The sequence below is a fragment of the Ascidiella aspersa genome, chromosome 3, assembly GCF_963924565.1.
Source record: "Ascidiella aspersa chromosome 3, kaAscAspe10.2, whole genome shotgun sequence".
Taxonomy (NCBI): Eukaryota; Metazoa; Chordata; class Ascidiacea; order Phlebobranchia; family Ascidiidae; genus Ascidiella; species Ascidiella aspersa.
The window spans coordinates 4,659,987-4,775,635 of NC_139449.1; the positions used below are offsets into that span (position 1 = coordinate 4,659,987).

Sequence of the window (115,649 nt, forward strand, 5' to 3'; positions counted from 1 at the left end):
TAGTGGAGGCGGACCGGCGGTTGAGAACCACTGCCTTATAGAACATCTGTTTATTTTAAACAAAAAACTGTTCCAAAGTTAAACTATAAAAAGGAACTTCGCCAAAATATAAAATGAAAACTCTAAATGACTACACTCGATAAAACGCACAAACCTTCTAATAACGTTGTACACTAAATTTAATGCGCGAAACCAAATGTTCCAAACACGACTGGAGTTATTTCACATCATTGCTGTCACTTCTACTAACGTTGTATACTCTTATGTTTATTCGTCGAATCAAAACATTCAAAACATGGTTTGATAGGTTATTTTCGGGCCAGGTGACAATCGCGGATAGTGAGTTGGCAGAAAAAGCTTTTTTCAACATTTAAAGCTTAAATGAAGCGTCGCAATATTCCAAACACACCGGCGTAACCTTTGGCGCGCGCTTTTGTTACGTCATAGACGAGTCGTCGACGAAAGTAGTATAGCCAAAAATGCTGGTTGCTATAAAGCGTGGAGTTTAATATTTTGTTGTTCGTTTAGTGAATCAATACGTCTGACAAGCAGACTTGGGCAACTAGATAATTCTAATTGTCTAATTCGAAGAATTGTTAGGGCAAAATGCGGCTAATTCTAATTCTAATCTAATTTGCTTGACGCTCTAATTCTCGTAGTAGTCTAATTCGGATTTGACCAAAAATGGTACTTTGTTCAACGGCATTTTTAGTCTCTTAGTCAAAACAAAGAGTTTGAATTCAAACTTTTTGGTTGGAACGCAATTTTCGCAGTCTGATCGTCATATGCTGTGCTCAAAGGCATCACAATTAGCACATATATATTTACCGTTCGCATTCTTATCAGAATACTTGTCAATTTACTGAAATTCATTGTAAATAATGAAATGTAATTCTGGTTCAAATTCGTTTTTTCAAGAATTCGGTTATTCTAATCTAAGTTGAAAAAACTCAAAATGATCTAATTCTAATTCTAATCCAATTTTGAAAAACTGAAAATCCCCCATTTTAATTCTAATCTAATTTTTAAAAGTCCAAGTCTGCTGACAGGGGCGGATCCACGGGGACACGCGGCCAACCCCCCCAAAAAAGCACTGAATTTTTTGCATATAGTAACTATACGGAAATGCAGCACACTTTAGCGCTTCGCGCGAGTCTGGCATTTTTTTCCCAGGATGTCTAACCCTACTTTGGAAAACAAACTTAGCCAAAGGGCGTCCTGGATCTTATCGCACCATCGAAAATAGACATTACATCTCCCTAAGGTAGCTTTTGTATTTAAAGTAACAGCTCTGAAACCTTGAACTTTAACAAAATACACTAAATGTGTGGTGTTCTTAAGGTTACTTTTTACGACGTTACGTTAAGATATAACACTGTGACGTCACGTTTTGATGTAAATTTGTGACGTCATGTTATGACGTAACTTTGAGGCGTCATGTCTGAAAAACATTTCATGTCCCTCATCCCCAAACACAAATCTTCAATCCGCGCCTTGACGTCTGGCTATGGAAATTTCGTTATTTAATAATTTTACTCAATGGATAAGAATGTTAGGTGCAGGCTATAAAAGGAAGAGACGGTTACCGACTTTTTTTTAACTTTTGTTTCAAGTAAAATAACTAGTACAATGTGTTTTAAATAATTTTTATTAACAACTTAAGGTGTAAAATACAGTGTCCGTTTTGCGTTAACTGAAAGGTTTCAAGTTACCAGGGAGGTAATTTAATCTTATGAAATGCAATAAAAATCATATATATCTTGTAATTTTTCTTGAATCATTTGTTAAAGCCAGATTACCATAAATGTGTGGTTTACCAACATTTCAAAAATATGTACACTGAGGCGTCATTGTTTCTGTAATATTAACTAGTGAGGTGAACTATTGTTTTAGCTATAGGCCTATATAGCCTATGGACGGACTCAGTAACCTCTATAACAAAATATCATCGGTAAACCGGTTTAGTTTAATTGTTTTTGTTCATTTGTGCCTTAGAAGCCCGCACATCAACCTTAAACGCAGATTTAATTGCTGATGCAATTTTTTGGTTTATTAATTATATTAAAACAACTATAATTATGTGATGCGCGAAAAAAAAATACGAGCAAGGGTGCCCCGAACTATTTATAATTTCTGTAGGGTGCCGCAAGCCAAAAAAGGTTGTGAAACAGCCCGGAATTAAAGGTTTGAGGCCATGGATTTTTTTACATGAGCTTTTATGCATTATATAAACAACTTCATTCGTGTTTAAAGTAGAGCATTTTTCGTTTAGACTGCGATAAAAATAATCACTTTACGTTGATCAGCAGTTGCAACAAGCAGCGTGCGTTTTAAAAATCGTGACGCGTGTTTGTCTTCAAACGTGCCTCTGTGACGTCATTGTTGAATGAACAATGGACAGACTGAATCACAAGAACAACAACAATCCTGTTTTTGAAATACATAGCCTATAATAATTGATCAGTTAAATGCGGTATTCTAATTGATGCAGAGTTTTTTTTTCCAAAGCATTATAATGCAAATATCAAGAAAACGAATGTTGATACGCCATCTGTTGTGAGTGATATTACGGTCGTCTTTGGAGTGGGGCATATTCAAAACATGCAAAAAACAGCAAAATGCGACGGCGTTGTGTAGTTCACCACAGGAAGTTAGTCGGTTGAATTTATTTATTTTGAAGGTTTGTTATTTCGGGTTACTTTGTCGTTCGGAATTTTTAAGCTGTCCAATGAGCTTGTGTGCCGGGGTTACTGATTGGATAAAAGCTAGTGCTGTGAACAAGTTATTCCGAAACTAATTTATAAGATGGCTCATTTCGTTTCATTTGCAACAATTAGTAAGTTCCGTTGCAGTCCTAAATCCTTACACGTCAATAGCAAAGACAATAAGTAATCTGCATCAAAAATTGATATTAAACATTTTAAATAGATAAATTTACTATATTGCATATAACGAATTTTATTTTGAAAATATTATTTATTTTTGAAAAAGTAGTTAAAACACATAAAATTATAATGAAATTTCTATGAATAAAAGTCCAAGTCAAGCATTTTCTTCCCAAACCTAAGTGCACTTTAACTTAAGTGTAAATGGCTTACAAGTCGAATGCCCAAATAATCTCGCTACTGCTGTATATACGTCACTTGTTTTTTTTTACAGTAATTTAAAGCTAAAAAAACGCATTTTTTGCCTTGACCCAAGAATGTATTGAGATTTCCAGAGCACGACTCGACCAAGAACAGCACGCTGTCGGGATTGCTTAACTGCGAATGGTTGAGCAAAATACAAGATCCCGCAACCGCCCCTGTTTGTTTATTGTTAAACTTTATTAGGCAGTGAGCTGGTTTGAAAACGAAGTGTCACTTAAATAAAATACAAATTTTTCTACATTTATCGTCTTCTGCGGGTTGCTCCGTAAAATAATGAGCCAAAAGACCAACTTGCGTCATCAAAAGGAAAAAGAACAACGTGAAAATGACAAAACGTGCAGAAACAGTCATTTCGACAAATATTGTATAAACCTATCTTTTTGGTAAGACAGGTTTGGCGTAATTTCAACAAGATTCAACATGCGTGGTAAAATGTCGCGAAGTACTTTGAACAGCAAAATATATCGCAAAGGTGCATATTGCGAAGGTCTTACGTTTTGCCAACGCATCTACAGCCTAAGGTTGTTATAGCGGTTAGAAACCGATTATTTTCAAACAGCACAGTCTACAGTGTGAGGACAGGTCAAATTTGCATTTACTGAAGGTTGGCGAGCTGTTGATTTTGATGGACTAAAAAGTGAAGCATTTATTGTCGATATTGCGTGCAAGTTAGAGCGTTCATTGGCTTTATTGTGTTACTACGCCTTATATTCCAAAAACTATTTGGTTAATGTTTAGTAATATAAACATTTAAGTTTTAATTTATTAAGTTATCTAACAAAATGAAATTGGCACACCTGTATAATAATCAGCATGTTATGGTCAGATAGTTAACACTAAAACATGTTTTATTTCTTTTTAGCAAAGCAAACGGTTTGAATTGTAGATTAAATGTAAATGAAAAACTTGTTTTATTAATCTAGAAAGGCAGATAAATAACTCGCTTGAGAAATAAGTTTAATATATAAACATATGCGATAGAGGAGCCTTCACTTAGAAGATAAAGCATTAGACAGAACAATAAACAAATATGAAGAAATCAAACGTGTTTTATATATTTAACTTGAATTGGATCCTATTGAATAACATTTGCGTTTTTGAACAGTTCCTTGAATAATATTGCGTATTTTGAACAGTTCCAATATACTTTGCTTGCATAGTTCAATTGCAAAAGTTCAAGTTTGGTATTTTACAAATGACTTAACTGGGACTTGAGTCAATTTAAAACGACTTGTTTACAGCACTGTGGCGTATTTATTGAACTTTTTAATTCGATATTTGTACGTTGATTTTAGTCACGCCAACTTAGCGTTAACTTTTCCTTCTTGAATGGCGTTCGAGTTGGTTTGCCTCTCCAAGGCCCGTGGATTGGTGGTAGGGGGAATATGCACGTTTGGATTCATTCTGCTCTTGTATGTGAATTTGGATGAGGAAAGAATTTCGGTGGAATCATTTGCTTCTCACATGCGGGGCTTCACCGACGCAGCCGTCACGCAAACGTCAACTTCTCCGACAAATGTGTCAAGTGCAATTCTGGCACGAAATTTGTCGTTTTCGGCTAAAAATGCGTCATTTTTAGCTAACAAGATCGAAGATGTTTGTTCTGCGTGGTCCAAAGAAAAACTTCAACGCCGTAAAGTCATTCGCCCTCTGATATATCTTGATCCAGACAGGTTTCTGTACCCTGGCTTGCTTTATGGTCCTAACAACCAGATGCACGGATTTTGGCAGTCGGTCTATTTAGCGATTCGATTAAACAGGTGAATGATCATTCGTAGTTTTCAGGTTGTTGAGCAAAAAATCCGTTATCATGTTTTGATTACACGATTTTTTATAACAATTGTTTTGGAGCTTTATAATTAATTAATGTCAAAGCCAAATACGTCGAGTAAAACGATATTATCTTGATGCAGATGCATTAAAATGAGCTTGTATCATCATCAGTTTAATGTGACTGAAATATGTCCACACCTCACTTATAAAAGATTTAACGCAATTCTTTATCAAGATCAGCGGTTCTCAACCAGTGGGCCATGACTCATTACTGTGCCATAACAAGATTTGAGGTGGGCAACAAACCAATTTAAAAAAGCTAGATTTAGTTTCATTTGTGTCACTATATTTAATTTTACTGGAATAATGGCTTGGGGAGGAAATAAAAAGGAATGTAAATTTATTGTTCAGCCGCAAGTATCTCACTAATGCACGGTTGAATAAATAATCTGTTTTGAAATATGTTCTGCTGTATTTTGTTCTAAATATATTTTACATTTTTTTCTTATATAAAATTTTATTGGGCCACAGAATATTTTTGCAACGTAAATGGGCCACGAAAGAAAAAAGGTTGAGAACCACTGATCAAGATGGTGTCGATTTACTTGGCCTTTTTGGCACCAAAGCTACATTACAGATCCGCAGTGTTCTAAACAAGTCATTTTGAAATAACTTAATTCCCAGTCAAGTCATTTGAAAAATAACTTAAGTCCAAGTCAAGTCTTTTGCGAAAATAACAAGTCAAGTCCCAGTCAAGTCATTATGAGAGCAAGTCAATTTCAAGTCATGTCATTGACATAAAAGTAAATTGTTAAACTATTGAAATTGGTAAAATTGTCCGATCATAAGCAACAATTAAACTAAAAAACTAACACAAACGCAATATACAGCACTTAAAGTGTTTAATGTGCAAAACTTAAAATAAATTTTAATGAAAAACACTTAATTTAATCCCAAGTTATTTGAGATAATGTCTTAAGTCCAAGTCAAGTCATTTGTCGAAAAGACTTAAGTCAAGTCAAGTCATTTTGGTCAAAAGACTTAAGTCAAGTCAATGACTTAAGTCATTACCCCACTGCAGATCCGTGCATGTAGTTTACCAAAAAAAAGATTGTTTGCAAAATATATTACCAATGCGCCAAGTTTGTTTTGCAAAACAACTTTTGATCCTGCCTTTTATTGAAGCTGCAAATTACTTAATCCAAAGGCGTGTTGCTACGCTTAGGTATTTGGAAATAGACTTAAGTTTAAGCCAGGACAATTGCAAACAAGCTAAACTAAAATATACAAAAAATAGTAAAAATAATAATTCAAGTCAAGGCCAACTTGTTTGCTAGAAGCTTTAGTCAACGTAAGCTGTTTGAATTATAAATGATATCCATCAAATTTGTCTACTTTACGTCAAGTATTCCCAATAATGTTGTAATGAATCAAGTCAATGAATTAAGCGCTTTTGTCCTTGTTTCAACTGACTGGCTTGACTTGGTCAACTTACTTTAGTTGAAACGAATTAAAACGAACCGATTTTATTAATTTAGAGCTTCAGTTGTACTACAAGGACTTGGACTATTTTACTAATGATTTGACTGGGACTTAATTCGTTTTAAAATGGGATGTTTACAACACTTTTTCCACCGATAAACACACAATGTCAAAAAAACAACGTTAGTGTCAAATCCTTGTAAGGCTTGGGAACTTTCAACATTATCATTGAGCCAGCAAACTTCAATGTAACTAGGATACTCTTTACTCCTATGTCACTTTTTCGTTTTCGCTTGCAAATAACTGGGATATTACGTACAGGACTTTGGTACTTCCACGCTTCGCTTCACACTTTAGCAACGGACAGACTTGGGTTCCACCATACCAAAGAATCGACGTACAAACACTACGACAATTTATTTCAACGATCACCGTCGACAAATTCCGAAGAATTTGCAACGGAACTTTCGATGTTGCTTTTCAGGTTAGCGTTACGTTCTGTGTAAAGCATTAAAGCGTTTAAGGTCTGAAATTCAGAGCTCTGTAGTTAGAGCCGGAGTCGGACTCGAATTAATTTTTTTGGCGGACTCGGACCCGAGTTGTTTAATAAATAGCGCAAATACCCGAATTTGGTTAAATTTAGTTGCTCGCGGAGCAACCCCGAGTATTTGGCAGTCCAAATTTCGCAAAGTATTGGTTGGAGGTTGTAGTTGGGTGCAGTAAGAATATCAAACACCCTTCATAAGTAGATAAGAATTTTAATTTTCGAAAAACGTTTGAGTTATTCTAAACGTTTAAAATTATACATGCTTCTGAAGGGGCTTTGATATTTTAACTACGTCTTAACCCAATGAAACATGCCCACATATATGTGTGTGTTAACAACTGTGACCCATCCCCTCTAAAGCTGCTCTTTGACCCACGATTGTGGCTCACGTATCCTACACCAAAAGCCATTGTAGGCTCACCGAATCTGTCGATCAGTGATTCAAGCAGGCCAGAAAAATAACTAGCCTGCAGTGAGGTTCGAACTTACGACCTCCGGAAATTCTGAGACATTCGCTCAACTGACTGAGATATGCTGAGCTCCTAACCTAATTTTTTTACATATAGGCTATGAAGGTTGCCTTAGACCAGTTGGGCGTGATTGAAGCTAGTGCTGGAATGAAGCTTCGACGAATACCGAAACACAAAGGCCGTGGGTTGGCAAGCATACGATTAAGATGGGGAGCACCACCAAACTTGGCTCCAAGCATACCCACCTACCCTCTAGCAGAGTTCGCCTTCGGTTGGCATCCCTGGGTAGAAGCAGATCAGGAATCGCTACGAGGCGTCTACAACTCAACAAAGAAGTGCGCGGTTTTTGTGTCGCCCTATCGCAACATTAAACTTCCACGGGCCGAACACCTGCCTCCGCCCCCGACCGACTTCTCCTTTGACAATTCCACCGACTTGGAACTGTACACGACTGCTGTGAAGAACATAAGAGCTCCAAAGTGCGTAAGGGAAGCCGCAACTGATTTTGTCGCGAACATTTTGGACGGCGACGATTTTCTCGCGATACACTGGCGCTTCAACAAGGCCGACTGGGGCGGGCGGTGTCTGGGAAAAATTACCTCAAGATATATCCGGGACATTTGCGCTCACATTGACAATGTAATCGCTCTTGATGTGGCAAAAGGTGTGGCTGAAGAACTCACAAGAAACAACATTACGGACTGGAGTCGCGCTTATATTGCTGTCCCGCCTGATCTCAACCAATTCAAGGCGAGAATATACAAGGCGTTTTCACTTGTAAATCCTCGTTTCAAAGCACCAAGGCAAGAAATCGAGGATTTTTTGTCCAGTCGCTACAGAAAATGTTGGATGCAACACGGTTGGAACAGGGGGGATGTGACGTCAATGGTCGAACAGGAAATCGTCATTCGCAGCGCCTGGTTTTTCTACTCCAAGGTTTCCACCTGGTCGGCCAACATTCAGCCCGCTAGGCTGCGACAGAGCCTCCGTGGGAAAACGACCCGGAAGTTCGAGGCTTCCGCGTTCGACGTCACCAAAATTGCGATGCTGCGAAGGTTGGCAAAAGCTGGTAAAAAGATTGTGGCTTGATTTGTTGCTTTGTGGTTTTCTGGCGAGTTTGCATTCCGAGTAGGGATGTCCGAAATCTAATTTCGATACCCGATAGTTTAGAGTAATTTTACAATCGCCCTTAACACACGACAAACTATATGTAAATGTCTCAATGTTATAAATTTATAATGGGTGGTTCGTATTTTTGTCTGAAGTTCATGCGTGTATGCCTGTTGGTAATACAAATAACTTTTTGGTAATAAAAATATATTTTTTTTAAATTACAAAAAGTTGGCATCGGGTATCGGCTTCGATCCTATATTATCGGATCTACGAAGGTAAAATGTTGGACTGTGAGCTTTTCTGAGTAATGTAGTTCCATGCTCTGCAATCATTAAAGTTCCTAGTGTTGTAATGACTTACTTGCTTACGTACACTTAAGTCACTGTTTCTAAATGACTTGACTTAATTTTCAGCCATTTGGGAAAAATGGCTTTACTTGACCTAATACTTTCGGGCAAATGACTTGGCTTAAAAACTTATTACTTTCATTAACTATCTAACAAAATTTAGAATTTAAATAGAAATTCAACTCGCAAAGTATAATATGGTCATAGAATTTGTTCGCAAACTACCGGTAGTGTTTTTAAAGTAGCTGTTAAGACAAAACAATTACCACAATTATATCAATTACATTCAGTATTAACAAGAATATAATTCACTGTGCTATATAAAACCACTTTGAAATTACGTTTTTATGTGCACATGTTTTTTTAAAATGCCTGAAAGTTTTGAAATTTTTCTGTTTAGTTTTTTTTTTTATATTATTGTAAGTTCAAGTAAGTTTGTATACATTGTGATGGTGCTGCAAAAATGCGAATCCTGTTGCAATTTATTGTTTTGCTTTGACGTATGTTGGAAACATATCGCACTATTTTTTTATGTTAGAAACGCAACGACATTGAATACTGCTTTAGGAAGATTCTACTGTTTTAGCAACTTACATGCTTTTAGCTTCATATATCAGGGGCGAAAGGAAAATAATTATATTTTTACCAAAACGCATGAACGTATTTGTATAGATGACGTCACAAAGTTACGTCATAACATGTCGTCTAAAACATTTTACCTTATAGCTGTGGTTCTTAATCTTTTTAGCATACGGACGCAACAGTATGCAACTAAAACCCTTCTTAGCTTTCACATACAACTGGTCTTAAAGTTTAACACTTAAACGAGATGTAGCCTACATTTAAACAGTTGACCAAAACACTTAGCATTGTGACGTACAAATAAGTCGAAAGTAGACCATTATCTCTCTATGGTACGTTGTAGAGCGCACGACTAATTACCGACTAAGAGCTTTTGTATTTACGGTGCAGTTTACCCTGTATCGACCTATGCCCCAGATTTATTGTCTACTCGCACCAAAGTGTAAAGTGCTTACAGGCTTGCATTTTCTCATGCTGTCAACACAGGGTTTTGTGTGTTTAAGACCGCTTTTTTTTTGAACTGGGTGTTCGCTTATCAGATAATACAATTATTAATCACCAGACGCATTGTGGTTGGCTAAAGAGTTATACGAACGCAACCTTCAAGTCAACTTCAAACTATAGAGTCAGGAGTTCAGCTATTAAACTCGTGCCCCACAACGTGACAATGCTGCAAATTGCGGAGCTGGCGAAGTTCTAAATTTGATGAATAAGCCTTCAACATCTTGAATTTTGCAATTGAGAAATAAAATTGTAATATATTTGGCGGACCGGCAGGAAAGTGGAGGCGGACCGGCGGTTGAAAACCACTGCCTTATAGAACATCTGTTTATTTTAAACAAAAAACTGTTCCAAAGTTAAACTTTGAAAAAAGAATTTCCCAAAATATAAAATGAAAACTCTAAATGACTACACTCGATAAAACGCACAAACCTTCTAATAACGTTGTTCACTAAATTTAATGTGCGAAACCAAATGTTCCAAACACAACTGGAGTTATTTCACATCATTGCTGTCACTTCTACTAACGTTGTATACTCTTATGTTTATTCGTCGAATCAAAACATTTATAACATGATTTGATGGGTTATTTTCGGGCCAGGTGACTGGTTGCTATAAAGCGTGGAGTTTAATATTTTGTTGTTCGTTTAGTGAATCAATACGTCTGACAAGCAGACTTGGGCAACTAGATAATTCTAATTGTCTAATTCGAAGAATTGTAGGGCAAAATGCGGCTAATTCTAATTCTAATCTAATTTGCTTGACGCTCTAAATCTCGTAGTATTCTAATTCGGATTTTACCAAAAATGCTACTTTGTTCTACGGCATTTTCAGTCTCTTAGTCAAAACAAGAGTTTAAATTCAAACTTGGAACGTTGCGTTAGAACGCAATTTTCACAGTCTGAAAATTATATGCTATGCTCAAATGCATCACAATTAGCACATATATATTTACCATTCGCATTCTTATCAAAATACTTGTCGATTTACTGAAATTCATTGTAAATAATGAAATGTAATTCTGGTTCAAATTCGTTTTTTCAAGAATTCGGTTATTCTAATCTAAGTTGAAAAAACTCAAAATGATCTAATTCTAATTCTAATTCTAATCAAATTTTAAAAAACTGAAAATCCCCCATTTTAATTCTAATCTAATTTTTAAAAGTCTAAGTCTGCTGAAAGGGGCGGATGTACAGGGACACGTGGCAAACCCTCCCAAAACACTGGATTTTTTGCCTATTGTAACCAGGGCTGGGGAGCCACCGTAAAATAGACTTAGCTCCGGCTCCAGCTCCGGAGCCATCAGGCAATTATTAAATGGCTCCGGCTCCAGCTCCGGAGTCGTAAAACTCATTCCTTTGGCTCCGGCTCCAGCTCCGGAGCCATCAAACACACACCCAATGACTCCGGCTCCAGCTCCGGTGCCACCAGTCACTTATTCAATGGCAAGTTTTAAAAATTGCTTTTGGCTAATTAACGTTGGAGATGGAACAAAATATAATTTCTTAGCTTTAGCACCACAAATGGAAAAATGGCTCCAGCTCCACAAAAATAATAAAAATGGCTCCGGCTCCGGCTCCAGCTCCACAAAAATAATAATGGCTCCGGCTCCGGCTCTGGTGGCTCCAGAGAAAATGCTTAGCTCCGGGCTCCGGGCTCCAGCTCCGGCTCCGGCTCCCCAGCCCTGATTGTAACTATACGGAAATGCAAAACCTTATAGCGCTTCGCGCGAGTCTGACATTTTTTCCCCAGTACGTCTAACCCTACTTTGGAAAACAAACTTAGCCAAAGAGCGTCCTGCATCTCATCGCACCATCGAAAATGAAAACTACATCTCTCTAAGGTAGCTTTTGTATTTAAAGTAACAGCTCTGGAACCTTGAACTTTAACAAAATACACTAAATGTGTGGTGTTCTTAAGGTTACTTTTGATGGCGTTATGTTAAGATATAACACTTTGACGTCACGTTTTGACGTAACTTTGAGGCGTTATGTCTGAAAAACATTTCATGTCCCTCATCCCCAAACAGAAATCTTCAATCCGCGCCTTGACGTCTGGCTATGGAAATTTCGTTATTTAACTCAATGGATCAGAATGTTAGGTGCGGTAAATCAAGACAAAAATTCCTAGCCATAACAACTTTTAAAACAAAGTGCAATGAGTGTACGGCTATAACGCGGCCAACATTCACATAAAAATGTAACATATAAAACAATAGCTTGCGACCCACCAAAAATGACTAATAGCATACATTTGGTGCGCTGCCAAGAGTTTGCCGACCACTACTTAAAGCGGTTGTCCTCAGCCGGGGTGCCGCGGTACTCTCGCGTGCCATTTTTAACGCTCATGGGTGCGGAGAGATATTTCAAGTTCTCTAGGATTCCAATTTTTGCTCTATTGGTAAGCTTTTTAAATGTGCCAAAATAATTACAACGGTTTTACTAACCTTGTTGCACAGTTAATGTGCTGTTTTAATCTCGTTTATTGTAACGTTACAGTTAACCACTCAGCAAAAATACGAGCAAGGGTGCCCCGAACTATTTATAATTTCTGTAGGGTGCCGCAAGCCAAAAAAGGTTGTGAAACAGCCCGGAATTGAAGGTTTGAGGCCATGGATTTTTTTTACATGAGCTTTTATGCATTATATAAACAACTTCATTCGTGTTTAAAGTAGAGCATTTTTCGTTTAGACTGCGATAAAAATAATCACTTTACGTTGATCAGCAGTTGCAACAAGCAGCGTGCGTTTTAAAAATCTTGACGCTTGTTTGTCGTCAAACGTGCCTGTGTGACGTCATTGTTGAATGAACAATGGACAGACTGAATAACAAGAACAACAACAATCCTGCTTTTGAAATACATAGCCTATAATAATTGATCAGTTAAATGCGGTATTCTAATTGATGCAGAGTTTTTTTTTTCAAAGCATTATAATGCAAATATCAAGAAAACGAATGTTAATACGCCATTTGTTGTGAGTGATATTACGGTCGTCTTTGGAGTGGGGCATATTCAAAACATGCAAAAAACAGCAAAATGCGACGGCGTTGTATAGTTCGCCACAGGAAGTTAGTCGGTTGGATTTATTTATTTTAAGGTTTTGTTATTTATGGTTACTTTGTTGTTCGGAATTTTTAAGCTGTCCAATGAGCTTGTGTGCCGGGGTTACTGATTGGATGAAAGCTAGTGCTGTGAACCAGTTATTCCGAAACTAATTTATAAGATGGCTCATTTATTTTAGTTATTTATAACATGGCTCATTTGCAACTAATTAGTAAGTCACGTTGCAGTCCTAAATCATTGCACGTCAATAACAAAGACAATAAGTAATCGGCATCAAAAATTTATATTAAACAGTTTAAATAGATAAATTTACTATATTGCATATAACGCATTTATTTTGAAAATATTTGTAGTTAAAACACATAAAATTATAATGAAATTTGTATGAACAAAAAAACAAGTCAAGTCGTTTGTTCAAATTACATAGGTCAAGCATTTTCTTCCCAAACCTAAGTGCACTTTAACTTAAGTGTAAATGGCTTACAAGTCGTATGCCAAAATAATCTCGCTAATGCTGTATATACGTCACTTGTTTTTTTTACAGTAATTTAAAGCTAAAAAAACGCATTTTTTGCCTTGACCCAAGAATGTATTGAGATTTCCAGAGCACGACTCGACCAAGAACAGCACGTTGTCGGGATTGGTTAACTGTAAATGGTTGAGCAAAATACAACATCCCGCAAAAGCCCCTGTTTGTTTATTGTTAAACTTTATTAGGCAGTGAGCTGGTTTGAAAACGAAATGTTACTTAAATAAAATACAAATTTTCCTACATTGATCATCTTCTGCGGGTTGCTCCGTAAAATAATGAGCCAAAAGGCCAATCTTGGGTTATCAAAAGAAAAAAGAATAACGTGAAAATGGCAAAACGTGCAGAAACTTGAGTCATTTCGACAAATAATGTATAAACCTATCTTTTTGGTAAGACAGGCTTGGCGTAATTTCAACAAGATTCAACATGCGTGGTAAAATGTCGCGAAGTACTTTGAACAGCAAAATATATCGCAAAGGTGCATGTTGCGAAGGTCTTACGTTTTGCCAACGCATCTACTGCTTCTAATATAGCCTAAGGTTGTTATAGCGGTTAGAAAGCGATTATTTTCAAACAGCACAGTCTACAGTGTGAGAACAGGTCAAATTTGCATTTACTGAAGGTTGGCGAGCTGTTGATTTTGATGGACTAAAAAGTGAAGCATTTATTGTCGATATTGCATGCAAGTTAGACCGTTCATTGGCTTTATTGTGTTACTACGCCTTATATTCCAAAAACTATTTGGTTAATGTTTAGTAATATAAACATTTAAGTTTTGATTTATTAAGTTATCTAACAAAATGAAACTGGCTAACCTGTATAATAATCAGCATGTTATGGTCAGATAGTTACCACTAAAACATGTTTTATTTCTTTTTAGCAAAGCAAACGGTTTGAATTGTAGATTAAATGTAAATGAAAAACTTGGATGTTTTATTAATCTAGAAAGGCAGATAAATATCTCGCTTGAGAAATAAGTTTAATATATAAACATATGCGATAGAGGAGCCTTCACTTAGAAGATAAAGCATTAGACAGAACAATAAACAAATATGAAGAAATCAAACGTGTTTTATATATTTAACTTGACTTGGATCCTATTGAATAACATTTGCGTTTTTGAACAGTTCCTTGAATAATATTGCGTATTTTTGAACAGTTCCAATACACTTTGCTTGCATAGTTCAATTGCAAAAGTTCAAGTTTGGTATTTTACAAATGACTTAACTGGGACTTGAGTCATTTTAAAGCGACTTGTTTACAGCACTGTGGCGTATTTAATGAACTTCTTAATTCGATATTTGTACGTTGATTTTAGTCACGCCAACTTAGCGTTAACTTTTCCTTCTTGAATGGCGTTCGAGTTGGTTTGCCTCTCCAAGGCCCGTGGAATGGTGGTAGGGGGAATATGCACGTTTGGATTCATTCTGCTCTTGTATGTGAATTTGGATGAGGAAAGAATTTCGGTGGAATCATTTGCTTCTCACATGCGGGGCTTCACCGACGCAGCCGTCACGCAAACGTCAACTTCTCCGACAAATGTGTCAAGTGCAATTCGGGCACGAAATTTGTCGTTTTCGGCTAAAAATGCGTCATTTTTAGCTAACAAGATCGAAGATGTTTGTTCTGCGTGGTCCAAAGAAAAACTTCAACGCCGTAAAGTCATTCGCCCTTTGATATATCTTGATCCAGACAGGTTTCTGTACCCTGGCTTGCTTTATGGTCCTAACAACCAGATCCACGGATTTTGGCAGTCGGTCTATTTAGCGATTCGGTTAAACAGGTGAATGATCATTCGTAGTTTTCAGGTTGTTGAGCAAAAAATCCGTTATCATGTTTTGATTACACGAATTTTTATAACAATTTTTTTGGAGCTTTATAATTAATTAATGTCAAAGCCAAAGACGTCGAGTAAAACGATATTATCTTGATTTAGATGCATTAAAATGAGCTTGTATCATCATTAGTTTAATGTGACTGAAATATTTCCACGCCTCACTTATAAAAGATTTAACGCAGTTCTTTATCAAGATCAGAGGTTCTCAACCAGTGGGCCATGACTCATTACTGTGCCATAATAAGATTTGAGGTGGGCAACAGACCAATTTAAAAAAGCTAGATTTAGTTTCATTTGTGTCACTATATTTAATTTTACTGGAATAATGGCTTGGGGAGGAAATAAAAAGGAATGTAAATTTATTGTTCAGCCGCAAGTATCTCACTAATGCACGGTTGAATAAATAATCTGTTTTGAAATATGTTCTGCTGTATTTTGTTCTAAATATATTTTACATTTTTTTCTTATATAAAATTTTATTGGGCCACAGAATATTTTTGCAACGTAAATGGGCCACGAAAGAAAAAAGGTTGAGAACCACTGATCAAGATGGTGTCGATTTACTTGGCCTTTTTGGCACCAAAGCTACATTACAGATCCGCAGTGTTCTAAACACGTCATTTTGAAATAACTTAATTCCCAGTCAAGTCATTTGAAAAATAACAAGTCAAGTCCCAGTCCAAGTCATCGGTTGCCCAAGTCAAGTCCCAGTCAAGTCATTATGAGAGCAAGTCAATTTCGAGTCATGTCATTGACATAAAAGTAAATTGTTAAACTATTGAAATCGGTAAAATTGTCCGATCATAAGCAACAATTAAACTAAAAAACTAACACAATATACAGCACTTGAAGTGTTTAATGTGCAAAACTTAAAATAAATTTTAATGAAAAACACTTAATTTAATCCCAAGTTATTTGAGATAATGACTTAAGTCCAAGTCAAGTCATTTGTCGAAAAGACTTAAGTCAAGTCAAGTCATTTTGGTCAAAAGACTTAAGTCAAGTCAATGACTTAAGTCATTACACCACTGCAGATCCGTGCATGTCGTTTACCAAAAAAAAAGATTGTTTGCAAAATATCTTACCAATGCGCCAAGTTTGTTTTGCAAAACAACTTTTTATCCTGCCTTTTATTCAAGCTGCAAATCACTTAATCCAAAGGCGTGTTGCTACGCTTAGGTATTTGGAAATAGACTTAAGTTTAAGTCAGGACAATTGCAAATAAGCTAAACTAAAATATACAAAAAATAGTAAAAATAATAATTCAAGTCAAGGCCAACTTGTTTGCTAGAAGCTTTAGTCAAAGTAAGCTGTTTGAATTATAAATGATATCCATCAAATTTGTCTGCTTTACGTTAAGTATTCCCAATAATGTTGTAATGAATCAAGTCAATGAATTAAGCGCTTTTGTCCTTGTTTCAACTGACTGGCTTGACTTGGTCAACTTACTTTAGTTGAAACGAATTAAAACGAACCGATTTTATTAATTTAGAGCTTCAGTTGTACTACAAGGACTTGGACTATTTTACTAATGATTTGACTGGGACTTAATTCGTTTTAAAATGGGATGTTTACAACACTTTTTCCACCGATAAACACACAATGTCAAAAAAACAACGTTAGTGTCAAATCCTTGTAAGGCTTGGGAACTTTCAAGATTATCATTGAGCCAGCAAACTTCAATGTAACTAGGATACTCTTTACTCCTATGTCACTTTTTCGTTTTCGCTTGCAAATAACTGGGATATCACGTACAGGACTTTGGTACTTCCACGCTTCGCTTCACACATAAGCAACGGACAGACTTGGGTTCCACCATACCAGAGAATCGACGTACAAACACTACGACAATTTATTTCAACGATCACCGTCGACAAATTCCGAAGAATTTGCAACGGAACTTTCGATGTTGCTTTTCAGGTTAGCGTTACGTTCTGTGTAAAGCATTAAAGCGTTTAAAGTCTAAAATTCAGAGCTCTGTAGTTAGAGCCGGAGTCGGACTCGAATTTATTTCTTGGGGGAGTCGGACCCGAGTTGTTTAATAAATAGCGCAAATACCCGAATTTGGTTAAATTTAGTTGCTCGCGGAGCAACCCCGAGTATTTGGCAGTCCAAATTTCGCAAACTATTGGTTGGAGGTTGTAGTTGGGTGCAGTAAGAATATCAAACACCCTTCATAAGTAGATAAAAATTTTAATTTTCGAAAAACGTTTGAGTTATTCTAAACGTTTAAAATTATACATGCTTCTGAAGGGGCTTTGATATTCTAACTACGTCTTAACCCAATGAAACATGCCCACATATATGTGTGCGTTAACAACTGTGACCCATCCCCTCTAAAGCTGCTTTTTGACCCACGATTGTGGCTCACGTATCCTACACCAAAAGCCATTGTAGGCTCACCTAATCTGTCGATCAGTGATTCAAGCAGGCCAGAAAAATAACTAGCTTGCAGTGAGGTTCGAACTTACGAACTCCGGAAATTCTGAGACATTCGCTCAACTGACTGAGATATGCTGAGCTCCTAACCTAATTTTTTTACATATAGGCTATGAAGGTTGCCTTATACCAGTTGGACGTGATTGAAGCTAGTGCTGGAATGAAGCTTCGACGAATACCGAAACACAAAGGCCGTGGGTTGGCAAGCATACGATTAAGTTGGGGAGCACCACCAAACTTGGCTCCAAGCATACCCACCTACCCTCTAGCAGAGTTCGCCTTCGGTTGGCATCCCTGGGTAGAAGCAGATCAGGAATCGCTACGAGGCGTCTACAACTCAACAAAGAAGTGCGCGGTTTTTGTGTCGCCCTATCGCAACATTAAACTTCCACGGGCCGAACACCTGCCTCCGCCCCCGACCGACTTCTCCTTTGACAATTCCACCGACTTGGAACTGTACACGACTGCTGTGAAGAACATAAGAGCTCCAAAGTGCGTAAGGGAAGCCGCAACTGATTTTGTCGCGAACATTTTGGACGGCGACGATTTTCTCGCGATACACTGGCGCTTCAACAAGGCCGACTGGGGCGGGCGGTGTCTGGGAAAAATTACCTCAAGATATATCCGGGACATTTGCGCTCACATTGACAATGTAATCGCTCTTGATGTGGCAAAAGGTGTGGCTGAAGAACTCACAAGAAACAACATTACGGACTGGAGTCGCGCTTATATTGCTGTCCCGCCTGATCTCAACCAATTCAAGGCGAGAATATACAAGGCGTTTTCACTTGTAAATCCTCGTTTCAAAGCACCAAGGCAAGAAATCGAGGATTTTTTGTCCAGTCGCTACAGAAAATGTTGGATGCAACACGGTTGGAACAGGGGGGATGTGACGTCAATGGTCGAACAGGAAATCGTCATTCGCAGCGCCTGGTTTTTCTACTCCAAGGTTTCCACCTGGTCGGCCAACATTCAGCCCGCTAGGCTGCGACAGAGCCCCCGTGGGAAAACGACCCGGAAGTTCGAGGCTTCCGCGTTCGACGTCACCAAAATTGCGATGCTGCGAAGGTTGGCAAAAGCTGGTAAAAAGATTGTGGCTTGATTTGTTGCTTTGTGGTTTTCTGGCGAGTTTGCATTCCGAGTAGGGATGTCCGAAATCTAATTTTTACAATCGCCCTTAACACACGACAAACTATATGTAAATGTCTCAATGTTATAAATTTATAATGGGTGGTTCGTATTTTTGTCTGAAGTTCCTGCGTGTATGCCTGTTGGTAATGCAAATAACTTTTTGGTAATAAAAATATTTTTTTTTAAATTACAAAAAGTTGGCATCGGGTATTGGCTTCGACCCGATGTTATCGGATCTACGAAGGTAAAATGTTGGACTGTGAGCTTTTCTGAGGAATGTAGTTCCATGCTCTGCAATCATTAAAGTTCCTAGTGTTGTAATGACTTACTTGCTTACGTGCACTTAAGTCACTGTTTCCAAATGACTTGAATTAATTTTCAGCCATTTGGGAAAAATGGCTTTACTTGACCTAATACTTTCGGGCAAATGACTTGGCTTAAAAACTTATTACTTTCATTAACTATCTAACAAAATTTATAATTTAAGTATAGAAATTTAACTCGCAAAGTATAATATGGTCATAGTATTTGTTCGCAAACTATCGGTAGGTTTTTAAAGTCCTTGTTAAGACAAAACAATCACCACAATTATATCAATTACATTAAGTATTGACAAGAATAGATTATAAATAATTCACTGTGCTATATAAAACCACTTTGAAATTACCTTTTTATGTGCACATGTTTTTTAAAATGCTTGAAAGGTTTGAAATTTTTCTGTATTAGTTGTTTTTTCTATTATTGTAAGTTAAAGTTTGTATACATTGTGATGGTGCTGCAAAAATGCGAATCCTGTTGCAATTTATTGTTTTGCTTTGACGTATGTTGGAAACATATCGCACTATTTTTTATGTTAGAAACGCAACGACATTGAATACTGCTCTAGTAAAATTCTACTGTTTTAGCAACTTACATGCTTTTAGCTTCATATATCAGGGGTGAAAGGAAAATAAATATATTTTTACCAAAACGCATGAACGTTTTTGTATAGATGTGACGTCACAAAGTTACGTCATAACATGTTGTCTAAAACAAGAATATCCTTATAGAAAACCTGAGGTATCGTCCGATGTGGTGCAGAAATACACAACTGAAAACACACAAAAATGTCAAAAACATATGAAATCAGTACAGGTTAGGTAAAAAGGCAAGGCAACCTGACTTGATATTCGATAACAAAAGTCGAGAATCGAGATAGATAGAGAAAAAGGAAAAAGAGAAGTGCATACATTGCTTAAATGGTTTCATGTAATCCGAGATGAAATCATTTTTTGTATGTTTGTAGTGACATTTTGAAAAGTATTCGAAAAAAGAACCGTTTGCACTTCACAGGACGTTTGCCTTAATGTCACAAAAAGCCGAGAAACTGTTTAGGATTATACTGGATTAAAAAGATGACGCGATTACGTTTTTTTAGGAGTGGTTTAATCCCGAAAACCGGTTTGTGGCAACTAAAGTGGTTTGCACTTGAGATTGTGATGTCTGTCTAGACACTCTTAAATAAACAGACCTGTTGTTAGTGAATCGAAGCGTGTAGTACATTTTCCTTGTAATTTTTGAACTTAAGTTACCTTTCAAGTTGACCAGCACGAAATAGTTTATGAAACCAGTGGTTCTCATTTGATAAAAGCATTTACGTGGCGGTCCTCTGACAACTTTTTAAATGATTCACGGTTCAGTAAAAATGAAGGTCAAAAACGCATGTTTTTCCTTCACCTATAGTTGAAATTATAAGTTGGATTCGGGCATGAACACTGTATCCGACTGTGTACAGTACCTATAGCAGTTATCTAGTCAAAGTATTGCTACTGGTACACTTAAAATAAAGCATCAGCCGACAACAAACCTGCACTTTGTTATTTATTTATTGGTCTTATTTATTCCCTAGCAAAACCTGTTAAATACGAACACAGCAGCCACTGTGGCGTAACAATGGGCGTATGGGTGCTGTACTGTACGTGAGCCACGACACAACTATCAGCTTTTCTTTATTAACTTTCACAATCGCTTTTTATCCCGAAGCTGTATTATAGATCACACCATCATTTCAGCTATATCTTTGTTACCCGTATAGTTGCATATATGTCTATTTATAGTTTTATACGAATAAGATCATCATTAACTGAGCTTTCTCTGCGCTGTCCCCATTAAACAGCTTTGCGGACGAACCACTGCTTTTAAAGGTACAAAGCATCAGCAAAATAACAACTTGGTCCTGAGACTGGACTGGTAAAACACGGCCTGGTAAAACCATTTAATAAATATTAATTTGATAGAATATTACCGTGTGTTCGGCATTGAAATAAAACGAATGAAATACATTTACCATTAAAACAGCCCTGGTCTGAATTTTAAGTGATGTATATGCATGTACGGCATGATATAACTTTTTTGACGTAAGTTTGTGACGTCACGATATGACGAACTTTATCATGCCTGTATGAAATTTCATGTCAAGAAAACATGCGATTTTAAAATATAATAAGATTTCTCTGTGTTTCCTAAAACATTTATCAACAGCAAAACTAGCAAAAGTGTGATTTTCCGCTTTACAATGTGCATCACTTGATTCGTTCAACAGTGACACACTAATCGAGTTCTAAAGTTCAAAACTGTATCAATGTCAAGTTTCAAGTTCCAAATTTCAAGCTTAATTTTTTTTACATGCAAAATATAAAAGTACATAACGTCAACACTGTTGACTCAACAGATTAAGGGAAGGAACAGCCTTTAACCACAAGATAAATACGGGTGGACGAAAAGTATGCTTACAGTTATTCCACTTGGCTTGGCAGAAGAGGTAGCATTGAATGGCCACCACGCTCACCTGACCCGACACCAATGAATTTCTTTTTGGGGGGTGTTGTAAAGAAAAGGCGTATCAGAAGAACCCCAAAACAATAAATTTACTTTTAGACCCAAACCTTACTTTTTATAACTGTAAGCCTACTTTTGGCCCACTCTGTAAAACAGTTCGTCAAGTCAAATTGGCTGAACTTTTCGCTCAGCACGCCGTTGTAATTTATTTCAACTTCTTGCGAAACTTTATATTTGACAATTATAAATAGAATCATTCGGGTGCCTGTTTAAGTCAGTTATTATCAAATTGTGTGACGACATGAATTTTCTGAATAAGTTCAATCTATATTACATAATCTCAAACACTGTACCACGGCGTTTTTTCATGTACTTTCTTTTCGGCTGTAAGTAGGGGTGTTTGTTAAAAATTCGTTGCTGGGCTCCTAGTTTTGAAAGCTCTTCATTAAGGCCACAAAGGCAAAACACTTTATTGGTGTTTATTGTACAATGTTTTTCGTTTGGCTGCAATAGAAATAATCACATCAAATTGCAATCTGCTGGCAGCGTGCTTACTTTTACTAATCTATGATGTTTGTTTGTGTTCAAACGTGCCTATGTGACGTCATTGTTAAACGAACAATGGGCAGATTTAATCACAAGAACAAGAACAACAACAGTAACAACAGTCCCGCATTTAAAGGACTTATATTAATTGAACAGTTAAACATTAATTTCTAATAGTCGCAGAGGCTTTTTTCTGCTATGGCCACTGCAATGGAAATATCGAGAAAAAGAATCTAGATATGCCATTTGCTGTGGGTCATCTACGCCTACGGAATGAGCCATTTCGAAATCTATAAAACACAGCTATATGCGACGGGCTGTATAGTTCGCCAGGGTAAGTTAGTCAACAGTGTCTATTTATTTTGAGGTCTAGGTAAGGTTGCTTTGTCATTTGGTCGAAGCTGTAGTATACCAGTGAGCATTTGTTCGTACAGAGTAACTGCAGGGACGCCGGAGCGATTTCAGGGCAAGGGGGGCGACTTTTTTGGTAAGGGCAACATAGACCGCAGGCAAGCGTAGCGAGCCGAAATGTTGTGGGTGCTCCCCCGGAAAAATTTTTGCGGCCACGCCCTCTAGATTGGCTTAAAATGGTACCAAAAATGTTTTAACAAATGTCAACCATGTCATTTTACGAATTTTTTTGCATTTTTCCGTAGCTCAAGCCCTACTCCTGACGGTCGCACAATATTTAACGTTGTGAAAGCAATATATCATTTTTCATGAAAAAAAATGCAAGTTTCTACCATCGTTGTAATAGCACGTTGGTCGATTATTTAATTTATAACATGGAAACTGAACTGAAGGTCATAGCTGTTGCTTTGTGCTATCGGCTTTGGTATACGAAGTGGGAAACCTAACCGTACTAAGCATGAAAATGCGACAGTTTGAAGTTAAAAATTTTGAATATTATACAGTCAATATTAAAAAAAAACATATTTATTTATATATATTCAAATAAAGAATACATAATTATATATATATATATATATAAATAATTTTTTTAAGTTTTGGATAACTTCGGTTTATGGGAATTATTTATGCATACAGTATACATTACATAATATAAAAATTAAAACAAAATTATTGATGAAATGAAACGCCAAAACTTTAAGGCTAGAATTAGTGCTGGCTGTTTGGACGAGAGACAAGCATGTAGCGTTTGCGCTCCATATTGCTACCGAGTTGAATCTCCGGTCATTCAATTGAAACAGCCGGGTGGACTGTGTCGTCGCCTCGCCAGCCTGCTGCGTGTATTCATTAATTTGACAGCATTTTGCTGATCGTGTTTCCGAAATTTCCTGTTTTTTGCTGCGTCGCCGAACCGCATTGTCACGATATTCAATTACTTACAGCTGGAATGCTGTATATAAGTGATTTCATTTTATACCAAAAACAGCAGTTCCACTGTTCACTTAGCTGGAGTCAGATCGCGTACGTTATAGGGAGGTAATTATTGTACGTATATCGTAAGTACTGTACCTGTAAGTACTGTTTGTCGTTCGTTTGTTTATTTGCAATAAATATTCTTTCATTGTGCTTAAACCCACAAGCACAGCAATATGTAAAACAAAAAAATAATTTAAAAAAAATTAAAGTTGATTTGTTTCGTCAGACGCAATAAAATGTTGTTAAAAGTTTTAGCTGTGTGTATCTACCTCGTGACTTGTGATGCAAACCAATGCAGTTACGTCACAGTTCCCGTCTGTGGCGATGACGTCACAATATCGCCGGGGTCCCTGGGTGCGCCACGTGGAGCCAAGGGCGATCAAGGTTACCCCGGAAAGGCCGGGCCCAGGGGATTACCCGGATCAACGGGGTTGAAAGGAGAAAGGGGTGAAGTTGGTTCAGGCGACAAAAAAGCCTTGGACGAAATCTGGGCAAAAGTGAGAGGTAACTTGATCTTACGTAACATGTTTGAACTGCAGTTTGAAGTCATATAAAATCTAAAAATCAACAACTAGTTTGGGGTTCTATTCAGACTTGTACAATTAGATTTATTTTAGCTTTTTATATTAGATGAGAATTAAAATTGGATCTTTTCAGTTTTTCAAAACTAAATTACAATAGAAATGGGATCATTTTAATTTTGTCAAATTAGTTTAGAATTAGTTCTTAAAAACACACAGTAGGCCTATAAACTAGAATTTGAATTAGAAATGCATTTAATTATTCGCAATTAAATTAGCGCAATTTAGTGTAATCAGAATGTTAATTTCAAATATTCTTGTGCCATTTTTTACAGGTTTTGGCTTTTAGGCGGTAAAATTCATATTTAAGTCGATTTGAACTAGAATTACACACACAAGCATTTCACAAATTAGCATAAAATTAGAATTAGTCGCATTTTGTTTAAATTCATTAAATTAGAAAAGAGAATTATCGAGGGTAGGCCTACACTATGATAATAAATTGCGAAGTAGATCGACGGCAGATATCTTCTGCAGCATTTAGACCATAAGGTTAATTTTGCAAACCCGAAGTGCTCGGGGGGGGGGGGCTTTAGACGTATTTATAATGCGGCTACTCGACTTGTTCCACACCTGAAGGTCCTAAAAATACTCCAACTATAGCAACTCAGAATGATGATAATCGCGTCCCACCTTTAAAAGTGATGCTTGAATTACTTCTCAGTCACATTAACTGAAAATGGTGAAATAACGAAACGTCTAATCAAGCTGCTGTCCATCTACCTTTATGGCTTTACGATTCATTTATCTAGATTAGTTGTCCAAAGTCTGGTTCTATCTGATTCCATGCTAACGTCTGGAAACTGTTTTAGAGTTGGAAAGGACCGTGACGTCATTGCTGCCTACGAGTTGCGCGAATTCCAGGATCAACGGAACGACAACACTCCGTAGTGCAGGGGAGGTCTATTGCGATAATGGATGGACGGTAAAATAATTTGTTAATATATAAATATACCAAGACAGGGTTACAAAACATTTTTCATAAAGAGACCGAATAACTGCAATCTAATTTGGCAGATAAATGTTTCTGTTTTGAATAAATTTATACTAATGGGGTTAAGAAACGTTTTTTCATGAAGGGCCGGAATACTGTAAAGATTGCTGGTCGGATGTAACAGTTTGTTTCAACCTGACTTGATTATTAAAAAAACAAGAATACATTATTGAATCGGCATGCCGTAGTTAAAAAAACGTTCACCGGGAGAACTTCTAGAGACTAACTGGAATTAGTCGGCTAAGAAAGGATTGTTTTGTTTTTACATTATTCTTTAAACTTATTGATTTTAAACATATTACTGTGAATAATTTCGTGTGCATAATGAAAGGGTTTGGTATTATTAAAAGCCTATTAACCCCTCTGTATTGCAAATCAATTTACAAATTATTGTTTTTTCAGGTTTTTCAGCGAAGGTTTAACGGAAGTGTGGATTTTTATCGCAACTGGACTGAATACAAAAATGGCTTTGGACGCCTTTCTGGCGAATTTTGGCTGGGTTTGTGGACAGATTAAATGCGATAAGTGCCTTAAAACGTTTCCGAAAATTTTAATTGGACACAAAATCTAACCCGAACCATTGTTTTTGAATAACAGTGAACTCAAATAAAAAACAATGTTTCAAAATATCGTGGCAGACACCGCTAACTTTAAGTTTACAGTACCTCACCATTTGTAAAAACTAGATAAAAATACTTGGGTACACTATGCACGGATTGGTAATGTAGCTTGATAAAAATACCTCCAAAATTAAAACCATAGCTTATTCCTGTATGAAATTTAGGTTGCACTACTTGCACAACTGTGCTTTATCAAGTCAAAGTAGGATTCCTATTTATTTGCACAGATTTCTACTTTGACCCGATAAAGCACGGTGGTGCGAAAGCTTGTGAACTTTTGATACAGCTTGTCGTTAAAGAGTGCCACCTAATTTTCAGAGACAAATAAGGTTACCAAACAATATATGAAATAGCTGTGGTGTGATCTCCTCAATTTACTTCCAGCTATCAATTGATTTAAAGATATTATATCTTAATGCGACAAATACGCTTCGAATGAAATAATTTATAACAGAACTACTGCTGAAATACAACGTTCTAGCAGTCGAAGATGTGCGCAATTCTTGCTTTATTCAACTTATACTAAATGTTTTAAAATTGCAAAGGCTTGGAAAAAATCCACCGGCTAACCTCTGACAAGCAATGTCGGCTTCGGATCGAATTGTACGACTTCAATAATGTTCACAAATACGCAGAATACAGGTAAATCCGTCCTTTAATCAATTCCATCGTTAACTGTGACAGACTCGATATTTGTTCTGTTTCATTTTTAATTTACAAATATGCGATGTGAGTTATAATAAGCACACATCTCAGGTAATTGTAACAAAAAAAAATCGTCGTTTAACAAATATGAAGCAAAACAAGACCATATTGGACTTGTTACAAAAGTAAATCTTATTTTGTGGCCCAGTGCATACATTTACTACATAGCATTTTAGACAGTGTTGTAATGACGTAAGTCAATGATTTGACTTAGGTGCACTAAAGACACTCTTTTAAAATGACCTGACTTGACTTAAGTCGTTTGGGCAAAATGACTTGACTTGACTTGAATCTTTCCGACCAATAAATTGACTTGACTTAAGAGAAATGACTTGGGTTAAATAAATAAAGTGTTTTCCTTAAGCATTTTTTTAAATAAAATTAAGCTATTTATCCTAATTGTTGCACGTAAAACATTTTGCTTGCTCATATTTGGCCAAGTTTCCAATTCGAATAGTTTGACGTCTGATTTTACAAAGAGGGTTGTCACGTTGAAACGCGCACCTTGCCCTAAAGCACAATGACGACAGTCTTCACATCCTGGTGTAATGATTTTATTTCTAAGTTTCGCTAAACAACTTCCAACAATTAGTTACTTAGCAGAGTACAGCAAACCTTATTTCTCAAACTTATTTAGCAAATAAACGGCAAACATAGCAATTGAGAAAACAAAGCCATTCTAAAACCTTTGTTACGTCGGGCTATTGTTATGTAGGCTAGTAAACAAGATCATTAGCATAACACGAACGTGGAGATTCATGCAACAACTGGCGTTAGATATTTGTTATTTGTCTTCACAACGATTCTTGTGTCTCCAGTTCATTCGCCGTTGGGAACGAGGCTAGCAACTACACATTGCTGGTAGCTGGGTACAATGGTACAGCTGGAGACAGTTTATTGGACCTCAGCGGAATGCAGTTTTCCACCAAAGACCGCGACAACGATCGGTGGGTTCCAGAGACGCTCGCGGAAAATTATTTAGGGGGGGAGAGGGCAAATAGGAATATATACCGTACACAAAATTTAACTTCATTATCTATATTAATATGATGGCTTCATATGGTTTTATATCAGTATAAATTGATATACAAATTCATATTATTCCATTCGTAACTTAGTAAAAATTCAATAATACATATTACACTTATAAACAGTGATATTAATCGCTTTTGAAATTCCAGCGGGGGGCAAGTGCCCCTGCCCCAACTAAAAGGTCCAAGACCCATATTTTTGTACGCATATAACTTTATATTTACAAAACAGAAGAAAGCCATTTATGAAACCATCTGCCTAGATTTTCCTTTTTTTATAATTTCAGAACAGTTCTATCCTCTCCAGCCTATGCAGTCTTATATTTTCTTGATGTTTTTTAAAAGAATTTTCTGTTATCGATCCTGGCTGCCTTAATTCGACGTTAAGCCCTTTCTGTTATTTTTGTATCTTGATTTTGGTGTGCTGTGGGACTATTGATTTAATGTCCAGTGCGGTTGTCTAATAAGGCCTTAATGCTGATATAACCTTGTTTCATTTAGGGACATAGGGCAGTGCTCCATCCAATACATCGGAGCTTGGTGGTTCGACAAATGTTTTTTTTCCAATTTAAACGGAGAATGGGGAAGGTCGAGCGGTTATGCGACGAAAATCGTCTGGTACGCCTGGAAAGGTTTTGACGAAGCGTTGAAAGCCAGCACCATGAAACTGAGATGCGATTGATCTCTTTCTAAATGCTGGCGACTTGCACGTACGATCAAATTGTGTGTCTTTAAACGTATACCATTTCACAGTGTTGTAAAAAAGTAATTTCGAAATGACTGAAGACCAGGACAAGTCGTTTTAAAATTACAACATAACAAGTCAAGTCCCAGTCACAGTCATTATTACAACAAGTTCTTTTCATAAAAATTAAACGTTAAACTATTAAAATTGGTAAACTCGCTAGATTAAAAAACGCTAAATATATGAAATTACTTCATTTTAACCTAAGTCATTTGTGCAAAAGACTTAATTCAAATCAAGTCATTTCATTCTCCGCGCCAATTTGAATTTTGTTTCTGTAAAATTAAGTGTTACCAATTTAAATAAATTGTTTTAGCACAACAGCGTTTAATGGCACCATCGAAAATGAAAGTTTTGGCAATTTAAAAGACGTAAAGCAGACCGGTCCGCGAAACAATTTTTTATGCCCGCGGCTTGCGTTTTTTTTATTATTTTAGAATATTTTATTGAATAAATTACAGTTTGCAAGGCAACCTAACTTATTTCCACTAATACCAGCTAAACAAAACTAGAATATTCGTATCTTTTTCTACAAAGGTGTCATGGAGTTCAACCGTTGTAAAATGAAACTTTATATTATGTGTATTTCCCTCATATGATCGGGCCCGCCAAGACATTTTCTGTTTCTCATGCAGCCCTCTGTAAAAAATAACTGCCCACCCTTGACGTAAAGCCTTATTTCGCTTGCGCGATTTAATAACATCTTCGTAATGTGACTTTTTATTAAAAGAAGCATCCATTTAACTTAAAACTGTAAAAATATACGAACTGTGTTGTGTTATAAATGTTGCTTTAATGACGCCACTTTCAGATATAACTTTGTGACGTAAATTTTTACGTAATTCCGTAACTTCACATTATGACGTACCTTTGTGACGTCATTCTTGAAAGAATTGCCATGTGCAAGCAGTTTGGTATGGTCTACAGAGAATGAATGCTTTTCGTTGCTTGTTTGTAAACTACGTTCCGTTATGTTGTTGTGTAAATACGAAAAACTGAAAATATTGACCTGGTTGTAAAATGTTTTAAACACACGATGAACACATTTACAAATTGGTACCGGTATTCCTAATCTAACAACTTCTTCGAACGATAATAAGTACATGTAAAAAAATTGTGCAAATGTTTATTCGCTACTCCAACATTCCATCAATTCAGTTATTCATACCTTAAACATATATTTTACGCTGTTGAAAAATTGCTACCAGTAGGCTAACACTGGTAGACAAGAAGACAAAATTTTGATAAAAACAAAGAAACATTTTGCTTTTTGATGCTGTTTTGTTACCCGAAATGTGTTTTTTATACCGTAAATATGACATTTTAAGGGCAGTAAGTCAAAAAAAAGAGTAAATCATGATGATATAAAAATAAATACATTCAAGTCAAGCCATAGAAAGGGGATCACTGCAATTTCAACGGCAGCAAAGCAGCACTTTAACGCAATACAAGTAAAATACGGCCAAGGGTGTAACTGGTTATAGCACGATAGGCTAGTCAGAAATTACCTACACAACGAACTCCTAATGGCCTAATGAAACAATTTGCAGGCCTTTTTATAGTAGCGTTTTTGGCCTTTTGTAGCGCTGCAAATACCACACCTACACATATTTTACTTTAGTATAAACATTACAATATATATGCTTTCGCTATTTTACAATTTAGTTTGCGCTTATTTCTGTTGCGGACTTACTACTGCACATGCGCACTTTGGTAGAAAAATAGCTCCGTTTAGTCTCATAGTCTTTACTGAAATTGCTAAACAAGATTTCTCCAAATAATAAGAAAGTTATTCAGGAAAGTTGAGGACATGGCGTTTATTAATTTAACTTTAATTTATTCATGCTAATCTATAGTGAAAATAATTGGGCCGCTTGCCGTCGTCAAAAACTCGGTCTCGCAGTCAAGTAGTTTTGGGGTCGTGACGAATTAAGATGAGAACCAATGTGTTAGGTTAAACTTGCTTTTGCGTTAGATCTATAATTGAATACCTACTATTTTTTGAATAATTTATCCTTAAAAGATAATATTACCACTTCGTTGGATCACAAATCCTATATTATTTTGGTATTGGATAGGCACCGATACCACCCTAGTATCGGACAACTTTCGAATAATTCGCCACGATTCATCAATCTACGTTTCTGCTCGCGCGTCAATCAATGTTACGTCACAATGCGGGCGCCAGCGAGGTTTTTAATCGGGGTTTGATTGTTGTTTTAAAAGCGGAAGTTATTATTCGCGAGCGACTTTTAATGGCCTGGGTTAAATGCTTTTATTACTTTCAATGAATCCCACTTGGTATAGGGTATGGGCTCCGATCTGATAATATCGAACATGCATGCCTAACGACAAAAGAATAAAGCATTATAAAGTGAAACTTCTCTTCCAGCAAAAACACCACTAGCCAAAAAAACCCTAGCTGTAGACGGTGTTAGAAAAACTGAACCAAGAAAAGCACTCGTAAATTGTAAGATTTTCTGTATTGTGGCGCTCTGATCGGTGAAGACCAAATCAAGCTTCGTCCTGCATTATCGTGGTCTTCTGGGAAACGTAAATCCCGTCAAGGAACTTTCGGATGTCCTTGTTCTTCACGGTGGTAGATTGCTGGATCAGGGCAGCTGCAAAAACATAAGGCACGGCTGCTTATACTTTGGTTTACAGCAGGGGCGGGCAACTTCTCCGGTCGGCGGGCCACATATGGGAAAATGAAGTACTTGGCGGGCCGGATTCAGTACTGCCAAAGTTTTCATGTTTTGTCGAAAAAAGCTAAAATACTAAAGCGAAATATATTTATCTTATAACATCCAAACATGCTTTATTATTGGTGTTTATGCAACTGTTACGCCACACTGCAGGATCTCTACTTAACGGCCAGTCGGATGCCGAACGTTACACTTCGCATCTTTCAACTGTATTAAAATAAGCAACAAGTAAAAAATTACCAGTAAAAGAACAAAATGCGGCCAACTGCTAAAAAGGTTGCATAAACCTCAATTATTTTCACCATGCGGATTCAGGAAGATTTTGTTATTTGGAAGAAAATGCCGATTCTTTCCGACTTTAATGAAAAAGTACTTTGCTATTCAATCCTGGTTAAATTCGCGGCACTCCTTGTCAAAAGTTTCTTGGCAAATCCATAGGAAAGATTTTTATTGTAAATTCTAAATATAATCTTAACCCAAAACAAAGAATCTAAAAGCACAAAGAACTAAAGATTAACTAACAATCACTATTATTTGACATATAGTAGGCAAGTAGTGGGTTCCGGGCCGCGACGGGATTTTGAGCTGCCCCTGGTTTACAGGAAGCAGTGTTGTAAACAAATCGTTTAAAAATGATTTAAGTCCCAGTCAAGTCGTTTGTAAAATAACTTAAGTGCAAGTCTTTTTGAATAAATAAGAAGTTAAATTTAATTTCAAGTCATCAGTTGCGCGTAAGTTAAATTCGAGCATGACAACTAAAGTCACGTTGTTGTCATAAAAATAAAACGTTAATATAATTCGAAATTTCCAAACGCACGATTATAAACAAATAAAAAAAAACAATCAGAAAAGCGAGAAAACACTTAATTTCATGCCCATTTGAAAAACAGTGACTTAAGTCTTACAGCACTGATAGGAACCACCCATCGATTTGACCTTAAGTTCCAAATTCATTGATTTCACCCGATACTTTAAAGTCAGACAAATGACGTGGCATAGGAAAAATGTCTGTGTTTTTAATAAAATTGGCTTATTGTTTGTAATTTTGTACGTTTTTATTGATGTTTAAATAGAAGTATTTTTATTTTTTAAGGTGTTTGAGTTGCCAAAACTGTCTAAAAACACAGCCTACATTTGTTAGAAGAGCAATTAGTTAGTACTTGGATAAAACAGTTACGAACTCTTGAAATTTATTTGCGGTTACTAAAGCCAAAACTTGAAAAACCTGGTTATTTGTCATGCAAAATTTCGATATTCAAGTTTTTAAGCAAGTAGCCTATTGCAAAAAAGTAGGCTTAAGCAAAGACAACGAATCTCAGATTTTATTACAAGACTCAGTCATGATGTTCTCAGAGTGAGCTGAGTAAAATCATCATCGATAAGACTTTGCTGAATTAGAAGCCCAGGAGTTCTTCAAAACAACGCAGGAGGTAAAAATCACTGATTTAACAAACAGCTTCCCAACTTTTCAGCCTGCGAGCACGTTTACTATATATTAAAACTTTCAGCGACCCTCTAGGTTTAACAGTTTACAACAAAAAAAGTTGCCTGCTTTGGTAAGTATTTATCGAAGTAATGTGCGTTTAAGGTTTTGTTTTGCATAACATATGCCATAAGCATACCAAACAAAAAAATATATGAAGTTTAAATGTTTCATCATATTTTTGCTCCACAAATTATTGTTGAATAAAAGGATTGTAATTGCTTTAGCATGTTGCTGCTATAGGCTACTACAATACAGCTTGAAAATCAATTCTGTGGCCATACAAACAGGGCTGGATATCGCACTGGGAAAACCAAAGGTGAATAATTTGTCGTTCTGTCGTTTATTTTAGTGAATTATAAACTTTCATTTGATTATTTTATTGCAAAATGTTTGTGGGCCAGTGGATCAAAAAAGATATAAAAAATAGTGCTCTAAGGTGTCATTAACCACTGTACACAATACATCCTACATTAAAACATAAGACCAACCTGAGAGTGAGACTTTCTCGATGTCGTTTCCGTCTAGGATCAGCTCGTCTTTTTGTTTACTCGATGCAGTAATGGTGACCCCATCGTGCATGTTCACCCGTCGCACAAACTTCTCGCCGAGGAAGTTTCGGATCTCAATCTTTGTGCCTTCGTCGGTGATGTTGCAGTTGATGGGGAAATGAGCGTAGACAAATCTCATCTTGTAACGGTAACCCTTAATTGGTAAAACAGAAGTTAAGGTTTACATTAGGGGTGAACATCTTTACCTGACCATTTGTTGTTTTGGTTATCTCAATTAACAATAGCAAAAGGAGACAATTTTTTTTAGACCGTGTTCTAAGTGATGTTTTTGTTTACCCAGAAATCCATAGTTACTACTAACTGCTAACTACTAACAATATGCTGAAGTTACAAAAGTCGCCTTTCTATTTAAAGACTTTATTTTATCTGCACCTCAAAACTCAAAAGTTGTTAGAAGTATTCATTTATTTCCGGTTTTACAAAAAAGGAAAACATTTCCATTAAAACATTTGCTTCTAAGTAGCATTTGACTTAGCGTGTCAATTAGACAAAAAAGACAATTTGCCTGCACAAAATTACTTCTTATTGACAATCAAAAATTAAGATTTTCAAAATCAAATTTGGAGTTTGAAACTTAGTCGATGTGTCCAAAAACTGTTTCATTATGTTACTGAAAACCACGCTGCAATGACTTCTAAAAAAAATTGACCGAGAAAACTCCTCTGCAAACTGCATGACATTTAAAGCATGTCGTGTATACAAGTCACTACAGTGACCGGCCTTTATTCAAACTTAAGCACCATCATCTTGTAAAACAAAGAAATAATACGGGTTGCAATGAGTAGCGTATCTAGAGGGGTGGGTGTCCGGACCAACCCTTTCCTTTAGTTAGTGATATTAACGTTTTTAAGCTAAAGCAAAACCAAAATCAACCACAAAACGCTGTTTTTTTGTCTACTGTTGTTTGGTCGTAAACACAACACATTTTTTCTCTGTCGCCTTTTTTTATTCGTTCAGGTTGGCTGATTAGCAAGGGTGTGTTTGACAATTGATAATGCAAAGCCCAAAACATAAAGTTAAGCGCAGGTAATGTCCCTAGCTGTCCCTAGCCGCTAATATCTAAGGTTGTTGTTACAACAGCATTTTTTTAAACTAAAGCAGATTCTCTTAAGGGAGGTTAAGTGTGACTTTTTAAAGTGGTCTTTTTTATTTAATGAAAGGTACCGAAAAGTTATTATCTATTAGCATATTCTAAGACCACGCATTTAGTGTGTAATTGACACAACTTATGTTCCCTCAACTGCAGCTTGTATTTTAGCTAGCTTGGCATACTGCTCGGCGTCGCAGATGTTGAACTAATCGTGGCATAATAACACCTAGGAAAAATGATCTTCATTTAGGATTGCAGGTGGAGAGAGACGTGCTTGCAATTTAGCGTAATCCCATACATGGAACTAAGGAAAATGTGCTGCTTATAGTCCGTCCAAACATAATTCTACTAAAATCAAACACATATATTTCACGGTCTTGGTTCAATTTTTCGCCTGAAGTTAACAAAAAGCGGTTTCGATGCACGTGTTTGCTTTGCTGGACGTTAATTGGTCGCGTCTGATTATTTTTTATAATGTCACTACAAATCACTATTTCATGACGAAAAACCCTTCACTAGTCATTAATGATAGGCTAAAATAGGGGAATTCCCTAAATTGAAAATTCTGGACCCCCTTTTTGATTTTCTGGTTAAGCCCCTGGTTGCCATTACTCCAAATAAATTGCAGAAATTAATTAAACTCCAAGGATTCGATATTCTACTTCAAAGATTTCTAATTGTTACTAAAATTTATTGAAAAAATGCTGTACAATTACTCAAAAACCGCCAAGGACTCAGTTGGAGAGTGATCACATCAAATGGTTGGTCACCATAGTACTATTGAAAGAGTACTGAAATAACACCCTAGAATAAGCTAATATCACATGTTGTACATCCCTACTAATTGTTTGGTTACAAAAATACAAAGTAAAAAGTGGAAATACGCAACTTTAAAGATAAACATTGAAAAAGCAAAAAGATAAGAACAAAAGAATACTGCTATGGAGTAAAGTCGCTGACCAGACTGAAATATCAAAAAAATCATCTTACCTTGGTTACACCAATTGCCATATTACTGATGTGGCTGCAGATGGTTCTCACGCAGGAAAGATCTTTACGAGTTCCAAACCATTTGTCCACTCTTACACTGTTAACTCCCACTTTCGTCAACTCAACCTTCACAAAAAATTGGCAGGTTATTAACAAAATATTTTATTTTTGAATCAAATAATTTGCAACTGCTTTTAATCTTGTTCAGAAATGAGTGAAAAAAACTAGTTTTCTTTTGAATCGCTAAACTAGGGTTTTTCAAATTATACTAGTCAAGAAACGATACAAAGTTAATTGTAGTTTAAAATAGGAATAACACAACAAATTTTGAACCAATTATTGTGGCAAAAATGATCTCAGATTTAATTACAAGGCTCAGTCATGTTGTTCTCAGAGTGAGCTGAGTAAAATCATCACTGATCAAAAATTGTAAAAAATAAATCTTACCAGTCGAGACTTTTATAATTTGGCAAAATATTTCTCGTATCTGGTACAAAAATAATAAATGACTGACTTTTATAAATCCCAGGGCATTTGTCATCATTTTCTTGCCAAAGGTAAGGAAATATCTTGTTTATAAATATTTAGTCTGGTGTGAATTCTTAGGAGGTATTGATTAAAACCCTATAAAAAAAACTAACCAGCAGACATAATATATTTGATTTTTGTGTCTCAAAATTGGAAAATTACCTTAAAATCATTAAACAACCGTAAATGTAAAAATCATTGGTAAGTTTGATAATGAATTGCAAAGCCAAAAAGGTCGAGTAGATTGACATCATCTTGATTATTAAGACATTTCAATGTAGGGTAAGTTATGTTGAAGAAACACTAAGTTAAAGATATAAGTTTTCTACAAATGTCTTTGTTGGTAAACCCGAATTGACTAGTATACAAGATTTAAACCTAGATTAAACCACACCTTGAGATGCCCGAAGTTTTTCTTTTGTGTTCCTCTTGGACCCGTAACGGTAACGATGCGACCCTTCACCCAAACTTTAACATCCTCTGGCAAATCTACCGTCTGGCTTGAATGTATGTTCTTCATGGTGGCTTACTGCATAAAAAAAGGAAATTCAGTTATTTTGTGATTTACAACTTTGGGTGCTGGTCTACAATCCTACCAGAATTATTAAATCAAGGCACAATGTTTGTGTTTGGGTGAGTCAAGTATTATAAAATTTATTATTTAATAATAATACTTGAGCTCAAAACCAAATAATGTGAGTTGTGGTAGGATTCTACACGGGCGCCCAATTTTGGTCTTGTACCAGATTGGAAACTTTGGATTATGAGCGGGGGAGACGATATTGCAGCTGGAAATTACGCGTTTGTAATAACGTTATTTGTAAAATTTGCAGGCCTGACAATGGAGTACTTTACTGAAAAGCATTAACGTGAAGTAATTTTTGCACATTTGAGCAAATTTTCGCGGCTGGCTGCATTTTACGTTGATTTTACATAAAATGCACAGCTTTGACCACGGCTGAGCGAGAAACAGGCCTTACTTTCCAACCTGGGTCCTGTTACTCCTGTATATATACATATTTTTTTTATTTATTTTAATCTCAGATTTTTTACAAGACTCAGTCATGTTGTTCTCAGAGTGAGCTGAGTAAAATCATCATTGATTAAATTACAAAAAAACGTAAATATAACGTCCATGCAGCAAAAGGGTATAAATCCGACCACAAAAATTAGCATTGAAATGGCTATTTAGCATATCAAAAGTAACAAAATAATTTAAACGAGAGTCCTAGTGTAACATCAAATTTCCGCACCATAAATAAACTGTGGAAAATGATGCTAATAAATATAAATTTGGCGCTGGTCTAGAATTCTAGCAGCACATTTTCGTCCGGGGATTTATATTGCTAACAATTTGGGTTAGGGTAGGTCAAGTATTATTATATTAAACATTACATATTTACGTCTTGCTTGCAATTTCAACTTTGTCAACTCGTTTTTTTGTACGATTCAAATCAGCGCCTTGATTGCTACCTTGAATATTACTGTTTTCGTGCATTAGACTGATGAAATTATTCTTACCTAATTCTTCTAAAAACAGCGTATACTAGCATATTTCAGATTTTCTATACCTAACCTTGATTTCTGTAATCATTCGGCGAATCAATTTCCGTCATATTTGCAACAAATACCGTTATATTCAACAGATTAAATGTGATAAAATGGGCAATAAACTTACCTGAAGCCTAAAAGCCGAAAAGAGTTTGACGAAAATTTCTTGTTACGTCTACCACATTGTCCGCTAGATGCGCACTTCGCAAAAATAATTCGCTGGGAGCCCTATATAAATTTTATGGAAAAATGCGCATGAAAGTTTTGCAAAAATTTCAAATTATTGTTATTTTAATGAAAGTAAGTAAATTAGGTATTAAAATATTATCTTAAAAATGCTAACATTTCACAAAAATCATCAGAATTAATGTAACAGAAAATATCCGGATGTGCAATTTAATAATCGTATTGATACCTGCAGTAGCTGTAAACTGTGGTGGCCATAACTTTGCGCAGAATCATAAATTGTGAAGGATAAACGTGTTTATTAGACAAAATTTTGAAAATCTGTTAAACATTTATTAAGTATACGAGAAACGTGAAGAAAAAAGTTTGCATTACAAATATATTACTATTAGGTAAATCCCCTATGTGACTACTCAAATTAAGATTTGGGAAACTACGGATGTTAACAATTTATAGACATTAGATACAACAGAAAAGACTTTAATAGAAATTGATTACATTCCCTTAGGATAAGTGCAATATGTAGCAAAACATAAACTATTTGTTCGCTTTTGAAGTTGGACAGTGACTTTGTAAGCTGCAGAGATCTCTTGTCTTCTGAAGTTGGTCGCACGCCAACTTTGCGGACAAAAGAGGTTTCGGGGATATTTTTGCTAATAATAAGGTAGGCCATGCGGGGTTGCTTTATAATGTTTTTTAATTGGCTGCAATATCTTGAAACTGGCTTGATGGACGCATAGAGCGGCCAGAATAGACACCTTGAATAAGGTAATCTGTTTTGTTTATTGTAGCATACGGTACAAAAGTTGAAAATGTGATTCTAGTGACAGCCAAACCAGACTTTCAGGACAACAAAAATACGTTAAATATAGTATAAACAATTCAAACTTATTATCTTACATTTGTTTAACTTAAAAAACGAACATTTTGCCTAATTTAGACTAAATCAAATAAATGTTGCCGAATTGACAAAAAACATCACACTAAACGTGAAGAAATATTTTATTTCTGTCACATACAATCAAAAGTACAACATTTGTTTTGACTTATCCGCTTGAATTAAGTCTTACAACGTGGATACTAGCAATGGATTAAAACGCTAAACAAAATCGACTTTCGTTAACAATTTGCTGTGAAAATCAATTGCATCGAAAAATTAGTAGCAAAATACGCTTTTTTCAGGAGTTGCAAAATCACGAAATGTTGTTCTTTATAAGATCTGGCAGAGGTAATACAATATCTACGGTGGTAAGAATTTGCGGGATTACAATTTGTTAACATAACACAAATCACATATTTTCAGTAAGACGTTCAAAAAACACATAAAACCAGTAACTACTATTGGCAATCTGCAAAAATATTATTTATGCTCAATTGTTTTAGTTTCACAAGCAGTATATCTAAGATATGGGGTGGTAACCATTACGTGATTGCAATTTTCAGCAAAAGTCATATAAACGATAAAGCATAGCAGTGTTTCTAAAACTTTTTTGGCTCGTGAAGCACTAAAACAATTTGCGGAACATCTGATAGAAATACATGGTATTTAACAACGCAATACAATTGTAACGCAAACCTAGTTATTATAGTTATCCGATTGGATAGCGTGCATTCAAGTTTCGCACGCTTGTCTAAACGCCTGTAGTGACACAAAGAGGTTAATATTTAGAATAACAAAAAACGTGTGACATAATACAGTTTCACACTATTGTATGTGCTAGCAGAAATCACTGTTACAAATTAGCCTTTATCGATAAACCAGTCAAGAAAAGTATTAATTAATCCTCATAATAATTCCAGAAAAATACTTGTTTTTTTTAATAATTTAAAACGCAAAACTACAACGAAGCCTGAAGAAGTGCGAAAACTCAACTGTGAACTAACTCTTTAGTTACCTCAATCTTAACTTGGATCAGTGATTCTCAATCTGGACTTCGTTGGGAAGTTTTAACGAGTCTGCGCAACATGTTTTAAATAAATCAACTGATATAACATACAATCTGTAAGAAGTCTTAAAATTTATGAATCTTAAATCATTGACATACTTTGTACAGTAGTTCGCATGAACACGGATTCAAGAGCACGGATTTTATGATGGGTAACTTGGTAATTTTAAGGAAGCAATAGGGTTCACAAATGAAGAAGTTTGAGAACCACTGACCTAAAAAGATTAGCCAAAGAATCCCAAGCAGGCGCTTCTGTCTTCACAGTACTGGTACGAGGTCTTGTCGAATCTCCTGCAATGCGCCGTCTCGCCCGGCTGTCCGCACCGCCAAGTCACAAGCTGACGGCACGAGAAGCGGTTGCAGTTTCCCCAGGATTCGGGAACTACATCGCCGCAGAATCGCTCGCACCGGACGAACTCGACCAGTTTTTGGCGCACGGCGTCGCAACCGAAGTCGCCCCCGTCGGTGCACTCACGTGTCCTGTTCTTGAGCCCAACGCCGCAGTACACGTCGCAATCGCCGAACGCGCTCCAGCTTGATAGGCGCGGACATTCGCCGCGATTGCACGCCTGATTTTCGGCGCTTTTCCCAAGGCAGCCTCGCCCGCGCGGAAGGCAGACTCTCCGCCGGGTTTTGGTGCCCCGATTCCCGCAGGAATTTGAGCACTCCCCAAAGTCGCTCCAAGCGCTCCAGCTCGGACACTCCTCCTGCCCGCAAGCTTCCGTCTCCTCTTGTTCCGACGGATCACCGCACGTCTCTCCGTTCTTGTACGCGACACAGCGTCGTGTCCTCCTCCTGGACCCCTTGTTACCACAGGTAACGCTGCACGGTTGCCAGCTCTCCCAGTCAGCGAAATACCGCGCGACTCCTGATCTCTGGAGAGGAACTTGAGACCTCGGGATGTAACAGAGATTCCGCTCGCAACATCCCTCGAAACTTCCCTTGAGGATGCCGAGCGAACTCCCGGGAAGATTCTGATAAGGACAGGAGGAAATTTGGCCACCAGAGGGCCTAAACAAGTGAGCAATACTGGCGGGAATTTGAGCTCCGTTTGAATTCGGAACAAAGGGAATGTTTCCTCCTGGAAATGGACTTGATCCGAATGGATTCGAATTTGGAAGAAAAGGGTTCGGATTTGACCCAAAGGGGCTGCCCCCTAGTTGAGTAAAGGGGTTATTTTGAAAGATGGGGTTTGACTGAGGTCGAGGATTTGAAGATCCCGGTAATTGGAAGTTCCTCTGTGAGTTGGACGCAGCAGTTGCTTGGTTCTGGTTGTTTTTGTTTAGAGTTAAACTGTACGCGATCAGAGCCAACGCACTGTTTCCATTGTTGTTGTTGTTGTTGTTGTTATTGTTGTTGTTGCTTATTTGGTTGTACGGGTTCGAGTTGCGACTGTCTCGTTTCAGCTTGTTGAGATGATATCTGTCGAAAAAAATACGTTGTTTTAAGAAATCTGAACAACGCTGAAGTTAAAAATTATGAAAGAGGTGAAATGAAAGGGTGGAACCACTGGTTTAGGGAAGCCCAATGTTAAATCCATGGTAGAAAAACGATGCAAATACGTATTAGACGCTTTTGATAATGCAAGTTCAACAAAGCTCAGGGGCAAATAGCTGCGATTTTAATTGGTTCGGATAATAACGAAATTAAAAAAATTCAATATCACATTAGGTTAGTGTTGAAAATGTTTTTCTGTTAAGGCCCGTTTACACTGTAATTTGCATTCAAATTCTATTGTTTGGAGCTTTTCACGCTTTGCCAAACTCAAGCCCAGTGCAGCTATAAAAAAGCGTTACGTTTTAGAGCGATTTTTACGACCAGCCCAGCTCAGCGCAACTGTAGTGAACACGGGCTTTTAAACTGATAAAACACTAAAGGCATAATCGTTTTTTTTTATTTTATTAAAGAATTGAACCAAGTCAATGCAAACAAACAAGAAGTTCAGTTATAAAGTGTAGCAAATTCTTACCTCCAGTTGTCAGCGGACACCACGTTGGTTTGCACAAGGTTCCAGAACTGGTACTGCAGATGTGAGGGCAGCATAGACCGGGTAACATTGTACAGGTAGCTGTGAAGTAAGGACGAGGTAACGTATGAGTCTACAACACAGCCCGACTGTCGGCACTTGTGATAGGCGTCCAGGAACCGTTCAGGGGAGTCGTTTAGGTCCAGGCGCTGGCACAGGGGCTGGCCGTACAGGTCCAGGGGAGAGGGCGTGGTTCTCCGGTATGGGTCCTGTCCTGAACGTACCTGGACCGTGTTGATCTCAGCCGGGTAGAAACAGCGAATTGCGGCGTCGTAGCAACCGCCGATTAGAATGCAATCGCGCCGGGAGATTCCTGAAGAAAATTGCGGGAAAAAGTTTTAGCGTTTAAGAGGTTTAATTCGGGGCTGTAGCTCGTTTTTTAATGTTTTTTATTGATTAAGTTGATTTTACCTTAAAGATAAGAGCAAATGAAAAATTAGCTTCCCAGATGTAAGGTATGGTAGCCTGATGTTGCCCAGTAAATTTGCAGAAAATCATGAAGGTTTAAGGTTTAGGAAATACTTATCGCTTATTTTTCAGTGTTTTCGCGAACAGGTCAAAGTGTTTTTTTATTAAAAGCAAAATGTTTTTACTGGATTATTCCGAAAGATAAAAAAATAATTATAAACACGTAATTGCACCTTATAGGTATGTGACTCAATGACTCAAGTCCCCCTTAGACAAAAGACTAAAGTCAAGTCATTTTGCCAAAACAATTAGGCCAACTATAGTCAATTAAAGGATGTGTGTTAAGTGCACTTTACTCATGACTCAAGACATTCCAACACTTACCTTTCCAGCCTGCAACCTTTGGCAGTATCCCGATGTACTCAAATACCGAAACCATGTAACATCCGGGGGGTTGTTCTTCAATCGCAGCTTGGTTTTGACTGATCAGGCAACCGGTTAGAACCGCATGCCATTGCTGGCCGCTCTACAATAAAACCAAATACAAGGTTGTTGTTAGTTTTCATTTATCTTTGTGTTTTATATTGCGTGCTGTGTTTTCTATTTTTACAAATGGTATAGCACAAATTACATTTAAAAAAACACCGCGTGACGTTTGGCAAACTAAGTCTAAAAAGGATTTTTGCCTTAAAAAGTCCTTATAATTTTAATTATTGGAAAACACAAAGTACCGAAAGTATTTTTAACTAAAATGATATGAACACATTATCCCGTAGTAGGCTACCTTTTAACTGTTCCGCATATAAAATCTCTAAATTTTCTACATATAAAATCTTCAAATGTTCCGCATATAAAATCTTTAAATTTTCTGGATTTAAAATCTTTAAATGTTCTAATATGTTTTTTGAAATTTTTAACACAAAATATTTTGTAACAGGTTAATCGCGAAAACAGATTTGTTCAGATCAACTCGTTTTACGAAAACCTTGACACAACACAAAATTAACAGTCTATCAATATTGATAAATGTAACAATTTTTGTTACGAATATTCGTGAGGTTTGAACACTATTGCTTATATAATAGCTTACGGTCTGCACGTATTTGGCCGCCAATTGGTGAAACTTGGCGTTTCGAATTGCCTTGTGGCATACTGGAACCCCGGGTAGCACGCTGTAGCCGTAATACTTGCGGTAGAGGCTCAGTTCTTCGTCGAAGTAGCATCCTGGCTGAGCGTGGCAAGCGTTAGAGTCCGATTCGAAAGCCATACCGTCCGGGGCGCACGGAATTCTGCCCAGCGAAAACAAATGTTTGGGATTGAACAAATAAACTAGTTAGTTTTTTTAAATCAAAATTTCTATTTTGTTTAAGTGGAATTATTTGAATATATATATATATATATATATATATACATCTTTTTTGTTTTGTTCAAGTGAATATTGTTTTAATTGTTTTTATATTATTTTAACATATATTCATTTTTTTTGGAACACTATATACGGATCTGTTCATAAGTTTAATGATGAAAATAACGGCCCAAATAGACATAAAAAGCGACATGCTTTATTGTTCAAACGTTTCGGCAAATCACTGATGATGGAATGAGCATTTGCCGAAACGTTTGAACAATAAAGCATGTCGCTTTTTATGTCTATTTGGGCCGTTATTTTCACCATTAAACTTATTTTTTTTTGTTTGAAAAAGTAACACAAAAATCAATTTTGAATTTGTTTTGAGCGACATTGAAAGAAAGGAAGGTATTTGATTAGACTTAGGAAATTAATTTCGAAACAAAAAACTTCCCACATTTTAGGAATTCAGTGTCATAGGACAAACAAATGAAAATTAAAAAAATAAGTAATATAAATTTCAAAAAAGTCTTAAGTTTACTTTACTTTAAATTAATTCTAAAATCTTTCAAAGTCAACATTTTTGAAGTAGCCTTTTAAAAATCTTTTTTTTAACTTTCCAACCTACGTTTCAAAGAATTACATTTTTGTTTATAAATATTTCGAACAAAGCAATTTAGAGGTTTAGTTCAAAACGTGCTGTAAAACTGTTAACATGCGATAAACGACAGTTAAACTTTGCATTCGATTTTCTGTTAAGTTTTGCTTTTCGGTTAAGTTATTTGAACAACCTTTGACAGTAAGGAACATTCACGGGAGCTTCCGCTAATTGCTTCCAGTCCGCGGCGAACTGATTGATTCCGCAATTTTGCGGGAACCCATTGCACTGTTGTTGCTGCTGTTGAGGGTTTGGAAGAAACGGCGGAAGACCAAAGGATGAAATCGGGGGGAGTCCCTGGTTCATGTTGCTTCCAACACCTGTCAATCAAACGTAATGCAGAAATGTTTAGGAATGGCAAAAGTAAGATACTGATGATGCTTTTAGGAGCGAAATGTTATGAAAAAATTTTTCGTTTTTATATTTTTATGGTGTTTAACATTTTGTTTTACCTTTTTATCTATTGAAAAGTACTTAAAACATTATTAGCGTTTTTTTCGTTGATTTTTATGATTGGTGTTTTTGCGTTCCAAAGTGCCATCGATTGAAAATTTGCGTTTTCCTTTTTTTTGTTGTTGCAAATTATTATTGTCATTTTTAAACAGCATGAATTGCATAATTGATTAATTATTGGGAATTCACGTTTTACTTTTTGATTTAAGTTTCAAACTAGCCTAAATTTTGTCAAACTAGGTTTCAAATACTTTGCTTTTTATTAATTAAACAACGTATTTATGAGTAAGTATTTAAGGTTTTATTTCAGGATACATAATCTTTATTGGAATAAAAAAGTTACGAACTATTTAAGGGCGGTTTAATGGTATGTTTAAAAGCTTAAGAAACACTTACCAAGTGTAAATAACTTTCCTTCGATTCCAATTTCAGTAACTAGAAAAACAGTTGTGAAGTTATTTTTAATGTTAACAAAAAACCAAGGCATTTTTAATAAAATTGATTAAACAAAAATTTTTTACCTTATTTTTAAAAAAATTTTTTAAATTTTTTTACCTCAATTTTTACCTTATTTTGCAATAAAGGATTCATTAAAAAAAACATTAAAGCATTAAAAAATTGGCCAAATTTTTTTCCAAATATCTGCTTTATTTTTGATTCCACTTACTTTGTTTCTGCTTGCAAGTCGTTCCGTCGAAAAAGCAATAACTTTCCGGGCATTCGCTTTGGTCCTGGATAACTTTGCTCGTAACGTTACAAGGGTCTTCCAAACAGGGAAGGTTAACGTCAGCTTAAGAAATAGGAAAAAGCGTTCATTTAGAAAGTCCTTAAATGAAACGCAATCAAAGTAAGGATGACCGATAATACCGGATCGGTACTCGTCCGATACCCGATGCCAAGTAATAGTATCGGTACTCGTCCGATACTTGGTTGATATCGGTGCTGATCTGATACCAATTAATATTCGAATTTTAGTCATGATTCGCGTTTTAACGCAGTGGTTTAAAGGCTTGAAAAGTAAATTTATCAATAAGTATGAAACCTCCTTAATGACTAAAGAAATTTTAGTGTAACAACCTTAAAAACAACTTTAAATGTTTTGTTTTTCAAATTGACTTGTTTGAGCAACGAATGACGTCATTGTTTTTTAATCGGATCGCACTTTTTTTTGGTTTAGTCAACTTTGAAAGGATTCAGCTGAAATCTGAACAAGCAAAAATAATGTTATATTATGGTAGACAACATACTTTCAAGCGAACTTAATTGCATTAGGCTGTTAGGACTCTTATTATATTGAACAAATGTGTGGCACAATTACCAACGATTTCGCCAGAAACTCTTTTGCATTTTCTCTGTGCTGTTACCCAATCGTTGCAAATTCGATTTTAGTATCGATATTAAAACAAGTTCCAAGTGTCGGGCGTCTCTATTTGTAAGTGGAAAATTTATTTAGACATTTTTTAACAAAAATAAATGTGTTGAAAATGTGCCGGCAAATTTCCTACATTATGTTAAATTCAACCTCTGTAAGATTATTATAAAATAAAAAGTGCATTCAGAAATAGGTATATGTATGACAAAAAAACTGTATGTCGAATTGGGTTCAAGGCCCGAACTGTAGAATGGTTTAAAACTAAGGATTTTGTATAATGTTTGCGCCTTTCCTCCAATACGAATTAATTAGCCTATTAATCCAAAGAGTTGTATAGAATTACAATTAAACTGATAAGTTTACCTGGTGTTGGTATTCCTTCCCGTTTCAATTTCAACCCGAATTCGCACAATTCTGCAAAATGGTTGCGAAGATTCATTAAGTCGGAAAATTTCAGCTATGTTTAGAGTATATTTGCTTAACATGCAAAACTACATGCCGCGACTTAAAAAATGGTAATCTTATCATTTTTACTACAACATAACAGCCTTTTTACGTTGGCAATTCGAGGGTCCAGCATTTATTGTTGGCTAAAACGTCAAATAAAATATATAACATAGAAACAACATTATTGCAGTAAAAAAAGGTATTCTGAACTTCTGTCAATATTTCACGAAATCTGATTTGTTAAATCTTGAACAGTTTTGCTAATAACTATTAGGGCGATTATATTTTGACTTCGCAAAAATATTGTCAAAATTTACACGTTAGGTCAAAATTCGTGCAAATCATTTCAAGTCAAAGTCGTTTACAAAATATACAAAAAATGTGGTGAGTTTTCTTAAAATGTCGTTCAGTTTAATATATTTTTTATAAATTTAGATTTAAATGACCTCAAACAACATTATAACTGTATTATATCTTTATAAGGGCCATATACGGTACACGCAGTTCAGCAACAACATAAACCTGGTTTGTCTAGTTAGGTTCATTTCAAAATGCTTTCGCCGTTTTTACTAAGGTAGTTGTGTATCTCTGATCGAAAAAAATATTTCCTCCTTCTTGTGTCAAAAAAAAAATCGCCTCACTAATAACTAGGGCTACTATTTTTTGACTTGTCAAAAAAAGTCAAAATTTGGTCAAAATTTACACGTTAGGTCAAAATTTGTCAATATTTTTGTAAGTTAAAATCGAATAAAATCACATAAATCGCTTACAAAATTAAAAAAAAAATAAAACCGTATTATATCTTTATTAGAGCAATATACAGTATAAAAAACACGTGAGGTCAAAATTTGAATTTTTCAGGTCAAAATTTTCTATTTTTTGGTCAAAAATTATTCGCCCTACTAATAACCAACACAAATTCGTTTCATAGCTCACCTCCATTAGATTCCCCATAAAGCTGGAAGAATGCAATCACCAATATACACCGCCACATCGCTAGGCCCTTTCAACTGCTAAACGTTTTCCTAAAAATCGTATTAGATACGTTATCGAGCTGTAGTCGTTAAGCTATTAAAAAAACAACACGAAAGACGCAACAATTACAAAAAAGTCTTTTAGAATTTGTGCGTCTATATTTTTTCTGTGCGTTCAGCTGATTTTAAAGTTCGTAAGGTTTCCTTACCGGATTCTAAAGTCAAAAAACATAACTGAATTAACTGACATTGTTTGAAATCATACCGGTTTTCAGTTCCATAACCATATAATTATAATATTTTTAATTTGAAAATGAAGTTAGTCAAAGTTCTACACATGCAGCATTTATTGTAAACAATAACCGTCGTCAGTTAAAATAGAGATCTACGATAAACCAAAATTGCTTTTCTGTTTCTTTGCTATTGTAACGAATATTATGCCTGGTGGCAACAGCTTGCACAAACCGAAAATGTTAATTTTAACCCGCTACCCGTATATTTAGTGTTGATAAAGGATTTTAAAATGTGGTCCACAGACCCCCTACATAGCTAAACAAAAAAAAAACGCTGATGCGCCTGCTCCTTAAATGTTTCTAGACTACACCACCTTTTTAATGAGCATAAGGCTCTATGTGTCTCAATACTGAAACCAAAACACACGTGCTTCCAACGTGTCTTGCAGCTCTTATATCCACATGCAAGCGCCACCCCAGCCCAAGGGCACGGCACAGGTGGCGCGCGGCGCTGATTGTTTGCACATTATGACGTCACCAAAGCGAACAATGCCGAGCGACGTAGTTAGGGAGTCGTGTCGCCGCCCCTAGCCAGGGGAGTGGTATTTTGGCGGCGGGCGTGTTACGTCATAACTTGTCCACGTACGTATGTTTATTATTTGTTACTGACGGAAAAAGGGGATTTCGAAACTATAACGATTTTTTAAAGCGACGATTCCGAGTTTCGTTATGTAAAATAGTATATGTTTGCACAATTTTGCAAAACTAATTACTTTTGTAACTAGACAAGTTAAACTTGCGCAAATATATTACAAGCGATTTAAGCGTTTTCTCTAAACTTTTATTGTTACTAATCTTACTTTTCTGGCTTCGTATTATTTAATTTGATCTAATGTTTTGCATGGCTTCAACTCTCTTGTACATATATGAAAAGTTGTCAGATGCTTGCAGAGTTTTAATAAAAAATACGCACAACAGATAATGTACACAATTTTTGCGAATTTATTGGAATAAAAAGATTTCTAAGTTTCTTCTTTCTTCTCGTTGATCAAGTATTTGCAAAACACTGCAAGAAAATACAATACAATTTGTAAATAATCCAAAATAACTATAACCGTGAATCCTAATCCTTTTGAAAACAAATTCTAAGTTTAAAGTAATTAAGAGTGAAATAAGTGTGGCCATGGAAATGACGATATAAAGTATAATTTATATTTCAAGCGATTTCTGTTGACAAATATTTTTAGACGATGCTGTACCTTATAACCTTTCTGGGAGTATGTTAAAATTATTTATTATTTTTTTTCTAAATTACAACGAGACAAATTTAGTTTCTCACCTTCAATATTGATGATACCGTTCAGGTCCTCTTGCCCGTCCATAACTTTGCTGATTTCAGTAGCTGGCATTTTCTCTCCTAGTAAAGTTAAAGCGATATGGTTAGTATCTATTATCACCAGCGTTTAAGGTAAGTATCAGTTAATTGTTAGTTTGCTGTCTCCTTGTCTAAAAAAAAACGAAAAATAATTTAGGAGCAAGACAATTCTTTGGACTTAACAACTTTGTATTGCAAATTTCACACATTTTGAACTACTTTAAATTATTTTACCTGTTGAACAAGTTTATTACGAAACAAAATTTATTTCAGTCCGCAAGAGTGTTTTTTTGCTGGACGTGAAATATTTTTTAGGTAAAATCGTGCTTTACAATCACAACGGGTAGAAAGTTGCCAAACCAGCAAACTATTTAAATTCTACTTAAAAAAATATACCGATCATCTCGAAATAGCGAACTTGGAAATGTACTTTAAGAACAAAAGACCTAGATTAAAGAAGTCCCGATCTTTTACTAGCCATTCTAAGTTAGTTTACATTTTTATTTGTGCAAATTAAGTTTTGGATCTGTTTGTAAATAGGTTTAATCTAAAGGTTCACACTGTGTATTTATGCCATCATTAGTGAGGTTAATAAAGTCACAAACATTCAACAACAGGCCACATTTCTGCTCACCTAGTGTCCTTAGGATGTGCCTGACTTCAGCCCCCATAACTGTCCCGTTTCCTTCCTTGTCAAAGACCCTCAGCCCTTCCAGGAGGTCGTCGTAAGTTCCCTCCGTAAAATTCTTGAGCATTTGAGAGTAGAAACCCACAAAGTCGTCGAACGTCATCGTTTTTGAAGCCATTTCTGAAGAATTGGATGATATTTAACTAACATTACAGTTTAGTTAATAGCAAGTAATATTTGATCCAACAATACTGCTTAGCGATACAGCTTGTTATAGTAAATTAACTATTTTGCGGCAGAAATGTTATACGCATTTCGGATTTTCTTCTAGCTTTATCAGAATTTTGACCGTAATAAGTAGTACAAACGTCAGACGCTCTCGAAACGCTTATTACCGAAATCAGTTGGCCTAATCAGGATTGGAGTGCAACCAAGGCAAGGTTTAGACAATACGCCTGTGGTGAGGTTCGATCTTACGACCTTGGCCAAAACGGAACCATATCATGAATATATTGGACTGGATGTTAATAAAAGCATCTTGGTTTTACCATTTATGAAACTGGATATAAACGATTTTAAATCGTTGATTGTACTATATACAAAAGGTGTTACAGTTACACTCTTCTTTTATGGATTGCGAATCATTCTAAAATCTATAGCAAGTCCATTTCTTAACATATGTTTTTTAGCACAAAAGTTTGTTTATGCAATTGGTTTTCCTAGACGTTTACTTTAAGTACTATCTGTTAACGAAGTTGATTTCTTACTCGGATGATAACAGGTGCATTCAACCTAAAATGTCGTATATATACCCTTACTAAACCGATTTTAATGGCGTCATACGTTAACAACTTAAAATTGTCCATCTTTACTAGTTTTTTGAGGGTTTCATTCGAAGCAACGCCCTCTGCAAGATTATTACTCAACAGGTCCCACATTTTAATGCATTTAATTGCTTCGAAAACTAAAATTGTAACTTAATTTTCTGGCATCTTGATTAACTTATTAGCATAATCTGTCTAAGGCTTCCAGATGCTTAAATATGTGTTGCAACTGAGGACAACAAACCTTCATTTGTGGGTTTTCCCAGAAGCTTTGTGACGTCTTCCTCGGAAGGGTTATGCTTGAGTGCGCGCAGCATCCCTCCAACTTGGTCGTAACCGATTTCCATGTCTGGGGTTTTGCTAAAAACCTCAAAGGCTTCGCGAATATCTAAGAAATATAAAAAAATCACGTAAAAAATTGCAGGTTTAACTGTTATTTCGGAAAGAATAACGTGAATTGCATTGGACTTGCTTTCGCAATGTCTAGGCCTTAACGTGACTTTCTATTCGTTTGAAAATGACTTGACTTGAATATAAGTTTAATGGTGAAAATAACGGCCCAAATAGACATAAGTGATATCACTGATGATGGCATGAGCATTTGCCGAAACGTTTGAACAATAAAGCATGTCGCTTTTTATGTCTATTTGGGCCGTTATTTTCACCATTAAACTTATGAACAGATCCGTGTATAGTGTTCCAAATGAATGTAAGTTGTTTTACAAATGACTTGTTTACAACACTGTAGCAACCTAATGGAAATGACAAAACTGTGATTGAAATTAAATTGGGTGACACTTGCGTTGATATAATTTATATAGTGCTGAAAGGCCCTGTTTAATCAGGTCAAAGTATGAGGTAATTACGTTTTGCGACTTAATGGATGCGATTGTTTTGTGAGTTGGGAAACTCTGTTTAGAAAAAGGTTATTTGCTGCATTTCAGCGCCTTTCTAAACCATTTTTGAAAGCTTCAAAATACCGAAAACATCGAATAATGGACAAACTTTGCATAAAAAATTGATTTGTTGGAACACTATACGAATGTCATCTCTTAAATGTTACAAATTTCGAAACCCTTTTCCGAAAGGCATAGAAAAAAGGAAAATGTATCTATCGTAGGAAAATGGATAAACTTTACGTGAATTCGATTGTTTTATAATATTTTTTTTTTTAAATGACATAGAAGTTAAAAAAACACAAAATTTGTTTGTAAAATTTGCAAATTTTCAAGCTAACATTTACAAGATTTTGCACGGATATGTTAATAGGCCAGACTTACAATTTATTTCTTTGACGTTTGTAACTTTTGAAAATCCCTCTTTTAAAGGTAGGCCTAATTAGCAGTATAGTAAAGGTTTCCATTTCAACTGAATATAAGGTAACAACTTTTGAACGGATATTTAAGTTAGAAAAACTTAAATTGTTTTACAAAAACACATCTTACCTTCAAGTTGCTGTTGATTCAAGTCAACCTGCAAACAAATTAATAGAGCGGTTAATTAAAGCAAGCATAAATTAAAATGTAATGCTGACTAATCATGCAAACTTGTCAGATAACAGTATGTGGGGAACTTCCCATCGTAGGAACAATATACAGAAACTTTGCTTACTAGCTTATTTAGCTAAAAAAACACAACTAAAATTTCAATGCTAATGTATTAATAAATTATGATTATGTTCTCATAAGGCTATATTTAACTCACCATTTTGCTTGTTTTCTTATTTGTAGAATGATAGTAAATCTAAACTATTGAAAGACTGTCTAATGTACTGTTCAACCAGTCTACTACCGCTCTTTATATACACTTTATGACGTCATTAACACTTTAGAGGGAGGGGTAAAAGGTGGGAAATGTCTCTCCCCCCCTATTAGCATCTGTTCGAAGCTGTGAAAGCTTCTAGAATTCCAGCAGTTCACACATTGTATAGGCGTCATCTGCTCTTTGGAACTTTTACCTTTTGATAATTACAGGAACAAAAGTGTTATATTCTGTTAACTCAAAACTATTTTCCACATGTTTATGTCACAGAAGTAGGATCAGCCGTTCCGAAAGTCTAACTGGCCAACGTTAACGGTATCGTTTTATAAAACAATGGACTGCCTAGTTAACGCTAATCACAAATTGTTAGGTACATAATTGCCTTGAGGCTGACTCACGACCCTTGTGTTATTAAATTTTTATCGACAGGTGGATACGGGTTTTTATAAATTTCCTGTCTTATTTTTTTTTTTGAACATCTCGTACAAGTTAAACACCTTATTTACTTAAGTTTTATTTGATACCTATTAGATTGCCCAACTATGGACATATCAATTAGTTTTAAATTGCTTATGTGCACAACGCGTTTTTTGAGTTGGGTATCCACTGGTTGCCACTGATATATGGATAAATTACGGCTTTTAGCAGTATTTTTTTGAAATATATAGGTAATAACGGCCCAATAACAACATAACTTACGTACAATAGAAAAATAATTCGTATATTAGGCATAATACAAAATTCCATAAAAAAATAAGGAAAATCACCAGCTTGGACTCGCTTACTAAAGACAAAATTTAAAATTTGATAAAATTAATGATAGAATTTATTCTTGAGTATAATTTCACGACAAAAGGACCGAAAGCTTCCGATTTAGAAAAGTTCATATCTTCCTCATGCTCGTAAAAAATAACACGACACTTTAGTGCAGTGGTTCTAAACTGGGGTGTCGCGGCGCCCTAATGTACCATTCCTAAAGCCCAAGGGTGCCGATAGGTATTTGAGAATTTGTAAGAATCTGATGCTCAATTGGTAAGCTTCTTGTTACAACTATTTGTGTACGATTAAAGACTATTACATCAAATTACATTTTCCTACATATTTTAAGTTGATTGTGTTGTTTGAGTGTCATTTATAATGACATTTCAGTAAAATACTCCACGAAAATTCCAGTCGGGGTGCAGAAAATCTATGTATTAGTTTTGAGGGGCGCCATAAGCCATTAAAGGTTGAGAATTACTGCTTTAGTGTAATAAATACAAAGCTTTGATTGGGTGTAACGCGTGAAAAGTGCGTTACTAAATTTATTTCGTGCTAACCTTGGTTATATATCTGTACTTCTATTTCAAATTGTCTACACTTATGTTTCACTACTTTTACATCTAATTATCACAATGTGCCAAAATTAGTGGCGCACAAGCGTGACGTAATCAAACATGGCGTCACGGCACGTGACGTCAGGGCATGTGATGCAAAACAGAACATTTACAAGCAGTTTGTTTTCGAGCATGCTTGTTGTAATTAAAATCGAGAGTGTATTTTCACAAAAACTATAAAACTTTATTTTAAATACTTTATTTTTTGTAAAACGGTAATCCAGCTGACGAGTATTCTAAAAAGTAATGAATGAAAAATAACAGATGTGAAATGAAATGTGTATTAGTGAAATCAAACGAAAGCCTTTCAAATACAAAAATGCTTTGCAGCAAAAAAATTTTGAATATTGCTTCAAAGTGAAATTTTAATATTACATAAACTTATGTTCTTGAAATATGCTGAAAGCTCCAAAGTAACTTAAACAATCAGAAAGTCACAAAGAAATTCAAGCTTATGCCACGTGACTTCAGAAACAAGCTCAAGGTCACAAGACAAGGCGAAACAAACATTCAAGGTCACGCGATCTTCTTACAAAGCTAGACAAAACAAATAATAAAAATGTTCCTTTCGAGGTTAAAAATTCAACTTTTTCGATTTCAAGATCACCCGATCTTTTGGCAGTTCTTGAAGTACTGGCAGAACCTGCACTTGAACGTGTGTTTGCATCGCGTCTTGCGCACGCGCTTGAAATTGCCGCAATATCCCTCCGCAATCCTTCCGCCGCTCAACCGACGTCGGCATTCATACGTCACAGTAAACATGCACGCGGGGAAGCCCCGGCACTTGGTGCGAGCGACCTCGGTGACCTTGCCGCAAATATCGTGGCATATTCGACCTTGAGACAGGACAATCGACCTTGAACAGTGATTAGTACATTTCCGCGCCCGGGTCTGGCGCCCTTCGCCGCAAGTCGCGTTACAGGGACCCCACCGCGACCACTGGGACAATCGGGGGCACTGTGACGTCATACACACCCCGGTTTGGCGGGGATTCCCCTGACAGCCCCCACGCTCGCTGCATTCCCGCGTTCTAAAGTACTTTCCACCGCCACACGAGGCGCTACAGCGCGACCACGACTCCCACTGACCCCATTTGGGGCATTCCCCGGAGTTACAGACCCCTAGTCTAGTGTCATCACCCTCGCATACTTCACCCTCTTTGTATTTAATGCAGCGGCGTTTAGACGGCCTTGTACCTCCGCCGCAGCTTTCTGAACACGAGCCCCAGGGACCCCAGTTGCCCCAATAGGGGGCCAACCCTGAGGATTTGGTGTGGATTTTGTGGCGCGGGGTGTAGATGGGGTTGTGCTCGCAGCAGCCCTGCACACTCCCAACAAGTGGGTGAAACCCGGGTAAACTGTGTTTAACGTAGGGACAGGCCCACGACGAATAACTTGGAGTGACCTGGAGGTTCAGAAGATCAGATGGAACCATCTGTCCAGCCATTTTCGGATTCAGGAGGACAAATCTCTGCTTTGCGTTCAGTTTTGATCCATATTCGCCGAGGTCTTCCTGGGACAGGATTCGAGCAAACAACCTCCGGAACTTTGTCCAGTAGCTTCCTTCAAATACTTCGGCGAAGTTCTCCGGAGCGTGAACCAAGTCTTCAGCCATCTTTCTCCAGTTATCTGCTCCCGCTAATCCGGTGTCGACCAGAAACCAGAATCCCAGTCGCATCCTCTTCGGAAGATACTTGATGGTGACGGAGAGCAGATTTTCCTTGGCGCGAGCGTCCATCCATTGTTCGACAACGCATCCCGATTGTTTGCCGCGGTGGTAGGCGGCCAGGTATTCTTCCGCGCTGGCGTTGACGTCATAACGTTGACAGAGCGGTTGACCAAATATGGAGATGGGCGGGGGTCGGAAGTGACGAAATTGATCCTCTCCCGACTTGATTTGGACAGCCTTGGGCTTGACTGGATAAACACACTGGATCCCTTCGTAGCAACCTCCGATCAATAAACAATCGGCTTTAGTGATACCTATAAAAATAAAAATTTGGAGCATCGGTCGAAATCATTTTATTTTTACATGCTATAATTTAATCTACTTTCGTGATTTCTGCAAACAACAGTCGTTTCATTTAAGTCTTTAAAGCCGCATTATAAACTAGCAACCAGCAATTGGGACTAACATTTAAAGCTAAAATTGGTTTGAAAGTGACTTTTAGGGTGAAACAAAAACAAAAATCAGGTAATTTCTGTGAAAAAATAAGAGACACCTTCCAGTGTGTAAAAACAAAAAACAAATATGTTTCACGTTTCAACCCGACAGCATTGACCATTAAAATTCGTGATTCCCATGCAAAAAACAAGTGTTTCACTTGATGGCGCACTAACTTACCTTCCCATCCCAGCAATGTGGGGCTTACCCCCATATAGCGCAACATTTCGTTCATGTAGCATCCGGCAGGGGCGCTAAAGATCTCTTTCGTGTTTTCAGCGATCAAACAGTTTGTGTACAATCCATTCCAGAGAAATTTGCTCTAAAAAATGAAAAATGGTATAAAATTAATGATGTAATGACGTAAGTCAATGACTTGACTTTTGGGCAAAATTACTCTACTTAACGTGGGTCATTTAGAGTTAGACAAAACCTATCCTCGAATTTTAGTCCTTTATTGAATACATTTCATTAAAATAGGGTTATTTATGGCAATTAAATGTAACTACTGTTAACTTGTCATTTGCTTCGTTTTTTTTTTTTTTTTACATTTTTCTGAAGTTTAACATTTATATTAGATGCCAATGTTGTGACTTGGAATTGAACTTAAGTCATTTAAAAATGACTTGTTTACAACACTGTATAATAAATGCATACAAACGTATTTTATTGGCTATCTAGATTCTAGAGTAATTGTTTTTACTGAATCTTTGCCCAATTATAATTAATAAATTAAAGGAATGAAGTGAGTACATATCTGTATAAATTTATGCTTTTCTTGCTTTTCAGTTTTTTCAATTGACGATAATAAAACAAATACTTTTATATTTTTCTCGATAATGGAAACTATATACGTGTAAAATGTGCCATTCTACCTGGTAATTCTTTTATATTCTTGCTGTTACTATTATTTTTGTTTACCTCGCATTATAAGAAAAACTATATACTTTCTTGAAATACAAATTTTGACACACAGAGATTGAACGAAGATCCTAAATAAAGCACTCGGTGTGTTAAACCCGATATTCAAAACCGTACCTTTTGAGTAAAGTCTTCGACCAGCTCGTGAAACTTTGCGTTTCTGATCACTAGGTGGCAGACCGGCACTCCGGGAAGAATCGATTGGCCGAAGACGATCCTCAAGTTGTGGAGGCGCCAATCGAAGAAGCACCCGGGATTCGAGTGGCATCCTGCTCCGTTCGAGTCCAGAGTCGGATCGCTCGATTTGCAAGGAATCCTGTTAAGAAATCCATGTTTTAGGACAGACCTGGGAAAAACTACGGCCTCCAGCCCGCCCAACCATTTAATCCGGTTCAATTTCTGGACAAACAGTATCGCGATCCGTTCCAATATCAATGACATCATTGCTACGCTCAAACAAGCAAAACAAATGAAAATGAAAAGTTTAAAGCAGGGGTTCTTAAACTGGGGTCCATGGTCCCCTTGGGGGTCCATGAAGGCCTAATTGAAGAACTAGTGTATACTTAAAGTAATTAATTTTTAAAAGAAACCACTTTAATTCAAAATAAAACGGTTTTGCACTGAATGTGTAGTTAGACTCCATTTAACTTTCACATTTTTCGGACCGAAATAACAGAGTCATGAAGTCTATTTGTATTGTGACGTCAATTTATGACGTCATTTTGGAGCATTTCTTGTCTACCGGGGTCCATGCAAAGCAAAATAAAAAATTAGGGGTCCGCGGTAAAATAGTTTAAGAACACCTGGTTTAAAGGTATTTTTAGGGGGCTATAAAGTTTGTGCGTTAGGAAAAGTTATATTTCAAGATAGAAATAACTGATTTCGATTAATAGCTTATCGAAACACGAATATTTACTAAATTCTTTCAAAATGAATCAAAATTAATATTAAAAAAATATAAATCACTATTAATAATAGTAAATTGTCCACCACAAAATTTTCTTAAATAAATGAAAATCACTTATCTATCACAGGGGTCACCTAACTATGGCCTGCGGGCAAAATCAGGCCCGTCGGTTTAATTCATCCGGCCCGATCCATATTTAAGTCATCTTAAAATTCGGTTATTAATATTCTATTAATCTAAGTGCTTGTTGTAAGCAAAACTTCAAATTTTGTTTATTTTCAACTAAACAAAAATACCAATAAATCTCAGTATAAATTTAAGATATTCTTTTTTCCTTCGTTTTATAATGATTAGGCAAAATAAGGTGAATACAAAATTTTATATCCGTCGTTCAAACGTCAATCCTTAAAGCTATCCGGTTCAAGATGGAAAGTCTTAAGAGTTAACTGGCCCCTTGTATAAAATTTTGGTGGCCCGCGCAACCCTGTTTTGTCAGTTGGTAATCTTTTCTCGATAGTTTTAAGTTCAACTTACCGCTGGCAATATGGAATGTTGACTGGCGGGTCTAGTAGACGGTAGAGGTCCGGAGAAAAGGGATTGATGTTGCAAGAGAACGGAAACTTTGGACATTGATTAGGAAAGAAGGGTCCGCCTCCTGCAAAATGCCATCAAAATAGAAATATCCGTGAAATAAATTTAAACAAAATTACCATCACAAAATAAACCAGTTTACTATTTTTTTTAACTTGTAGTGAACAACGCAAAAAACTAAAAAGAATGTTAATTGCAAGAATGTCATTTTTTGTTAACACAATAACAATGTTTTTAAAAATACTTGTATAATCTTCGAAAATGTTTTAAAATGCCAAACCTTTATCTGAAATAAAATATTTAACGATGATATATCAAAATAAAACAGTCAGAATAAAATTAAAAAAGTTTCAGACTTTACCGATAAAACAAAGTCAAACTAACCTATGACAAAGTTTCTTTCTTCTACGTCGGTTGAGTTAGATCGTTTGTTTAGTTGGGTCAGCAAGGTGTCGGTTAAGTTGCTAGATTGAGAAACGTTTTGCACTTTCACTGCAAACAAGCAAGTTAGATTTAAAATTGAGTCCAAACCAGATTTAAAAATGTTCACCATTTTCAGCCTTGTTGTTCCAACCCAATTAAACTGTATCAAACGGCCTTCTGCGACACGGCGTACCACGTGCTTTTTGTTTTAACTTTTGCCTCTTGATAAATAAAAGATTATGGACACAAAACGGAAACTTAACTTGTCTAAATAGAAATCTAATGGAAGCAAGCCAGGACAATAGTTAAGTTATAAGTAAGATAAATTTTCCTTTTGGAAAATAAAAATGAAAAATACAGCAAAACGAATCAGACAATATGAAATATTTGCAGCTTAAAATGTTTCGCTATTATAGAAACGTAACACCTTCTTCTCCATTAAACTGTGTTTCAATATTAAAATCATGTATAAAATAAATACACGTCTACCTCGTTAAATATTGCGTTAAGCAATAGTCAAACAACCAGTGAGTTTTACCTGTTTTCAGGAAACACCCGGTTCCGTTCCAGTGGCAAAATCCCTGCTCTGCGCATGCGCTTTGGTTACCGAACGTCTGCCCTGTTACGTCACAGGGGTCGATGCACGCGATGCCGAAATCTGCAGAAAGCAAAACCGTGTGGTTAAACATTTTTGGTACAACTAGAAATCCGCGTAAAAACATATAGTTACGCAAGTATTTAAGCTTTGCTGTATAGGTAACAAACTGCATGGAAGCATTGTATCTAGAAATGTCCGATAACCAATAGTTTATATCAATACCGATACCCGATATTTCGAACAAAAAGCGTTCAAAGGTATTTTTTATAAGAAAATTGTTCAGCTTCGGTTGCTAGCCTGGCAGTTTTTAATTAACTTTTCCTTTTAGATGGAAATTATTGCTTTGGTCGCAAATCATGAGTGAAATACCTGTATTATTTTGATATCGGATCGGCACTGGACCGCACCTGGCCGGTAGGCCGTAATTTGTTGGTACAAGAGTCACAATAACTTCCAAAATCATCGCTTTTAAACTAGCAGAAAGTTTTTGTTAAGGATTTCATCGCATTTAAGATTTTAGAAGGCTTTTTGTTGTTCGCAAGGGAGTCCTTATCCAACAGCTAATTTAAGCGATTTACGTCGTCGTCTTTTCATAAATTTATAAAATCCTGACTTTAAGAGCGGAACACGGATGTTCCTATTCCAAAAATAGGTGATAACACCGTTTTAAAACATAGGGTATTATTTAACCTGAATCGTCAATTCCATTCAGAATGAGATTGTTTCTTGCGTCGTCGCATTGAGCGCCCCAAGCAACAGAAACACAACCGATGGCCAGTAAGGCTAACGCAGCCTGGAAATTCATCCTATTACCTGGCGGCTAAGCACAAATGGAAGGTTAAATTAAGTGCATCCTGATTCTTTCTAAATTACCTGAATATTTTAAGCAGCGGTGAAACAAGAAAATTTTTCATAAGTTTGAACGCTTAATATACGTGTTTTTTTTGTTATATTTGGTTAAGGTATTGCTCATAATCGGACGAGTTTGCTTTAATGTTTTATTTTGATTTCAATGACTAGACTTGGAGCTAACTTGCTCTAAAAATGACTTGACTAAGATTTGGCTTTTTAGGTCCTTTTTGACTGGGACTTGACTTGCTTATTCTAAGACTTGACTTGAGGTTAAGTTATTTAACCAATGACTTGACGGAGACTTAAGTCATTTTAAAACTACTTGCTTACAGCAATGTGTTTACCTAATTCAAACGTAAACCTGCTAAATTCAGTCTAAGACACAAGTAAATTGTACAACTTAAGAACCTTCTCCATATAACAAAGAAACGACTAGTTGTATGCTAATATCTACAACACAATATTAAGGTTGTTTAGGCCTAATCTGGCTCTGAATAAAAACATGAATTAAAAGCTTAGAAAGACTTAGAAAAAGTTAAAATAACATAAAAAAACTTTGACCCAAAGCAGGAATGCCTTTATCTGGTTTAAACAAACGCAACCTTAATGCACGATTTAAACATTGCCTTTCTTAGACCAAAAACCTTGCTCTCATTCATTGTTTAAAGAAATCCAGTTACAAATAATATCAACGTTGTTCGTAATTTTAAGCCTAAAACCATTTCCCACAACAAAACGTAACAAAATCAACCATTTTATTAAACAAACTTCACCTTTAAGCACAATTCAAACCCAGGCCAGGCTAGAGTAACGTTCTCTCCTTTATAGCAAAGCGTAAGTTAATTGCAAGGCTGAGGCCGTGCGCCCAAGAAAACCATTTCCCTGCTAATGAGGGGCAAATGCCAGGAAAAGTTACGTGTCGTAACAGACGCAACATATCACGGAAAAACATCAAATCAACACCAAAGATCGTTTAAAAGCCATTAAAAGACGCGCGGCCAAGTCAATATCGTATCAATTGGCCGAAAAACTTAGCACGAGTTATGTAATTGCGTAATTTGCCTATGTATACTTTGCCTTACAGTTGGTTTTAAATCAAAGATTTCACAACTTGCCTGATTTTCTTATATAAACAGTATTTAAACCTCATAGATACTAGATTTCCTGAAATATTGCTTAAAATTATATAACATTGTAAGCAAGTTTCAAGTGTAACGAACAGGCCAACGGCCTAAAATGTCACAAAAGCGTTCAAAAAAGCTGGCCCAAGTGAACTGGCCACAAAACTGGTCCAGACATGTGACGTATTAACGTGATCAGCAATTAGGTTCTAATCGGAGGAAAGGTTGTAATTTTAAGCTCGGTGTTGTTTTGTGTAATTAATGCCTAAAGCTGGGTGTATTTCGTTTTGCGGTTGACCTGAGTGGTCATTATCTAGCTATGACGATATAATGCTTATTATGACGTCACCGTAAACAAACTTTCAAAGATAAATTCATCGCTGGAACACTAGAGCAGTGGTTCTCAACCTTTTTGTTCTCGCGACCCCTTTTGAGTTTTCGATAACTTTCGCGACCCCCCAATTATAGTGTGCGATAGATAAACCTGAGTAAATAAAAAACACATTTTAAAATTGGCAAAATTCGAATAGGAAAAAAATCTATACTAGGATTACATCAAAATTTGGCTAAAATGTGCTATGCACATTGCACAACAAGCTAAAGTTACGGTTTGAGCCAGCAGGGTTGTCAGATGATGGGTTAAATATTAGGACACTGTTGGTGTGAAATTCAGATATTTAGGTCAAATAATATTAAGCATGTACCTAGTGCGAGACTAAAAAGAATCAATGGAAGTAACTGTTCTTGGTGAGCAGCCAAAATTCCTTACAAATTTACAAAAAACGGTTAGTCGTTAACGGTAGTCCAATAATAAAGCTTTTTGTAAATTATATTTCCTTTTGCTAAAACGAGAACACCAAAATGTTATTACCGGAATTCTATTTCTTTTTGCTAAACCGACAACACCAAAATGTTATTACCGGGATTCTGTTGATGTTTTAGAAAATGCTATGTAAAAGTTATGATACCGCTGACAAGTAGAAATACTAATTGCCTGTAATCTATTGTAAACTTAGCACAAATTTTATTGTAAGTTGGCCTAAATTTAAATTTGGTACTAAAGTGCCCTATACTTCACCTGACACTTTTATGCTGCACACAAAAATTGACGAAATACGCCACATAATCGCGCGAAGCGAAAAATGTTTTGATTTTCGTTGGTAAAGTTGGTATAAACAATTTTGGAGGCCTCTTGAGTCCGTGGATTTACTTCATCCCACAAAGTTTCAAATAAATTCGGCCAAATAGAACAGAAAGCTTACTGTCCTAATGATTTAAAAACCGCCGGACACAGCAGTTAAAATTAAGACAATTTATCGTTTTTGGCTCGAATTTTGTAATGGTGACGTCATAAACGCTACAGGTTCACTGCGGCAAAAGCCACACAAAGACAAATGTTAGACTGGCGTTGCTTTTGTGCATTCTCTACTGCTAAACTTTTGGTTCATATTGCTTGTTTCTTATGAAGTTTTTCTTTATCAAACACTACACGGCGACCCCCCCAGACAACCCCTTGCGACCCCCTTGGGGGTCGCGACCCCCAGGTTGAGAACCACTGCACTAGAGGAACACTGCTTGCAACAGACTAAATGTATGTATTTTGTAACTGCTACAAATACATATGGCGCAGACACAGTTTGGTTAAATTGGTAAATTAAATTGATTGAATTTATATTAAACGGTGCTCTATTGTTGACAGGGAGTCGAACCGGAACCGAACCGGAACTTTATGAACCGGTTTTGGGTCAATTTTATCCGAACCGTAACCGAACTCGAACCGGTTTTTATAAGATTTTAAGGAGCCGAACCGGAACTGAACCGAATAATTTGAAAGTACCTGAACCTTAACCGAACCCAAACCTGTAAATAAAAGCGGTTAGCTCCTGCATGACGTCACAACTTCCATTTTACAGAGTCAAGTTACGCCATATTCGAAATTTTATGAAAAAATATGAATATTGAATGAAAAAATCGTTGATTTTTTATTTTTCAGATATTTCAATAATGAGTTGCTGTTTTTTTAATACATCACGTAACTTAGATTAAATGACTTACAATTCAAAGATTATTCTCTACATTTGTTGACCCACGTTTTGAGATTTAACGCAAATTATATTGTATCTGAACCGGAACTTTATGAACCGGTTTTAAAATAACGAAGGTCGAACCGGAGCTGAACCGGAACTTTTAAATTCCTCCGAACCGAAACCGGAACTGAACCGGATTCCGAAAAAATTCTTGAACCTGAACCGGAAAAGTTAAACGGTTCGACAACCTGATTGTTGAGTAGTAATTAGCTAAGTAAAAATCATGCTTCAAAAAAAAATGTAAAAAAAAATTTCAAAATAAAATAGGTTTTATCTTGTGGCAATAAAATTAAAATAAACAAAGAAATATCTACTTAAATAAATTACAAAATCAATTGATTTGGTGCATTGTAACACATGTCATTATTCAGCATTGTACGACCCAACACAACAATAACACTTTACAATTTGTTTTTTGTTAATTTTCTCCGCGTTTCCAATAATTCTTTATAGATGTAACAGACATCTGTATTGTAAACAAGTCATTTTGAAATGACTTAAGTCCCAGTCAAGTCATTTTTGAAGGAACCTAATTCAAAGTCAAGTCTTTTTGAATAAATAACAAGTCAAGTCCCAGTCAACTCATAAGAGCAAGTCAATTGCAAGTATTTGTCATTAAAATTAAACGTTAAACTATTAAAATTGTCAAAATAGTCCGATTATGCGCCACAACTCAACTAACAAATAATGCAAAATGCAACATAGAGCAAGCAATTTGATTTATGTCCAAAACTTAAGATAAATAATCCAGTTTAATAATGAAAAATGCTTAATTAAAACATTTTATTTCAACCCAATTCATTTGTTCAAAAGATTCAAATCAAGCCATTTGTCAAAAAGATATGAGTCAAGTCAAGTCATTTAACAGCAGTGACTTTAGTGAACTTCACTTTATAAGTCATAACCGCATTGAGGTTGAATAATTAGGCCTTATGAAGGGAGTTTGCGGAACAGATAATCCGAATAAACTCTGCTGACCTTACAAGTTACGTCACACGCCGTTTATGGAGAAACCGCTTGTGTTTCAAGGAAGGCCGTTGCCTCAAGTTATTTTACGGGGAGTGATAAATCTTTACCAGAAGCAACGTGGAAATGGTAGAGTTAAGTATGGGCCCACTTGAAATCACTTAAGTACTGAATTTTGTATAAGTTCGTTTTCACTTATTAAGTGGTTTTATCTAATTGACAATTTCAAGTTTTTTTTTTTACTTGAACAGTTTTTAATGATTTTTTACATAAAAGTCATATTTTGCCAAAAGGCACACGAAAAAGTGTCAATTATTATATCAAAGGTTTTAATTCAACGAACCCAAAATTTCAGACAACAGAGAATGTTCAAGGTACAATCGATTTTTACGCGAAGCTAAAGCATAGTTTTCAAAAAAGCATAAAAAAAACAAAGGAAAAGTCCTTATTAAAGTGGAAAAGATAAACAATCAAAGCACAGGAGTTGGCACAAAATACCCATTGTTTAAAATCAATTGAACACGGATTATTAATGAGATTTGTTTTAGCTAGTGGATTACCAGACCAACCTTGGCTTATTTGCATTAAAGAAATATGCAAAACGGGCCATTCCACAACATAGAACGTGTAAATCGCTAAACAATTATCTCTCAGAAAACGTAAAATGTCAGATTCGCCGCAAAAATGACGCAGAATCTGGGAAAGTCCAACCACTGTACTGTTTAGCAAATGCCGTATATATCGGTCTGTTTGTGTGCAACGGCAGCTAAAGACGGCCGTGTCTTGAGGCCATTTGTGCATTCTCCTTTCTTCTACTGCTAGCAGCGTTAAACGATTTATCGCAACGTTTGGCACCAACGGAAGCTAGTATGATCAGTTTGTTTCGGAGGCAGGAAATTAATTAGCGCAATAGTGCTAACAAAACAACAAGTTTTAGTTACCAGGTGTGTGGCTAATAGTGACTCGGAAATTGTTTTGGCTTTGCTTTGCGCGTAGTTATGCCCCGGGCTATAGATTTGCAGCTAAATAATAGCGAGACTGAATTTAACGGGCTTTGCGTTTATTTAGAACTTAAACGTTTTGCAATTTAGGTTGGAATGATAAATGTGTTTGGAAATTGATTTTGCTTAGCAGTTAGAGTGGTAATGGTTAGACATATATAATTACGGATAAGTATAAGGCCTATTCAAAAACCTTGTTTTCAGTTCAGGCAGTGGTTTTTTGAAAACCTAGATAAAGAAAATGAAGTAAATATTTGGCCACAAATAAAATTGAGCTGAAACGTCTGGCGAATAAAAAGAAAAAAAACTTTGGCCAGTGTAACAAGTTCAGTTTATGAAAATCAGAATATTGTTTCCTTTATAACATCAGAACAAATGTTTTTAACAGTATAACAACTTGTGAAATGACTTAACTTTGAGTTGATTTTGTTCTAGTTATGACTTTAACGTGAGTAACTCATGAGTTAGACTGGGACTTGGTTATTTTACAAATGACCTGACTGGGACATAAATAATTTCAAAATTATTTGTTTACAACACTTCAAACCATCAAAACATCAAAACATATCACGTATAGCATACAATACGTTATATATATAAAATACCTCAAGGTAGATTCACTGCCTGTTTTTTAATAAAGTCAATTTTAAATTGTTTTATTTTTGACAATCTTCAAAAGTAACCGTTCAACGAAATACTGCCAAGCCGTTTAATAACACTGTAAATACTTTTAAACAGACAGGTTTGGCTTTCTGAAGATTAGTACCGTGTGTCGTAGTGCAAGGTTTAGAATTCAACCTTATATAGAAGCACGCGACAGCAAAGTATTATTTTCCACTAACGTTTAACTTAGGAAACCGATTTATCGCTGTTGGCAATTGAAGAGTGACTCCACCTACGAGTCACTGTGACTCGGTAAAAACTATTATTCATCACTATATTAATAGATGATAGTATGACTGTACCTTAGCATCTGTTTGGAGTCTATCCCCGATCCAAGTAGTAGAATCGGTGGTCGTCTGATACTACGATATACTATAGTGGTATCGGTGTCAATACTAAAGAAAATTTTGGGCTACGAACCTGAAAGAAATACTTTTAAACGTTCGAATTTCATCATTTTTACTTGCTTGAACATGATAATGACGTCATTTGGTGTCGGACATTGGGTATCGGAATAAAATGTTAAGTATCGGCAGTGTTGTGATGACTTAAGTCAATGACTTGACTTAAGTGCACTTAAGTCACTGTTTTTAAATGACTTGACTTGACTAAAGTCTTTCGGACAAATGACTTGACTTAAGGCTTTTGAACAAATGACTTGGGTTGAAATAAAGCTTTTTTTCAAGTATTTTTTTTATTAAATTGAGCTATTTGTCCAAATTTTTGCACAAAAAACAAATTGCCTGCTATATGTTCCGTTTTCCTTATTTTTCAGTTCAGTTATTTTTCATAATCATGCGAGTGTAAAAATTCTAATAGTTTAACGTTTTATTTTTATGACAAGGACATGACTTGAAGCTGACTTGCTCTAATTATGACTTGACTGGGACTTGACTTGCGCAACTGATGACTTGAACTGGTACTTGGACTTAAGTCATTTTTAAATGACTTGTTTACAGCACGAGTGTTGGACATCCTTAAATGATAGTGATATGTTTGTATATGAGCATACAAACAGTATTAATAACAAAGATTTAAAATGTTTCTATAAACAAAAACAGTGATATAATACCAAAGGAAACATTATCACTTCTTACATCAATCTTTTGATCCAAAAAATTTCAGAATTTACAAAACTTGAAAAATAGCTTCACGGTGATTTAGGCCGTTAACTACTTCATATGAAGTAAATACGTCATCGTGAACATAGAAATTATCAGAAAGACTATAAGATAAATCTCGAGTTTAAAATAACTTATTATTCAAACCTGGGGCGTTTTTCCATGACAAGTTTTCAAACTTTATATTAATCGTTTATTAGGAATTTTAAAACGATGCTAAATTCGTTTTAGAAGAAAAATGTTTAAATACAAATATATAAAAACTACTTTTTTAAAAGAATTAAAAAAAAAAGACAAACCTATAAATAAAAAAATATTAGAAATAATTAAAACTTCAAAATAGCTTCACGACGAATTACGTCATCAGTTTTACGTTATGTAATGTGTACACGTCAATGTGATACAGAAATTTGCTGTTAGTTTAACATTCATCAGACAATGTTAGTAATACAAAAAAATTCAAACCTGGGGCATTTTTTGTATTCAGTTTCCTAACTTTAAAAATATTCCTTTGTTTGGAATTTTATTGTGTTATTCACCACACCGTAGGCTAGGTTTCGAAGTTTTAACTTGTTTCTAACATTTATTTGTAAAAAATAACACGGGCTTAAATAGTTGTTAAAAAGCTTGTTGTTAAAAAGCGGGCGTTTTTCACTTCAGTTAATTTGTAATGTTGATCGCAGGTAAGCTTACTTTTAATCACAAAGTGGTTATACCATACTTTTCCCATTCTCATAAAATATGTTGTCATATTTTCGAGGTAATAGATTATATTGTTGAGATTTGTGACACGATATTTTTTAGTTTAACCAAGCGTTTCGTTTGATTGCTGAAACGGATTAGTTGATGCAATAGTGCAAAGTGTACAATCATTGTTAGTTAGCTGTTTAGATACAAAGTATAAATCTGTTATAAAATACGGTATATAAAAACGGCAAAATTGCGTGATAAAATGACAACACGTTGGGCAAACAGACAAAAAGAAGTTTTAACAGTTTAAACCAGTGATTCCCAAACTGTGTGCCTCGAAAGATTGCCAGGTGTGCCGCGAAACTTTTTGTAATTTCGGAAAATAGAAATATTTGTATTACCAATAGGCATATTTGTATTACCAATAGGCATACGCGCAAGCATTTTAGACTTGAATACGCACTATACCCGTTACAAATTAATCATATTGAGACATTCACATATAGTTGGTCGTATGTTAAGGGCGATTGTAACAAGACTCTATTGTTGTTCTGCTAAAAGTGTGCCGCGAAATACTTAAGATATTTTTAGTGTGCCGCGAGCCTAAAAAGTTTGGGAACCACTGGTTTAAACTAACGCCTTTCAGTCCGAAATACTTTGTATTTCGATTTACCGAGAAAATAAAAAACTCGCAGCAACTAAAACGCCATTGAGATTCCACAGAAAACGAAAGTAATTTATCGTGTTTTGTTGTTGTGAAGTTCACCAAAACGTGACCGAATTTTACCACGTGCACTTGCTTTTGCGTGGGACATCTCGCACGCTCAAAAAGCACGTGTAAAAACTCTTTGTTGCAATCGAAACGACGCCATGTTATTTCTCGATTGGACTTGATTTTACAGGGCCGATGGAGTGGCGTTTTTAAACAAAATTCCGATTAGGGGGATTATTTGTTGCGCTGAAAACACAGTGTCATCACGCATAAGGCGTACGACCTGAAAGTTCGTATTTAGCGTGGGTTATAAATAACTCTTGGAATGACACCGAAACTTTGCCGTCACTTTGTAAGATCTGGAGTCGTTTTTTTCCCCAACATCGAACGCCTATAAAAATGACAGGCGAAGATTCGTTCGACATTGTAAAGCTGGTTGTTGTTAGCTTAGCGTAGAACCGAAATTACAAAAGCGGGTCTATTTAAACAAGTGTCTTATAAAAATCTCACAGTTAAGTTGCTAAACAATATGTCAATAATGTACAGTGTTCTAAACAAATATTTTTGAAATGAAGTCCCAGTAAGGTCATTTGGATAATAACTATAGTTCAAGTCAAGACGTTTGTAAAAATAACAAGCCAAGTCCCAGTTAAATATTTCAGAGAAATTCTTCAAGTCTGGTCATTGGCAAAAAACAACGTTAAACTATTAAAATTAGTAAACTCATACGAGTATGAGCAATGACTCGAGTCTAGAGTCTAACGTCCAGACTAAACAAACAGAAATGCAAGAAATAGAAAACAATGGAATTAATGTTTTGCAGGCAAAATGGTTATAAATAACCCAATTTAATTAAAAAATTAATGAAAACACCTAGTTTGAGCCCAAGTCATTTGACACAAAGTCCAATTAAGGCAAGTCATTTTGCCTAAATAAAAGACTTAAGTCAAGTCATTTCATAGCAGTGACTTTAGTGCACTTAAGTCCAGTCATTGTTTAATTCTCTACAACACTGGCAAAGTGTTATGAATGCATACATCAGCTGTGTTTCAATCACGAAAAATGTTACAGAGCTAGAAGTTTTGAATTAATATGTTGGGGCTTTGGTCATAAACACAATTTTTGTGTTAAAAAAAAAACTGGTTTTCCAGCAAGAAAAAGAGTTTTTAAAAGCACGTTACGGCTCTAAGTTTCATAAAGTACAACAATTATTTTTAACGGATTTTTGGCGAAATAAAACAAAAAATGGGAATATAAAAAAAGGTCGCCACTAAAACATTTTCCGGCGTTATTCAAAAGACCTTACTGCCAAAGTTTCCAGAGCCTTGGGCGATTATTTTCCGTCGAAAAGTTTCCAAAATAAGTCGGCAATGACGTTTTTACCAGCATTTTATGTATGGCTACTTAGCTCTGGTGATGTATTTTTCACAGTCATGAATGCTGCATCAAACGTTGGTTTAAAATGAATTTGAAATAATATAAATCTGGATCTCTAATTACGCTCTGAATAATATTATACTCAGTAGCATTTTTTGTACAATTATTTGTAGAACAACATTCTTTAGTATTTGGCAAAGATGAGTGTTTATTTAAACAGCTTTAACAGCCCAGTTTTATGTGTTTTAATTTTTAAAACATACATAATTTTGGTTTCTGTGAAAGCCTAATATATTCCATGCGCTGGATAGATTTTTCGCAACAAGTATATTTTCTATTATTGCAAGGTTTGTGCTTAAAAGACTCAATTTTGGGCTTACTTCAAAAAACGAAACCATGCCTTTTGAATTGCAAAAGTTTGGTACCTCGAGTTTATTTAAAGACGCTTTAAAGAGCTTGTAGATTAGAAACCTACTTTTCCGTTGGTTAAAATAGTTTTGCGCTTTTTGGACGCCCCATTTTGCCTTTTTAATTTGATAACAATTTGTATTTTTTTAACGACCTAATTTCCATGATTTATTGGAGTTTTTCAACATCATAAAGTAAGACTTAAATCTATTTATCACCTCAAAATATATTTTTTATGCTGCTTTTCAGGTTTTTTTCTAAACCGAGATAAAGGGATAACCCGGCTTTGGGGTTTTAACCAACAAATAGCAAAAATACGGCTATAAGGATAAGAAGGTGCTCGAAAGATGAACATTCAAAGGTTCTTTCTCCCTTTGTGTTTTGCCCTAGTTTTTCTGCAAAGTTCCCAAGCACAAAAGTGCGATCGCAATTTGGAAAAGAATCTGATTGACAAAGGAGTTTGCAGCAAGAGTAAGTAAACACCAATATTGTAAACAAGTTAGTTAAAAAATGTAAGTCTAAGTTAAGTCGGTGGTAACTTTTTAAAAAATATGTAAAACTGTTATAAACATTATTATTGTTCCATACCGTTTAACAACTTGTAAAAAAGTTTAACTAGCTAGTATTTTCACTTAGCTTCTGCTGGTGTCTGTAAGTTTTTAAATTGGATTTACTCAATCTGCTTTTTTTCAACGATTAGTTACGCTTTATTGCCATTGTTTAACATAAAAAAAGGTTTCTGTTTTTAAAGACAAACGTACACGATCGTGTTGGGGGAATTCCAGATTTTAGCAATTTTAGTGTGGTACTAAACCACACAACAAACTAGTTCGTTTAGTTTTTCTTAGATTACCAGGCCCGTTTGGATGAACACAAAATCCTATGGGACTGTGCTAGAATATTGTTGTACGCAGCCAGTCTTATTATTACATAACAATAACTTAAGCAAATTACAATAGAAAAGAAAATTGTTGACAATGGATAATTACGTGGTCATATATTATATTAAGCTACTAACTAAGTTCATTGCGTTGAACCAGGGACTTTCGACTTGTGTTTCATGAAACATTAGTTAAACTGGTAATTTCTTGCGAAACACCATACTATAGTGTTCGGCAGAACACCGAAAAATGTTGAAAATGATCTGTAGGCTACATTCAAGTTTCGCATGTTTGCCTACATGTCTATTCGGACTCAAGCCACAAGACGGAAATAAGAACAACATGAACGTCGAAAAACCCACAGTTCGGAATAAGATCAAAAAAGGACTACTATCTAAATCGTAATAAACTAAACTCGTCGGAATAAGACCTAAAATAATCAGAATAAAGCCTATGCAACCTTTTACCTAACCCCAAACCCCACCCCTAAATACATCACTAACTTCCCTAATAATTTTAACCTTAACCCAACATCTTATTCCGACAGGTTTAAGTCTTTTAGCTATTATTCTGTCGTGTTTTTTAGCTATTATTCTGTCTTGGTTATTTCTGCGAATTTGACTTTATTAGGTCGTTGGTCTTAATACTATGGTATTATAAACTATTCTGCTTTAGATGTTGTTGCTTTTTAGCTCTATTTGTGGACTATTTGTTATCCAAGCATAGGTGGTATTGTAAGACTACAAAAATTTCCGCGGAACACTTTAAAATCTTAATACAGTATCAGAACGTTAGTCTAATCTCTAAACTTAATTTACAGCGGCGACGGAGACAATTTGTCGCGATGTTTGTACCGGAGATCCAGTAGTTGGAAGAAAAAACTGTACTTTGGCGAAGCATTGCTGCATGGGCGCGAACAACAAGTGCATTTTAAAGCAAATAAGTAAGCACATATTTCGCAAAGTTTCCTGGTAATCTATACGGGCTTAATATTTGTCTACGCCAGGTTTCTTAACCAGGGGTACTCGCACCCCCAAGAGGTAAGCGAACTGTTTCTAGGGGATGCAGAATGCTGAATTAGACACAAAAAATGTATTGCTTCAGTTTATTTCCTTGCTCAGTTAAAATACAACATAAAAATAATTGCAAAATTTAACAAAGACCCATAGTTATGAAAAAATGGGATAACTGCAAATCACAACCGAAAAAAGACAGCAAACACTGTTCAATACATTTGGACAAAGCAAAGAGACCCCGGTGGTTAATTCTGCTCGCATATACGGTATTTTGCGATAATTAAGATACAATACATCGTTGAATATAATCCAAAACTTTTTTTGGATAAACTAGAAAAACGAATTAAAAAAAAATGAACGATCATTTCAAAAAACTTTTTACGATTTATGTGAACTTTTATTCGATTTTGACTTGAAATAATTTTGACCTAACGTGTAAATTTTGTCAAAATTTTAACTTTTTTTGACAAGTCAACAAATAATCGCCCTATACTTATCAGTTATATGAAGTTATGCAACCAGTCGTCCGCGACTATACATATTACTATTAGTTGTACAAATTGTTGTTCAAATTAGTTTCAAAAACTAGATTTACAAAACGTGAGCAGGTTACAGAGTCATTTTAAGTTTCGCTAAGTGCACAAAAACTTGGGAGGTCCAATAATATCGTTTTAAAGCCGATGTATGGTTTATCAAAAATGGTATCGTTGCTGATTGTACCAAATTAACAGCCTTGTTTTGCGATCCAGCCTAAAGGCGTTTTGGCATTAAACACAGTAAATTGAACACAGTAACATTGCACATATAGGCTTTTTTATTTGGCCCTGACGTCATTTGGTATCGTGGTATTTCGTGAGCAAAACATCGAATATCGGTACTGGACTAAAATATCGAGAATCGCACTGTTACCTTAACTTTGTTTTTGTTTGCAGCTGTTGCACCACAAGTGACATCACTTGAGCAAGTCCGACGCGAGTTTGCGGAAATTTCTGGAAGAGGGCTGGTTTTGAGTAAGAATTGCTTTCCCCACATTTTCCGCTAATCTCTTAACTCGCTTTAATTACATAATGTTTGTTAGGGCGGCTAATAACTGTGCTGTAAACTCAACACATTGACATGACTTAAGTTCCAGTCAAGTTATTTGCAAAATAAGCGAATAATTTTATATGCAAAACTTGAAAAGATAATTAAATTCATTAAAAAAAATGCTTTTTAGAAACACTTCAATTTAACTAAAGTCAATGGTTCATAAGACTTAAGTCAAGTCGAGTCATTTGTCCAAAAGACTTAAATCAAGTCATTTTACCCAAAAGACCGAACCCCTTAACTGCTGGATTCTTTTCCACTAAATCTCAGGTTTTGATCGGGTGCTGCTTCATGACTTTCCTGCAATAGTCTTAGAAGATTGCCAATAAGTTTCTCTGGCAAAGTTGTTCCTCTTAAAAACTTCCACAAGTTAATTTTTTGGTCGAAGTCAAGTCCAGTCATTTAAGAACAAGGACTTAAGTGCACTGAAATCAAATCATTGGCATAAGTCAGTACGACCGTGTGAAAAGATAGCGGGATGAACTGGTGAAAAAAGAACATTTTTTATAATTTCTGCCTGCAAAAAAGCAAATGTTCAACCCGAAGGCCGCTCTGACTTAGTTTACCACTAGTTTCGAAGGTCTTCTTTTAAAATTTTAGAACCAACCAAAACAAAGCTAAGTATGGAGCACAATGGTTGGAGGTTGTACTAAGACGTAATAAGAATATCAAAGCCCATACAGAAGTAGCTATCATTTTGGACGTTTCGAATAACCCTTTAGTATTTCAAGTATAATTTGTGTTTTTAAAACAAATTTATTTTTTTAACGAAATTTTTTCGTTCTATTTTTTCCACTCCGGATCAAAAAAAATTATGGCCAATTTGAAAATACGAAATTCGATATCATCGAGCCTTATACAAATTGCTGTTTAAAAATGCGATTAAATAGTTTATCGGGAAACCTGTGTGCCACGAAGTATAGGATATTGCAACGTAACATGGAAACCTTACTATAACATTGCAAGGAGTCTAAATACTTAAAGAGAAGTTTGTAAACCTAACATACAGTTTAAATAATCTTTTTTAACAAGAATGTAGTAGCAATGGAAATTCATATATATATTTCTGAATGATTACAGCTTACACATTAGGTTTTTGATTTATTTTGCCTGAAGGTATCTCGCTGCCTTGAGTTTAATTAAAATACACGTCTCAGGCCGACGGTGGTTTAAAATGCCAAATATAACATTTAATTACGCATGACTCCACAGACTGGCTGACATTTTATACAGTTGGTTTTGTATATTAAGCAGTGTTGTTGTAATGACTCAAGTCAAAGGCTTGACTTAAGTGCACTAAGTTCCGGGTTTTAAAATGACTTGACTTGACCAAAGAAATCTGGGGGAAATGACTTGACCTGACTGGACTTATGTATTTTGGATAAACGACCCTAGGTTCAAATGAAGTTTTTTCATTAAGCAATATTATATAAAATTGGGTTATTTATCCCATTTTTTTACTTTAGTTGTTGATCATATTCAGACGAGCTTACACATTTTATAGTTTAACGTTTCATTTCTGTAACAGGGACTTGACTTGAAGTTGACTTGGTATAGTCTTGACTTGCACTTGACTTGGGAAACCAATGACTTGGACAGGGACTTGACTTTGTATTTATTCAAAATAATTTGACTTGGACTTGAGTTATTTTACGAAGTACTATACTGGGACTTAAAATAACTGGTTTACATTACTAATATTAGGAGAAAAATAGTCTGTTTCATCACGAACACGGACCAATACATTTCAAATGTTAAAATTTGACTAATGTTCCATGGAATACCGGTCACGAATTACTGTTTTAACACAATGGGCAATAAAAAAGCTATATCGGAGTTTAAACATTACGCCGTGTTCTGCTCCATTTATTGTGTAAAATAGTAATACTCGTTGCGTAATAACAGGAATGTAATTCCGTTTTTCATGCGTTGCATATCCTGAGCTGAACAGCCATTGCTTTAGTACAGTGCAAACAAAACTTATTTTAAATTTCCAGCTTCAGTGCCACAGGGAATACCACCAGGTATTGCGTCGTTGGCTTGCCCTTCGTACCCAGATAAATGCCCGAAAATAATCTCCGGCGTCGCTGATATTCAACCGCCTGTGAACATACCTTACTGCCAAAGGTAAGCGTTTTTTTGGAATTATTGGCTATTTTATGAACAAGTCGTCTTGGAGTTGTGTCAATCCCAGTTTAGTCACACAAGAAGTAACTTAAGTCCAGGTAAGGTCCTTTTTAACAAAAAGTAAGTCGATAAAAGTCAAGTCTTGTGAAGAATAATTGAAGTAAAAGGTAAGTAATTTTTAACAAACAACGATAGTCCTTAACTAATCATTAGCTTGAAAAATAAATGTTTTATCAAATTGCAACAACCACTTTTGATCACAACAAAACAACAACAAAAATTAATGAAAAAGCCAAACAAACGGCAACCAAAGTGTTAAATTTAAGTCATCTGTCTTCAGATTTACATTAGGCCAAATCATTTTAAACAAAGAACTTTTAATAGTGAAGTAATTTTAAACAGTGACTGTGGTGCACAAAACGTTTGCCTTGTCCGGCAATGGGTAAGGTTTTTGCCCTTTCCATTTTTTAATTTTAATAAAGTAAAGTTTTAAGTAAAACCAGTGTGTTCGAAACGTTTAACTAATAATAAGTACAAGCTTTGATATTTCGTTCCGTTTTTTCCAGGTTTTAACATAACATTTCATTGTTATTTCGTTACAAGCTTTGCAACTTCTAGTATCTTAATAGATGTAGATAAAACACCGAAAGCCATTGCAGACTAACCGAATCTGTCGATCAATGATGGAAGCAAGACAGGGTAGAAAAATAACTAGCCAGTGGTGAGGTTCGAACTCACGACCTCCAGCCATACCAAAAAATCAGATCCAGAAGGGCTAGATAACAGTTGTCAAACACATATTTTCGAATATTGTTCGAACCTCACTGCAGGCTAGTTTTTCTGGCCTGCCCTGCTTACATCAAAGATCAACAGATTCGGTGAGTCTGCAATGGCTTTCAGTGTACTAATTATACGTAAGCCGTAATCGTTGGTCACAAAGATGCTTCAGAAGGGCTAGATCACAGTTGTTAATACACATATGTGTGCATGTTTTATTGAATAAATGATATGGTACTGTGGATCCCCTTCAATTGAATTGCTTGTACTAACAGATTGAGCCAGCATTGGCGCATGGTTGTTTCTCGACTCGCTCCTCTCGGAGCCTGCATAGCTCAGTTGGTAGAGCGACGGTCCCGGCTTGACCGGAGGTCGTGAGTTCGAACCTCACTGCAGGCTAGTTGTTTTTCTAGCCTGCTCTGCTTGCATCATAGGTAAACAGATTCGGTGAGTCTGCAATGGCTTTCGGTTTACTAAGTACTTCTGTTCACGCTTTAAGCATCCCCACAACATTTCCTTTCCTTTTTCAGGATACCTTGCATTCCACTCAACAACCAGGCTCTGGACCTAGACTTTTCGGCTTGTATGAGAAACCCAGGCTGTGGGTACGACTTTGAACTTTCAATATACCGAAGCACGGCCGGACAGGCCATAATGCCCGGGGTACCCGTTTGCCACCTCGCCATCAGAAACCAAGCTTTTCAAAAGAGAGCCCAGGAGTATATTGCTAAGGTGAGATACGCTGTAAGGTTTGCGTCAATAATTTTTAAAGGTAGTTAATACCTTCAATTAAGTCATATAACATGCGACATCGATTACAAACTTCAATAGCATTGCTATAGAAAAAAAATATTTTTAATTGATTTTATTGTCAGGAGAGTAATAACTAAATGCCACAACTGCAAAAAATTATATTCTTTGAGACCACCTCTAGTATATTAAATTACTCAGTTCAAAATATGTAAAATAAATTAACCCAAACAAGTCAATTCATTATCTGAATGAGACCACCACATGAAAATACATTATGTAAAACTGATTCAGATAAAAATTACCCCGAAGAGGGTGATTTTATAGTTTAAGTTAAGGTGCTTCACATCAACACAATGGATTTCGGTTTTGTACATACCGCATGAATTTTTTTATTGAAATACGATAATATTGCTACAAGCGAGTTTAACTTATCGACAATGGTTTTTTAAAGGCTTGTAAATTTATAAAAAAAGATCACGTAATTCTTTAGAGAATAACGTATACTTGCATAGAGCACGTTCATTTCTGGAAATTAAAGACGCGCCAGTTTTTGTGTAAAGCATTTAAACTTAAGTGAAATCTACATTAGTTTACTATACGTGATTTTGTATGAAAAAATAAAGTCAATTTCTTATAAAAAACACTTGGATTTTTCTAAAGGACACATCAGTATTTGTAGAGACTGAAAGTGCAAAACAAATATAAATCCCTCGCATGTTTCCTAACTTCTTCTTAATCAATTGAATTCAAAATTTTGTATTAAAAAGGAATAGTCCTGTATACATTCCACAAACGTAAAACACTCAAAATCACCAAATTCTTTCTATACGTCATATTGTTTCAGTACCCGTGGGCACCCTTTATTACCAAGTGCATTCTGGACGAGTTTGCGAACGAGACATTCGCCAACGCTCCCGGCTGTTACATGAACACTGTGCTCGAAAGGTTCGGGCATAAGCCAAAGATGGCAGGATGGAAAGGTGAGTAGGCTTAACTGCTGTTACTTTGGAAATGTTCTGCTTACGGGATCAGAGCCCAAATTTATGACTGTGGATTTTTAAGCCCCTGGGCTTCACAAGAACGTTTTAAGGCAGGTTTTCTCAACCGTGTTTTCGCGGTGACCTTAAAGGTAAGCCTAAGTATAACACCAAAGCTTTGACGATCCAATTTTCTTTAAATGACTGGGCGTCACAAAATATATAGCAATAGCATATATCAGTTCATATTTTAATAGTTAGTTTAAGACATGATTCGTATTACTGCCTTAATTTACTAATTTATAACACGTATTAAAAACCCATTTTTGGCTAGTTAGGGAAATGCGCCGCGGGCTGGAAGATTCAAACCGGCGTAGTTTGGTTACCCCTCATCAAAGGTTCCAGATTTCGTGACTCGAAATTCGACTGAGACTTTGTAAAACTAACCCGAGTACCAAGTCCGACGTGCGCATGCGCAGTACCGAATTCAAAACACAAACGGCAGCAAACTGTAGATTGTAAAAATTTGCTACATATTTGTGGAAACATTAAACCTTAGTTTTTGTTCGTCCTGCAGAAATCACGAAACGCGAATGCTACTTTATCAACGGATGCTGGATGAGCGAAAGGTGCGTTTACCCGGTGGATGAGAGCGACGTAAACGTACCTGCGCTCAGCGTCAACTCTTCCGCCATTCCTGAGATCCTGATACCCTTCGGAGATCCGAAGTGCCAGGATTTGGAGCAGACCAAAGGCGCCGAAAAGTTCCTGGACCAGTACCACGACTGTTTGGCGTCCGGGTGTGAGGCAACTGTTCCGAAGAATCAGATCCGCAAAGCTCTCACCGACATCGCAATCAGTTACCTGCCCGCGCATCTTCAGTACCACTACTACGAGTTGATTCTCAAGGGGAAAGTTCGTTCGGATAACTGGAAAGAAATAGCGGACGAGGTGATTCAGGATAAGCACGACTTAACGGAGAACTTCTTCGGAGCTGTGTTCCCGCTCGGATCCAGGTTAAATCTGCCGCAAGGTAGCACGGTCCGCATCATTCCGTTCGCTTTTAACCTCACAGCCAATCACACGAGAACTAAACCAAACGTATCGGCAACCGAAGCCCCTGGAATCACAGGAAGGGGATTTTCCTTTGCGGCACGTCCCCGGACTTTTGGGGGCCTTGGAAGGCCGAGAAACAGGGGCTCTATGTACCCGAGGCTGTCAGCGAGCGGAGGCAGGCCAGAGCAGCCATCTGTGGGCGGAAGAAGCTTCAGTATAGGGCGAAACCGAAACCCGCCAAACTTGGACAGCGCTAGAGTGAATCTAGCGTCCAGCGGCTTCGCTCAAAGCCAGTCCATCCACAACTTTCTAGCTCTTTCGAACATTCCCTCGTTTTACGCACCATTTATAAACCCGCCTTGTCCATACGTTCCCTTTACTTGGCTTATGTTTCCTCCGCTTCGGGGAAGCTTAAAAGGGTGCTGTGAGAAACCGGCTTGCTACCTGAGCAAGTTCAAGCAGCGGGACGTCCGCTCCGGTGTCGCCTCTTACCTGGGAAACTGGGAACAATGGTCGGAGTGCAGCAAGACGTGCGGAGGCGGCGAAATGAAGAGGAAGAGAGTCTGCATCGGGGATCAGTGTCCGCATATCCCGGAGCAACTGGGTCCTTGTAATCCGGCTCCCTGCTCCGGCTGGACTCAGTGGAGTCCGTGGGCGGCTTGCGACAAGACATGCGGCAAAGGGAAGAGGCATAGGGTAAGATTCTGTGAAGGACCACCAGGATCTTGCAGAGGAAAGTCGTCCGGCTCCAAGCCGTGCCACAAAGGATACTGCAAGAGCTACACACAGTGGGGAAGCTGGTCCGAGTGCCATTGCACCAAGAAGACGCGCAAGCGCGAGCGCTACTGTCTGACCGGCTGCCCGACCGAGGTAAAGACCGAGCCTTGCCAAGTGACCTGCAATGCGCCACTGTGCGATTACAACACCTGTTACTATATCGACCGGGTCCCCTGCAGGGGGAATTCCCCGCAGTGCCGCAACGGGGTCCGGCAGCGACCCACCAACCGACGCTGCTTCCAGTGCCGCTTCTACGGACACTGAGTTTTTTTTGCGAGAGCTCTTGTTGTTGTTGTTGTTGTGCGCTTTTGGGGAGGCAGGTTGTGCGCGAGATTCGATCCGAGACACGATTGCTAAATTTATCTCCTTCAAATGTGTATGTTTTTTAAGATGCGAAAAAAAATGAAAAAATATTTAATTATTATAATTATTATTAAACCAAGTTATTTTCATAGTTTTTGTTGCCAAATTATCTCCTTTGAATCTATATGTTCTTAAGGTTCCTAAGTTTAAAAAAAAATAATTATTATTATTTTTTAACCAGGTTATTTTTGGTTACTTTTTTTAATTGCGCTGCTAAATTAAACAGGGTGGAAGCTCGTTTTATTAATTATATTAGACATTGAGCAAAAACTATGTTGCGTTTTTTTTTGCAATCGTGCTAAATCGACACGACATAAAAATATGTTTCAACTTACCTTCTGAGTTGGCCACAATCACCGATTTTAACGCTTATAAATCTGAGTCGAACTGCTACATTTTTTTGCAAATTTAACGATTAAACTCTTTGGGTCCTGCAAGAAAAGTGTAAGCAAAAACCATGATTTAATAAAATGACCGCTTTAAATCTGTAAAAAGTTGACGCAAAAGCGACGAGTTAAATGAACTTTAAAAGTTTCGTAAATGTGGTTTGGGTAAATTTAAATTTATCTTTTTTACAGAGACTGATACTGACTTATTGTAAATCCTAAAAATGGTCTGACTTTAAACCAAAATTCAGTCGGTTTTTTATTCAAATATACTATATACTAAAAAAGTCTAACGAATGATTGGCTTAAATACATAGTCGTCACTTGTGAGTGCGAGGCGACATCGTTTTATCAAAATTCTGTTTGGTATCACTGAAATTTTCACCAAATTTTGTTCTGAATCGAATCTCACGCACACCCTGCATGCCCGCCACTTGTTATTCTGCTTTCAGCACAAACCTTGAGCTTAAACCCTGCACCTGGCAATATCGGGAGTGCCAACCAGTTGCTTTTTGTTTGTGTTCGCAGAAAATCCAGCTCGATTATAATGAGTGTCAAGGCCAAGCTTGCGTGGAATACTGATCGTTGAACTTCTCGTCAAAAAGAAAAAAATCTACCGTTTTTCGGGAAACAAAAAATCGCCCTAATTTCGAATTGTTCGATTTTGTGTTTTTACAATTTTTTTTGTTAAAATTGGTTCCGCAATAATCTTTCTGCAACATTTGTATACCTTTAGCATCAACTTATATTTTAAAATTACTCGCACAAATGTACTTTGTAAACACCAGTGGTGGAAGTAAAATAATTTAAAATGCCATACACAAACGAAATAATTTTTTACATACTAAATTTCAGAGATGACGTCAAATGATTACGTCATAACAAGAAACAAACAACTCGTGGTTATCGTTCGATGTAGCGCTTAAATATGCATCGGAAATCTTTAAAATACATTAAAAAAAGATGGAAACAATGGCCTGGTCAAAAAGTATGGTCATACTAAACAAATACTTTTTTATCGGTACGGCGTATCTTCTTTTACTGGAAAGCCGTTCGAGACCGTCTTACTTTCACCACTGGCAAATAACCTTCTATTGTTTCTACATATTTATTTTATTGATCTTTACAAAACTAACAGTATGATGTGCATTGCCAAGCTTGTCTCAAGCTTTAACTTTTCAAAATACGCGATATCCGTGCTTTTATTTAGGCTTAAGCCTCTTATATTGCAAGCGCTTCTGAATATGCTTCTTTTCGTCATTTTTTGCATTCTCGTAGGTGAAGTAGTTCCATTTGAAATAAAATATCGTCCACGCGTGATTTTGTCAATAGACTGACAGATTGTAAAAAATAACTGAGAGGCTTTGCTCCAACCATTTCAAAGTATCGTTAGAAAAGTTTCGGGCTACCAATTAAAAATAATCTCAAAGTAGTACACCAAAAGCCATCAAAGTCTTACCGAATCTGTGGATGCAAGCAGGGCAGGTTAAAAAAAAACTTGCCTGCAGTGAGGTTCAAACTCGCGATCTCGGCCATAGCAGGGCTCTAGCTATACCAACTGAGCGGCACAGGCTATGTGGAGAGGAGTCGAAAAACAACATGTCGCCAATGCTTGCTAAATTATGTTAGTACAAGCAACTCCACAATGAATGAATAGGGTCTACAGCAGTGTTTCTTAATCAGGTGAATGGTTCACCCCAGGGTGGATAAAATTTTCGCAGGGGCGAACCAACAAAAAGGGGTGAATAAGGATGAACCGCCAGAAATGGATGATAGCTTGGGAAACAAGCTAAGTCATTTTGTACTGTTATGTACAGACAATATAGTAGGCTATTATCATATTATGAGATAAGGGTGAATGAAATCTGGAGAGAGATGCTAGGGGTGAAATAAAATAGTTTAAGAAGCCGTGGACTACAGCTGCATATCTTTCAATCTCAAAGTTTTGCGATAAAATTATTTTTTCTTTCGATAACAACAATGTAGACAGAAAAGGAAAAACGATCTAGGTTTATACGACGCTAAATACCAAAAGAGTTAACCGGATGTGTAGCAACTTTAGTACAACGGGTTGACAAGTTGCGTTATTATCGAAATAAGTTTGCAAAAGGATTCAAGGAAATTGTTTCCAGAAAAGCCAGCCTGGAGTAAGGTAAGGGGTAAAAGTAAAATCATTTCCTTGCCGGAACGCATAAAATCTTAGGTACACTATGCAGTTATGCACGGATCTCTACAAAGCCAAAAAGGTCGAGTATAGATCGACATTATCGTGATTAGGACGTTTCAATGCTCACTTGTATCATTATCAAGTAATGTGAGCGAAATATATCTAAACTTCACTTCTAAAATTGGAGGTTTAAACAGATTTCAGTCACCTTAACTGACGATGATCAAGTACGCATCGCAACGTGTTTATTAGAATTATGTCGATTTATTCGATCTTTTTGCTGATAAAAAGCTTTCTAACCAGAACGAATGAAAATGTATCATATGAACATTACCTTAACAAAATAACATAAACGCATTACATAGTATAAGCAAATTGTTTTACGTGCAAAACTCAAGATCAAGGAAATGCCCATCCTTAAGCGATTATAACACTACTATCGCTTAGTAAACGAAGAAATATACTTCATATTTTTTTGGAGGGGGGGGGGATAAATCTTAATTGAACACTTTCATGTGTTTGCAATATCAACACAAAGATATCAATGCGTCATGCATAATAATGTGACCAAAATAATGTAAAATAATTATATCAAACAATCATCTAACATGATATATAGTATACTTAGCCCAAAAACCCTGTCCAGCACTTCAAAAAATAAGACAAACAACTTTTATTATTTTTCTACAGTCTGTGCTGTCTAAGATTACACTTAAAACGCATTTTACGACATTAACCTCGTTTTTTTTAATAAGTGTTATCTTATTGCTGAATAAGACTCGCTTAAAATTCAAAAATAAAGCTTCCTTGAAAAAATATTTTGATTTGTAAACAAACGTGTCAAAACACACAAGATTAATTGAAAAAGAAGAGAATGAAAAAAATCAAATTAGCAGCGTAGATTATGCAACATTATGACCACATAGGACAAATAAATTTAAGAAAATAACCTTTTTTGTGGTGCACAACACTGCAATATAACACCACGTTGCACGTTGTTTTTGGATTCTCTAATAAAACAAATCCTGGGATTTATAATAATTTAATTACTTGGAAGTGGTCTAGGTTTATAATTTTGATTGTGAAACATAAACTGTTCCCAACCAGGGCTCCGTTTAAACTATACTACAATATAGTATCTGAAGTTAGCTTAGAATGACAAATGTAGGCCTGCATTGTTATTTTAGCGTTAATCTAAAGTTTAGGGGACTGTGAGCTGGACAACGTTCTCAAAAGGACTGCGTGACAATAAAATGTTTGGACCAATGCTTTGTTTTCAAAGTGCTTTAAAAATTGACAGCAGGGCAAGTTAGAAAAACTCAGCGATTTATTACGCAATTAACGAAAAGAGAGAAAATAGAAGAATTTTAAGCCGACAGCAAACGGAAAAATGCGTCATCAGTATGGTTGACAGTATGAAAAGCAAGTTGAACAAGATAACATGTTTTTTTTTGTTTTTTTAAACAAAAAATACACAAAGATGCTTGTTTTTTTTTCCCAAATCAAAATGCCAGGACGAAAAATCCGCAAGAACGGCCATACCGTATAAATAGGAAGTTCTTTTTTGGCAGAACGTATGTGCAGGAATAATTGAAGACTCAATGCAATGTCCCACTTGACGGAAAATCATACAAATGGTAGTTCTTGCAGCTCAGAAAATGTGGCCACTTTTCACGAAGTGTCATGTTTTCGATTTAATTTTCAAGCCAAAAGACACTCATAAGATGCTCTGAAATCCTATTTTTTGCCCTATTCATAACTCTAAAACGAAAAATCCGCAAGAACGACTATATAAAGATAAATAGTAGTTCTCAAACCGCAAAAAATGTCGCCACTTCTCACGAAATGTCATATTTTTGTTATTAATATTAAAACATAAGACACATAATGATGCCTTAAAACCCTGTATTTTGCCCAATTCACCACTCCAAATCGAAAAAATCCACAAGAACGACTATATACAGATAAATAGTAGTTCTTAAACCGCAAAAAATGTCATGGTTTTGTTATTAATTTTTAAACCCAAAGACAAACAAGGATGCCTTGAAATCTTATTTTTCGCCAACTTCAAATCGAAAGAACGACTACACAAGATAAATAGTAGTTCTGGAAACCGCAGAAAATGTCATCGCTTCTTACGAGACGCGATTCAGACAAACTTCGGCTTCCAGCGCTTTTCGCTCGGGGCCATTGTCTTTGTGACGTCATCATAGCAGCTCGCGCGTTTTCCGCCGATGGCCGCGGGGCGGGAAGGCCTGGCGCCGATCGCGTCCGCTCTTGTTACGTCACAGACGGCCTCGGGCCCAAGATCGCTGTGACGTAACAATTAGGTTAGAATCGAGAGAAAACAAACGTGATTCAGGTTTGAAGTGACTCAGGCAGGTTAACGCTTTTTTCGACTTGTGTCGTAACGGTTGGGTTTGTGACGTAATAGTCGTGTTGAATTTAAAAGAAAACAAGGCCGGGCGTTTTTGTGATTTTAAGTTTAAATAGACCAGTTTAAACTGATATTTTTTCAGCTTGGTCAACTTATGCGATTAATTAAGTGAACTAAATGATAAATTTAGCTTTTGAGCGGCTCATAGCATAACTCTCAATTACAACAAAATTCAGTCGAAAAAAAATAATTAAGAGTTTTTCATTGCTGTTCGATTGTAGATTTTAAGCACCTACGACCTACGTTTGGTATTTGGGCAACCAACAAATATGGTATTAAAGTAAATTCTGACGAAGTTTTACACATAACCAGGAGTTGATATATAATTTCTATAGGAAACTTTACAGCTAACTTAATATATAACTTTGCATCAATCAATACAACAACACAAATTTAAATTGACGCAAAAAAGTAGAATCAATGCTAGAAATATATCAGCTATTCGTTAAAGCACCACAGTTTCATTGAGTTGACAACTGTAGGCTTTCTTACCTTTCTTGCGACTCGATTTGTTCCAAAGCTTCCAACATCATCAAGTCGTCGTCATCTTCGTCATCTATGACGTCACATTCAGCAGATGTGTCGTCACAAGGGGGCTGCTTTAAACGAAAACAAGGATGCAAAGTCGTGGGTTGTCTTGTCAAGATAAATAAAATTCAAAGTGCGATAAAAAATTGGGAAACACTGAACTTACTTAAAGTAATAATTCTTTCGAAAGTTTAAGCCAGGGGTTCTTAAACTGGGGTCCATGGACCCCTTGGGGGTGCGTAATCTAGTTTTAGGGGGTCTCTTAAATCCTAAGAGAAATATTAGTGTATACTTATGAAGTAACCAGTTTTTCAAAAAAAAACAGTTTAATTAAAATTAAAACCGAACTCCAATGAATGTATTTAGACCCTATTTCAAAAGGTCTGCGGTAGAAAAAGTTTAAGAACCCCTGGTTTAAGCAATGAGCATTTAAGGATTGTTTTTGTCAACTGGAAAAAATGCAATTTTTGTAAATTTTAGAAGAGCATTAGAAGCTTTTCTTTGGCAAACCTTGATGCTTTGAAAGTAGTTGAGCAGGTCGTTACGCTTGGGTGCCGCTGCCACGTGACTTTCCGCATCAGCGAAGTCGGTTTTGTTCAGACCTGCTTTGGAGAGAACTTCCAGCTTGTCCTTGACCATCTGAAGGTCAAAAAACGTTTGAAGGTCATACACGTGGTGAAAATGTTAAAGCGCGATTCAAATGGAACTTGCATATTAGTAGAGAGATTTGGCGTCACAGAAACGCTTAAGCGTATAATGGGTTAAAATTAAACTTCAGATCCCAGAAAGAGTTACAAAAGGTTACGATTCTAACTGGATCTCTGCGCGCTTAACGTGAACAAATTAAATCCATTCTAATAAATCTGGCTATGTGTACTTACTGATGTTGCTCTTTTTTATATTCATGTAAAGTTATTTTAATTATTTTAATGTCACAAGACCGCGAAAAAAATAAGACTAATCGCTTTCTAAACCAATGCATAAGATTACAAATTTAACAGGTGAATTTAACAAAAAAAATTACGCTAATCTATAAATTGAAAAAGGTTGTAACTTATCCCAGACCAACTCGGCCTTAAAATGTTAATGCTTGGTCACCTGCCAAATGTAGTCGTCTGCGGTCCCTTTAGCGATCAAGTAGTGGACATTAACCACATCACGCTGGCCAATGCGGTAACACCTGTCCTCGGCTTGCACCAATATCTGTATATTAAAAACAAGTGGAATATTTTCGTTTAGAAAAAACAAAATGCTTTATGTTTAAGGGGGCAAAATTAAGTATGGCACAATTTCTAATTACGTCAAAATATTCTCTTATTTTACGTCACATTTTCTAATAACTTCATATTTTCTCGTTAGATCACATTTACTCACTCAAATGACGTCGCACCATTGCGTCATTTTAATTATTCCTCATTGGGTCACATTCTAATTACGTGACATTTTATATTCATACGTCACTTTCCTCAATTCAACGTCATATTTCCTGAGATGACGTCATATCTCTAATTCTACATCACCCCCCCAAAACAATGCTTACTCCAGGATTCCAGAAAAGCTCGGCGAAAACAACCAGCGATGCCGCGTTTAGGGTAATTCCCATATTGGCGGCCGTGATGCTCAACAGCGCCACCTTACAGCTGGATTTTTCCTGAAATGTGGCCACTTGGGTTTGCCGGCGCTCGGAAGGTGTGCTACCGTCGATGCGAATGAATTCGTAGTTCTAGGGGGCAGAACATATGTTAATATAGAACATAGCAAGATAAGGATATATAGACGAATAAAAACTTTATAAACCTGCTTTATGTTTTTGTTTTGTGTCATTTTAAGACCGTTCGACATGATTCTTAGCCCAAATGGAATTTTCAGACGTAGTAAGAAAGCAGACATGCGTATAAACAAACGTGTTCCCCACATATTGTACTTTTCCCTTCCCATTTTGTATTGCTTAATGTCACAAAAGCATTGTTTAACTTTAAAGAGACGATAACTAAAAAACGAACGATTTAGCCTTAAAATGCTTGAACCACCAGAGGGCTGCCAAGAACTATTATGTTACAATGACTAGTGGATCAAGCAAACACAGAACGAATTTTTAACTTTTTGCCTAAATCGATTTTTTTTTCAGTTATTTAAAGTATGTTTTGGTATTCCTTGATATTTTTTAGTTATTTAAGGTATTTTCTTGACAAAATTGTTAGATTTTATTTAAAGTAAGTTGTTTTTTAAGTAATCTAACGTAAAAAAAAACAGGTGAAGTTATTTTAACGTTCATATATAAAAGTTTGGTTCTTTACACTCAGTATTTTTCTGTTATTTGAATGATTATCCTAATATTTAGTATCTCTCCTGTTAGTAAAGTTGCTTTTCTGTGGATTTTATGTTTTTCTGTCACCTTTTTGTTGAGCTCTTTTTCCATAGCGTCTAGCACCATCTTGTGGTGAGCAAAGAGCAGCAACTTGCGATCCGACTCAAGAAGCTCTATGACGTAAGACTTGACCGCGGGAAGCTTTAGACGAGCTGTCTCGTTAAAGAACTGAAGCAGAACGCCATGCCTCTCAAGCGCCTATGGGATAAAAATAGGGTATTATTGTGTTGTTTGTGCGTGTAGTGTATGTCTGTCAGCGTGTTTGAGTTGTTGAATTTGTGTTTTTTGTTTTGTATGAAGGCATCCTGGATAGGTGTGCGTTTGCTTGTACGTGTGTTTGCTTGTACGTGTGTTTGTTTTTACGTGTGCTTGCTTGTACGTGTGCTTGCTTGTACGTGTGCTTGCTTGTACGTGTGTTTGTTTGTACGTGTGCTTGTTTGTACGTGTGCTTGCTTGTACGTGTGCTTGTTTGTACGTGTGCTTGCTTGTACGTGTGTTTGTTTGTACGTGTGCTTGTTTGTACGTGTGCTTGTTTGTACGTGTGCTGGTTTGTACGTGTGCTTGTTTGTACGTGTGCTTGTTTGTACGTGTGCTTGTTTGTACGTGTGTTTGTTTGTACGTGTGCTTGTTTGTACGTGTGCTTGTTTGTACGTGTGCTTGTTTGTACGTGTGCTTGTTTGTACGTGTGTTTGTTTGTACGTGTGTTTGTTTGTACGTGTGTTTGTTTGTACGTGTGCTTGTTTGTACGTGTGTTTGTTTATACGGGTGTTTGTTTTGTATGTGTGTTTTCTTGTTTTTTCTTGTACGTGTGGTTGTTTTGTACCTGTGTTTGCTTGTTTGTACGTATGTTTGTTTGTAAGTATGTTTGTTACGTATGTGTGCTGGTATGTACGTTTGTTTTTTGTTTTTTTTTGTGCATGGTTAATTTTTTAAAGAAGGTTAATTTCTAGAAAAATAAATAAAATAATATCAACACAATCACTGCAAAGCACTCATGACTGACGTCTTACCGACAATCCCTTTTCTTTGATGGCTGCGGAAGCTTCGGTCATAGCTTTTTGTTGGCCCGAGGTTGTTTTCACGGCGCCGACGTCTAGCGCCACCGAGCGGCGAAGTTTTGGCGGGAGTTGGGTGAGCACGTCATCTTTTGTGCGACGAAGCATGACGGTTTCACGGAGAATTACGCTAAGCTCGTCCATGTTTGAAGAACCAGTGTACTCCCAACCGAAGTTATTCTGAAAATTTAAAAATGGTTTAACTATGAAAATAATAAACAAACGTTTTTAACCTATAGTTTAAACAGCCCTGCAGTCAAGCAACTTACCATAATATTATAAATAAGATCAATTTGTACTAAAGCCTTGTTTAGGATAGGCAACCGGAAACACAGTTGCATATGTATAACCTGTCAGTTAAACATTAGCTGCCAATCAAGTATGAAGTGTCAGTTAAATATCACCTGTCAATTAATCACAAGATATTATTAAATCATAACCTATTAATCAAACATTGCCTGTCAATTAACTAACGCCTGTCAAACAAGCACGGCCTGTCAGTCTAATACGGTCTGTCAATCAAACACCACCTGTTAATCAATCACAACCTCTCAATTAAACACGGCCTGTCAAACAAACACCGCCTGTCAATCAAACACGGCCTGTCAATCAAACATCAACTGTCAATTAAACACAGCCTGTCAATCAAACTCCAGCTATCACTCAATCTTACCTTCTTTCCGTCGCAGTATCGCATCCCGAAGTCGTGAAAGTAAGGGAAGAGGTCGGGTCGGATGATTGACAGCTGTGTGAAGAGCTCGGCTGGTCGGGAAAGCGCGGGAGTTCCCGATAAAAGCATCACGTGATCCACGCTCTTTAGCACCGCAGTGGCAGCTTTCGTTCGCACGGTTTTGAAGTTTTTTACAAAGTGGGATTCGTCCTTTTAATAAAGGGGGAAAGGTTTGGACATTGACCCAAAAATAATATGCTTTTGTCGGATATTTAGTTGTTTATTAATGATAAATATGTTAAGCGCGTCGATGGCAAAACTTTACAAAAGATTGAGGAAAACATTTCTTGTGAGTTATAAATATACTCGAGAATAACGCAGAACAGCATTTATCAAACTGCAATGTAAAGTAGTATTATAAAAAATTATTTGGGGTATTTTGACAGTGATATAGAATTGAGACATTTGACTGCTGAAAAGCATTAGGTATTGTTCGGTGTCTCATGATTGTTTACAGAAATGCCTTTCAATAAAATAGTGCATTTTTACACTTTTCTAATTGTGCAATTACTGAAAGTTTCCGACGTTTTTTTTTACAAATATATTTTGCTGCGCATGGAAACATCAGTTTAGCAAAATATCCGTTGTTACAAAGAGCAGAATTTGTTTACCATCTTGAAAAACAACATTGAAAAAAAGTGTATTATACCTTAAACTTTAAAACGAAATTATTTTCTACGTGTTTAGAAGCTGTTGACACAAAATCTCACCAGGATGGCGACGCCATACTTGTGGTTCTGCACTTCTTTCTGTTTTCTGTTCAGCAGATCGTAGCTTATGATCGTGATTTGCGAAGCGTGTTTCAACAAATCGCGCCCGGTGAGAACAAGATTTATGTCGTCGTCACAAACTTGCGTCGGTAACCACTTTAAAAGGGCCTTGAAATAAACAGTATTTAATAAAGATCAGCCGATAGCACTTTTCCATGTTTTTGCCTGACTAATATCCTGGATTGATGTTTTTTTATATACCTGAAATATGCTTAAAATTTGAATTAATTAAAATAAAATCAAAATTAGATTTCAGTTTATCTGTCTATTGATTAAAACTAGATATAGACCGATATATCGGTTTACCGATAATATCGGCCGATGTTTGGCTTTTACCGATATATCGGTACCAATAAATATAAGCCGATACTTTGGCGGATATTTTAGAACCAAAATATGATATCGTTTTTCCTGTACAACAAACAACTTATCAATATTTTTATTAAAAAAATTTTGGTTTTAGCATCAGGTTAAGCTAATATGCAAAATAATAGTTTAATAATTAAGGTATATAAACTAAAACGTTAGTTGTGTTTTATTTAGTTAATTAAAGTTTTTGAACATTTTCTAAGAAAAATGTAAAAAATCGGGTATCGGTATCGGTCCAAAAAAATGGATATCGGTCGATCTCTAATTAAAACCATGTTTTGCTATGTGAACTTAGCATGATAATAAACAAAAAAATCGGAAAAAAAAAGTTTGTTTCTCAGAAAAAAGCTAGATCATACTTTCGTAGTTAAATATTGGCCGATATATATATAAAGGCCAAACTTTACCGAAACAGGAATATCGGTGGAAGTGAACTATCGGTCTATAGCAGTGGTCGGCAAACTTTTTTGTTGCGGCCCAAAGTACTTTTTTCAGAGCTACTGAAGGCCCACTACATAAACCACTACGAAAAAGTTGCGGATTGAGGATATTTAATTTGAAGGTTAAACATTACACGGCGCCTTGATGCCCAAAACAGTGCCATGTCATAATGTAAACCATACTATAAAAAAAAAAAAATTTTCGTTTATATATAGTTAAAGAAAATTTTTTCGTTTATATATAGTTAAAGTTCGCTCTCAGGGCCACATTTGACACGTAGGGCTTTCCAAGCTGAGCCAATTTAATTATTCTATGCCACACCAACTTTTAAAATAAAGTGCAATGAATGTACGACTATCACGCAGCCCACAACTACATGATAACACTAAACTATCCAAAAGTAACTCGTGGCCCACTAAAAATGGCTCTGCGGCCCACATTTGGGCCGCGGCCCACAGTTTGCCGACCACTGGTCAATAGTGTAGTGTTTTATAAATTCACTACATACATGTGGTACAAAATATGGATAATATTGGTTTTCGTCCAAAAAATTAAATCTGATTAAATTTATATATAAAACATGTATATTAGAACAGAATAGAATAATCAAATGACAGAATTGAAACTTTAATGAACTTTAGATTGATTTAAAACATCTTTTAAAAATAAAAAAAATAATTTAGTGAAAATATCACAGTAAAATATGCACAATATGGATGTTTTAAACATTATATTGTTAAATGATCTATCAAAGAAAACTTTCATAAATAATGCCACACCATCTTTCAAATTGTTACACAACATCTAGCAGACACCAAAATACCTCTTTCCACATTAATCGTACAGAAGAAGGACAAACGATTAGAAGAGGCCATTTGTGCCGATAATAAGCTGCAATGCAAATACTCTGGACCGTCTTGCCCAAACCCATATCGTCAGCCAGCAAAATGCGACCATTTCTGCTTATTGCAAAACTGCAAAAAATCCAAAATTTTACAAACAACAAAAAATCCAACAAACACTTAAAAATCTCGAATTTCAAGATGTGGATATAAATTTGGGTACCTTTTATACGTTTTTTAGGCATTATGAACATAAAAAACGTTTACCAAATGTTATCTTCTTCTGTATGGGATTTGATATTTTACATTTCACTACAACCCCAGCCATTATCTTACAGACTTTTATTTAAAACTATTGCTAAAGCAATATGTTGCCTACCTCTGAGTGGGCTTAAAAACACAGCCCTCACATGTTGAAACATCAATGTAATTTCCTAGGACTGGCTTTTTTGCTTTATGATATAAATCAGGGGTCAGCAACCTTGTTCTAGTCGCGGGCCAAAACCAAACTCAGAAAGATCTCTGCGGGCCGCACAAATTGTTAACTAAGAATTGCGTTATTAAAATGTTAGAACAACTGTGTATCAGGCGGGCGTCGGGTTGTTTTGCACTTTAAAACATGTTTAATTACATTTAAGGAGGCAGTAAAGTGTTGGCGCAAAGTGCGAAACAGCGTTTGTTTGGTATAAAATTCGACTTATGTTGTCATCGATACTACTAATGAAAAGTGTGATAAAATACTTTGAGGGAACGCGATAACATTTTAAGTTAATTCAAGGCGATTTTTTTTGGGTACACCGGCATTTCTTTTAAATTTCTGCAAGTTTTATTACATTGGCGACAATAAAATGATGTTAAAAAATATATGTGCAATATTTTTTAATACGTTTGGGTTTGTCCGCGACGCACTTGGCAGCCTTCCAAGATGCAACGGTAAAGAAACCCTGAACGGTAAAGAAACGAAACACCAAAATACTAAAAAGTATGCGAAATGGACACATGTCTAATTTGTAAAAGAGGCGGCGGGCCGGATGAATTACATCCGCGGGCCGTAGGTTTCCGACCCCTGATATAAATGAACAAAATAAACTTAGCTATATCACTATTATATGGATGCATCAACATTCATCAATGCCCATTTTTAAACAGAAGATGGAATACATTAATTTATCTTTGCAAATTACTTCTCATACCATGGTTATGTTAGGTTGGCCACTGATCAAAAAGTTTAATTTTTCCTATCAAATAATAGCATCATATCATAATTTAGGACAAAAATAAATAAAACTAATAAAATATCTTGACATACATACTCGATTACTCGTTTGATTAGTCCATGATTTTCTTTCCAAATTTTTAAAAAGTTAATTTAAAAAAAAAAAACACATATTAAAAGGCATAAAATATACTGCATTTAGATCTAATTGACTTACTTAACTCCGTCCTTTTGAAAAGGCATGAGAGACGAGGAAATTTTGTAATCGACGTTTGAAAGGTCTGCCTCTGGTACGTAAGGGTCTTGTGTGTTGCCCGAAATCCGATCCATGAATGTTCTCAATACGACTGAAGAAAGTGGTTCAACATATATACTTGCTTCTTGGCCAAGACTAGTGGCTGAAAATAAACATTTTTACATCAAACGAATAGAGGTCCAAATCGATAGCAAATTTGTTTGTGCATTTTAGGCATGGATTGTAATCTTACTAAGCATTTTTCACTTTGGAATATTGTTTTTACAAAACAATTTTTAAAATCCTGAAGCAATTGTTTGTTAAACAAGCGAAAAACATAATGTTTGCATGTTTTGATTTGTGTGAGGTAAGTTTGCCTATTTTCTCAAAATAGCAGGTACCATTATCTGAATGAAATCTTCCATAAAAGCATTGCAATTTTTTATTTAATGCACATATGTGTGAGCATGTTTCATTGAAACGCATTTCAATTTCTTTAATTAATTAGAAAAAGAACCTGCACTAAATTAACTGGGGCTAAGAAATGTAGGCTAAGTACTCAAGTCCCAGTCAAGTCATAATTAGAGCAAGTTAATTCCACGTCAAGTTCTTGCCAAAAAACACTAAACCACTAAAATTAGTGGCGTCTAAAGCAGTGATTCCCAAACTGTGTGCCTCGAGAGATTGCCAAGTACGCCGCGAAACTTTTTGTATATTCAGAAAAATGAATATTTGTATTACCAACAGGCCTACACACAAGCATTTTAAGCATTTTAGACATAATCACGCACTATCTATTACAAATTGATAATATTGAGACATTTACATATAGTTTGTCATGTGTTAAGGGCAATTGTCAAAGGACTCTATTGTTGTTCTGTTAAAAGTGTGCTGAGACATATTTATGATATTTTTAGTGTGCCGCGAGCCAAAAAATCTGGGAACCACTGGTCTAATGAAACGTTAAATATAAGAAGCAACCTGTTTGATTGGCATTAATTAAGACAAATAATCCAATTTGTAAAAAATTGCATAAAGAAAAACTTTTTTCAACCCATGTCATTTGTCCAAAGTCAAGTTAAGACAGTAGCTTAAGTAAAGTCTTTAACTTAAGCCATGATACCACTGTTTTTATTTCATACCAAGCTTGTTATACTCTGTGAGGTCAAAGCTCCATCTTCGAGACGTCGGATTGTAACTTTTGGTCAATATTGATTTAAACACTTCGATTGAAGTTTTGTTGAACGGCATGTCGATTTCAAACCTTTTGTTGCTGATCAAATAACACCTGCGAAAAATTTTTTTTGCTGATTTAAAATTAGTGTAGAACATTGCTGAACAAAATTAATATAAAAAGCAAAAAAGTCGAGGAACCTGAGATTTTAATAAACACCTAATTGTTCATCAAAAGTATAAAATATGTAATTATTAGGACTGGGAATTGTTGACTAAAATTACACTAAAAATTAACTCGTAAAATAACTAACAAAATTTGCTATTATTTCGGTTTACCAATTTAACTAATGTTTTCAACACTAATTTAAAGTAAAATCGATATATAACAAAAAAACTTACTAAAAAACACTAAATTATTTCAAAAGTTTTTTTAAGTAAACTAATTTTTGATGTGAGCGGACATTGCTTGCTGAACAACCTTAAATGTAACCTTTTTATGCAAGCCTTTATATTCATAATAACTTGTCTGATATTTGCATCGAAAAGCACAGCCATTCATTCCAATTTACCAAACGATGTCATTATCATTACAAGCAAATATGAAATTGAAACATTAAAAATTGAATGTGTAATATTTTCAAGTTGATGAAATGATAAGTTAGCTCCGACTATTATTACTTTTCTAAAGCAGAGTTTCGTTTCAAAGTGAAATACATATCGTTAAAACAAACCATGGCTGGCTGAAATGCTTAAATTAGTTAATCAGACAGGTCTAAAACTGCAAATTATTGAACAAAAATACCATAATATGGCATTGTATCGCCTCCAATACAACATGATAAACATATTTTATCTCTAAAAATGTGTAGCATTTATCATGCAATATTACTTGATATTGCCTAATTTGACGTCACTATACATGTGACCGTTGTTCACTGACATGTGACCAAAACGCCGAACTGTGCGTTGTCAGCAGTTTCGCATGGCATTCTATTTTATACGTCCTACTGATTAGTGGTTCGAATCAAACACCGCTCCGTTTATCGTGTGTTTCTGAGATTTGTAAATATACTCAACAGGCAATTATCTACTGAGTGAAATAACTTTGTCCAGTTCAAGAAGTTAAGGACAGGTATTTTTGTGGACTGTTCCTTTGGAGTCAGATTAAGGACTTGTAGGGGCTTTAGGCAGCCATCGGCTTTTGTCTACAGAGCCAGCGCCCTCTTACCCATAAATACAGACCTCAATATGCTGCAAAAATGTAAAATATTGTAAGGATTCAACTCACATGCCTCTACACATATCATTTATTGGAACTGATAATGTTGAACCTTGAACTCCTTTCACCAACGCAGCGTTTTCAATTTGGGGCAAGTGATGTCCATTGTTCTTTAATTTGCTCTCTGTAGGATAAAACCAATAAATTGCCTTGTACAGTAAATGTAGGTAATAAAAAGGTGTTTCAGATTGTTTGGGAATATTTGTTAAATTTGGAAACTTCTATCCTTTTGACATAATGTTCTCTTGTAAGGTTCAAAATGTGTATTTTATGTAATAAGGTAGAAAAAATGAGAATTTTGGGGTGGTTTGGAAAACTCTTTCAGTTTGTCTGACTGCATTTCATGATTTGCATCCCAAAATTTTGTTTTGCTTCAAAATACAATGCGAGAATTCTTCATTTTACCACTAGAATCATTATGCCGAGTTGCAGCACTGGTGTGGTTTTGGGTAAGCATTCCAAGCCAAAGCAATCAGGCTGGTTTACATGTGCCACACAAAATGCTGCAACTATTATTTAGTTAAAGACAATAGTGTGTGTGTTTCACATAAATTGTGCAGAAATGTGACCACAAAATTGTCTGGTTAAGAAATTTGATGACAGAAAGGTTATGATAAAATACGGTTAAATTCTTAGGTTTAAGTGCAAATTTAAACTAGAGCATGACAGAATTGCAATAAACTGTGAATAAGACAGTTAATGTTTAATCATTATGAAATGAACAATCCACCATGTTTAGATTTTAAATACAATATTGCTTAAGAGCCCAGACTACACCTCATGGCACTTCATACCATATTCTTGGGTGTGCAGTGCCAAATTTTAAGGTACGTGCAATCATGGTTTTATGCACACCGGCATTTTAGGAATCCAAATCAACTTTTTTTTCTGGAATTTCGGTGTGCAAGTTACTAATTAAAGGGTGCACACAAATTGCTTTTAAAAAATGTTTGGTGTACATCTGTCGAAGAAAGCAGACCCGTTAAACATTAAACCAATATCTGTTTCACTAAAAAGCTTAGAATGCCTTGTTGACAATATGTATTTTAATTTGGAATCAATTTACCCAAGGTGTCGAAATCGGAAATGTTGAAAGTCCACCCTTTCGATTCTGGATCAAATCTCCTGGAAGAAATGCTTTTAAACAGCGTCACAAGTTTTGCATTGTAAGGACAGGTGACCAAAAAGCGGTCAACGTTCACTAGGCAGCATTTTAAAAGGCTGGGATTGCCTGGGAGGGTTTGAAAAGGTTTTCGACCGGCGCTGGAAGTTGGAACACTTGGTTCGTTTGAAGGATTTAAAGCAGATGAAATTTTAGCGGCTCGAATGGCCAAAGCCCGTCGCCTATTCTCGTCTATTCGTTGCTGTAGCTTCGCCTGGGAATCCATACCTTGACCAAATTTGTCAGCAGAAAGTTTTGCGCATGTTTTTACCGGTTAAATCCTGAGAAGAGTTTCAAAATGTTTGCAAAACCAATCACAACAAAACGCAAGAAAAATGTAGTTTCGGGTCAAAGTTGACGTTTCGCATGAGTGCTCGCACTTTGCATTTGTTTTTCAACTCAACAAAGACTTGTTTATTTTGTAATGCAATTGTGATGACGAAAAAAAATACCACAAAAATAACTTCAAAGTAACAAGGGAAATTAATTTGCAAACAGTTTTTAGTGAATTAAAAGGAATTATTTTACTGCTGATTAAAAAAGCGAGCTAAGAATAGAAAAATGACTTTAAATTTAGAAAATTGCTTTTCCGAAATAGAATGTGGAAGCTAGTACATTTTCCCATATTTAGAGAAAGGATAGTCAACTTAGGTGATATAAAATTTGGAATATAGGCCAAATGGGCAAGTTTGGTGTCCAAATGATCAACTCAAGCACCCAAAGTACCGGCGGCGGCGATGGAGATTATGGTGAAGCAACGCATCAAAATCAAAGCAACTTAGAAGAAAGACCAATGATTGAAAGCGACCCTGTCAAAAACTCACTGACCCTGAAACCGAAAAAGTCGATTTTGCGAAAACACGATGACAAATATCCCTTCATGATGTCTTACACAGATCACAAAGAGAAAGAGAAAATGTTGGCGGAAAACAAGCCTAGTTTTGCTTCAGTTGTGAGAGGTTCGGATTCGGAAACGGGAATTTCAGCATCCGGGATTTTACAAGAGGTTTGTTCAATCGAAAATAGTTTTGAACATTAACAACAATTGCGGAACTAACGTGAATGCCTAACATTTTAAAGTAATTCGCCAAAGACATGAAGGTGTGGGACAAAGGTAACTTGCACAGCGCAAAGCACGTAGAAATTGAGATTAAAAATCTCGCCCCTTTTAGTAGAATTATACCTTCGTTTTATCCAAATTATAATTCGATGGAAATACGAAAATATAACATGAAATCTAAAATTGCAACTTTAAAAGGCATTTATTTAGACGTAGTAAGAATATTAAAGCGCACATAAATGTAGGTACCGGTAGCATTTTGAACGTTGCGAATATCTCCTTATTCCTTTTCAACACCTGACATTAGCAGATGCTAAAAATGAACAAGATATTCGCAACGTTTAAAATGCTGCCTGTAATGGGATTTGATTACCATGTCTAACCATAGGCCCCAAAGCATTTGTTTAAGTTTTAAATCAAAACTTTCTTCGGTGTTAGGAAAGTAAATTAGGCCTACCTCTAGTTGTTAACTTGTTTTTGTTTTGATAAATTTCACTTTTGAGGTAGAGCCGTTGTGTTGGATTGCCAATCAATAGGCCACCGAAAAAATATTAATTTGGTAACAGATCGACACTGATACCATCTTATAATTGGACGAGTTTTCGCCTGTTTTAAAATGGTAACCCTACTATAGCCAGTAGTAATACCATTTTTCTTGCTAGATTGGAATTCCCAGAAAAACAACGAGCAAACCGATTGGAATCTCGAAAATGCTGGACGACTTCGCTCACGGTAGACCCCTGCATTCCCCGCCCGATTATGGCGCCCTCAGACGGTACCAGCAGCAGGCCGGACCAACTGCCATATCCCCCCACCTGGACCGACGTACAGCCATGCGTAGACTTCACAGCAAGTTTCTCAACGTGATACGCCGCGCAACAAGCAACTCGGCAAAAAAGGTAAAAACTAGGAATTCGGAAAGGTACTGAGTTGAAAAGGCTCACATCATTTAGAGTTGGAAAAGTCACGGGTTTTAATTAAATAGTTTTAGAGTGTAGCACTAACAAACAGAGGCGCCCGCAGAAAAATTTCCAGTGGGGGGGGGGGCAATATGAAAAATTGAATACATACACTTACTTTAACTTCAGTACTTATGATATTAATATGTACTGAAGCTACATACCATTTTATGTACCCATGCTGACAAATATGTTATATCTGTTTAAGTAGGTAATTTTTTTTTATTGGTTTTATGTTGATTGTTATTTACATCAACAACTAATCGCTGAAAGTATACAAAGCTGCATTCAAATTTTGATTAAGGTGTTTTTATGTTCTTACCAAAACACGATTTAGTTACGCTTCCTATTAAAAGAGCGAAAAATACTTTTACATTTATTCCGTGAATCAAAGCTACTTGGAAAACGTTTACACAAAGTTTCGTCATAACAGAACGTCATTAAATAAGGTTTGATGACATTGCATTTGCGCGGCGAAGAAATTCATTTGTCGGGTTTCAAAGTGGAGTAATTTTCTTACCGAAGAAATGTCAGGTTTTTGGCCCGAAACACGTGGAAGTCTTCAGAGATGACATCACAAAATTACGAAAGTAACTTAAGAAAGGAAACCTTATGAGCTGTCTTTTACTGAAGTTCACTAACATGTAACTGAACACCTGGTTTAAAAACATTCAATGCGATGGTGGTATGATGACGTGATAAAATGGACATGATGGTTAAAAAAGAACATTTTGGTTACCAATACTATGTACCTAATACCTTGGCTGCGGAGTTGAGTAAAAATAACCCGAGTCTCATTCCGGCCAAATGTGCCGGCTCTAACTCTATACAGCCCGTATTCCGCCAATTTACAAACTACTAAATCGGTGGATATTCAGCAATCCACTTATAGGGGTGTCATAATTCATTTGCTCACAAAATATGGTTGGAAAAATTTCCACATTATGCTATTCCGCTTTAACAATTTAAATTTGACGGCCATACACCACTGGGTTCACCTTAGAAGCATTGGAAAAAAATCGCACATTGCTCAATATAATATTATTGACACATTTTTTACATTATTGACAAACAACCTTTTCAATCTTTCAGCGTGATGCAAGTAACTCGTAACAGTTGTAGAGTGTTTTACTGAAATATTACTATAAATGGTTCTGGAACAACAAAATCAACCTAAAACATGTAGGAAAATGTCATTTTATATAATGGTTTAGACTCGTACACAAATACTTGTTTTAAGAAGCTTACCAATTGAGCAAAAATCAGATTCTTAAAAATTCTTCAATACGGTACTTGTCAACACCCTCGAGCATTAGAAATGGCACACCAGGGCGCCGCGGCACCTCGGTTGAGAACCACTGACATAGGGTAACACACCTAAATCAACCAAGTAACGTTAATGTCATTGGTACAACCTGTATTTCACCCATTTTACATAACTAAAATAAAGCGTTATTCCGAAATTCACACATAGGGGAGTCTTAGCAATCATCCACCCAGAATACACGGTTGGAAAATATTCAACTGCATATGCTATTCCACCTGTTCTTTATAGGTGGCGGCCAGTTTTAAAAAATTTACAGCGGGCGGCCAGTTCTGAAATTTGGTACTGCGCATGCGCACGTCGGACTCGGGACTCGTGTAGTCTTACATGATCTTCTCGATTGAGTCCGACTCCAGCAAAACAAACCGACTGTCTCGAGTCCTGAGTACGACTCCGCAGCCTGAAGATTGCTCTCTGAAGATTTCTCTCAACAGAAGAGTTCATTTTAATATAAGGATTACAAATAAATACCAATAGTTTATGTTTTCCTTAAAAGCTAAATTGATGTTTTCAAGAAAAAGTTATAGAGTTTTTTCTAGAAATATACTGGAGAATACGTTCAACGCGAATAGTCTATAAAATGTTTCTCAAAATATAAATTAATATCGATAAAGTCAGCCCTTTTTCCTTTTTTTAAAGGTGGGCACTGGCCGGTTTCGTATGGACGCAAGACGGGGTTCCCGAGCCCCACCCAACGAGCACTCTGAGCATTACGACAGCGACGATCTCCCCAGAGAGTACGTAAGCCTTATCAACGCCATGAAAAGCGCAATGTTGAAGCGTCAAAGCTTCCAGGTACGCTACAGGGCGCCCAGGCCGGCGCGTGTGGCCACCTGCCTCCTGGTTCCGACCCAGGCCCGGCGCCGTTGGGTGCTCAACTGTTCAACTTCGACTAGGAACGGCGGGGCGGACTTTATCTTTCGAATGCCTGCTACAAAACAGGAACAAATTCAGCAGAAGAACCAGAATGAGCAGCTGAAAGAGCAAAAACAACACCAGCGGATATTACGCCAATATCAGCAGATATTAAACCAAAACAAACATCTATTGAACGAAAAACAGCAGCTAAGTATCCAACACCAAAACCACCAGCTATTAAACCAAAGCCAGCAGCCTTTGGACCAAAATCAAAATCATCCGCTATTAAACCAAAATCGGCAGATACAAAATCAGAACCAAAATCATCACTTATTGGATCCAACCAAAAACCATCAACGGCAAGAAAACAACAACCAAAGCCAAAAGCCTTGTAAAGCGCAAACCTATTTCGGTCCCCGGACGCTTGAATCATCCGCTCTGGATATTTCGATAAAATACCGACACTTGGTTTTGCGCGAAGACCAGCAACAGAATCAGTCGTCAGCTGCACGTCGCTGCTGCCAGAGGTGCACCAATACCCGCAAGAAACCGGTCAAAGGCACAAATAACCAGCGCGGAAGGCAGGGCGCCGCACATCAGCAGGCTTTCGACTCCAAGCGGCGCTTTTCGACGGGCGAAAAAGCGGACAAGGGAGTCGAGTGGCCAGAGCAGAGCCGCCAGATGCTGAACCGTTGGGACGACGAAGCAAAGTCGGCCAACCACAACCCGCCCATCACCTTCGTCGACAACTACCACTGGATGATTCGGCTGCTCTTCGTCGCGCTCAGCCTCAAAGAAGGCAGAGTCGCCGAGCGCTTTTGCACCATCGTCAACGAATAAACGACCGTTTTGTGTCAAACCAGCGGGGCGTCGTCTTGCACATTTCGCTTTGGCGTAACATTTTCTTAATTTTGACACGTAGTAATGATGGCAGGACAACTGCACCGACCATAACAATTAAAAAACTGCCTTTTGTCCGACTACAATTTCCTTGCAGTTATTTTATTTCAAATGCCCATTCAATTCGAAGTATTCATTTCTTACTCTTCAAGCAGCAGCCCGCACAAAAAATATCAAATATTGGAGTCAGATGTTTCGCTTTTTGTTGCCGTGTGTTTAAATGTTAAACTTTGTAACGTTTCAAATATTGTTTAATAAAACGGTCAGCATATGACGTAACCGGAGTCCTACTTTTATCGCTTAGTTAAACTCTATTTTTAAACTTACCTTCGGCTAGCTAAAATCGAAGGCAGGACTAACAATATTCTGCGTAACGGATTTCATCAGAAAAAGTAGGAAAGCTGCCCAGGTGATTAGGTTTAACAGAGAAAACGTCCAAGGACCGTGTCGTATTCAAAAAATAATAACGACCGGAAAAGTTACGTTTTTTTCGCACGCGGGTTCTGATACGGCGAATCCGCGCGGGAATTTCGTATTACGCGCAAAGCCAACATTGGGTAAAGTTTATTTGGCGTATTTGACAACTGAGTGGGTCACTTTACAAATACACGCAAAGGAGTTCCAGCATCACTGAATAGGCGACGTTGTTCTAGCCGAGCCCAACAGATATTTGCGCGTATGTTAAAAACGCCAACATTACGTCAATTACATTTGACCTCACATATTTTATCCATTGATCGCGAGATAAAGAAGTTGGAACAGCGAGCAAAAATCAAGCGCATTACAATGCGGCATTGTAAAAAACTACACGGGGGGGGGGTAATAAAAAAAACTTTGGCGAATTTCAAAACAAATGACCCGTTGTAATTGCAGTTACTCGGAAAAAGATAAGCCAATTTTCGAAACTGGCACTACGACTGCTTTTTGTGTTGGTTTTCAGAATTGTGAAAAAAAACGCGTTTAAGACAAACATTTCGCGCCATATGCAAACAAACATTTTGAGTGAATTCCAGGAATTAAACAATTGTAATTTGAAAACGATTATTTAAACATTGTTCTTCAGCCAATCAAAAATATGATGCGAAATAAAGAGATTTTATTTCGGGGCATACTAGGGGTGAAACAAGTCTTTTTTCTTGCATATAGCTGGCGACAGCTAAGGTAAAACAAGCCCGTCGTCGATTTCAAAATTTTACCCAAAACAATGACAAAGGTTTTCTGTCAACAATGTGATTTGACATGACAATTACTGCAAGGCTAAGGTAACAAAAAACGATAAAATTTCGACTTTTGTTACATCTTTAATAAACGACAATTTGAACAGAAGCAGTGTGGGTTGCAGATCATTTAAAACCGGGTTGAAATGAGGAAACACGCTGCTTTTTTAAGCGTTTCTAGAAGCTTTTTCTTTCGCCTCAAAGGGCGCGCAGAGAAAACGTCAGTCGATTCCTGCGCTAAGGTGCTCTGCCGAGTGCGCGCAAAACAAAGCACGAAAGTAGAAGTTTCAGAATCGCTTCTTGCGCAAAATTTCCGGCTTCCACTGGACTGGGTGGCTTTCTTCGTCCTGCGAGGAGAAAAACAGGAATTTGATTGATTGACCAAATGTGCTTTTTTCAGAAAAGAACAAACGTTTTTTTTTTATGAAACTGACATGCGGTGTTAGAGTACTCGACAATTAGTAGCGCTGTAAAATTCAAATCGTAGTTAGGAAATAATTTTATAATTCTTAGAAAAATGCATTTTACGATTACTGAAAAATCCACCGAAAAAAACAAGCTGGAATTTTACACTAAAGACAAGTTATCCTAAGTCCAGAGCGTTGTACGATTAGAGACGAGACGAGACGACCCTTCAAGTTATTTAACTTGTGACGTCCAACGTGGGCACGCGACAGAAATATGTCTGACGTAAGGTTTTACGCGCTAATTCGGTTTCGACGTTGAGTGTTCTATCAAGAGCAGCGTTGATAAGGCGCCAATTTTAACGCGTATTCTCATCACGCAGGTAATTCAATACACATTCCGGCCGAACATTAATACATCAACTGATTAATAATTGAAACAATCCGAGCTAAACGAATGTTTAGAAAAGGAAAACGAAACAATTGTGAAACACGCTCGCGGTAATATTTGCATATAGGTCAGAATTTTAAAAGTGAATTTTTGCTACGAGTATTTCTTTTGTCCTATAGCATAATAAAGTACGGAAAACAAGGAAAAATGTTTATTGGCTGGACCAAAAAGCCATCAGATAAAAATTTACTTCTAAAAAATGGTATTTTTGTGGTTGATGGTCAAAACAATTTAGGTCTTTCTCGTCGTGAATATTTCTGCGTTCTTTGCTTATCAGGTCGTTGGTCTTAATACCATGGTTTAAAAATAATTGCGCGTTAGATATTGCTGCTTTGTGCAACAACTCACCGCCTCGTCGTCTTCCTTGTAGATCTTGATGGTCTTGTCCGCTTCGCAGGTGACCAGCCTGCTTTCGCTGCGATCAAACGCCATCGCGAACACGCCGCTCTCGCTGTCCAACGAACCCGGTTGGACCGGCGCCTTGGTGCGCTGGAAGTTGTAGCCGGTGCGCCAGTCCCACAGGTGCACTGTGCCGTTGTCCGCTGCAAAAAAACGCCGCCATTTATTCTAGAGATCTACCGATATCACTTTTTTGGACCGATCACGATACCCGATTTGTTTACAATTTTTTCAAGCGATACACGATACCGATTATTTTATCTACCTGGGAAATGTTCAAAATTTGAATTAATTGAAAATAAAATCCAAATAGCGGTTTAGTTTGTATACGTTTATTAATTATTAAACTATTGTTTGCATGCTAACTTGGCGTGATGCTAAAACCCGAATTTTTTTTTAATCGAAAATGGGTAAGTTGTTTGTTGTACAGGAAAAAATATATCATTTACTTTTTTTAGGTTTTTATTTGCTAAAATTTAAGTTTCGGGCTATTTGTGTGGTTTCATCCTATTTGGTTAAGGGTGGGTAATGTATAAAGTTTTCAGAAAAACCTTTTTCGTAATTAATAGCAAAACGACATTTTGTAGTAGGTCTAGGGAAATTCCCGGAATAAATCAATATTTGCTTTGTTTGAACTAAATTACCGGAACAAATAGTAGACCAGTCATTTTGAATACTAGAAGGCGAGTGTGATATTTTTAGAAACACAAACACTTTCGTTTTAATCCGGGTATTTTTGTTGGGCGTGTTATATTCTTCGAAATGACTTTTGAGTGAAAATGTCACGCCTGTAACTGCGGAGAACAAATAAAACAAAATAAAAGTAAACATGTTTAGTTTTTAATTACTGCCTTCAAGGTTATTCAATTATCATAAGGTAGTTTATATAGTTGTCTTCCAAAATTGTTTCAAAATTGTAAGGGTCATGCCATGTGATTTGTTATTGCTTTACTCCGTTTATATACGAACAACGCCTTAAAATTAAAATTAAAAGCGAAAGAGATAAACGCTGAAGATTATTTAACGCAAACCAAACAAGGTCTATTTTAGTAGCGCACAGCACAACGTCGTATATGGTGTGTTTGAGAGTGATTAAACGGGTCACCGCTGCCAGGTCAAATTAACAAACCCTAAGGCGTCTGATGGGTTTGGCCTGAGTTAGCACAGGTCAAAAACGTAAAAAACGCAGCACATTTTAACGAGGGGCGGCCGATATTATGTGAATGGAGTCTAAATGAAATGGAGTCTAAAAGATGAGCAAACCGAGTCGGATCAGATGCCTCCTTCAGTCAAAAGCGGTTTCTGTAGCTTATTTACAATCATTTCGTCCTAAATTTACAGCTTTAAATAGACAGTAAACCGGTAGTTGACCCGCAAGCAAACACGTAAAAGGCAAAAAGGTCATTTTTTTACTCTTGCAATGTCAGGCAACAGGCGGAAGATTCTTGCGAATTGCGCCAAAATAGCACGGAAATACGGGAATAGACTCGAGTGCTGGTCAAACAGGAAAAGGACTGCACACATGAGAAAAGAATCGAAAGGCATTTTTCACTTGCGTGCTCCAGAAATTAACAACAGAAATGCATGCCGAGTTCAAGAGCCCTGAACTTTTAAGTTTTGATCTTTGAATGTCACTAGTAAAGCTGATTTTCTTTGGCGAATTATGAAAACGGTTAAAGTCGGTATGTTTCGAATTTAATTTGAAATAGAGGAGTATAAATGCCATGGTCAACACAATAATAAAAATTTGTTCTTTCTAGGGCAGTTTGTGAAACACACGACTTTGGCTGCGTACCAAATAAGTTGAAGGACTTTTTGCAAAACATCGGGGTTTTAAAAGACGTTTTAACATGCAGATTAGCTCCTAATTTAATTAAGCGTTTTAGGGCTACTGGGGTTTGTAAAATACTGGAGGATTCACTTTGGTCTCCAGTAACTTGCTGCAAGTTTCTACTTTCGCTCTGCTCGGCGGGCGGGCGCGCAGACGACACGCCATTTTGATTTCTGTCCGCTGAAAAACGGACCGATGTGTAAGGGTTTGAGAATCGCTGCTTGCGCAAACTCCCTCCGTCCTTAAAGCTAAATAAACAGCAAAAGGGCAAATTGAAATGGCGGGCACCGAGAAGCACGTGAAACGTGTGCAACACAAAAAAAGGAACATGTTTTATTTTCGCAAAAACCAAACAACTTTTTGCAAGACAAAACCCAAAACCAGTGGCTTTTTGTCGTCGCCGCTTTTGCTTATTTATGCGCGACTTGTTTTTGTCGTCGACTTGGCGTTTTTGAGCGCCAGTTGAATAATACTAAACCGGACTTCTTCCCTCAAAGCATTGCCGACATACAAATCGTCACTTTAGCCACTTTCTTTGCAACGCTCTCTACCGCCCTTGGAGACCGCCTTGCTTTCTTTTAACAAGTGACATAGTAGTAGTGAACTTGAACTCGAGCGGTCCGCTGTCCGTTTCGATTGCGCTCGCTCACCCGCCGCCACCGAAAGTTTTTGTCTCCTTTCTCGCGGTTTCCTCAAAAAGCACGAACGCGCGCAAGAAACCGCTCAAAAGCGCAAATGAGCAGCACGAAAGGCAGGGCGGCGCTTTTTGTCCGACTACAATTTCCTTGCAGTTATTTTATTTTAAATGCCCATTCAATTCGAAGTGTTCATTTCTTCCTGGTCAAGTAGCAGCCCGCACAAAAAATATCAAAAATAAGTCAGATGTTTCGCTTTTTGTTGTCGTGTGTGTTAAACTTTGTAACGTTGCAAATATTGTTTAGTAAACGGTCAGCATATGACGTAACCCGAGTTCTTCCTTTATCGCTTACTTAAACTCTATTTTTAAACTTACCGTTGGACGACAAAGCAGCTTCGGCTGTAGCTAAAATCGAAGGCAGGACTAACAATATTCTGCGTAACAAACTTCCTCTGGAAAAGTATAGGAGCAGCTGCCTGAGTGATGTAATCAGAGAAAACGCCAAAGGACCGTGTCGTAGAAAATGCGTTTATTTCCAGCTGGGAATAGAAGAGTCGTTCCGAGAATAACGATCGGAAAAGTTACGTTTTTTTTCGCACGCGGGTTCTGATACGGCGAATCCGCGCGGGAATTTCGTATTACGCGCAAAGCCAACATTGGGTAAAGTTTATTTGGCGTATTTGACAACTGAGTGGGTCACTTTACAAATACACGCAAAGGAGTTCCAGCATCACTGAATAGGCGACGTTGTTCTAGCCGAGCCCAACAGATATTTGCGCGTATGTTAAAAACGCCAACATTACGTCAATTACATTTGACCTCACATATTTTATCCATTGATCGCGAGATAAAGAAGTTGGAACAGCGAGCAAAAATCAAGCGCATTACAATGCGGCATTGTAAAAAACTACACGGGGGGGGGGTAATAAAAAAAACTTTGGCGAATTTCAAAACAAATGACCCGTTGTAATTGCAGTTACTCGGAAAAAGATAAGCCAATTTTCGAAACTGGCACTACGACTGCTTTTTGTGTTGGTTTTCAGAATTGTGAAAAAAAACGCGTTTAAGACAAACATTTCGCGCCATATGCAAACAAACATTTTGAGTGAATTCCAGGAATTAAACAATTGTAATTTGAAAACGATTATTTAAACATTGTTCTTCAGCCAATCAAAAATATGATGCGAAATAAAGAGATTTTATTTCGGGGCATACTAGGGGTGAAACAAGTCTTTTTTCTTGCATATAGCTGGCGACAGCTAAGGTAAAACAAGCCCGTCGTCGATTTCAAAATTTTACCCAAAACAATGACAAAGGTTTTCTGTCAACAATGTGATTTGACATGACAATTACTGCAAGGCTAAGGTAACAAAAAACGATAAAATTTCGACTTTTGTTACATCTTTAATAAACGACAATTTGAACAGAAGCAGTGTGGGTTGCAGATCATTTAAAACCGGGTTGAAATGAGGAAACACGCTGCTTTTTTAAGCGTTTCTAGAAGCTTTTTCTTTCGCCTCAAAGGGCGCGCAGAGAAAACGTCAGTCGATTCCTGCGCTAAGGTGCTCTGCCGAGTGCGCGCAAAACAAAGCACGAAAGTAGAAGTTTCAGAATCGCTTCTTGCGCAAAATTTCCGGCTTCCACTGGACTGGGTGGCTTTCTTCGTCCTGCGAGGAGAAAAACAGGAATTTGATTGATTGACCAAATGTGCTTTTTTCAGAAAAGAACAAACGTTTTTTTTTTATGAAACTGACATGCGGTGTTAGAGTACTCGACAATTAGTAGCGCTGTAAAATTCAAATCGTAGTTAGGAAATAATTTTATAATTCTTAGAAAAATGCATTTTACGATTACTGAAAAATCCACCGAAAAAAACAAGCTGGAATTTTACACTAAAGACAAGTTATCCTAAGTCCAGAGCATCGTACGATTAGAGACGAGACGACCCTTTAAGTTATTTAACTTGTGACGTCCAACGTGGGCACGCGACAGAAATATGTCTGACGTAAGGTTTTACGCGCTAATTCGGTTTCGACGTTGAGTGTTCTATCAAGAGCAGCGTTGATAAGGCGCCAATTTTAACGCGTATTCTCATCACGCAGGTAATTCAATACACATTCCGGCCGAACATTAATACATCAACTGATTAATAATTGAAACAATCCGAGCTAAACGAATGTTTAGAAAAGGAAAACGAAACAATTGTGAAACACGCTCGCGGTAATATTTGCATATAGGTCAGAATTTTAAAAGTGAATTTTTGCTACGAGTATTTCTTTTGTCCTATAGCATAATAAAGTACGGAAAACAAGGAAAAATGTTTATTGGCTGGACCAAAAAGCCATCAGATAAAAATTTACTTCTAAAAAATGGTATTTTTGTGGTTGATGGTCAAAACAATTTAGGTCTTTCTCGTCGTGAATATTTCTGCGTTCTTTGCTTATCAGGTCGTTGGTCTTAATACCATGGTTTAAAAATAATTGCGCGTTAGATATTGCTGCTTTGTGCAACAACTCACCGCCTCGTCGTCTTCCTTGTAGATCTTGATGGTCTTGTCCGCTTCGCAGGTGACCAGCCTGCTTTCGCTGCGATCAAACGCCATCGCGAACACGCCGCTCTCGCTGTCCAACGAACCCGGTTGGACCGGCGCCTTGGTGCGCTGGAAGTTGTAGCCGGTGCGCCAGTCCCACAGGTGCACTGTGCCGTTGTCCGCTGCAAAAAAACGCCGCCATTTATTCTAGAGATCTACCGATATCACTTTTTTGGACCGATCACGATACCCGATTTGTTTACAATTTTTTCAAGCGATACACGATACCGATTATTTTATCTACCTGGGAAATGTTCAAAATTTGAATTAATTGAAAATAAAATCCAAATAGCGGTTTAGTTTGTATACGTTTATTAATTATTAAACTATTGTTTGCATGCTAACTTGGCGTGATGCTAAAACCCGAATTTTTTTTTAATCGAAAATGGGTAAGTTGTTTGTTGTACAGGAAAAAATATATCATTTACTTTTTTTAGGTTTTTATTTGCTAAAATTTAAGTTTCGGGCTATTTGTGTGGTTTCATCCTATTTGGTTAAGGGTGGGTAATGTATAAAGTTTTCAGAAAAACCTTTTTCGTAATTAATAGCAAAACGACATTTTGTAGTAGGTCTAGGGAAATTCCCGGAATAAATCAATATTTGCTTTGTTTGAACTAAATTACCGGAACAAATAGTAGACCAGTCATTTTGAATACTAGAAGGCGAGTGTGATATTTTTAGAAACACAAACACTTTCGTTTTAATCCGGGTATTTTTGTTGGGCGTGTTATATTCTTCGAAATGACTTTTGAGTGAAAATGTCACGCCTGTAACTGCGGAGAACAAATAAAACAAAATAAAAGTAAACATGTTTAGTTTTTAATTACTGCCTTCAAGGTTATTCAATTATCATAAGGTAGTTTATATAGTTGTCTTCCAAAATTGTTTCAAAATTGTAAGGGTCATGCCATGTGATTTGTTATTGCTTTACTCCGTTTATATACGAACAACGCCTTAAAATTAAAATTAAAAGCGAAAGAGATAAACGCTGAAGATTATTTAACGCAAACCAAACAAGGTCTATTTTAGTAGCGCACAGCACAACGTCGTATATGGTGTGTTTGAGAGTGATTAAACGGGTCACCGCTGCCAGGTCAAATTAACAAACCCTAAGGCGTCTGATGGGTTTGGCCTGAGTTAGCACAGGTCAAAAACGTAAAAAACGCAGCACATTTTAACGAGGGGCGGCCGATATTATGTGAATGGAGTCTAAATGAAATGGAGTCTAAAAGATGAGCAAACCGAGTCGGATCAGATGCCTCCTTCAGTCAAAAGCGGTTTCTGTAGCTTATTTACAATCATTTCGTCCTAAATTTACAGCTTTAAATAGACAGTAAACCGGTAGTTGACCCGCAAGCAAACACGTAAAAGGCAAAAAGGTCATTTTTTTACTCTTGCAATGTCAGGCAACAGGCGGAAGATTCTTGCGAATTGCGCCAAAATAGCACGGAAATACGGGAATAGACTCGAGTGCTGGTCAAACAGGAAAAGGACTGCACACATGAGAAAAGAATCGAAAGGCATTTTTCACTTGCGTGCTCCAGAAATTAACAACACAAATGCATGCCGAGTTCAAGAGCCCTGAACTTTTAAGTTTTGATCTTTGAATGTCACTAGTAAAGCTGATTTTCTTTGGCGAATTATGAAAACGGTTAAAGTCGGTATGTTTCGAATTTAATTTGAAATAGAGGAGTATAAATGCCATGGTCAACACAATAATAAAAATTTGTTCTTTCTAGGGCAGTTTGTGAAACACACGACTTTGGCTGCGTACCAAATAAGTTGAAGGACTTTTTGCAAAACATCGGGGTTTTAAAAGACGTTTTAACATGCAGATTAGCTCCTAATTTAATTAAGCGTTTTAGGGCTACTGGGGTTTGTAAAATACTGGAGGATTCACTTTGGTCTCCAGTAACTTGCTGCAAGTTTCTACTTTCGCTCTGCTCGGCGGGCGGGCGCGCAGACGACACGCTATTTTGATTTCTGTCCGCTGAAAAACGGACCGATGTGTAAGGGTTTGAGAATCGCTGCTTGCGCAAACTCCCTCCGTCCTTAAAGCTAAATAAACAGCAAAAGGGCAAATTGAAATGGCGGGCACCGAGAAGCACGTGAAACGTGTGCAACACAAAAAAAGGAACATGTTTTATTTTCGCAAAAACCAAACAACTTTTTGCAAGACAAAACCCAAAACCAGTGGCTTTTTGTCGTCGCCGCTTTTGCTTATTTATGCGCGACTTGTTTTTGTCGTCGACTTGGCGTTTTTGAGCGCCAGTTGAATAATACTAAACCGGACTTCTTCCCTCAAAGCATTGCCGACATACAAATCGTCACTTTAGCCACTTTCTTTGCAACGCTCTCTACCGCCCTTGGAGACCGCCTTGCTTTCTTTTAACAAGTGACATAGTAGTAGTGAACTTGAACTCGAGCGGTCCGCTGTCCGTTTCGATTGCGCTCGCTCACCCGCCGCCACCGAAAGTTTTTGTCTCCTTTCTCGCGGTTTCCTCAAAAAGCACGAACGCGCGCAAGAAACCGCTCAAAAGCGCAAATGAGCAGCACGAAAGGCAGGGCGGCGCTTTTTGTCCGACTACAATTTCCTTGCAGTTATTTTATTTCAAATGCCCATTCAATTCGAAGTGTTCATTTCTTCCTGGTCAAGTAGCAGCCCGCACAAAAAATATCAAAAATAAGTCAGATGTTTCGCTTTTTGTTGTCGTGTGTGTTAAACTTTGTAACGTTGCAAATATTGTTTAGTAAACGGTCAGCATATGACGTAACCCGAGTTCTTCCTTTATCGCTTACTTAAACTCTATTTTTAAACTTACCGTTGGACGACAAAGCAGCTTCGGCTGTAGCTAAAATCGAAGGCAGGACTAACAATATTCTGCGTAACAAACTTCCTCTGGAAAAGTATAGGAGCAGCTGCCTGAGTGATGTAATCAGAGAAAACGCCAAAGGACCGTGTCGTAGAAAATGCGTTTATTTCCAGCTGGGAATAGAAGAGTCGTTCCGAGAATAACGATCGGAAAAGTTACGTTTTTTTCGCACGCGGGTTCTGATACGGCGAATCCGCGCGGGAATTTCGTATTACGCGCAAAGCCAACATTGGGTAAAGTTTATTTGGCGTATTTGACAACTGAGTGGGTCACTTTACAAATACACGCAAAGGAGTTCCAGCATCACTGAATAGGCGACGTTGTTCTAGCCGAGCCCAACAGATATTTGCGCGTATGTTAAAAACGCCAACATTGCGTCAACTATATTTGAACTCACATATTTTATCCATTGATCGCGAGATAAAGAAGTTGGAACAGCGAGCAAAATCAAGCGCATTACTATGCGGCGTTGTTTTAACAGGGTGGGCGCGTTAATGGATTCTTGCGATTAATTCATAAAAGTCAATACTGCGTAAAAAACTTGACGCACTCGACAATTGACGCCTCCGCGCCGGACAGAGGGAAGTGGTTCTTTACGGAAAAGCGTGGAGAGGTGGAACGCGTTATCGCGGTCATGTCGGACAATCTTTCAACAAAATACATCGGGTTTGTAACACGAACACAAGGTGCAATAACTAAAGGTCATTAAACTACACGGGGGGGGGGGGGAATAAAAAAAAATTTGGCGAATTTCAAAAAAAATGACCCGTTGTAATTGCAGTTACTCGGAAAAAGATAAGCCAATTCTCGAAACTGGCACTACGACTGCTTTTTGTGTTGGTTTTCAGAATTGTGAAAAAAAACGCGCTTAAGACAAACATTTTGCGCCATATGCAAACAAACATTTTGATTAAAGAATTCCAGGAATTAAAAAATTGTAATTTGAAAACGATTATTTAAACATTGTTCTTTAGCCAATCAAAAATATCCTGCGAAACAAAGAGATATTGCGGGGCATTCTAGGGGTGAAACAAGTCTTTTTTCTTGCATATAGCTGGCGACAGCTAAGGTAAAACAAGCCCGTCAATGATTTTAAAATTTTACCCAAAACAATGACAAAGGTTTTCTGCCAACAATGTGATTTGACATGACAACTTACTGCAAGGCTAAGGTAACAAAAAACGATAAAATTTCGACTTTTGTTACATCTTTAATAAACGACAATTTGAACAGAAGCAGTGTGGGTTGCAGATCATTTAAAACCGGGTTGAAATGAGGAAACACGCTGCTTTTTTAAGCGTTTCTAGAAGCTTCTTCTGTTTCCGTAAACGGCGCGCAGAGAAAACGTCATTTCGATCCCTGCGCTAAGGTCGCTCTGCCGAGTGCGCGCAAAAACAAAGCACGAAAGTAGAAGTTTCAGAATCGCTTCTTGCGCAAAATTTCCGGCTTCCACTGGACTGGGTGGCTTTCTTCGTCCTGCGAGGAGAAAAACAGGAATTTGATTGATTGACCAAATGTCCAAATGTGCTTTTTTCAGAAAAGAACAAACGTTTTTTTTTTTATGAAACTGACATGCGGTGTTAGAGTACTCGACAATTAGTAGCGCTGTAAAATTCAAATCGTAGTTAGGAAATAATTTTATAATTCTTAGAAAAATGCATTTTACGATTACTGAAAAATCCACCGAAAAAAACAAGCTGGAATGTTACACTAAAGACAAGTTATCCTAAGTCCAGAGCATCGTACGATTAGAGACGAGACGAGACGACCCTTCAAGTTATTTAACTTGTGACGTCCAACGTGGGCACGCGACAGAAATATGTCTGACGTAAGGTTTTACGCGCTAATTCGGTTTCTTCGTTGAGTGTTCTATCAACAGCAGCGTTGATAAGGCGCCAATTTTAACGCATTTTCTCATCACGCAAGTAATTCGATACACATTCCGGCCGAACATTAATACAACAATTGATTAATAATTGAAACAATCCGAGCTAAACGAATGTTTAGAAAAGGAAAACGAAACAATTGTGAAACACGCTCGCGGTAATATTTGCATATTGGTCAGAATTTCAAAAGTGAATTTTTGCTACGAGTATTTCCTTTTTCCATAATAAAGTACGGAAAACAAGGAAAAATGTTTATTGGCTGAACCAAAAAGCCATCAGATAAAAATTTACTTCTAAAAAATGGGATTTTTGTAGTTGGTGGTCAAACCAATTTAGGTCTTTCTCGTCGTGAATATTTCTGCGTTCTTTGCTTATCAGGTCGTTGGTCTTAATACCATGGTTTAAAAATAATTGCGCGTTAGATATTGCAGCTTTGTGCACCAACTCACCGCCTCGTCGTCTTCCTTGTAGATCTTGATGGTCTTGTCCGCTTCGCAGGTGACCAGCCTGCTTTCGCTGCGATCAAACGCCATCGCGAACACGCCGCTCTCGCTGTCCAACGAACCCGGTTGGACCGGTGCCTTGGTGCGCTGGAAGTTGTAGCCGGTGCGCCAGTCCCACAGGTGCACTGTGCCGTTGTCCGCTGCAAAAAACGCCGTCATTTATTCCAGAGATCTACCGATATCACTTTTTTGGACCGATCTCGATACCCGATTTTTTACAATTTTTTCAAGCGATACACGATACCGATTATTTTATCTACCTGGGAAATGTTCAAAATTTGAATTAATTTAAAATAAAATCTAAATAGCGGTTTAGTTTGTATACGTTTATTAATTATTAAACTATAAGGTTGCATGCTAACTTGGCGTGATGCTAAAACCCGAATTTTTTTTTAAAAGAAAATGGGTAAGTTGTTTGTTGTACAGGAAAAAATATATCATTTACTTTTTTTAGGTTTTTAGTTGCTAAAATTTAATTTTCGGGCTATTTGTGTGGTTTCATCCTATTTGGTTAAGGGTGGGTAATGTATAAAGGTTTCAGAAAACCTTTTTCGTAATTAATAGCAAAACGACATTTTGTAGTAGGTCTAGGGAAATTCCCGGAATAAATCAATATTTGCTTTGTTTGAACTAAATTACCGGAACAAATAGTAGACCAGTCATTTTGAATACTAGAAGGTGAGTGTGATATTTTTAGAAACACAAACACTTTCGTTTTAATCCGGGTATTTTTGTTGGGCGTGTTATATTCTTCGAAATGACTTTTGAGTGAGAATATGGCGCCTGTAACTGCGGAGAACGAATAAAACAAAATAAAAGTAAACATGTTTAGTTTTTAATTAATTGCTTGGTTATTC

At 36.7% G+C, this 115,649-nt stretch overlaps 7 protein-coding genes and 1 non-coding gene across 8 annotated transcripts; 5 read left to right on the forward strand and 3 right to left on the reverse strand.

The window, feature by feature from the left end:
• The first annotated feature begins 4,191 nt into the window (after window positions 1–4,191).
• On the forward strand, window positions 4,192–9,128 carry LOC146158177 (uncharacterized). Its single transcript, XM_083385847.1, has 3 exons — window positions 4,192–4,909; window positions 6,726–6,888; window positions 7,518–9,128. Exons 1-3 carry the CDS (start codon window positions 4,479–4,481, stop codon window positions 8,508–8,510), a joined length of 1,587 nt encoding a protein of 528 aa, XP_083241973.1. The 5' UTR covers window positions 4,192–4,478; the 3' UTR covers window positions 8,511–9,128.
• Window positions 9,129–15,026: 5,898 nt separating this feature from the next.
• LOC146158178 (uncharacterized) lies at window positions 15,027–18,994 on the forward strand. Its single transcript, XM_083385848.1, has 3 exons — window positions 15,027–15,342; window positions 17,154–17,316; window positions 17,945–18,994. The coding sequence occupies exons 1-3, from the start codon at window positions 15,047–15,049 to the stop codon at window positions 18,935–18,937; spliced, it is 1,452 nt and encodes a 483-aa protein (XP_083241974.1). The 5' UTR covers window positions 15,027–15,046; the 3' UTR covers window positions 18,938–18,994.
• A 4,957-nt stretch (window positions 18,995–23,951) lies between these two features.
• LOC146158179 (microfibril-associated glycoprotein 4-like) lies at window positions 23,952–28,328 on the forward strand. Its single transcript, XM_083383853.1, has 6 exons — window positions 23,952–24,219; window positions 25,109–25,221; window positions 25,693–25,789; window positions 26,456–26,552; window positions 27,434–27,562; window positions 28,148–28,328. Exons 1-6 carry the CDS (start codon window positions 23,952–23,954, stop codon window positions 28,326–28,328), a joined length of 885 nt encoding a protein of 294 aa, XP_083239979.1.
• Window positions 28,329–30,855: 2,527 nt separating this feature from the next.
• Window positions 30,856–37,458, reverse strand: LOC146158180 (large ribosomal subunit protein uL6-like). The gene is made up of 5 exons (XM_083383893.1): window positions 37,438–37,458; window positions 36,154–36,288; window positions 35,232–35,357; window positions 33,071–33,284; window positions 30,856–31,012 (listed from the first exon to the last, which is right to left on the reverse strand). The coding sequence occupies exons 2-5, from the start codon at window positions 36,277–36,279 to the stop codon at window positions 30,906–30,908; spliced, it is 573 nt and encodes a 190-aa protein (XP_083240019.1). The 5' UTR covers window positions 36,280–36,288; window positions 37,438–37,458; the 3' UTR covers window positions 30,856–30,905.
• Window positions 37,459–39,666: 2,208 nt separating this feature from the next.
• On the reverse strand, window positions 39,667–59,744 carry LOC146158181 (uncharacterized). Its single transcript, XM_083383854.1, has 8 exons — window positions 59,619–59,744; window positions 58,869–58,988; window positions 58,292–58,399; window positions 57,851–57,971; window positions 42,967–43,165; window positions 42,261–42,402; window positions 41,412–41,781; window positions 39,667–40,864 (listed from the first exon to the last, which is right to left on the reverse strand). Exons 1-8 carry the CDS (start codon window positions 59,731–59,733, stop codon window positions 39,667–39,669), a joined length of 2,373 nt encoding a protein of 790 aa, XP_083239980.1. The 5' UTR covers window positions 59,734–59,744.
• Window positions 59,745–71,245: 11,501 nt separating this feature from the next.
• On the forward strand, window positions 71,246–81,445 carry LOC146158182 (uncharacterized). Its single transcript, XM_083386017.1, has 7 exons — window positions 71,246–71,750; window positions 72,756–72,833; window positions 74,907–75,036; window positions 76,344–76,545; window positions 77,411–77,546; window positions 78,121–79,469; window positions 80,654–81,445. The coding sequence occupies exons 1-7, from the start codon at window positions 71,714–71,716 to the stop codon at window positions 80,705–80,707; spliced, it is 1,986 nt and encodes a 661-aa protein (XP_083242143.1). The 5' UTR covers window positions 71,246–71,713; the 3' UTR covers window positions 80,708–81,445.
• On the forward strand, window positions 76,138–76,212 carry Trnaa-ggc (transfer RNA alanine (anticodon GGC)). The gene has a single exon. It is a non-coding gene; the product is annotated as a tRNA-Ala (tRNA).
• A 2,922-nt stretch (window positions 81,446–84,367) lies between the features above and the next one.
• On the reverse strand, window positions 84,368–97,212 carry LOC146158184 (SNF2 related chromatin remodeling annealing helicase 1-like). The gene is made up of 14 exons (XM_083386015.1): window positions 96,805–97,212; window positions 95,748–95,862; window positions 94,426–94,571; window positions 93,266–93,446; window positions 91,814–91,964; window positions 90,121–90,288; window positions 89,354–89,560; window positions 88,636–88,860; window positions 87,653–87,823; window positions 86,798–86,980; window positions 86,356–86,460; window positions 85,768–85,896; window positions 85,222–85,328; window positions 84,368–84,604 (listed from the first exon to the last, which is right to left on the reverse strand). Exons 1-14 carry the CDS (start codon window positions 97,124–97,126, stop codon window positions 84,442–84,444), a joined length of 2,373 nt encoding a protein of 790 aa, XP_083242141.1. The 5' UTR covers window positions 97,127–97,212; the 3' UTR covers window positions 84,368–84,441.
• Between the last annotated feature and the right edge of the window lie 18,437 nt (window positions 97,213–115,649).

Coding starts and splice junctions, on each gene's coding strand:
- LOC146158177 (XM_083385847.1), top strand. CDS start 4,479: ATGGCGTTCGAGTTGGTTTGCCTCTCCAAGGCCCGTGGATTGGTGGTA. Junction 4,910..6,725: donor TTAGCGATTCGATTAAACAG/GTGAATGATCAT, acceptor TATTACGTACAG/GACTTTGGTACTTCCACGCT. Junction 6,889..7,517: donor CTTTCGATGTTGCTTTTCAG/GTTAGCGTTACG, acceptor TTTTACATATAG/GCTATGAAGGTTGCCTTAGA.
- LOC146158178 (XM_083385848.1), top strand. CDS start 15,047: ATGCGGGGCTTCACCGACGCAGCCGTCACGCAAACGTCAACTTCTCCG. Junction 15,343..17,153: donor TTAGCGATTCGGTTAAACAG/GTGAATGATCAT, acceptor TATCACGTACAG/GACTTTGGTACTTCCACGCT. Junction 17,317..17,944: donor CTTTCGATGTTGCTTTTCAG/GTTAGCGTTACG, acceptor TTTTACATATAG/GCTATGAAGGTTGCCTTATA.
- LOC146158179 (XM_083383853.1), top strand. CDS start 23,952: ATGTTGTTAAAAGTTTTAGCTGTGTGTATCTACCTCGTGACTTGTGAT. Junction 25,222..25,692: donor ATTGCGATAATGGATGGACG/GTAAAATAATTT, acceptor TTGTTTTTTCAG/GTTTTTCAGCGAAGGTTTAA. Junction 25,790..26,455: donor TTCTGGCGAATTTTGGCTGG/GTTTGTGGACAG, acceptor AAAATTGCAAAG/GCTTGGAAAAAATCCACCGG.
- LOC146158180 (XM_083383893.1), bottom strand. CDS start 36,279: ATGAAGAACATACATTCAAGCCAGACGGTAGATTTGCCAGAGGATGTT. Junction 33,285..35,231: donor TGGCAATTGGTGTAACCAAG/GTAAGATGATTT, acceptor TTACCAATTAAG/GGTTACCGTTACAAGATGAG. Junction 31,013..33,070: donor CGAGAAAGTCTCACTCTCAG/GTTGGTCTTATG, acceptor ATGTTTTTGCAG/CTGCCCTGATCCAGCAATCT.
- LOC146158181 (XM_083383854.1), bottom strand. CDS start 59,733: ATGAATTTCCAGGCTGCGTTAGCCTTACTGGCCATCGGTTGTGTTTCT. Junction 58,989..59,618: donor GAATGGAATTGACGATTCAG/GTTAAATAATAC, acceptor TGCTTTCTGCAG/ATTTCGGCATCGCGTGCATC. Junction 57,972..58,291: donor AGAAAGAAACTTTGTCATAG/GTTAGTTTGACT, acceptor GGCATTTTGCAG/GAGGCGGACCCTTCTTTCCT.
- LOC146158182 (XM_083386017.1), top strand. CDS start 71,714: ATGGGCGCGAACAACAAGTGCATTTTAAAGCAAATAA. Junction 71,751..72,755: donor GTGCATTTTAAAGCAAATAA/GTAAGCACATAT, acceptor TTTTGTTTGCAG/CTGTTGCACCACAAGTGACA. Junction 79,470..80,653: donor TGACCGGCTGCCCGACCGAG/GTAAAGACCGAG, acceptor TTGTGTTCGCAG/AAAATCCAGCTCGATTATAA.
- LOC146158184 (XM_083386015.1), bottom strand. CDS start 97,126: ATGGATTCCCAGGCGAAGCTACAGCAACGAATAGACGAGAATAGGCGA. Junction 95,863..96,804: donor TTCCGATTTCGACACCTTGG/GTAAATTGATTC, acceptor TTTATCCTACAG/AGAGCAAATTAAAGAACAAT. Junction 86,981..87,652: donor AAAAAGAGCTCAACAAAAAG/GTGACAGAAAAA, acceptor TCTGCCCCCTAG/AACTACGAATTCATTCGCAT.